At 48.3% G+C, this 144,179-nt stretch overlaps 1 protein-coding gene across 2 annotated transcripts; it reads right to left on the reverse strand.

Moving 5' to 3' along the window:
• Positions 1-1,453: 1,453 nt before the first annotated feature.
• On the reverse strand, positions 1,454-113,067 carry LOC132377659 (sodium- and chloride-dependent creatine transporter 1-like). Of its 2 annotated transcripts, XM_059943864.1 has the most exons (14): positions 112,804-113,065; positions 99,248-99,493; positions 58,767-58,898; positions 54,022-54,286; positions 49,989-50,121; positions 36,047-36,181; positions 35,648-35,751; positions 27,847-27,971; positions 23,317-23,429; positions 21,420-21,557; positions 18,765-18,867; positions 17,156-17,256; positions 3,944-4,114; positions 1,454-3,601 (listed from the first exon to the last, which is right to left on the reverse strand). In XM_059943864.1, the coding sequence occupies exons 1-14, from the start codon at positions 112,832-112,834 to the stop codon at positions 3,470-3,472; spliced, it is 1,929 nt and encodes a 642-aa protein (XP_059799847.1). In that variant the 5' UTR covers positions 112,835-113,065; the 3' UTR covers positions 1,454-3,469. The 2 variants fall into 2 exon arrangements, with proteins under 2 accessions (XP_059799847.1, XP_059799848.1); XM_059943865.1 differs by lacking the exon at positions 58,767-58,898 and having other exon boundaries at positions 112,804-113,067.
• Positions 113,068-144,179: the final 31,112 nt, after the last annotated feature.

The following is a 144,179-nucleotide window of genomic DNA, read 5'->3' on the forward strand; positions in this document are numbered from 1 at the left end:
CCCTGCTCGTTCACAGAACCCGGGGATTCTGCCCGTGGTTGGCATGATCAGAGTCCCTGCTCGTTCACAGAACCAGGGGTTGGCATGATCAGAGTCCCTGCTCGTTCACAGAACCCCGGGATTCTCCCTGTGGTTGGTGTGTCAGTTTGTAGATCCTGGAGCCAGATGCAGGGGGATGCAATGTGGACAGAGCAGAACCCGTGGACAAGTGTGGAGCCCCCAGGATGTGGGCAGTGAGGCAGCGTCCCCGCCTGGTGTCCAGTCCATGATGCCGGGGAGCGGTGCGAATCCAGGACATCGTGCGGATGAGGGTGTTTGCAGATTGCAGGAACTTTAATGAACGTGAATAAGCCATGTCAGATCACAACCTGGAGGAGAGGTTCTGAGTGTGGGGCTGGGGTCTGTTTAAATATGTTCACAGATGGGATACAGGTGTGACGGTTTCAAACTCTGTTTAACTCGCACTTGGAGCACTGCATACTGTTGGTGGTGGAGGCAAACACAATATTGAGTACGGGGATGGAATGTTATGTTGAAGTTGTGTAAGATGGTAGGGCCTGAGTTGGAGATTTTACCACCTACCTACAGTAAAGATGTAAACAAGTTGGAAAGAGTGCACAGAAATTTTGCAAAGATGTTGCTGGGTCTGGAGGATTGAAAGATTGACTTTGTTAGGATTTTTATTCCTTGGAATGTAGAAGAATGAGAGATTTGATAGAGATAGGGTTAACGTAAGCAGGCTTTTTCCACTGAGGTCGGTGGGACTACAACCAGAGATCATGGGTTAAGGGTGAAAGGTGAATAGTTTGAGGGGAAACTTCTCCACTCAGAGGGTTGTGAGAGTGTGGGATGAGCTGCCGGTACAAGTGATGATTGGGAGCTCGATTTCAAGGTTTAAAGTAAGTTTGGATAGCAGGAGCATGGGGGCTATGGTCTTTGTGCAGGTCGGTGGGAGTAGGCAGATTAAATGGTTCCGCATGGCTAGCTGAGCCAGAGGGCCAGTTTACGTGCTTCCCTATGATTCTATGATAGATGAGTTTGAGTGGCTGCTACACAGCCATTGTGTTCAGGTGTCAGTGTTACTGTTTCAGACGGGTAGCATGGTGCTTAGTGCAATCGCTTTACAGCACTAGCGACTACAGGTCCATCAATTCCCATTAGTGCCTGTAAAGAATCTGCAGGTTTTCTCCGTGATCACACGGGGCTCCAGTTTCCTCCCACATTCCAAATACCTATGGATTACTCTTACTAAGTCCAGGCGCGCTATGTTGGCAATGGAAGTGCGATGACACTAATGGGTTGTCCCAGCACATCCTTGCTGATTTGATTTGACAAATGATGTATATCACTCTGTGTTTTCATGTAAATAAAGCTATCTAATCACAAACAAGATGGGCTGAAGGGCCTGTTCCTGCACCATCCAAGTACAACGCAATGACGAAGCCAAGTCACACAACGTTCAAAATTTTATTGCATTGTGTAAGCTAGAGCGGATTTGTTTTGTTCCATTAATGACCTGCAGAAGGTGAAAATGAGAAGTGGTCCGTGCAGGAGTGAAAACCCTCCAGTTACTCCTCAGACTGAGGCTCATCTGTATCACACCCTTGATTCTCACTGGCAGAGGTACACACACCCCCGTCCAGTCACTGGCCAACCTCTCGGTCACTCCTGTCCCAAGTCTCCCTCCCTTTCTCCAGCGAAGGCCTTGTGGAACTTTGGCACATTCAGCGATATTCCAAGCATGGTGGTCCACACAGACTCACCATCAACACTGTATCAGACTGACAGAAGCTTTGATGAGAGTGAGGGACCCACAGCTGCTTTGATCAACATGAGGTGGGGGGAAGGTGACAGCCTGGCCCCAGGCTTATACTCTCACCTCTGAGCTGGAAGGTCAGGGCTCCACAAAGTCCAGGCTGACAGAATAAAGGAAAGCCCTGTCCTTTCTCATGGATGGAAAGTCCACCCCAGTTCTGTCAATACTTATTGCTCACAATAATCTGGTCAAGAAAATACTCCTGCCCTGCACTTCCCAATTCCCACACCTTCTATCCCGGTCCTCCCTCTCTAACCATCCCCATCTCACAACTTACACACTCTGTCCCATTCTCCTCTCGAACCGACCCATTCACACATTGACCACACAACCTTACCCCAATAGTCACCCTGTTTCACCCCAGCCGGGACAACCCCTTCCACACACTCTGTCCTTGTTTCCCCTCTCTAATTGCCCCCATTCACTCACTGACCACACAACCTTACCCTCACAGTCACCCCATTTTACCTCAGCATATATAACCCCCTTTCACACACTCTGTCCTTGTTCCCCCTCTCTAATTGCCCCATTCACTCACCAACCACACAACCATACCCCAACAGTCACCCTATTTCATCCCAGTGGAGACAACTCCCTTCCACACACTCTGTCCCCTTTCCCCCTCGCTAACTGCCCCTGTTCACTCATTGACCACACAACCTTACCCCAGCAGTCACCCTGTTTCACCTCAGCATATACAACCCCTTCCCCCTCCCTCACCCTGCAGCTTGTTCTGTGTCCTTGCCTGTTCTGATGACATGATGTTTTGCCTCTGTTTCTCCTCCCGCAGATGCTGCCCGCCCTGTTGAGTGTTACCTACACTTCCTGCTTTTCCCTTCGAAAGTTTGGTCATTACTGAGTTTGTGGATGCATATATTCAATAGTGACTAACTTCAGTCCCGTCCAGGGATTTGGGATGTCCTGAGCTTGATGCAAAGCCTCAAGCAGGTTGAACGTGACGTTTGCAATCTCATCCTGGCTTAGGCAGAATGGGTAAATCTGCGTTTAGGCAGGGTCAACCAACTGCCCAGGACAGAGGTGGAATTGGGGCCCACATTCAGCAACTGGCACCTGTCCCAGGCCACCAGGGCAGAGAGAAGCTAGAGACCATCTGAAACCTATTGGGAAGCTATCATATCCAGAATCATCTTGGCCACCAGCCTGATTCATCCTCAACCCCGCTGTTTTCCTGTTTTCTTGCTGCCTTGATGGAAGTGAGTAAGCCCGCCCTGAACCTATCAATCTATTCCAGCTGGAACTTGCCCCGTCTAAAAAAAAAAATTCCTCTCTAAACCTCCAGACCTGCTCTGGGCTACATCCCAATCCCTTCTCCACACCCCTCCCTCAGGAAACAGCCCTCGGTGATCAGCTGGCATCTTCCACCTGGTTAGATTGTTTTTAACAACAAGGAGGTACCAGCCTGCAGCTGCTAGACACATCCCATCATCCAGGTAGCTTCACCGATGATCCTGGGACAGGTGTGGTTCCATCGTCACTGCACGCTTTATAAGGAAAGAATGCATCCAAAGAAAATACAACCCAAACTAGGACTGAAGTTCACATTCTGTACAATACAGGAGAAGCTGGGTGTGAATGGGACAGCTGAATCAGCAAGCAGAGAGGGAAGGTGTTTGAGGCTCAGAGCTGTCCGTGTTAGATGGCTGTCTCCTTCTCTTTGAGGTCCTGGGGAACTCCCTGAGGACCCAGGAATTTGAGGGACGTCTCCATGGTCATATACTGCAGGTGGTGGGAGCCCCAGACTGGAGTGGTCAGCAGCTTCCAGCGCTGTGGACACAGGACACATGATCAGAACCTGCCCTGAGAACGGTGCAGTCAGCCCAGATCAGACAACTCCCACCCATGTCCACTCTGCACCGCCGTCTCCCCCCGTGTGCTTATCCAATTACTCCTTACACCCCCCCCCACCCCCACTGCTCCTCTCACTTCCGCCTTGCAGGAACACCCAACACTACCTGCTGATCAGATGCCTGACTAAATTGATCACCTAGATCATTTCATAACTGATTAACCCAGGGTCATTACAGATCTAACCAGTCAATCACCAACTCTCCCCACCCACAGCCTGTGGACATTCCCCCCCCACCCAGTAGACAATGTGCAACTGACCTCTCGCAAAGATCCCTTACTGCACAGAAGTTTGATCAGCACGGTGCTGGGGATACAGGCCATGGACGCCAGGGCAAGGAACCAGCCAAAGGTCTCTCCCCACCACGGGTACACGTAGCTCTTGTTGTACGTCAGCGGTTTATAGTTCACTACGTGGAACAGGAAGATTCCCTGCGGAGAAACATGGTGGGTCAGCTTGGTACTTCAACCTCAGCAGCTGAATCGTTCCTACCTGTGACTGGCCAACTGGCCAATCCCTGTCTTGCACTGCAAGATCCCACTATTCAGCAAATACAGGAAGGAAATGGAAACATGTGAATGGCATATTTACACCCACATCTAAGCCTTGATAACACCATAAGACATAGGAGCGAATCAGGCCATTCAGCCCATCGAGTCTGCTCCCCCATTCCGTCATGACTGATTTATTATTCATTCCAATCCATTCCCCTGCCTTTTCCATATATCCTTTGATGCCCTGACTAGTCAAGAATGTATCAAACTCTGCTTTAAAAATACTCTGTCACTTGGCTCCTGCAACCATCTCTGGCATTGAATTCCACATATTCACCTCCCTCTGGCTGAAGAAATTCCACCTCATCTCTGTTCTAAATGGACATCCTTCTATTCTGAGGCTGTGCCCTCTGGTCCTAGACTCACCCACTACAGGAAACTACCTCTCCACATCTGCTCTATTTAGATTTTTCAATATTCAATAGCTCTCAATGAGATTCCCCTCACCCCATTCTTCTAAACTCCAGTGAGCACAGTCCCACCCAGAGCCATCAAACGCTCTTCATATGTTAACGGAATAATTCTCGTGAACCCTAGTCAGGACAGAAAACGCTACAGAAGGTAGAGGACTCAGCCCAGCCTGTCAAGGGCAAAGGCCTCCTCACCACACAGCACATTTAGTCTTCGTAGACACTTCATTAGGAACCTTGTGTGTTTAATAGTCACTGAGCGTATGTTCATGGTCTTCTGCTGCTGCAGCCCATCCACTTCAAAGTTTAACGTGTAGTGCATTCAGAGATGCTCTTCTGCATACCAGCGTTGTAACGTCTGGTTATTTGAGTTACTGTCACCTTCCTGTCAGCTTGAAGCAGTCTGGCCATTCTCCTCTGACCTCTCTCATTAACAAGGCATTTTGCTCACAGAACTGGTGCTCACTGGACATTTTTTGTTTTTCAAACCATTGTTGGAGTCTCTGAGATAAAGCAGCCACTGAGTACACATGAAGCACTGTCAAACCTGCGCACAGCCTAGCCCCGTGACAACTTTCACCCCCACCCCCAGGTCAGCTCCCCATAGGCCCTCATTCAGCACTCCCAGATGTTCTCCCTCAGATGTGACGAGTCCCCAGCCTAACGCCTGAAGTACAGACATCAGTGGTGACAGTCAGCCTGGTGTGACGGTATTTCATCTGTCCCAGTGGGCTTCACAGACAAGGGGGACATTTCAGTGCAGTCCACGCAGTCTTTGATGGGTACCCCTGGGTCTCACTGGGAAGACACTGGCCCCAGGGTCCACTCTATCTCCACCAACCCTCTGTCCTGTACAGGAGACCCAGTCTCCACACCTGCGACCTCCCACCCAGGAGCCCACAGGATGTGCCTCCCACACCAGCACGGTGATCCTGCTCCTATCCCCCTTCTGATATCCTCAGTGTCTCCGCTTTGGATGAACCAAGTGATGAAGACTCCACCACTCCTGCTGGTCAAAGAATTCCCACCTAGGTGGAGGAATGTCTCCCCTCCTCAGTCCAGAATGGTGAGCCCAGGTTCAATACACACCCTCCCTCCAGCAAGCCCTATTAGGATTTAGAACACAGAACATACACTTTACAAGCCCCTCAGCCCATTAAGTTGCGCCAATTTTTTAGTCTTAGAGAAGTACAGTACAGAAACAGGCCCTTTGGCCCATCTAGTCCACACCAAAACTATTTAAACTGCCTTCTCCCATCGACCAGCACCAGGACTACAGCCCTCCACTCCCCTATCCATGTACCTATCCAAACTTCTCTTAAATGTTGAAATCGAGCTCGCAAGGACCACTTGTGCTGGCAGCCCATCCCACACTCTCACAGCCCTCTGAGTGGAGAAGTTTCCCCTCAAACTTTTCACCTTTCACCCTTAACCCATGACCTCTGGTTGTAGTCCCATGCAACCTCAGTGGAAAATGCTTCCTTGCATTTACTCTTTCCATACTCCTCATAATTTTGTACTCCTCTATCAAATCTCCTCACAATCTTCTTCATTTTAATGAATATAGTCCTAACCTTTCCAATCTTTCCTTATTTTTCCTCCAGACCGGCAACATCATTGTAAATTTTCTCTGTACTCTTTCAACCTTGTTCACATCTTTCCTGTAGGTAGGTGACCAAAACCACAGTTTTCAATACTCCAAATTAGGCCTCACTTCACATCTCACTTCAACATAGCATCCCACCTTCCGTTCTCATTTATGAAGGCCAATGTGCCAAAAGCTTTCTTTACAAGCCTATCTACTTTCAATTAATTATATACCTGTATTCCCTGTACCACACTCTTCAGTGCCCTACTGTTCACTGTGTAAAACCTACCCTGGTTGATCCCACTGAAGTGCAAAACATTGCACTTATTTACATTAAATTCCATCTGCCATTTCTCAGCACATTTTTCCAGCTGATGCAGATCCCCCTATTAGCCACTACAGCCTTCCTCACTGTCTACTACACCCCCAAATTTGGTGTCATCGCAAATTTGCTGATCCAGTTAACCACATTATCACCCAGATTACTGATATAGATGACAAACAACAAAGGACCCAGCACCGATCCCTGCAGCACTCCACTAGTCACAGGCCTCCAGTTAGAGAGGCAACCATCTATTACCACGCTCTGGCCTCTTCCACAAAGTCAATTATTATTAATTATTATTACAATTAACAATAATAGTAATAATAATGCCTCCCATGTGGGACCTTGTCAAACACTAACTTACTAAAGACCATGTAGACAACATCCACTGCCTTGCCTTCATCCAATTTCCTGATGAACGCAATTCATTACACAAGCCAGTGATAACTTCCCGATTCTGATTACGTCCTCAAAAGAACTCTAAGATGGTTAGTCATGACCTACCACACACAAAGCCATGCTGACTATCCTTAATTAGACCATATCTATCCGAATACCTTTATATCAGTCCATTAGAATACTCTCCAATAACTTTTCCACAACTGATGTCAGACTCACTGGCAGATAATTTCCTGGTTTCGGCTTACAGCCTTTTTTAAACAGTGGAATAACATTGGCTATTGCCCAATACTCTGGTACCCCTCCTGTAGGGATGTTTTAAATATCTCTGCTAGGGCCCTGGCAATTTCTGCACTTGCCTCCCACAGGGTCCAAGGGAGCACCTTGTCAGGCCCGGGGATTTTATCCACCTTGATTGGCCTCAGGGTAGGAAACACCTCATCCTCTAATCTGTACAGGGTCCATGAAGTTGATGCTGCTTTGCCTCACTTCTATAGACTCTCCCAAGTAAATACAGATGCAAAGATTGCATTTAAGATCTCCCCCATCTGTTTTCGCTCCACACATGGATTACTATTCTGGTCTTCCAGAGGACCAATTTTGTCCCTTTCAATCCTTTTACTCTGAACATATCTGTAGAATCCTTCACCTTGTCTGCTGGAGCAACTTCATGACTTCTTTTAGCCTTCCTGATTTCTTTCTTGTATTCCACAGGCACCTCATTTGTTCCTACCGGCCTAAGCCTGCTATGCACCTCCTTTTGTCTCTTAACCAGGGCCTCTCTATCTCTTGAAAACCAAGGTTCCCTACACTTGTTATCTTTACCTATTCTGACAGGCACATACAACCTTTGTACTCTTAACATTTTGTTTTTGAAGACTTTCCACTTTACAAGTATACCCTTGCCTGAAAACTGCTGTCCCAACCAACACTTGCCAGATCTTTTCTGATACCATCAAAATCGGCCTTTCTCCAATTTAGAATCTTGACACATGGACCAGACCTATCTTTCTGCATACTTACTTTGAAACTGATGCACGAACTTCCGTCACCTGCCCTGTCTTATTCCTTAATATCAGATCAAGTGTTACACTCTTTCTGTGGGATTTCTACATACTGATTAAGGAAACTTTCCTGAACATATCTGACAAACTCTATTCCATCTAGTACTTTTACAGTATGGGATTCCCAGTCAATATATAGAAAGTTAAAATCACCTCCTATTTCTTGCAACAGTCTGCGATCTCTCTACAAATTTGTTCCTCTAAGTCCTTAGGACTGTTAGGTGCTCTGTAATATTAATGTGGTCATAACTGTCTTATTTCTCCTTTTCACCCATAACGCATCATTAGATGAGTTTTCCAGTCTGCCTTGACTGACCACTGCTGTGACATTTTCCCTAACTAGTAACGTCACCCCTCCTCCTTTTAACAACCCCCCCCCCCCAACCCTATCTAGAACATGGAATTCCGGAATACTGAGCTGCCAGTCCTGTCTCTCCTGGCTACAGTATCATGATTCCAGGCATTGATCCATGTCCTGAGCTCATCTGTCTTTCCTACGATACTCCTTGCATTGAAATATACTCAGCTCAGGACACTAGTCGCACCATGTTCAACCTTGTGATTCCTGACTTTGTCAGAGGTCTGCCTCCACAACCTCATCACTAACTGTTCTGGCACTCTGGGTCCCATCCCCCACAACTCTAGTTAAAACCCTACCATGCATTACCTAACCAGTTCAGGGTTGCTGGCCAGAGTTCAGTTGCTCTGCCGCAATCCACAGGCGCTGGATCCGAGTTAAGTCCCCCCTCTCAAACTTCTAATGTCCAGGTTGGTCGTTTCTAACCTACTCTAAAATCATAACCCTCCCCTCCCACAGAACCCTCCATTTTTCTATCATCCAGGTGTCTATCTAAGAATTTCTTAAATGTCCCTAATTTATGTGTCCCTCACACCCCCTTGGTGTGAAAAACCTATCTCTGACATCCCCCTATCACAGGGGTAGGCAAACTATGGCCCATGGGCCAGATCCAGCCCACAAGGGTATTTTGACTGGCCCGTGAGCAAATATTGGGATACTATGCTTATCTGGCCCACGAGCAATTTTTCCTTATTCTGAGTGTTTCATGCGACCACACTGATGGACATGCATGGCATCTTGTTACACCAACTTCAGGTTCCATTTTGTTCCAAACCAAACACTGGTATATACAAAAGACGGGAAGGCAGACTATCTTATTAATATGTATTAGGTACTCTCTGTGCACGCGCAGGTTCTCAGATGGGATTGTTCAAATTTGGAAACAGAAACAACGTCACTGTGTTTTAACAAGAAATCCAAGCTAAATATCCAGATATTTACATGTGCTATGATACTTGTTGTATAACTTGTGTTTCAAAATAAAATTGAAGAAAAAAATTCCAATGGCAATGAATGCAAAACACAGGAAGGTAGACACTGAGAGCTGAAATTTCCAAGACACTTGGACACCAGATTACTTCTTTATTGAGCAAGCTGGGAAACCAGTTTGTCTGATTTGCCTAGAAAATGAGACAAAAGTCCAAGAATTGAGAAAAGAGTTTTCATCTCATTATGCTGACTTTCGCTGGCATGCAAATGAGTTCAAGCTGTTTGCTACTCCATTTGATGTAGAAGACACTGCATCAGAAATTTTTCAAATGGAATTGATCGAGATGCAGTGTGACGACATAGAACATTACAGCACAGAAACAGGCCTTTCGGTTCTTCTTGGCTGTGCTGAACCATTTTTCTGCCTCATCCCACTGACCTGCACCTGGCCCATATCCCTACATACCCCTCTCATCCATATAACTGTCCAAGTTTTTCTTAAATGTTAGAAGTGAGCCTGCATTCACCACTCCATCTGGCAGCTCATTCCACACCCCCACCACTCTCTGTGTGAAGAAGCTCCCCCTAATGTTCCCTTTAAACTTTTCCCCCCTCACCCTTAACCCATGTACTCTGTTTTTTTTCTCCCCTGGCCACAGTGGAAAAAGCCTGCTTGCATTCACTCTATCTATACCCATCATAATTTTATACACCACTATCAAGTCTCCCCTCATTCTCCTACGCTCCAGGGAATAAAGTCCTAACCTATTCAACTGTTCTCTGTAACTCAGTTTCTCAAGTCCTGGCAACATCCTTGTAAACCTTCTCTGCACTCTTTCAACCTTATTAATATCCTTCCTGTAATTTGGTGACTAAAACTGTACACAATACTCCAAATTCGGCCTCACCAATGCCTTATACAACCTCACCACAACATTCCAGCTCTTATACTTGTTATGAATGTACCACAGCTCTGAGGGGCCGAAGGGATGGGAGCAGCCCCCTCCTTCCAGAGAATTGCAAGATTGCTATTAATTCGGGTCTCGGACCCAGGAAGTGAGAGACAATGCAACGGTTTTGGCTATTGTTCTTAGAGGCACCTGTGTGACGTGCATGTCCCTCCTACATGACAGCTACCATGGATATGGACACCCTCGGGCAATGTGGGGGTGGGGATTGCATCACCCTACTTTGATGGACATCTACAACTCTGCGAGTCAAGATAAAAGGGGACTGCAGGAGACAGTACCCCAGTGATGCACCCGAAGGAGACCCTCGCTCAGTGCTCCTGTGGCTGGAAGCCACTCAACACCACGTTCGCTCCTAACTCCCTTGCCTGGGGAGCGGGTGGCTGATAATACCGAGAAGGACTTCGAACTAACAACGGGGAAACAACGCTCCCCTGATTTAACGGAGTGGCTTCATAAAGACCCGGGCAAGTTTTTTCCGTTTTTCACCGATCCCTCTAAAACACGTGAAACCCAGCCGGAGGGCAAAAGTCTGCAGACTTCTGAGTGACTTTTATATTTCCAACGGACAATATATTAACCCCTAGACAACAGTCGAGATCACTTCTTAATGATGATTATTACTTTACCCGCGCTTTAGATTGAGTATTGACGACGTGCATTATCTGAATGTTTGTATTAACCTTACTTTTGTGCCCCTTTATAAATAAAAACATTTGAAAATAGTGACATCAGACTTCAATGGACCTCTCTATCTTTGCTGGTAAGTTGTCCAGTTACGGGATACGTAACATACTCAATTCTTTGATTTATAAAGGTCAATGTACTAGAACATCTCTTTATTACCCTATCTACCTGTGACGCCACTTTTAGGGAATTATGTATCTGTCTTCCCAGATCTCTCTGTTCTACTGCACTCCTCAGTCCCCTAACATTTACCTTTTACCTTGGTTTGTCCTTCCAAAGTGCAATACCTCACACTTATCTGTATTAAACTCCATCTGCCATTTTTCCAGTTGGTCCAAATCCCTCTGCCAACTTTGAAAACCTTCCTCACTGTCCACTACACCTCCAATCTTGTTATCATCAGCAAATTTGCTGATCCAATTTACCACATTATCGTCCAGATCATTGATACAGATGACAAATTTCAATGGACCCAGCACTGATCCCTGTGACACACCACTAATCACAGGCCTCCAATCAGAGAAGCAATCCTCCACTACCACTCTCTGGCTTCTCCCATTGAGCCAATGTCTAATCCAATTTACTACCTCACCATGTATACCAAGCAAATGAATCTTCCATGCGGGACCTTGTCAAAGGCCTTACTGAAGTCCATGTAGACAACATCCACTGTCTTCCCTTCATCCACTTTCCTGGTAACCTCCTTGAAAAACTCTTAATAGATTTGTTAAACATGACCTACCACGCACAAAGCCATGTTGACTCTCCCTAATAAGTCCCTGTCTATCCAAATACTTGTAGATCCTATCTCTTAGTACTCCTTCCAATAATTTACCTATTACCAACATCAAACTTACCAGCCTATAATTTCCCGGATTACTTTTAGAGCCTTTTTTAAACAATGGAACAACATGAGCTATCCTCCAATCCAACGGCACATTGCCCATAGATACTGACATTTTAAATATATCTGCCAGGGCCCCTGCAATTTGTTGTATCTAATCTGTTGGAGTTTTTTGAGTCATGCTTGACTAATCTGTTGGAGTTTTTTGAGGGTGTAACAAGGATGTTAGACGAGGGTAAGCCAGTGGATGTTGTGTACCTAGATTTTCAGAAGGCATTCGATAAGGTGCCACATAGGAGATTGGTGAGTAAAATCAGAGCTCATGGCATTGGGGGCAGGGTTTCAACATGGATAGAAAACTGGTTGGCAGATAGAAAGCAAAGGGTAGCAGTGAATGGGTGTTTCTCGGACTGGCTGGAGGTGACTAGTGGGGTACCACAGGGCTCTGTATTGGGACCACAGCTCTTTACGATTTATGTCAATGATTTAGATGAGGGCATTGAAAACTATATCAGCAAGTTTGCTGACGATACTAAACTGGGTGGCAGTGTGACATGCGAAGAGGACGTTAGGAGAATACAGGGAGACTTGGATAGGCTGGGTGAGTGGGCAGATGTCATTCAATGTGAATAAATGTGAAGTTATCCACTTTGGAAGCAGGAACAAGAGGGCAGAGTATTGTCTGAACGGTGTAGAGTTAGGTAAGGGAGAAATGCAAAGAGACCTAGGAGTCCTAGTTCACCAGTCAATGAAGGTGAATGAGCAAGTGCAACAGGCAGTGAAGAGGACAAATGGAATGTTGGCCTTTGTTACAAGGGGAATTGAATACAAGAGCAAGGATGTCCTTTTGCATTTGTACAGGGCCCTGGTGAGACCACACCTGGAATATTGTGTACAGTTTTGGTCTCCAGGTTTAAGGAAGGACATTCTGGCAATTGAGGAAGTGCAGCGTAGATTCACTAGGTTGATTCCTGGGATGGCAGGGCTGTCTTACGCAGAGAGATTGGGCTTGTACACGCTGGAATTGAGGAGATTGAGAGGGGATCTGATTGAAACGTTTAAGATAATTAAAGGATTTGATAGGATTGAGGCAGGAAATATGTTCCAGATGTTGGGAGAGTCCAGTACCAGAGGGCATGGATTGAGAATAAGAGGTCAGTTATTTAAAAGAGAGTTGAGGAAGAGCTTCTTCTCCCAGATAGTTGTGGAGGTGTGGAATGCACTGCCTCAGAAGACGGTGGAGGCCAATTCTCTGGATGCTTTCAAGAAGGAGCTAGATAGATATCTGATGGATAGGGGAATCAAGGGATATGGGGACAAGGCAGGGACTGGGTATTGTTAGTGAATGATCAGCCATGATCTCAGAATGGCGGTGCAGACTTGAGGGGCCGAATGGTCTACTTCTGCACCTATTGTCTATTGTCTATTGTCTAATTTCAACTCTAGTCTCCTTCAAGGTCTGAGGGAATACTCTGTCAGGTCCTGGGGATTTATCTACTCTGATTTGCCTCAAGGTAGCAAACACCTCCTCCTCTTCAATCTGTATAGGTTCCATGACCTCACTACCTGTTTGCCTCATTTCCATTGACTCTGTGCCAGTTTCCTTAGTAAATACAGATGCAAAAAAAACATTTAAGATCTCCCCCATTTCTTTTGGTTCCATACATAGCTGACCACTCTGATCTTCAAAAGGACCAATTTTATCCCTTACTATCCTTTTGCTCTTAACATACCTGTAGAAGCTCTTAGGATTATCCTTCACCCTGACTGTCAAAGTAACCTCGTGTCTTCTTTTAGCCCTCCTGATTTCTCTCTTAAGTATTTTTTGCACTTTTTTTACTCCTCAAGTACCTTATATGCTCCCTGTTTCCTATACATGTCATACATCTCTCTCTCCTTCTTTATCAGAGTTCCAATATTCCATAGAGAACCAAGGTTCTCTTATTCACTTTGCCTTTAATCCTGACAGGAACATACAAACTCTGCACTCTCAAAATTTCTCCTTTGAAGGCCTCCCAGTTACCAATCACATCCTTGCCAGAGAACAACCTGTCCCAATCCACACTTTTTAGATCCTTTCTCCTTTCTTCAAATTTGGCCTTTTTCCAGTTTAGAACCTCAACCCAAGGACCAGATCTATCTTTATCCGTGATCAAGTTGAAACTAATGGTGTTTTGATCACTGGAACCAAAGTGTTCCCCTACACACACTTCCGTCACCTGTCCTAACTCATTTCCTAATATGAGATCTAATATTGTATCCTCTCGAGTCGGTACCTCTATATATTGATTTAGAAAACCTTCCTGAACACGTTTTACAAACTCTAACCTGTCTAGACCTTTAACAGTATGGGAGTCCCAATCAATACATTAAAATCAAAAATTAAAATCCCCTACCACAACTTTGTTTCCTGCAGTTGTCTGCTATCTCTCTGCAGATTTGCTCCTCCAATTCTCACCGGTCGGTAATACAACCCCATTAATGTGGTCATATCTTTCCTGTTTCCAGTTCCACCCATATGGCCTCGGTAGACAAGCCCTCTAATCTGTCCTGCCTGAGCACTGCTGTAACATTTTCCCTGACTAGCAATGCCACACCCCCACCCTTCATCCCTCTGCTTCTATCAAGTCTGAAACATCAGAACCCTGGAACATTAAGCTGCCAGTCCTGCCCCTCCTGTAGCCAAGTTTCAGTAATGACTACAATGTCATAATTCCACGTGTCAATCCACGCCCTCAGCTTGTCAGCCTTCCCCACAATACTCCTCGCATTGAAATAGACACACCTCAGAAGATTATTACCACCACACACAACCCTTCTATTTGTGACTTTGCATGAACTTTTAACATAATTTATTTTCACCCCCGCGCCACTATCTACTCTGGCACTCTGGTTCCCATCCCCCTGCAGATCTAGCTTAAACCCACACCCCAACAGCACTAGCAAACCTCCCTGCAAGGATATTGGTCCCCTTGTAGTTCAGTGTAACCTGTCTCTCTTGTACAGGTCCCACCTGCCCCAGAAGAGGTCCCAATGATCCTGAAATCTGAAACCCTGCCCCCTACACCAGTTCCTCAGCCACGTGTTCATCCTCCAGAGCATCCTATTCGTACCCTCACTGGCACGTGGCACAGGTAGCAATCCTGAGATTACCACCCTCGAGGTCCTGCTTTTTAACTTCCTACCAAGCTCTCTGTACTCACTCTTCAGGACCTCCTCACTCTTTCTTCCTACGTCATTGGTTTCAATGTGTACCCTGACATCTGGCTGATCACCCTCCCATTTCAGAATGCTGTGCACGAGATCAGAGACATCCTTGACTCTGGCACTCGGGAAACAACAAACCATCCGGGAGTCTCTGTCACGACCACAGAACCTCCTGTCTGTACCTCTAACGATCGAGTCCCCTATCAGTACCGCTCTCCTCTTCTTCCATCCTCCCTTCTGCACTGCAGAACCAGACTCAGTGCCAGAGATCCGGCTGCCGCAGCTTGTCCCAGGTAAGTCATCCCCACAAAAGTATCCAAATCAGTGTACTTGTTGTTGAGGGGAATGGTCACAGGGGAACCCTGCTCTGCCTGCCCTTTCCCCTTCTCTCCCCTGATGGTAACCCAATTACCTGTGCACTGCTCCTTTGGCGTAATTACCTTCCTGAAGCTACTGTCTATAAACTCCTCATTTTCCCAAATGATCTGAAGGTCATCCAGCTCCTGCTCCATTTCCTAATGCGGTTTGTCAGAAGCTGCAGCTGGATGCACTTCTTGTAAGAGTTGTTGTCAGGGACACCGGAGGTCTCCCTGACTCCCCACATCCTGCAAGAGGAGCATTCCAACATCCTGCCTGGCATTCTCTCTACTCTAAACAAAACAAAACTTACCAGAACCTACCCTCGCCTCTGCCTGTTCACGCCGAAGCCTGTTGAGCCAAAGCCGTCCCACTCTGCTCCCTCTCACTCCGCTGCCTGCTGGATATGGTGGTCTTATTTTTAAACCTTTGGCGCTCCACGTCACGTGCCTGCACAGTCCAGCGTCTTTTCGCTAAGCAGTGTAAAAAAAAGACTTCTCTCTGAGATTCCTTTACTCCTTCACTCTCAGTCTCTTGCTTCGATTTAAAAGACCTCTCCTTTTAAAATTCCTCTCCTTTTTAAACTTCTGGCGCTCTACGTCAGGCGCCTGCGCAATCTAGCCTCTTTTCCCCGAGTAGTGTAAAATAAAATGACTTTTCTCTGAGATTCCTTTACTCCTTCACTCTCAGCCTCTTGCTTCGATTTTGAGATACTGAGATCGAAATTTCATCCTGAAGATATGTCAGTGTTTGACTTCTATAGAAAATATATTCATCCAAGTGGGAAGTATCCTAACTTAGTGGACCATGTAAAAAAGATGGCATCATTGTTTGGCAGCACTTATCTGTGTGAGCAATTATTTTCAAAAATGAAGCACACCAGGAACATTTGAGAACAAGACTGACTGATGCCCATCTGGAAAATGTCTTGCTCTTGGCATCAACAAGTCTGACACCCAATATTGAGAAGCTTTCAAGCAACAAACAGTATCAAGGTTCACATTGATTTATCAACTGTTTGCATTAAAATTTTCTTTTCATTATACTTAATTTACCACCATTCAATGCATCATGTTCATATGTTTTATGTTTAAAGATTCTTGGTGTCCTTTTAATAGATTCAAAAGATGCCTTGACTGAAATAAATTGCAACTAAACTGACTTCTTTGATTACTAATTGGCATCCTTGGTAGAGTACAAATGATTTTCTAGCATGCGTTATTCATTAATTTGAGGCAAATTATAACTAGATATATTTAAATAGATAATTCCCATATTTCAAGTTTTTTATGGCATTTATCTGGCCCGCCGTCTGCTCATTAATACACGATCCGGCCCACAGAGGCAAAAAGGTTGCCAACCTCTGCCCCATACCTCCTCTATCACCTTCAAGTTATGCCCCTTTGTATTAGCCATTTCCAACCTCTGTCCACTCTATCTGCAACTCTTATACACCTTTATCAAGTCTCCTGTCTCCCTCCTTCACTCCAAAAGGAAAAGCCCCAGCTCGCTCAACCTATTCTCATAAGACATGCTCTCTAATGCAGGCAGCATCCTGGTAAATCTTCTCTGCACCCTTCCTAAAGCTTTCCTATAATGAGATGATGAGAACTGAACACACTGTGGTCTAAACGGGATTTTATAGTGTTATCCCTGAGCTCCTCGCAGCCTGTGGTGTGGGTAATCTTGCCCTGGTGATTCTTGGCCACCCCGATAGGCTCTCAGTGTCATGGCCTGTGTAGGGAGTAGGGATTAGGGTTAGAGTAGGGGTTGTCACTCACCACGCAGACACAGGGTGTGATGAACAGCCAGCACCACTTTATCCAGGGAAAGGGGCGGTAGCCGATCATCCGGGTGATATCACCAATGAAGCGCTCTGCACCTGAGGACCAGAGGAGGAAAAGGTCAGTGTTCACCCCGTTGCGGCACCCTCCCACCCACCCCCATGTTCCCCCTATGGCAAGGACGATTCCCAGTAAATGGATGGGCAATTGGGGTAAGGGAATGGGCTGGAAGTCAAGGCCTAGTGGTCAAAGCTCTTGAGTTTGGCTGGTCCAGAAGTCCAAAGGCCAATGACTGACAGTAAGGTAGTCTAGGCCTGGGACTGGAGTTTGGAGGTACCGAGGCAGCCTAGTCTAGTCTAGAGTTGGAGGCCTGCCTCTGTGCATGAGGTTAGTTAGTGGGTTTTCTCTGGACCTGAATAGAGTTGGCCTGATAGAAGTTTATAAAATTATGAGAGGACTAGAAAGTATAGACAGGCAGAGTATTTTGCCCAGGCTAGAAGATTAGTTAAGATGAAGGGTAATGGGGGGGGGGGGGGGTTAGTTTTAGTTTAAATAAGATTCATAGACAAATTTTTTTTTTACGTGGAGTGGTGGGTGCCTGGAACAGGATGCCATGGTAGTGGTAGAGGCATACACAACAGCAACAATTACACAGACACATCAGCAAGCACATGGACAGACAGGGAATGGGGGGGGGGGGGGGGAAATAGGGACCATGGACAGACAGGGAATGGGGGGATAGGGACCATGGACGGACAGGGAATCGGGGGATAGAGACCATGGACGGACAGGGAATGGGGGGATAGGGACCATGGACGGAAAGGGAATGGGGAGATAGGGACCATGGACGGACAGGGAATGGGGGGGGGATAGGGACCATGGACGGACAGGGAATGGTGGGGATAGGGACCATGGACGGACAGGGAATGGGGGGATAGGGACCATAGATGGACAGGAAATGGGGGATATGGACCAAGGACGGACAGGAAATGGGGGGGTATGGACCATGGATGGACAGGGAATGGGGGGGGGGATAGGGACCATGGACAGACAGGGAATGGGGGGGGTATAGGGACTATGGACAGACGGAATGGGGGGAATATGGACCATGAACAGACAGGGAATGGGGGGGGGGAAATATGGACCATGGACAGACAGGGAATGGGGAATATGGACGATGGACTGACAGGGAATTTGGAGGATATAAACTATGGACCAACAGAGTATGGGGGGTATAGAGAGACAGAGGGGCAGCACGGTGGCCGAACCATTGGCAAGACACTTTACAGTGCCAGTGATCGGGGATCAATTCCTGCCGCTGTCTGTACGTTCTTCCCGTGACGATGTGGGTTTGCTGTTTCGGGTTAGTGAGTCGTGGGCATGTTACATTGGCACCAGAATCATGATGACACTTGCGAGCTGCCCCCAGCACATCAGCGGACTGTGTTGCTCATTGATACAAATGATGCATTTCACTGTGTGTTCTGATGTTCCAATGTTCATGTGATAAATAAATGAAATCTTTATAAAAATCTTATGAGCAGGTGGATGGGCCGAGTTAGATGAACATGGAGGAGCCTGTTGGCCTGACACTAGAGGAACTCACCGTAGACCCAGGCTACAACGACACACTCCCAGAATGCCTGCCAGAGCAGCGTGATGCCACTGGCCGAGTAGTAGTCGAAGAGTTGGAAGATGTACATCCCCCCCTGTCACAGAACACAGCAACAATTACAGCACTGACCACCAGCAAACCATTCAGCCCTCCAGCTGGCATTGTCACCAGAATTATCTGCCACTCTGCTGCTCCCCGTCCACCGATGGATGTTGCTGTTCTGTGAAACCCGTGTGGGGCAGGAAAGGTGAGTGGCTACGGACTGGGATCTCGTCTCCAAGCACTGTATCTGTCCACAGCTCCTCTCAGATCCAGCTGGACTCAGTGAGGGGCTCATGGGGGCAGAGAGAGTTATAGACAGGAATTTCAGGGAGCTGGACCTGACACATGATCAGTGCAGGAGACTCCCACGGGTGATCCCCTACTAACACCTAAACATTTTGGAGAGAATAACCAGACCAGCACTGGCTTTGTTGTACAAGAGGGCAGGACAACATCTGGGCCAGTAATTGTGACAGGGGGCTCTATAGTCAGGGCATAGATGGGTTCCTGAAGCTGTGAGCAGAACTCCAAGATGGTATGTTGCCTCCCTAATGCCAGGGTCAAGAATATTTCAGGGCGGGCACAGGGCATCCTGAAGTGTGTCCAGTCATCCAGGGTTGAGTGAAGAGTGGTTGAGTTTTATTAGAAATAGGCAAGCTGGAGCGGGTCCAAGTTGCTTCTCAAGTAGGAGTTGATGTGTTTCATCACCAGCCTTTCCAAACACTTCATCACTGTAGATGTAAGCGCGACTGGATATAGTCGTTGAGGCAGGTTACCACGTCAGGCTCTGGCATAGCCTGCTTGAAGCAGGTGGGTATGTCAGACTGCCGAAGTAAGAGGATAAAGTTATTGGTGAAGACTCCAGCCAGCTGATCAGCACTGGTCTTTAGTACTCAGCCAGGTACCCAGTCTGGGACGATGCTTTCCATGAGTTTACCCTCCTGAAGGATGCCCTCACATTGAAATCACAGGATCTTCCATGTTATAAAAGGAATTGAGCTCATCTGGAAGTGAAGCCCTGTTGACACTATGTTGCTTGCTTTCATTTTGTAGGATGTGGTAGTATGCCGTCCTTCCACAGCTATTGAACATCCTTCATTGATTCAAGTTTGGTTTGGTCCTGAAGTGGCTTTCCAGAGATCATAACCTGGACCTATTGTAACTTCCTTGGTTGTCAGACCTGAATGCTTCCTTGGTTGTCAGATCTGGCCGTCAGCAGATTACAGATCTCATGGTTCATTCCGAACTTCTGGTTGGGGAAGACTCTGAGTGACTTTGTGGGGACACACTCGTCCACAACTGTTTTTAGGAAGTTGTGATAACTGTAGTGTATTCGTTCAGGTCCACAGGAGTCCTTGAACGGGGCCCAGTCCACTTACTCGAAGCAATCCTGTAGTCACTCTGCATCCCACGACCACCTCTTTGTCGTTCGAATCTTTGGTTGCTCTTAAGCCTCGTCAAGGCATGGAACAGTAGGCCTGCTTAATGGTAGTGGGAACCTCATGCTGCAGGTGACATGTTGACAATAACTGGGCACAAATTTCTTCAAACAACCCTGACTGAAGTCCCTAATAATGATTTGAAAAGCACTGGGCGAGGCAGTTCCTTGTTTGCTGACGCTGACAGTCAGTACCTCGAATGCCTGCTTAATGTCAGCCTTTGGAGAGACAAGACGATAGTGGCTGAGGAGCTGGTACACACAGGAGGGCTTCAGGTACGGGAATGATTGGGCTCCCCTCCAGGGCAGGTTGGACCTGTACAGGAAGGAAGGGATGTACCGACACTGGAGGGGCAGGGAGATTTGAAAGCTCTGTTCAGGATGGCAGGGGGTGGGTCAGTGGGGGAGCGTTGAGAAGACTACCTCACCTGGAGAACTGTGTGCAGTGCTCACTCCGACTGAGTGTGTTCCCACCCACGCCACAGCCATCTCCCCATCACACCGACCATACAAATCCCCATCTGTGAGATTACTGGCTGGACTCAAGTCCAGAGATGGAGGGAAATGCAGCCTGATAGAGCATTTCCTCATGGTTCAACTGTTTTGACACCCCATACGAACATCATCGTCCCCATCCTCATCCTCAACACTCACCCTCAATGCCACACACTCACCCAACTCACCCTCAACCCCACAAACTCACCCCAACTCCCCTATACTCACCCTCAACCCTACATTCACCCCAACTTCCCGACACACACTCACCCTCAGTCCCACAGAAACACCCACAGTCCCACGCACACTCACCCCCAGACTCTCACACCCTCTCCCTCAGCCCTTTGCACACTCTCAGCCCCACAGATACACCCTCAGTCCCTCACACTCACCCTCCGTACCCCACATTCACCCTCAGTCACTCACACACACACTCTCAGTCTCACCCTCATTCCCTCATACTTAACCTCAGCCCCACAGACACACCCTCAGTACCCTATACTCATCCTCAGCCACTCACACACACCCTCAGCCTCACAGACTCACCCTCATTCCCTCACACAACCTCAGACTCACCCTCACCCTCCTCCTCGCACTCACACCTTTGCCAAATTCACCCCATCCTCTCCGTCACATTCACCCTGAGATGAACCCCAACCCCCATGACTTACGTTTGTCACCATAGAGAGGTCGATGAGGAAACAGATGAGGCAGCAGATGGCGACCACCAGCTCCCTGCGGACGGTGCCGGCCATTGAGGCTGGGAGCAGATCCATCAGGCCGGTTATGAACCCTTCGACGCCCACAAACTACAGAGAGCACACATCTTACTGAGCAGCCATCCACCAGCTCATAGCCCAACCGGTCACACCCCCCCCCCCCCCCACAAATACTGTGTGACTCTCTCTGGCCAATAGTCTGTTAATCTCTCTGCCCAATACGCTGTGACTCTCTTTCTGTAATATGCCCCCCCCCAATACTGTGTGACTCTCTCTCCAATACTGCGACTCTCTCTGGCCAATACTCTGTGACTCTCTCTGCCCGATACTCTGTGACTCTCTCTGCCCGATACTCTGTGACTCTCTCTCAGTAATATGCCCCCCCCCCCAATACTGTGTGACTCTCTCTCCAATACTGTGACTCTCTCTGCCCGATACTCTGTGACTCTCTTTCTGTAATATGCCCCCCCAATACTGTGTGACTCTCTCTCCAATACTGCGACTCTCTCTGCCCGATACTCTGTGACTCTCTCTCAATAAAATGCACCCCCCCCAAATACTGTGTGACTCTCTCTCCAATACTGTGACTCTCTCTGGCCAATAGTCTGTTAATCTCTCTGCCCGATACTCTGTGACTCTCTCTCAGTAATATGCCCCCCCCCCCAATACTGTGTGACTCTCTCTCCAATACTGTGACTCTCTCTGCCTGATACTGTGTGACTCTCTCTCAGTAACATGCCCCCCCAAATACTTTGTGACTCTCTCTCCAATACTGTGACTCTCTCTGCCTGATACTCTGTGACTCTCTCTCAGTAACATGCCCCCCCAAATACTGTCTGACTCTCTCAGTAACTCCCCAATACTCTGTGACTCTCTCTCCCTAATACTCTGTGACTCTCTCTGCCCAATACTCTGTGACTCTCTCTCCCTAATACTCTGTGACTCTCTCTCCCCAATACTCTGTGACTCTCTCTGTCCCCAATACTCTGTGACTCTCTCCCCCTAATACTCTGTGACTCTCTCCCCCTAATACTCTGTGACTCTCTCCCCCTAATACTCTGTGACTCTCTCTCCCTAATACTCTGTGACTCTCTCTGTCCCCAATACTCTGTGACTCTCTCTGCCCAATACTCTGTGACTCTCTCTCAGCCAGCACCCCCAAACCCCTCACAGTTCACAGTAGAATCAGGGTACATCCCACAGAGTGGCATGGCCGACACCTTGAGCCCTTTTTTTTTTACAAAACTACAAAAGTTTATTTACCACACATATACACAAAAGTACACAATCAATATTTACAAGACAGTAGCTATACTCAAATTACTATATGGTTACTACCATCTATAAGACAGTCTCTGCCACGGGAAGGTGTGGCCACTGCTCACGGGAATCTCCTTGGCCATAACTGCGTGCTGAGGACAACCAGGCATGGACATATCCTCAGAAAAGGGGCCGCCCAGACCCGTGAATGGCCACCTTGGCCAGGCCCAGGACCAATCCTTCTCACACCCCTTCCAAACTGAATGCCTGTAGAGAGAGGCTCTCGGTGTGTGGGCCCTCTCCCGAGGCCGGGGTCTGACACGTGTATCAGGTGGCGGTGCATCCGGAACCCCTCCACTTCCCCGCGCTCCTCAGACCGGATTAGGAATGGGACCAGTGCCCCCAGTGGCACAGGAGCACGCTGCCCAGATGAGGCCAGACCCCAAACACTCTAACGTCCCCGGGAGAAGCAGGGTAGATGGCATGGCCGACACCTTGACCCTCCCTCAGTACCACACGGCCCGGTCGGGAGTGGGGGGAGGAAGGTGGTGGTGAACAGCTGGGAGGGGCTATGTGACCGGTGACCCACCTGACTGTCGAGTCCCAGGACCAGCAGCATGAAGAAGAAGAGGGCGGCCCAGAGAGGGGCAACTGGCATCAGAGTGACGGCCTTGGGGTAGGCGATGAAGGCCAGGCCAGGGCCTAGGGAGAGAGCTGCAGTTAGTCCTCACATCCAACCAGTACCCAGCCCTCTCCTTCAACCCTTACATGTCCCCACCCTATCTCCAATCCCAAACCATCACCCCATGATGCACCTCAGTGAGGGACGATGGGGACTCCATCCACGTTGAGCTAAATCCCTCCCACAGGAGAGTGTACTGGCATTCGTCTGTGCTCGTACCGGTGTGTCTGTGTGTGTCCGTGTGTGTGAGTCTGTGTCTGTGTGTTCATGTGTGTGTGTGTCTGTGTTTCTCTGTGTCTTTGTCACTATGTCCGTTTGTGTGTGTGCCTGTGTTTGTGTGTTTGTATGACTGTGTCCGTGTGCGCGTCTGTGTGTCTCGGTGTGATTCTGTGTGTGAGAGTGTGTGTGTGTTTGTGTGTGTGTGTGTGTGTGTGTGTGTGTGTGTGTGTGTGTGTGTGTGTGTGTGTGTGTGTGTGTGTGTGTGAGTGTGTGAGTGTGTGAGTGTGTGAGTGTGTGTGTGAGTGTGAGTGTGAGTGTGATTCTGTGTGTGTGTGTCTCGGTGTGATTCTGTGTGTGTGTGTGTGTGTGTGTGTGTGTGTGTGTGTGTGAGTGTGAGTGTGAGTGTGAGTGTGTGTGTGTGTGTGTGTGTGTGTGTGTGTGTGTGTGTGTGAGACAGAGGGTGGTTAGAGTGTGGGATGAGGTTTCAGAGGGTGGGGAGAGTGTGGGACGAGGTTTCAGAGGGTGGGGAGAGTGTAGGACGAGGTTTCAGAGGGTGGGGAGAGTGTGGGACGAGGTTTCAGAGGGTGGGGAGAGTGTAGGACGAGGTTTCAGAGGGTGGGGAGAGTGTGGGACGGGCTGTCAGAGGATGGAAAGAATGTAGGACGAGGTTTCAGAGGGTGGGGAGAGTGTAGGACGAGGTTTCAGAGGGTGGGGAGAATGTGGGACGAGGTTTCAGAGGGTGGGGAGAGTGTGGGACGAGGTGTCAGAGGATGGAAAGAATGTAGGACGAGGTTTCAGAGGGTGGGGAGAATGTGGGACGAGGTTTCAGAGGGTGGGGAGAGTGTAGGACGAGGTTTCAGAGGGTGGGGAGAGTGTGGGACGGGCTGTCAGAGGATGGAAAGAATGTAGGACGAGGTTTCAGAGGGTGGGGAGAATGTGGGACGAGGTTTCAGAGGGAGGGGAGAGTGTGGGACGGGCTGTCAGAGGGTGGGGAGAATGTGGGAAGAGGTTTCAGAGGGGGGAGAATGTGGGACGGGGTTTCAGAGGGTGGGGAGAGTGGGGGACGAGGTTTCAGAGGGTGGGGAGAATGTGGGACGAGGTCTCAGAGGGTGGGGAGAATGTGGGACGAGATTTCAGAGGGTGGGGAGAATGTGGGACGAGGTCTCAGAGGGCGGGGAGAGTGTGGGATGATGTGTCAGAGGGTGGGGAGAGTGGGGGACGAGGTTTCAGAGGGTGGGGAGAATGTGGGACGAGGTCTCAGAGGGTGGGGAGAATGTGGGACGAGATTTCAGAGGGTGGGGAGAATGTGGGACGAGGTCTCAGAGGGCGGGGAGAGTGTGGGATGATGTGTCAGAGGATTGTGACAGTGTGGGATGAGGTGCTCAATGTCTCTATCCTGTGACTTGTTTCACTCAGCATTCAATAATTTATCAAAGACAGTAAATGTTCCATTGTAACATTAACACAATACCTTCAAAGGTCAAAGCATGAAACCTGTGACCTGGCCACCTCAGCTAAGATCTCCATCGTGTCCTATGGCAGTGTCTAGGACAGTGCAGGAGTTGGGAAGTGATGTTACAGTTGTCTGAATCGCTGCAGGACCACACTTGCTGTACAGTTTTGGTCACTGTTTTAGGATTGTCAGATTTACGAGGATGATGCCAGAACCACAGGACCTGTTAGAGGGAGAGGTCAGCCAGGCTAGGTCCTTATTCCTCGGAACGTTGGAGAGCGAGGGGCAACCTTACAGACATGTTTAAAATGATAAGAGAGAGAGATATGATGGACTGTAACAGTCTTTTCCCTAGGGTAGTGAAACCAAAACTGGGGGCATAGATTTAGGATGAGAGGGGAAGTATTTAACAGGGAGCTGAATGATAACTTTTTCACACAGAGGGTGGTGAGCATGTGCAACGAGCTGCCAGAGGAAGTGGTTGAGGGAGGAACAATAGTATCATTTAAGCAACACTCGGACAGGAACATGCAGGGGTGAGGCTGGGCAGATAGCAGTGAATTTAGACTAGCCTGGGTGGGCAGCAAGGACTGGATGGGCTGAAGGGTATTTGTCTACCTTATATTTGTCTGTCTCTAACCAGCCACTCCACTCACTACAATCACACTGACTGATGTGCACTTGTCCGTACCAATCCCACTTCCCGAGTCCTCTGAGTCTCAGTGATTCAAGTGCTCATCCAGACACCTTTTAAAGTCTTTCAGAGACTCTGCCTTGACTGCTCTCTCTGGCACTGTCGTCCAGCTACTCTCCACTTCCTAGAAGACTCTGACCACCACAAGCAAGGAGGAGGAAAAATGTCCACGCCCTCACAGAGGTGAAATGGATTCCAAGCAACTCACACAAAATGCTGGTGGAACGCAGCAGGCCAGGCAGACGAAGGGTCTCGGCCTGAAACGTCAACAGTGCTTCTCCCTATAGATGCTGCCTGGCCTGCTGCGTTCCACCAGCATTTTGTGTGTGTTGTTTGAATTTCCAGCATCTGCAGATTTCCTCGTTTTTGCTGTAGGATTCCAAGTTGTTTCAGAGAACTAATGAGGTAAAAGGGAACTGTTGCCGCAACTTGGACATCTGAAATAAGCAGCAGATCCCCTACGAATTTCTCTCCCACCCTGACCCTAAAACCTTCTCGTTTTGTGGATCTGTGATTTGGGGAATTATTCTGCAATCTACCCTGTCAGAGTGGCAGAGAAGTTTTGGATGGATTTTTCTCTGACTGAAGGGTGTAAGAAATGGTACACTGCAGGAACTGGCTCTGTGACCCTTGTAAATTATAGAAATTATTAGAACATTGAGCACAGAGCAGTACAGCACAGTCTAGGCCCTTCAGCCCAGTGTTGTGCCAACCTGTTAATCTGCTCTAAGATCAACCTACACTTCCCTCCCACACAGCCCTCCAACTTTTCAGTCATCCATCTGTCTTTCTAAGTCTCTTAAATGTCTGTAATCTGTTTCCTTCTAATACCACCCCTGAAACTCACCACTCTCGGTGTAAAAAAACTACCTCTGACACACTCCACTTAAAATTATGCCCCTTTGTATTAGTCCTTCCCACCCTAGCTGTCCACTCTATCTGTATCTCTATCGAGTAATCTCTCAACATCTTTTGCTCCAAAGAGAAAAACCCTAGTTCGTTCAACTTAGCCTTATAAGACATGCTCTGTAATCCAGGCAGCATCCCACTAATTCTCCTCTATACCCTCTCTAAAGCTTCCACATCCTTCCTCAGAAGTGACCAGAACAGAACACAATATTCCAAGTGTGGTCTAACAGAGTTTTATAGAATTGCAACATTACTTACAACTCTTGAACTCAATCTGCCAACTAACGAAGACCAACACACCTTCTTAACAACCCTATCAGCTTGTGTGGCAACTTTCAGGGAGCTGTGGACATGGAGCCCAACGTCCCTCTGTTCTTCCGCACTGTTAGGAATCCTATCATTAATCCTTTGTTTTGCTTTGCATGTGACCTTCACACATGAATCACCTCACACGTTTCCCGATTGAACTCCATCTGTCACTTCTTGGCCTAGCTTTATTGATGTCCCAAATTGGATGAGAACATTGGGGTAATGAGTAGTAAATTTGCAGGTGATACAAAAATTGACCGTGTCGTTGGCACTGAAGAAGGTTGTCCAAGAATACAGTGGGACTTGGATTAGCAGAAAATTGGGCAGAATAGTGGCAGGTGAAATTTAGTCCAGATCAGTGTGAGGTCATGTACTTTGGAAAGTCATGCTCTGGTTGTGCGTACAGAGTAAATGGCAGGGACCTAGAGAGTGTTGATGGGCAAAGAGACCTTGGGGTGCAAGTTTACATCTGTCTGAAGGTAGTGTCACAGGTGGCTAGGGCAGTGAAGGTGGCATTTTGTACGTTTGTCTTCATTGGCCAAAGCATTGAGTATAAGTTGGGCTGTACAAAACAGTTATATTTAAAGTGGATGTTAAAAGGTTCTTGACTAGTCAGGGCATGTTATGGGGAGAAGGGAGGAGAATAGGGTTGAGAGGGATAATAAATCAGCCATGACTTGAGCCAAATGACCTAATTCTGCTCCAATGTTTTATGTGGACAGGTCCAGGAATAGGAAAGGTGCAGGGGATACGTGCCTGGTGCAGGCAAACAGAAGCAGCATTGGTGTGCATGGTGGTTGATGTAGATGAGCTCTGGACAATTCTACCATCCATGGGACATGCAAGCTCTCACCAGATTCTGCCACCTTTGAGATGTCCACTCCTTGTTCAGACGCCATGAAGCCCAGCACGGAGAAGACGACAAAGCCCGAGAAGAAGCTGGTGGTGCTGTTGATCAGTGCCAGGAGGTAGGCATCTCTGTGAATGAAGCATGCAGACAGGAGCACAAGTTATGGTGGGTTCCCGAAGGTCCAGCACGCCGTAGTTCTAATCAGACTCCAAACTCAGATACTTAGCCCAGCGTAGAGCAGGATCTCCTCCTCTGTATACAACCTCCTTAAACAGAACCATCCGCTCTTCCACAGTGCACCACAAGTCAAAAATCAGAAGTGAAGACATAACCGGATTACGGCTGCTGGGAGGACATTCTCCGGAGGCCGGGGAATACAGAGGCTTTAGACAGAAAGACGCTCAACAGTCAAGGACACAGGAAGGGTTGGATACACACAAGAGCAAGTTATTAGCAGACAGATCATAAGATATACTCCCAAAGAGACCTGTCAAAGGGAGATACTAACACACAGTGAAAACAGAGAAATATTGGTGCCAGTCTGCTGCAGGAACCCCAGAGGCTGACTGGTCTACAGAGAAGTGTGCAGTGTGATCCAGCACTCAGATATCACAGTCGAAGATTTCCACCGGACCTGGATGGAATACCTAAAGCTGCTGATGTGAGAACAAGACAGACATTTCCCATAAAGGCTTATACTCCATACCTGCACTAACCTATCAGCAGGCTCCCTTCAGCATGCCTGTTCACATATAACTCCTCATGGTACATATGTGAAACTCCCCACTGACGCATGTCCACTCACATGTAACTGCCCCCGGTACATATGTGAAATTACCCACTGATCACACATAACTCCCCCCAGTACATATGTGTAACTCCCTACTGGTACATATGCGTAACTCCCCCCAGTACATATGTGTAACTGCCCGCTGATCACACAGAACTACCTGCTGACACACATCCATCCCCACATATTCCCTGCTGGTTCATGCCCACGTTACACGTAACTCCCTACTACAGAAGGGTTGACTATGTGATCCCACGTTAGCACAAGAGGCTTCACTCTATTCCTGATTGCTCATAAGGCCCAGTAGAAGCAGAGGGCGAACAGAAGTCTGTTTACGTTAGAGACAAGAGTGACCCACTTTGGAGTCCCACCCTCTTTAGGAGCTGGTGGTATACAACCAGTCCAGAGCCACACACCTCAAACTATGAGTACCACTGTAATGGCAGTGTGTTCTTATTCAGACACCCCAACCGAAAGGATCATCTGTGTATAACGCAGAGCAAGGGCTGTTCTCCTCCACCTGATCCAGGGCACGTCCCAAAGTACAAGCCATGCCTGGAAGTAAATACCTGTTAGTGTTGCTGTGTCCCGATGACACAGTGTTGAAGTGGCGAAGGAGCAGGGGGAAGGGATAAGCGGAGTACAGTGTGAAGGGTAAGGGTGAAATGCAGACTGTAGCTGGGTGGGTGTGAGTGGGACGGGTGCTGGTAATTGAATGTCCTGTGCAGTACTGCTGGAGTTAGCCTTTGGTCCAGAGGCCAATTGGCTCAGGACCCCGAATGTAACTGCAAACTTTGGGACCAAGAGAGTGAGATGTGTCCAAAGTTCCCACAGAAACATCAGCCGGTGAACCCAGTCTCTGATTGGACACTTGGCCCCAGTAACTGATTGGACAGGGCCCAGTAACCAATTGGACACAATCCAGTAACCGATTGGATATAGCCCAGTAACCGATTGGACAGGGCCCAGTAACCGATGGGACAGGGCCCAGTAACCGATGGGACAGGGCCCAGTAACCGATGGGACAGGGCCCAGTAACCAATTGGACACAATCCAGTAACCGTTTAGATACAGCCCAGTAACCAATGGAACAGGGCCCAGTAACCGATTGGACAGGGCCCAATAAACGACTGGACAGGGCCCAATAACCGACTGGAGAGGACCCAGTAACCGATTGGACAGGGCCCAATAACCGACTGGACAGGGCCCAATAATCGATTGGACAGGGCCCAATAACCGATTGGACGGGGCCCAATAACCGACTGGACGGGGCCCAATAACCGACTGGACGGGGCCCAATAACCGACTGGACGGGGCCCAATAACCGACTGGACAGGGCCCAATAACCGACTGGACGGGGCCCAATAACCGACTGGACGGGGCCCAATAACCGACTGGACGGGGCCCAATAACTGATTGGACAGTTGACATGTCCTCCACAATTTCCAGCTAATTAAGCACCAGTGCTGGCTGACCAGGTGAAGGTGCCTGTCTCGGAAAGGCATCTCCATCATCATTGGGTCAAGCGCTGTGGAAAACCAGTACTGACATCAGGAACGTTTGCTTTGTCTACTCTGTCCCCGGACCCAGCCTGCAGTGCTGCCTACCTGCCAGAGCTTGGCACCAGATCTCAGCTGCCTCTCCTGCCCCAGCATGTGTGGCCATACTTACTGCCCTGCTGAAGCGGAGTGGAGTGGCCAGGGGTGTCATTCTGAGCTGCTGCAGGGGTTTGATACCTGGGACAGTTTGACCAGCATGGAGGGAAGGGGGATTTCTTTTCCTGAGGTACGTTAGTGTTACTGTAGTCACACAGTTCAGTTTCAGAGGTGGTGAAAATCCCTGACATCAAGCACAGCCAGGGGCCATTGACGAGGAGCCTCAGTGAGTCTGGACTGCTCCAGACTGGAGTTGGGACACTCCCACAGCAGTGGCAATCTCAAATACTGGCAGTGTTAGAGCCACCTCCAACACACTCCCCCCATGACATCCAGTGTCTCTGCCAGAGTGCCAGTGCTCACTGTGGGAGGTCCCAGAGGAAATGAAGCCATGTGCTGGGCCTGGGTTTGGAGAGCCCAGAGAGAACACTGTCACTCTAAGCACAGCCTTCTCGAGGTTTCCTGGTAAAGGATACCTGCGAGCAATTCTGCCTTCTGTATGTTAGGTGGAGCGGCACAGCGAGGTGTCAGAGACACGACAGAGCGCCTGAGGAATCACAGCATGTCACTTCTCAAATACTACCCGACCAGGAAGCCCACGCTGATTCAACATTTCCAAGTGGAATTGCAGAGATTCTCAGAGAAAGAGAACAGCCCTGGGCTCCGAGCTCCTTCCACGTGACAAAGCAGTGCTCTCAGGGTAACACCAGCATGTCAGCCAGCGCTCATCAGCATGACCCCTCCACCTTCAGACAGAAAATTTTGGGAAGAAACAAGCTGTTGGATCAGGATGTGAAGGAACAGGGAGGAGGGAGGTAGGAAAACCAGGGACAATGGCCATTGTCAAGGGTAGTGACAGGGAAGGAGACTGAGGGACAGAGGTGGGTCAGATGAGGAGAGTACGGGGAAGGGTTGAGTAAATGGGGTGGAGGGAAGAGGATGGGAATAGAGTGATTGGGGCAGGAAGAGAGATTGAGGAAGTGCTTGAAAAGTTGGGAGTGGATCTGGGGTTGGGAGGGGTTGAGGATGGGATGGTGTGGATTTCAGGTCTGTGAGCAGGTTTGAGTGTGGGCATGGGTGGGAGAGGTGGCCTGGGGAGTTAACCATATAACCATATAACAATCACAGCACGGAAACAGGCCATCTTGGCCCTCCTAGTCCGTGCTGAACCCTTAATCTCACCTAGTCCCACTTACCCGCACTCAGCCCATAACCCTCCACTCCTTTCCTGTCCATATACCTATCCAATTTTACCTTAAATGACACAACTGAACTGGCCTCTACTACTTCTACAGGAAGCTCATTCCACACAGCTATCACTCCTTGAGTAAAGAAATACCCCCTCGTGTTTCCCTTAAACTTCTGCCCCCTAACTCTCAAATCATGTCCTCTAGTTTGAATCTCCCCTACTCTCAATGGAAACAGCCTGTTCACGTCAACTCTATCTATCCCTCTCAAAATTTTAAATACCTCGATCAAATCCCCCCTCAACCTTCTACGCTCCAATGAATAGAGACCTAACTTGTTCAACCTTTCTCTGTAACTTAATTGCTGAAACCCAGGTAACATCCTAGTAAATCGTCTCTGCACTCTCTCTAATTTATTGATATCTTTCCTATAATTCGGTGACCAGAACTGCACACAATATTCCAAATTTGGCCTTACCAATGCCTTGTACAACTTTAGCATTACATCCCAACTTCTGTACTCAATGCTTTGATTTATAAAGGCCAGCGTTCCAAAAGCCCTCTTCACCACCCTATCTACATGAGACTCCACTTTCAGGGAACTATGCACAGTTATTCCTAGATCTCTCTGTTCCTCTGCATTCCTCAATGCCCTACCATTTACTCTGTATGTGCTATTTGGATTATTCCTGCCAAAATGTAGAACCTCACACTTCTCAGCATTAAACTCCATCTGCCAACGTTCAGCCCATTCTTCTAACCGGCATAAATCTCCCTGCAAGCTTTGAAAATCCACCTCATTATCCACAACACCTCCTACCTTAGTATCATCGGCATACTTACTAATCCAATTTACCACCCCATCATCCAGATCATTTATGTATATTACAAACAACATTGGGCCCAAAACAGATCCCTGAGGCACCCCGCTAGTCACCGGCCTCCATCCCGATAAACAATTATCCACCACTACTCTCTGGCATCTCCCATCTAGCCACTGTTGAATCCATTTTATTACTCCAGCATTAATACCTAACGACTGAACCTTCTTAACTAACCTTCCATGTGGAACTTTGTCAAAGGCTTTGCTGAAGTCCATATAGACTACATCCACTGCCTTACCCTCATCAACATTCCTCGTAACCTCTTCAAAAAATTCAATAAGGTTTGTCAAACATGACCTTCCACGCACAAATCCATGCTGGCTACTTCTAAACAGATCCCGTCTATCCAGATAATTATAAATACTATCTCTAAGAATACTTTCCATTAATTTACCCACCACTGATGTTGGTGGGGTTCTGGGAGATGGGAGAATCGGGTCAGGTGAGAGAGGTGGACAGAGGTTACAACAACCACCTGCTACACACAGTGAGACGCCATGGGCGAGTTCGGGGGATAACACCCTCAGCGGACAAAAGAGGCTGTGCTGTGCTGTGCTGTCCGGCCACTCACACTCGGGCAAAGACTATCGAAAGCTGAGCTCCGGGGCCTGTAGGGACCCTCCCGAGCAGCAAACACAAGACTGCTGCTCCTGTGGCAATGAGGCGCAGAGACAGGGGTGAGGAGAGTTGAGGAGTCAGACCTCCAGTTGGGTTCAGGAGTCAGGTCACTGGGAAAGGTCAAGGGGGACTACCCATTGGTGAGGGATGGGTCTATGACTGGGATGGCAGATGAAAACAGTTCAGCACTGGATCATGGCTGCACTGACTGTGAAGACCAGGGAATGGGGAGAGTTGATCACACATTTCCCAGCAAAGTGCAGACCCACCAGTGAAACATGGAGAGTGGGTGGGGCCACTGTGGATGAGAAATGGGGGGGAGGGGAGGGATGGTATGATGGGCAAGGGTAAGGGCCAGAGGTGGGGGTAAAGACGTGTTATGGATGAGGGGTTGTGTGATCGTGTGGTGGCTGGTATGGGCTAGGGGTGAGGATGGAGGGTAGGTGTGGGTTGAGGGTGAGGATGGAGGGTAGGTGTGGGTTGAGGGTGAGGATGGAGGGTGGGTATGGGCTAGGGGTGAGGATGGAGGGTAGGTGTGGGTTGAGGGTGAGGATGGAGGGTGGGTGTGGGTTGAGGGTGAGGATGGAGGGTAGGTGTTTGTTGGGGTGAGGATGGAGGGTGGGTGTGGGTTGAGGGCGAGGATGGAGGGTGGGTGTGGGTTGGGGGTGAGGATGGAGGGTGGGTGTGGGCTGAGGGTGAGGATGGAGGGTAGGTGTGGGTTGAGGGTGAGGATGGAGGGTGGGTGTTTGTTGGGGTGAGGATGGAGGGTGGGTGTGGGTTGGGTGATGATGGAGGGTAGCTGTGGGTTGGGTGAGGATGGAGGGTAGGTGTTTGTTGGGATGAGGATGGAGGGTAGGTGTTTGTTGGGGTGAGGATGGAGGGTGGGTGTGGGTTGGGTGAGGATGGAGGGTAGGTGTGGGTTGGGTGATGATGGAGGGTAGGTGTTTGTTGGGGTGTGGATGGAGGGTAGGTGTGGGTTGGGTGATGATGGAGGGTAGGTGTGGGTTGAGGGTAAGGATGGAGGGTAGCTGTGGGTTGGGTGAGGATGGAGGGTAGGTGTGGGTTGAGGGTGAGGATGGAGGGTGGGTGTGGGTTGAGGGTGAGGATGGAGGGTAGGTGTGGGTTGGGTGATGATGGAGGGTAGGTGTGGGTTGAGGGTGAGGATGGAGAGTGGGTGTGGGGGGGTGAGGATGGAGGGTGGGTGTGGGTTGGGGGTGAGGATGGAGGGTAGGTGTGGGTTGAGGGTGATGGAGGGTGGGTGTGGGTTGAGGGTGAGGATGGTGGGTGTGGGTTGAGGGTGAGGATGGAGGGTAGGTGTGGGTTGGGTGATGATGGAGGGTAGGTGTTTGTTGGGGTGAGGATGGTGGGTGGGTGCGGGTTGGGTGAGGATGCAGGGTTTGTGTGGGTTGGGGGTGAGGATGGAGGGTGGGTATTTGTTGGGGTGAGGATGGAGGGTGAGTGTGGGTTGGGTGAGGATGGAGGGTAGGTGTTTATTGGGGTGAGGATGGAGGGTGGGTGCGGGTTGGGTGAGGATGCAAGGTTTGTGTGGGTTGGGGGTGAGGATGGAGGGTGGGTGTGGGTTGGGTGAGGATGGAGGGTGGGTGTGGGTTGGGTGAGGATGGAGGGTGGGTGTTTGTTGGGGTGAGGTTGGAGGGTGGGTGTTTATTGGGGTGAGGATGGAGGGTGGGTGTGGGTTGGGTGAGTATGGAGGGTGGGTGTTTGTTGGGGTGAGGTTGGAGGGTGGGTGTGGGGATGGTATGTCGGGGGAAGACGTGCCCGTGTCAGTCTGTGACTAAGACAGATATTGCCTTTCACCCGTGTACCTGCTGTACCCCCACGCGGTCTGACCTCTGGAAGCGAGGGGTGGGGTTTGGCCCTTTACAAACACAGCCCCACTCTTCTCCTGTGGTGGGCACAGGTTTACCGCTGACTGAGAACCATAGGCGTATTGGAGGAGGGGTGGGAGGCAAATCCAGGCACCCTTGCTTAGAGCCATCCGTTCACCAACCCCGTTTCCAAGGGTGTGGGGTTACTCAGTAACATAACTGATGCCAGGCAGCTTAGGGGAAACCGCGTAGAGGGAGCAGGGGGCAACCCTTTCCAGTGGCAGTGCCCACTGGTGCCAGCTGTGACCATCCTGTGCCAGTGGACAGCTGTTCCAGCTGCCACACGCTGCCAGTGGCCGGCTGTTCCAGCTGTGACCACCATGTGCCAGTGGCCGGCTGTTCCAGCTGTGACCACCATGTGCCAGTGGCCGGCCATTCCAGCTGTGACCACACTGTGCCAGTGACTGGCTGATTTAGCTATAACCACACTGTGCCAGTGGTGGGCAGTTTCAGCTGTGACCACTGTGCCAGTGGCTGGCTGATCCTGCTGTGACCACACTGTGTCAGAGGTAGGCAATTCCGGCCCTTCCCTAGGTTGGAACCCAATCCCCAAGCTCAGGGGGTGGCCCAGGACAAAGGGTAGCTTGGCCAGATGTTTGCCAGGGGAGGATTAGGACAGCAGAATCCCCCCACCCTCAGGGGTCACTCTTGGGTGTCAGACTGTGACACCTGGGTATTTGTATCCCCTCCAACAAACCCTCCTCTGCCAAACGCTCGGAATGATGGCTCAGATATAAAATATAACCGACAAGAACAACGTGTCGCTCCTGCGTTGCCAGGTTACCTGTAGCAGTTGTTGTTAAAACGATTGTAGCTGCCTAGTGCTGTAAGTGCTCCTAATCCAATCGCATATGAGAAAAAGATCTGGGTTCCTGCATCAATCCAAACCTTCAAGAGAAACCAGGTAAAATAAAACATTCTATAAAGGCAGTAGCAGAATGTGCAGTGGTTGTGTGGGCAGAACCTCAGGTCCAACAACTACAACCAAAACAGAAGTTCCCCAGTGAAACGGTCGCTGCCTCAATCCCAGTGACTCCCCTGGGTCTCCGGAACTCCGCTGGGAGCAGACTGGACAACAGCTCAAAGAGACAAGCTCTTATGGGAGCTCCCCGGAATCAGTAGACGGTACAAAGGAAACGAGAGAGGGCTGGAAGGACGAGGGTTGGGGCTCTCCGCCGCTTACCTGAGCTTCGGCCAGTTTGGACCAGTCTGGTTTCAGGTAGTAAATGATGCCATCCAGAGCTCCAGGCAGGGATACCCCATGGGCGAGGAGAATCACCAGGACCAGGTAGGGAAATAGGGCGGTGAAGTAGACAACCTGGTGAGAGACAGAGGGGTCATTGAGGATGGAGTTGGTCATATTCCCATTAACCTTCAAAGATAGCTCATACACATTCCTCAGAAGGGCCTTGACCCAAAATGTCATCTGTGAGTTCCCCTCCATAGACCCACTGAGTTCCTCCAGCATACAGTAGAATTGGGACACATCAGGCACTTTGGCCCAATTAAGTGGTTTCTCTAATTAGCCATAATTGCATGGAAATAGTGAAAAAATATAAAAAAGGCAAATTACCATTTAACTGTGTGACGCATTGTGTATTTAAATACAGAACAAATTAGAACACTATTGATACTACTACAGTAAATGAAATCTGTGTATTAGTTTATAATAGTTGACAACAGAAGATTTCATCCAGTGTATCCTGCTGTGTTCTGACTGTAAATTGTCAAAATCAGGGCAGACACCTGGTTCAGAGAATGGACTGCCTTTACACAACGCCTTTGATGGCTGCATCCTCAAATCTTCGTTTTCACTGTAACATTCAAGACGATTGTCGATACCTTCAAGTTCTTCATAGTTCCTAACTTGTTGAAGTAGGGAATTTGTTTCATTTCTATTCCTAGCCATACAGTTCTGAATTATCTTAATGCTTACTTTTCATCAACTATCAGTGACAAAAAAACACTGCTTTTTGAACACAAACACAGGCAGATAACAATATTTAAAAACTGTTTGCTTTAAGTATAGTGTAATTTCTAAGCACGTGACTGAGGCTAGTTAGAAATTGTTCAGCAAGGCTCCTGTCCCAATTAAGTGGCATAGCGTCCCAAATAAACAAAGTGAATCCTGGCTATTTTCTTGATTAGATTTTGATCTTGTCAAAAGAGTTGTCCCAAATAAAAGACTGCCACAACTGATCGATGACCCAGTTAACCAGAATCCACTCTACCTAGAGGTATAGCATGGAACAGGTGCTTCCAGTCCAGAGCCCACCCATTTAACCTGACCCTAATCACAGGATAATTTACAATGGCCAATTAACCTACTAACTGGTATGCTTTTAGACTGTGGGAGGAAACCAGAGCACCCAGAGGGAACCCACGTGCACATGGGAGAATGTACAAGCTCCTTACAGACAGCCAGAAACGAGCCCACAGCTCGGACACCCTGAGCTGTAACAGTATCGTGCTACTGGGATGCTCAGTGTTTCCAGCATTGGCAGAACGGCTTGTGTTTGTACATTTCCCTGGTGGTTGTTCCCACTCATATCTGCGCCGCACCCTGGACCACCTCCCAATCTGCCCACTCTGTGCTGTGCCCGCCCCAAGGAGGTGCCATATATTGCTCATAAGAACAGAATTAGGCCATTCAGCCCATCAAGTCTGCTCTGATATTCCATGAAGGCTGATCAGCAGGTGGACAGGGCCAGGTTGAGTCTGGACAGGCGGTCAGCAGGAGATTATTCCCGTTAGTGAACCGTTCACGGATAGTTTCCCTCTACAGCCTCCTGAGGCAATCAATTCCACAGATTCAGCATCCTTCAGCCAAAGAAGACGTTTGGTGTGTTGGCCTTCATTACTCAGGAACTGAGTAATGTTACAGCTCAATAAAATTCTGTTTAAACTGCACTTGGTCCATTGTGTTCAGTCACCTCTATAGGAAGAATAAGTTAATTTAGAGAGGCTGCATTGGAAATTTACCAGGATTTTGCCTGGATTAGAGCATATTTTACAAGTATAGGTTAAGCGAGCTAGGCTTTAAGAGGTGACTTGATGGAGGTGTACAAGATAAGATGCACACATAGAGCAGACAGCCCGAAATGTTTTCCCAGGAAGGCAATGGCTAATACAAGGGGACATAATTTTAAGTTGATTGGAGGAAACTATCGAGGGAATGTCAAATATAGGATTTTTACACAGTGGGGTGAGTATGTGGAACACCTGCCAGGGGTGGTGGTAGCAGGAGATACATTAGGGACATTTAAGAGACTCTTGGATGATAGAAAAGTGGAGACTTACGTAAGAGGAAAGGGTTAGATTGATCCTGGAATAGGTTAAAAGGTTGGCACAACTTTATGGGCCCAAGGGCCTGGACTGTGCTTCATGCAATTTCAATCCTGGGACGTGTTCTCAGCCATCAAAAATGAGAATGTTCTTCCCAGCTACAGAGTCTGCATCTATCACAAAGCAAGTCCTTTCCTCAGAAGTCCCAGCTACTCTCCAGAAGTGCAGCTTCAAAGGTGGGGCTTCAGTTCTGCTGCCAAACAGTTGGATAACGCCCTTGTGAAGGCTACGCACAGTGAATCACTACTTGCAGATTACCAAAGAGAGTTGCCATCTGTGCTTAGGTGGTTCTTGGGGAGTGATTCTATTCAGAATCTGTGTCTTTGGGGGGGGGGGGGGGGTGTGTAATGTGACACACAGACTGTTTCAGGTCACGGAGCCAATTTTTCAGGGATGACACAGGAAACATTTGGCTGATACGACCTCAATTCCAACTTGACAAGACAATATATTCAGATCTTGATATGGCCAAATAGTGAAGTGATTTAATTCACAGCTACAGTCCTATGTGAGGTCGGGCTCGGAACAATCCCCCTTGTCTGTGAGATGTCAAATAACAGTAATTTCCAGAGAGTAATGTGAGACATTATATCCAACACGACTGGGGACAGGACAAAAGCCTCCCATTTGCCCTCAAACTATAGAACAGTGTGGTGTTTAAATTCTGTAGGGCATACCCTGGGGCTACTTCCCACTCAGAAACAGTACAACATGCCAGCTCCACATTCTGGGGTGGTACTGAGGGAGGGTCACACTGTGTGAGGGGTGGTATCGAGGGAGGGTCACACTGTGGGAGGGGTGGTACTGAGGGAGGGTCACACTGTGTGAGGGGTGGTACCGAGGGAGGGTCACACTGCGGGAGAGGTGGTACTGAGGGAGGGGCGGTACTGAGGGAGGGATGGTACCGAGGGAGGGTCACACTGTCGGAGGGGTGGTACTGAGAGAGGGACACACTGCGGGAGGGGTGGTGCTGAGGGAGGGTCACACTGTGGGAGGAGTGATACTGAGGGAGGGTCACACTGCGGGAGGGGTGGTGCTGAGAGAGGGTCACACTGTGGGAGGAGTGGTGCTGAGGGAGGGGTGGTACTGATGGAGGGTCACATTGTGGGAGGGGTGGTACTGAGGGAGGGGTGGTACTGATGGAGGGTCACATTGTGGGAGGGGTGGTACTGAGGGAGGGTCACACTGTGGGAGGGGTGGTACTGAGGGAGGTCACACTGAGGGAGGGGTGGTACTGAGGGAGGTCACACTGAGGGAGGGGTGGTACTGAGGGAGGGTCACACTGTGGGAGGGGTGGTGCTGAGGGAGGGTCACATTGTGGGAGGGGTGGTACTGAGGGAGAGTCACTGTGGGAGGGGTGGTACTGAGGGAGGTCACACTGAGGGAGGGGTGGTACTGAGGGAGGTCACACTGAGGGAGGGGTGGTACTGAGGGAGGGTCACACTGTGGGAGGGGTGGTGCTGAGGGAGGGTCACACTGTGGGAGGGGTGGTGCTGAGGGAGGGTCACACTGTGGGAGGGGTGGTACTGAGGGAGGTCACACTGAGGGAGGGGTGGTACTGAGGGAGGGTCACACTGTGGGAGGGGTGGTGCTGAGGGAGGGTCACATTGTGGGAGGGGTGGTACTGAGGGAGGTCACACTGTGGGAGGGGTGGTACTAGGGAGAGTCACACTGTGGGAGGGGTGGTGCTGAGGGAGGTCACACTGTGGGAGGGGTGGTACTAGGGAGAGTCACACTGTGGGAGGGGTGGTACTGAGGGAGAGTCACTGTGGGAGGGGTGGTACTGAGGGAGGGTCACACTGTGGGAGGGGTGGTGCTGAGGGAGGGTCACATTGTGGGAGGGGTGGTACTGAGGGAGGTCACACTGTGGGAGGGGTGGTACTAGGGAGAGTCACACTGTGGGAGGGGTGGTGCTGAGGGAGGTCACACTGTGGGAGGGGTGGTACTAGGGAGAGTCACACTGTGGGAGGGGTGGTACTGAGGGAGAGTCACACTGTGGGAGGGGTGGTACTGAGGGAGGTCACACTGTGGGAGGGGTGGTGCTGAGGGAGGTCACACTGTGAGAGGGGTGGTACTAGGGAGAGTCACACTGTGGGAGGGGTGGTACTGAGGGAGAGTCACACTGTGGGAGGGGTGGTACTGTGGGAGGGTCACACTGTGGGAGGGGGGGTGCTGAGGGAGGGGTGGTACTGAGGGAGGGTCACACAGTGGGAGGGGTGGTACTGTGGGAGGGTCACACTGTGGGAGGGGTGGTACTGAGGGAGGGTCACTGGGAAGGGTGGTACTGTGGGAGGGGTGGTGCTGAGGTAGGGTCACATTGTGGGAGGGGTGGTACTGAGGGAGGGTCACACTGTGGGAGGGGGGGTGCTGAGGGAGGGGTGGTACTGAGGGAGGGTCACACTGTGGGAGGGGTGGTGAGGGAGGGTCACACAGTGGGAGGGGTGGTACTGAGGGAGGGTCACACTGTGGGAGGGGTGGTGCTGAGGTAGGGTCACATTGTGGGAGGGGTGGTACTGAGGGAGGGTCACACTGTGGCAGGGGTGGTGCTGAGGTAGGGTCACACTTGGGAGGGGTGGTACCAAGGGAGGGTCACACTGTGGGAGGGGTGGTACCGAGGGAGGGTCACACAGTGGGAGGGGTGGTACCGAGGGAGGATCACACAGTGGGAGGGGTGGTACTGAGGGAGGGTCACACTGTGGGAGGGGTGGTACTGAGGGAGGGTCACACTGTGGGAGGGGTGGTGAGGGAGGGTCACACTGTGGGAGGGGTGGTACCGAGGGAGGGTCACACAGTGGGAGGGGTGGTACTGAGGGAGGGTCACACAGTGGGAGGGGTGGTACTGAGGGAGGGTCACACTGTGGGAGGGGTGGTACTGAGGGAGGGTCACACTGTGGGAGGGGTGGTGAGGGAGGGTCACACAGTGGGAGGGGTGGTACTGAGGGAGGGTCACACAGTGGGAGGGGTGGTGAGGGAGGGTCACACTGTGGGAGGGGTGGTACTGAGGGAGGGTCACACTGTGGGAGGGGTGGTGCTGAGGGAGGGTCACACTGTGGGAGGGGTGGTACTGAGGGAGGGTCACACAGTGGGAGGGGTGGTACTGAGGGAGGGTCACACTGTGGGAGGGGTGGTGAGGGAGGGTCACACTGTGGGAGGGGTGGTACTGAGGGAGGGTCACACTGTGGGAGGGGTGGTACTGAGGGAGGGTCACACTGTGGGAGGGGTGGTGAGGGAGGGTCACACTGTGGGAGGGGTGGTACTAAGGGAGGGTCACACTTGGGAGGGGTGGTACCGAGGGAGGGTCACACAGTGGGAGGGGTGGTACCGAGGGAGGATCACACAGTGGGAGGGGTGGTACTGAGGGAGGGTCACACTGTGGGAGGGGTGGTACTGAGGGAGGGTCACACTGTGGGAGGGGTGGTGAGGGAGGGTCACACTGTGGGAGGGGTGGTACCGAGGGAGGGTCACACAGTGGGAGGGGTGGTACTGAGGGAGGGTCACACAGTGGGAGGGGTGGTACTGAGGGAGGGTCACACTGTGGGAGGGGTGGTACTGAGGGAGGGTCACACTGTGGGAGGGGTGGTGAGGGAGGGTCACACAGTGGGAGGGGTGGTACTGAGGGAGGGTCACACAGTGGGAGGGGTGGTGAGGGAGGGTCACACTGTGGGAGGGGTGGTACTGAGGGAGGGTCACACTGTGGGAGGGGTGGTGCTGAGGGAGGGTCACACTGTGGGAGGGGTGGTACTGAGGGAGGGTCACACAGTGGGAGGGGTGGTACTGAGGGAGGGTCACACTGTGGGAGGGGTGGTGAGGGAGGGTCACACTGTGGGAGGGGTGGTACTGAGGGAGGGTCACACTGTGGGAGGGGTGGTACTGAGGGAGGGTCACACTGTGGGAGGGGTGGTGAGGGAGGGTCACACTGTGGGAGGGGTGGTACCGAGGGAGGGTCACACAGTGGGAGGGGTGGTACCGAGGGAGGGTCACACTGTGGGAGGGGTGGTGAGGGAGGGTCACACTGTCTATACTAGTCTTGATCGCTTACATTTGGCCCTTGTCTGACCACCCTTTCCCAGTATCTATCAAACAAATTTTAAATGAATTGTACCCAACAGTATCACTTCCTCTGGCAGCTTGTCCTGTACACCCAGCACCCCCTTTGTGAAAACTTACCCCTCAGTTCCCTGTTAAACCTTTCCTCTCTCACCTTAAACCTGTCAATCCAGTTTACCAAAGCACCTGAAATCCCATGTCCTACTATGCAGGAGCTTGTTAAAGTCTTACTGCAGTGTACATCTACCACTTTGTCACAGCACCATAAGACATAGGAGCAGAATTAGGCCATTCAGCCCATCAGGTTTTCTCTATCGTTCTATCATGGCTGATTTAGTATCCCGCTAAACCCCATTCTCCCGCCATCACCCCTTAACTTTTGACACCCTGACTAATCAAGAACCTATCAACCTCCACTTTAAATATACCCGGTGACTTGGCCTCAGCAGTCGTCTGTGGTACTGAATTCCACAGATTCACATCCCTCTGGCTAAAGAAATTCCTCCTCATCTCTATTCTAAAGTGACATCCCTCTGTTTTGAGGCTGTGTCTTAGACACTCTCACCACAGGAAACATCTAGGCTGGGACCGACGAGAGTGTACGTCAGCATATTGGTTCATGATGTTGTTGCAATCACAGAAACATGGCTGAGGCAATGGCAGAACAGCTAAATTAGATCTGTAAGACATGGTCATCCTGTACAAAAACATGCTGTCTGACCGTAAGATACAAGAGCCTTAAAGCATTGGCCTCCACAGCTCACTGTGGCAAAGAATTCCATAGATTCCCCACTCTCTGTCTAAATATATCCCTCCTCATCCCCATTCTAAAAGGATGCCTCTCTATTCTGAGGCTGTGCCCTCTGGTCCTAGACACCCCTGCCATAGGAAACATCCTCTCCACATCCACTCGATCTGTGTCCTCTGGTCCTAGACTCCCCCACTATAGGAAACATCCTCTCCACTTCCACTCTATCTGTGTCCTCTGGTCCTAGACTCCCCCACTATAGGAAACATCCTCTCCACATCCACTCGATCTGTGTCCTCTGGTCCTAGACTCCCCCACTATAGGAAACATCCTCTCCACTTCCACTCTATCTGTGTCCTCTGGTCCTAGACTCCCCCACTATAGGAAACATCCTCTCCACATCCACTCGATCTGTGTCCTCTGGTCCTAGACTCCCCCACTATAGGAAACATCCTCTCCACATCCACTCTATCTGTGTCCTCTGGTCCTAGACTACCCCACTATAGGAAACATCCTCTCCACATCCACTCTATCTGTGTCCCCTGGTCTTAGACTCCCCCACTGTAGGAAACATCCTCTCCACATCCACTCTATCTGTGCCCTCTGGTCCTAGACTCCCCCACTGTAGGAAACATCCTCTCCACATCCACTCTATCTGTGTCCTCTGGTCCTAGACTCCCCCACTGTAGGAAACATCCTCTCCACATCCACTCAATCTGTGTCCTCTGGCCCTAGACTCCCCCACTGTAGGAAACATCCTCTCCACATCCACTCTATCTGTGTCCTCTGGTCTTAGACTCCCCCACTGTTGGAAACATCCTCTCCACATCCACTCTATCAAGGGCTTTCGCCATTTGATAGCTTTCAATGAGTTCACCCCTCATTCTTCTGAACTCTAGTGAATACAGGCCCAGAGCCATCAAACGCCCTTCATATGACAAGATATTCAATCCTGGAATCATTTTCATGAACCTCCCTGTGAAGATCCCTGCTGCACCTGATGACCTTGTGATCTCCATCACAGAGGCCGACGCTAGGCTGTCTATAAAGAGAGTGGGGAAGGTCCCAATGGGGTACCTGGTAAGACTCGGAAAACGCATGCCAACCAACTAACAGGGTATTCAAGGACATTTTCAACTTCTCACTGCTACGAGTAGTAGTTCCCACTACCTCAAAAAGGCAACAATTATACCAGTGCCTCAGAAGAATAATGTGAGCTGCCTGAATGACTATCACCCAGTAGCACTCACATCGACAGTGATGAAATGCTTTGAGAAGTTGGTCATGACTAGACTGAACTTCTGCCTCAGCAAGGACCTGGACCCATTGCAATTTGCCTATCGCCACAATAGGTCAATGGCAGATGCAGTCTCAATGGCTCTCCACATGGCTTTAGACCACCTGGACAACACAAATACCTATATCTGGATGCTGCTCATCGACTACAGCTCAGCATTTAATACCATCATTCCCACAATCCTGATTGAGAAGTTGCAGAACCTGGGCCTCTGTACCTCTCTCTACCTAACAGGAAGACTGCAATCTGTGCGGATTGGTGATAACATCTCCTCCTCACTGACGATCAACACTGGCGTGCCTCAGTAGTGTGCGCTTAGCCCACTGCTCTATTCTCTATATACACATGACTATGTGGCTAGGCATAGCTCAAATACCAACTATAGATTTGCTGACTATACAACTACTGTAGGTAGAATCTCAGGTGGTGACGAGGGGGCGTACAGGAGTGAGATATGCCAACTAGTGGAATGGTGCCGCAGCAACAACCTGGCACTCAACGTTAGTAAGACGAAAGAGCTGGTTACGAATTGAGGAAGGGTAAGACAAAGAAACACATACCGATCCTTATAGAGGGATCAGAAGTGGAGAGAGTGAGCAGTTTCAAGTTCCTGGGTGTCAAGATCTCTGATGATCTAACCTGGTCCCAACATACCGATGTAGTTATAAAGAAGGCAAGACAGCGGCTATACTTCATTAGGAGTTTGAAGAGATTTGAGATATCAACAAATACATTCAAAAGCTTCTAAAGATGTAGCATGGAAAGTATTCTGATAGGCTGCATCACTGTCTGGTACAAGGGGGCTACTGCACAGGACCGAAAGAAGCTGCAGAGGGTTGTAAATCTAGTCAGCTCCATCTTGGGTACTAGCCTTCAAAGTTCCCAGGACATCTTCAAGGAGCGGTGTCTCAAAAAGGCAGTGTCCATTATTAAGGACCTCCAGCACCCAGGGCATGACCTTTTCTCACTGTTACCATCAGGTAAGAGGTACAGAAGCCCAAAGGGACACACTCAGTGATTCAGGAACAGCTTCTTCCCCTTTGCCATCTGATTCCTAAATGGACATTGAACCCTTGGACACTACCTCACTTTTTTTAATATATAGTATTTCTGTTTTTTTTGCTTGTTTTAAAAAAATCTATTCAGTATACATATACTGTAATTGATGTACACACGCTGATGATAATAAATCTGATTCTGATTTCTGATTCGAACCCTCTCCAGTTTCATAAAACCTAAGAACATAAGAATTAGGAGCAGGAGTCGGCCATCTGGCCTGTTGAGCCTGCCCCGCCATTCAATAAGGTCACGGCTGATCTGGCCATGGACTCATCTCCACCTACCTGCCTTTTTCCCATAACCCTTAATTGCCCTCCTATGCAAAAATCTATCCAGTAAATATTGTCTTAAGTATATGTACTGAGGTAGCATCCATTGTTTCATTGAGCAGAGAATTTCACGGATTCACCAGTCTCCGTGAAGAGCATTTCTTCCGCATCTCCATCCTAAATCTACTCCCTCGAATCTTGAGGCTATGTCTCCTAGTTCTAGTTTCATTTACCAGTGGGAACAACTTTCCTGCCTCTATCTTATATATCCCTTTCATAATTTTATATGTTTCTTTAAGAACTCCTCTCATCCTTCTGAATTCCAGATCTGCAAGACATGTTCACCCTGTACAAAACCTGTCTGATCATAAGATATCAGAACAGAATTAGGCATTTTAGCCCATCGAGTTTGCTCTGCCATTTCATCATGGCTGATCCAATTTTCCTCTCAGCCCGAATCTCCTGCTTTCTCCCCGCATCCCTTTATGCCCTGTCCAATCAAGAATCTATCAACTTCAGCCCATCCATGCCTTTATATTCTAGTCCTCTTGAAACGACTGCCACATTGTATTTTCCTTCCTCACCACAGACTCAACCTGCAAATTAACCTTTAGGGAATCCTGCACAAGGACTTCCAAGCCCCTTATGCTAAAGCAATCAAAGTAAATTTTGAAGACTATGTAAATTTATTATCAAAGTACATATATGTCAACACATACAACCCTGAGATTCATTTTCCTGCGGGTGTACTCAGCAAATCTATAGAATAGTAACTATAACAGGATCAATGAAAGATCAACTGGAGTGCAGAAGACAACAAACTGTGCAAATGCAAATAGAAATAGCAAAAAATAACGATAACATGAGATAAAGAGACTTTAAAGTGAGATCATTGGTTATGCAAACATATTAATGGGTGGCCAAGTGAGTGTAGTTATCCCTGTTTGTTCTAGAGCCTGATGGTTGAGGGGTAGTGACTGTTCCTGAACATGTGGTGTGAGTCCTGAGGCACTTGTACCTCAGGACTACCTGATGGCAGTAGCGAGAAAAGAGCATGGCCTGGGTGGTGAGTCTCTGATGATGGATGCTGCTTTTCTACACCACCATTTCATCTAGGTATTTGTGAGGGCTTTACCTATGAAGTACTGGGCTGAATCCACTACCTTTTGTAGGAATTTTTTATTCAAAGGCATTGGCATTGCCATACGAGGCCATAATATAGCCAATTAATACACTCTCCACTACACATCTATAGAAGTTTGCCGAAGTTTTTGATGCCATGCTGAATTTCCGCATTCCTTAGTCACTGTCACGCCTTCTTCACATTTGCATTTATGTGCTGAGTCCAGGACAGGTCCTCTGAAATAGTAACACCCAGGAATTTAAAGTTGCTAACCCTCTCCACCTCCGACCCTCCACTGAGGTCTGGCTCATGGACCTATGGTTTCCCTCTCCTGATCCTTGATCTTGCTGGCACTGAGTGAGAGGTTGTTATGACACTACAAAGCTAAATTTTCTATCTCCCTCCTGTATGTTGATTCATTATCCCCCTTTGAAGCGGCCCACAACAGTGGTGTCATCAGCAAACCTGTATATGGTATTCAAGTTGTGCTCAGCCACACAGTCATAAGTGTAAAGCAAGTGGAGCAGGGGCTAAGCACACATCCTTGTGGTGTTCCCGTGCTGATGGAGATTGTGGAGGAGATGTTGTTGCCAACCCGATCTGATTGGGGTCTACAAATGAGGAAATCCAGGATCCAGTTGCACAAGGGGGTATTGAGGCCAAAGTCTTGGAGCTTATTGATTAGTTTGAGAGAATGATGGCATTAACTAGAAACATAGAAAACCTACAGCACAATACAGGCCCTTTGGCCCACAAAGTTGTACTGAACCTGTCCCTACCTTAGAAATCACCTAGGGTTACCCATAGCCCTCTATTTTTTTAAGCGCCATGTACATATCCAAAAGTCTCTTAAAAGACCTTATCGTACCCGCCTCCACCACTGTTGCTGGCAGCCCATTTCACACACTCACCACTCACTGTGTAAATTTTTTACCCCTGACATCTCCTCTGTACCTACTCCCAAGCACCTTAAACCTGTGTCCTCTTGTGGCAACCATTTCAGCCCTGGGAAAAAGCCTCTGACTTTCCACGCGATCAATGCCTCTCATCATCTTGTACACCTCTATCAGGTCACCTCTCATCCTCCTTCGCTCCAAGGAGAAAAGGCCGAGTTCGTTCAACCTATTCTTATCATGCATGCTCCCCAATCCAGGCAACATCCTTGTAAATCTCCTCTGCACCCTTTTTATGGCTTCCACATCCTTCCTGTAGTGAGGCGACCAGAGCTAAGCACAGTACTCCAAGTGGGGTCTGATCAGGGTCCTATATAGCTGTAACATTACCTCTCAGCTCCTAAATTCAATTCCACAATTGATGAAGACCAATACATCGTACACCTTCTTAACCACAGAATCAACATGCGCAGCTGTTTTGAGGGTCCTATGGTCTCGGACCCCAAGATCCCTCTGATCCTCCACACTGCCAAGAGTCTTGCCATTAATGCTATATTCTGTCATCATATAATGATCTTTAATCGATAAAGAACATCCTGATGCTCTTTGCTGTCCAGATGTTCCAGGGTTTTGTGAAGAGCCGGTGAGATGGCATCTGCTGTCAACCTGTTGTTCCAGTAGGCAAACTGGGTCAGATCCAAGTCACCTGTCGGGCAGGAGCTGATTGTTTCATCACTGTGGAGTTAAGTGATACAGGATGATAGTCATTGAGACAGGTCACCACAATCTTCTTGGGCACCAGTAAAGTTTTTCCAAAATGCAGTCTGGGCCTGGAATGATAGGGATTCCTTATCTTGGTAAAGCAGAGTCTAGTATGTTGGGGCCTCTGGTGCTACAGATTATATGCTGGTGATAACTGGGCAGGGATTTCTTTAAACAGGTCTGGTTGAAGTCTCCGATTGTAACTTGAAATGCATTGGGACGGGTTGTTTCTCGTCTGCAAATGACATTGTGAAGTGTCACGGGCACGTGACTAGGCAGCCGCTAGTGGAATGTAAAATCTCAGAATCACAGATGAGAAATCCTGAGGAAAGTAGAATGGCCGACATTTGATCATTAGGTGTTCAAATTGGGGGAAACATGAGTTTGACAAAACTGCCAACAAGAATTGACCATAAAGTATATGGCAGCTCCCTTTGCCTTTACCGAGTCCACAGTCCAGTCCATTCAGTAAATCATAAATCCTTCTGGCTTGACTGCTGCACCTGGTGATTCCACAGATAAACAGCGAACAATTGATTCAGCAGTGTTGCAGTCAGATTCTCAGTTTTATTCTCCAGCAACTGCATGCTTGCCAACAAGGTTCTGGGTAGAGCAGGCCTCACCCTGGTTTGGATTCCCCGTCCTGCCACGGTGATAAGCCTTAAAGACACCTCACCTGACTGGTCCGCGTTCCGGTTCTTCAGTTGATAATGAGATGTAAAGATCATGAATGTGATTTAGAAGCATTGTTAGGAAATTTCCATGCTGCACATTGTAGCAAAAGTAACTTAAAAGTATAATGAAGAGGAAATCTGGAACAATTTTCTGCAGCTCACAGAAAGTCACCAAAGATCACCAGCAACATCTTAAATGTAGCTGAAGTTGGGAAAGATAAAATCTCCAACATTTTGCACCCTTCTCTGACCTAATTCCACTGGGAGCTCCGTAGTGTAACCCTGTCAAAGTGAGTACCCACTTTCTTCTTCACAAGTTCCACTCAGACATCCTCAGAGAGATGGTATTGATAGTGTCAGGCCCACTACGGAGTGCCGGTGTGGTCATCTGGAGAGGACTGAACAGGTGGGAGACACGGGAAGAGCGGGAAGAGAACAGCAGTCACACAGTCTGGTCCATACTCCTGTCCTCATATCCTCACTGCACTAATCAGAAAATGTTTAGTGGGGAATGGATCCCCCACACACACTGACCTTCACTGGGGGATGGTGATGGTCCCACACACACTCTGACCCTCACTGGGGGGGACGGTCCCACACGCACACTGACCCTCACTGGGGGGGTGGGGGCGGTCCCATGCACACTGACCCTCACTGGGGGGGATGGTCCCACATGCACACTGACCCTCACTGGGGGGGACAGTCCCACACGCACACTGACCCTCACTGGGGGGACGGTCCCACACACACTGACCCTCACTGGGGGAGGCGGTCCCACACTCACACTGACCCTCACTGGGGGGGGATGGTCCCACACACACACTGACCCTCACTGGGGGGACGGTCCCACACACACACACACACACACACACACTGACCCTCACTGTGAATTGCAGACAGGTCATTACCTTCCCCGTTGATTTGACTCCTTTCCAGATACAGAAGTAGATAATGATCCAGGTGGCAAGCACACACAGCAGCATCTGCCAGCTGATCGACCCAACCTGGTCGATTCCATCCGAGATCCTCAGAACCCTCCTCCTGCAGAGGGAACGTTGGGATAAACGCCAATCACAGAAATGTGGAGGTTGTTTAGGGAGCACTTGCACGGGGTTCTGGATAGGTTAGTCCCACTGAGACAGGGAAAGGATCAGAGAGGGCTCTTGAGAATTACAAGGATCAAACAGGGCTGTAAATTGGGAACAGTTGTACTTGGGGAAATGGACAGTGGAAATGTGGAGGTTGTTTATGGAGCACTTGCACGGGGTTCTGGATAGGTTAGTCCCACTGAGGCAGGGAAAGGATGGTGGGGTGAAGGAACCGTGGTTGACAAGAGATATGGAACATCTAGTCAAGAGGAAGAAAGACGCTTATTTAAGGTTTAGGAAACAAGGATCAGACGGGTCTCGAGTTACAAGGCAGGCAGGAAGGAGCTGAAGAATGAACTTCGGAGAGCTCAAAGGGGGCATGAGAAGACCTTGGTGAGAAGGGTTAAGGAAATCCCCAGGGCATTCATGTACAGGAAGAAAAGATTAATGACTAGTATGAGGATAGGATCAATCAGGGATAGAAGAGGAAACATGTTCCTGGAGTCGGAGGAGGTAGGGGAGATCATTAATGTATGCTTTACTTCAGTATTGACCAGTGAGAGGGATATTGACATTTGAGAGGACGGAGTACAACGGGCTGATATGCTGGAAAATGCCAATGTTCAGAAAGAGGATGTACTGGAACTTTTGAAAAGTATTAGTATAGATGTCCCCAGGGCCAGATGGGACGTACCCTGGGTTACTACGGGAAGCGAGGGGAGAGACTGCTGAGCTCCCGACAATAATCTTTCCATCCTCACCGATGACTGGAGGCTGACAAACGTTACCCCTTTGTTCAAGAAAGGGAGTAGGGATGATCCTGGGAATTATAGACCAGCGAATCTTACTTCAGTGGTGGGCAAGTTACTGGAGAGGCAGGATTCTGATCATCTGGAGAAGCATTGCCTGATTTAGGGGTACACAGCATGGCTTTGTGAGGTAGAGTGGTGGACACAGTTTATATGAATTTTAACAAAGCATTTGATATGGATCCCTGTGGAAGGTTCAATCAGAAAGTCAGGAGGCATAGGAAGCAATGTCTGATCCATCGGCTGTGTGGATACAGAATTGGTTTGCCCGCAAAAGACTCTAGATGGAACAGGGATCTGTTCTAGGACCTCTGCTTTTTGTGACTGGAATGAGGAAGTGGAGGGTGGGTTAGTAAGTTTGCAGATGACATGGATGTTATCGTAGGTTACAGTGGGACATTGACAGGATGTAGATCTGGGCCTGGAAATGGTATGTGAATCTCAGCCTGTAAAAGTGTGAAATCATTCATTCTGGAAGGTTCAACTTGAAGGAAGAATACAGGGTTAATGGCAGTGTAGAGCAACACAGGGATCTTGGGGTCCATACCTATAGATCCCTCAAAGTTGTCATGCAAGTAATACAGTGGTTAAGAAGACAAATGGTGTGTTAGTTGGAGGATTGAGCTCAAGCACTGTGAGGTAATGTTGCAGCTCTATAAAATTGGTTAGACCACACTTGAAATACTGTGTTCAGTTCTGGTTGCCTCAGTATGGAACAGATGTGGAAAGGGTGAAAAGGAGATAGACAAAGAGTCCACCGAGAGTGTGTGATGGGACGATGTGGAGGGAGATTCACTCTGTGTCTGACCCGGGAGTGTGTGATGGGATGGTGTGGAGGGAGATTCACTCTGTGTCTGACCCCGGGAGTGTGTGATGGGACGGTGTGGAAGGAGATTCACTCTGTGTCTGACCCCGGGAGTGTGTGATGGGACGGTGTGGAGGGAGATTCACTCTGTGTCTGACCCCGGGAGTGTGTGATGTGACGGTGTGGAGGGAGATTCACTCTGTGTCTGACCCCGGGAGTGTGTGATGGGACGGTGTGGAGGGAGCTTCACTCTGTGTCTGACCCCGGGAGTGTGTGATGGGACGGTGTGGAGGGAGCTTCACTCTGTGTCTGACCCCGGGAGTGTGTGATGGGACGGTGGGGAGGAAGATTCACTCTGTGTCTGACCCCGGGAGTGTGTGATGGGACGGTGTGGAGGGAGATTCACACTGTGTCTGACCCCGGGAGTGTGTGATGGGACAGTGTGGAGGGAGATTCACACTGTGTCTGCCCCGGGAGTGTGAGATGGGTCGGTGTGGAGGGAGATTCACTCTGTGTCTGACCCCGGGAGTGTGCGATGGGACGGTGTAGAGGGAGATTCTTTCTGTGTCTGACCCCGGGAGTGTGTGATGGGACGGTGTGGAGGGAGATTCACACTGTGTCTGACCCCGGGAGTGTGTGATGGGACGGTGTGGAGGGAGATTCACACTGTGTCTGACCCCGGAAGTGTGTGATGGGACGGTGTGGAGGGAGTTTCACTCTGTGTCTGACCCCGGGAGTGTGTGATGGGACGGTGTGGAGGGAGATTCACACTGTGTCTGACCCCGGGAGTGTGTGATGGGACAGTGTGGAGGGAGATTCACACTGTGTCTGCCCCGGGAGTGTGTGATGGGTCGGTGTGGAGGGAGTTTCACTCTGTGTCTGACCCCGGAAGTGTGTGATGGGTCGGTGTGGAGGGAGATTCACTCTGTGTCTGACCCCGGAAGTGTGTGATGGGACGGTGTGGAGGGAGTTTCACTCTGTGTCTGACCCCGGGAGTGTGTGATGGGACGGTGTGGAGGGAGATTCACACTGTGTCTGACCCCGGGAGTGTGTGATGGGACGGTGTGGAGGGAGATTCACTCTGTGTCTGACCCTGGGAGTGTGTGATGGGACGGTGTGGAGGGAGATTCACTCTGTGTCTGACCCCGGGAGTGTGTGATGGGACAGTGTGGAGGGAGCTTCACTCTGTGTCTGACCCCGGGAGTGTGTGATGGGACGGTGTGGGGGGAGATTCACTCTGTGTCTGACCCCGGGAGTGTGTGATGGGACAGTGTGGAGGGAGATTCACACTGTGTCTGCCCCGGGAGTGTGTGATGGGTCGGTGTGGAGGGAGATTCACTCTGTGTCTGACCCCGGGAGTGTGTGATGGGACGGTGTGGAGGGAGATTCACTCTGTGTCTGACCCCGGGAGTGTGTGATGGGACAGTGTGGAGGGAGATTCACACTGTGTCTGCCCCGGGAGTGTGTGATGGGTCGGTGTGGAGGGAGATTCACTCTGTGTCTGACCCCGGGAGTGTGTGATGGGACGGTGTGGAGGGAGTTTCACTCTGTGTCTGACTCCGGGAGTGTGTGATGGGACAGTGTGGAGGGAGATTCACTCTGTGTCTGACCCCGGGAGTGTGTGATGGGACGGTGTGGGGGGAGCCTCACTCTGTGTCTGACCCCGGGAGTGTGTGATGGGACGGTGTGGAGGGAGATTCACTCTGTGTGTATGACACTGGGAGTGTGTGATGGGACAGTGTGGAGGGAGATTCACTCTGTGTGTGACCCCGGAAGTGTGTGATGGGACGGTGTGGAGGGAGATTCACTCTGTGTCTAACCCCGGGAGTGTGTGATGGGACGGTGTGGGGGGAGCCTCACTCTGTGTCTGACCCCGGGAGTGTGTGATGGGACGGTGTGGAGGGAGATTCACTCTGTGTGTATGACACTGGGAGTGTGTGATGGGACAGTGTGGAGGGAGATTCACTCTGTGTCTGACCCTGGGAGTGTGTGATGGGACAGTGTGGAGGGAGTGTGTGATGGGACGGTGTGGAGGGAGATTCACTCTGTGTCTGACCCTGGGAGTGTGTGATGGGACGGTGTGGAGGGAGATTCACTCTGTGTCTGACCCCGGGAGTGTGTGATGGGATGGTGTGGAGGAAGCTTCACTCTGTTTCTGACCCCAGGAGTGTGTAAGGGTTGAATTTGGTGGTTGAGGAAGTCATGCTGACACCCTGTGATGGGGCAACATTGGACTTACTCCCAGAACTCGATGATGGGTGAGCGTTTGTTCGCTAGTTCCTCACAGTCGATGGTGAAGTTAGTGCCGTTGACGACAGTCCTGTTGTGGCACTGAGTGTGCTCGAAGTGCTCGGTACATTCCGGAGTGTTCCAGGTGTGGCCACAAGTGGCCCAAGGCAGGTTGTTAGTGAAGGAGTGTACGAGATAGTACAGTCCCCAGGCCAGGACCATGATGTAGTAGGTGTTACAGAAGAAGACGATCACCATGGAGGCAAAGCCCAGACCTGGAAGGGAAGACTTGAAGTTCAAGGTGCAAAACACAGTACCAGAGTCACACACAACATACTCAATTACCATAACAGAAAAACATACGGTCATGGACAAAAATATTGCCCAAATGAATTGCTGACATTCATCTTGTCTTCCCCTGAGTGCACAGCAGGGGGCAGCATCAATCTGGGTCAGATCCCCACTAAAACCACACTGGGACTCCCTTAGTACCTCTCCCTCAAACTGCAGGGCAAATGGCAATGCATAAATAACTGAGGTGAATCGGGCAGCAACAAGGCAAGATCCTTGTGAACTGGTCTTCCCTGCAGTGGCAGACGCAGTGAACTGTACATTCACCGATCGGGGTTCAAATCCACCACAGTCTTCGTTCACCAACTGAGGTTCAAATCCACCACAGTCTGTACATTCACCGATTGGGGTTCAAATCCACCACAGTCTGTACATTCACCGATTGGGGTTCAAATCCCACCACAGTCTGTACATTCACCGATTGGGGTTCAAATCCCACCACAGTCTGTACATTCACCGATTGGGGTTCAAATCCACCACAGTCTGTACATTCATCGATTGGGGTTCAAATCCACCACAGTCTGTACATTCACCAATTGGGGTTCAAATCCACCACAGTCTGGACATTCACCAATTGGGGTTCAAATCCACCACAGTCTGTACATTCACCGATTGGGGTTCAAATACACCACAGTCTACATTCACCAATTGGGGTTCAAATCCACCACAGTCTACATTCACCGATTGGGGTTCAAATCCACCACAGTCTACATTCACCGATTGGGGTTCAAATCCACCACAGTCTTCGTTCACCAACTGAGGTTCAAATCCACCACAGTCTGTACATTCACCGATTGGGGTTCAAATCCACCACAGTCTGTACATTCACCGATTGGGGTTCAAATCCCACCACAGTCTGGACATTCACCGATTGGGGTTCAAATCCCACCACAGTCTGTACATTCACCGATTGGGGTTCAAATCCACCACAGTCTGTACATTCACCGACTGAGGTTCAAATCCCACCACAGTCTGGACATTCACCGATTGGGGTTCAAATCCCACCACAGTCTGTACATTCACCGATTGGGGTTCAAATCCCACCACAGTCTGTACATTCACCGATTGGGGTTCAAATCCCACCACAGTCTGGACATTCACCGATTGGGGTTCAAATCCCACCACAGTCTGTACATTCACCGATTGGGGTTCAAATCCCACCACAGTCTGGACATTCACCGATTGGGGTTCAAATCCCCCCACAGTCTGTACATTCACCGATTGGGGTTCAAATCCCACCACAGTCTGTACATTCACCGATTGGGGTTCAAATCCACCACAGTCTGTACATTCACCGATTGGGGTTCAAATCCCACCACAGTCTGTACATTCACCGATTGGGGTTCAAATCCACCACAGTCTGGACATTCACCGATTGGGGTTCAAATCCCACCACAGTCTGTACATTCACCGATTGGGGTTCAAATCCCACCACAGTCTGTACATTCACCGATTGGGGTTCAAATCCACCACAGTCTGTACATTCACCGATTGGGGTTCAAATCCACCACAGTCTGTACATTCACCGATTGGGGTTCAAATCCCACCACAGTCTGTACATTCACCGATTGGGGTTCAAATCCCACCACAGTCTGTACATTCACCGACTGAGGTTCAAATCCCACCACAGTCTGTACATTCACCGATTGGGGTTCAAATCCACCACAGTCTGTACATTCACCGATTGGGGTTCAAATCCCACCACAGTCTGGACATTCACTGACTGAGGTTCAAATCCCACCACAGTCTGTACATTCACCGATTGGGGTTCAAATCCACCACAGTCTGTACATTCACCGATTGGGGTTCAAATCCCACCACAGTCTGTACATTCACCGATTTGGGTTCAAATCCCACCACAGTCTGTACATTCACCGATTGGGTTTCAAATCCCACCACAGTCTGTACATTCACCGATTGGGGTTCAAATCCCACCACAGTCTGTACATTCACCGATTGGGGTTCAAATCCCACCACAGTCTGTACATTCACCGATTGGGGTTCAAATCCCACCACAGTCTGTACATTCACCGATTGGGGTTCAAATCCCACCACAGTCTGTACATTCACCGATTGGGGTTCAAATCCCACCACAGTCTGTACATTCACCGATTGGGGTTCAAATCCACCACAGTCTGTACATTCACCGACTGAGGTTCAAATCCCACCACAGTCTACATTCACCGATTGGGGTTCAAATATCACCATTGTCTGCACATTCACTGACGGGTGTTCAAATCCCACCACAGTCTGTACATTCACCAATTGGGGTTCAAATATCACCCCTGACTGTAAATAGTCTGTAAAGTTCAAAGTAATATTTATTATCAGAGTCCATACATTTTACTACAGAGAACCCTAAGATTCTCTTTCTGTGGGCATACTTAGCAAATTTATAGAACAGTAACTGTAAACAGGATCTGTAAACTGTAAACAAATTGTGTAAGTACAGATATAAATAAATAGCAATATATAACAAGCATAAAATAACAATAAAGCAGAGTCCTTAAATGAGTGTAGTTATCCCCTTTTGTTCAAGACCCTGATAGTTGATGGGTGGTAACTGTTCTTGAAACTGGTGGTGCAAGTTCTAGGCTCCTGTACCTTCTACCTGATGGCAGCAGCGAGGGAAAAGCATGGCCTGGCTGGTGATATGCTTCAACACCAGCCTCTCAAATCACTTCATCACTGTGGTTTAAGTGTCTCTGGGTGATAGTCATTGAGGCAGATTACCATGGTCTTCTTGGGCACTGGTATGATTGAAACATTCACCGATTGGGGTTCAAACCCCACCACCTGCCTGTAGGCAGTTATCATGTTCTACACCTGACTGCCCGGGTTTCCTCCGGGGGCTCCGGTTTCCTTCAATGCTCCCAAGGAGTACGGGTTGGGGTTAGTAAGTCGTGGGCTTGCTACACTGGCACCAGAAACATGGCAACACTTGTGGGCTGTCCCCAGCTCATCCTCGGACAGTGTGTCATTGATACAAATAACACAATTTGCAGTGTGTTTTGATGTACACATGGCAAACTAAGCTCATCTAATCTACCACACACAAAACGCTACAGGATGTCAGCAGGCCAGGCAAATGATTAAACAGCCGATATATTTCTTCAGGACACAAGAAGGGGGAAGATGCCAGAATAAAAGAAGTGGGGGGAGGGGAAGCGCACCTTCTCGCCATCTTCTTTCCCCAGTCCCCACTTTTTAACCTGCGGTCTTCCCACCTCCTTTCCAGTCCTGAGGAAGGATCTCGACCTGACACGTTGACCGTTTATTCATTTCCACAGAAGCTGCCTGACCTGCTGAGTTCCTTCAGCATTTTGTGTCTGTTGCTCCAGATTTCCAGCACCTACAGAATCTTGTGTTTATGATTCTAATTTAACACTGCGTTTCGCAGAGGCAGACAGCTGGGGGAGCAGTGGAAGCCTCACCAGCTTGAGTTTACTGTGACCCAAGTTACAGCTACATGGTATCATAACTGTACTTCGATGAAATCAGGTTTTACTTCGACTTGGCCTGAAGCCTTAGCAGTCCATTTAATGTTGCTGACTTCTTCGTTCATTCTCATTCTGTTTGAATCAGCTCCCAGTCATCCTCTCCTGAACTGTAAGCTTCTTGCAGTGTGGCAGGTAACTTCACAACTCACTTCCTTCCACAGGAGAATTTCTCCAGTAACACATGGTCAGAGCATCTTTTTTGTCAGATTCGTGTCTTATCGGAATGTATATATTTTGCAAATCACATGTTACTTCCTGACGAGCAGCCCTCTGCCCGTTCCCCCAATGCAGAAGTGTCATTCCCGTTTGCCAGCCTGTCCATTACACCCCGAGGAATCCCTTCGCTTTCAGACCAAACGCAGCACAGTCCATAACATTACACAGAGTTATAGAGCTCTGTAGCACAAAACAGACCCTTCAGCCCATCTAGTCAGTGCTGAGCTGCTATTTTACCTAGTCCCATCGACCTGCACCAGGACCCCTCCCATCCATGTACTATCCAAACCTTTTAAATGTTAAAAATCAAACCCACATCCACAACTTCCACTGGCAGCTCATTCCATATTCTCACCACCCTCTGAGTGAAGATTCCCCTTAAACATTTCACCTCTCATCCTTAACCCATGACCGTAAGTTCTAGTCTCATCCAACCTCAGTGCAAAAAGCCCTCATAACTTTGTATATCTCTGTCCAATCTCTCCTCATTCTCCTCTGCTCCAGGGAGTAAGTCCCAACCTATTCAACCTCTCTCGTAACAGGGTTTGATCCACACTGAAACCAGAGTGTAGCACACATTCATTCCACCAGCTGACCCGGTTTACACTGAAGCTCGCCACAGTCCCCGGTGTAACGCATAGACCTCACGCTGGAGGATAACCCGTGCTTGAACCCACGTACCGCTCACCTTTGAAGAGAGGTGCAATATTCCAAGCGCCAACACCACCTTGCTTCATGAATTGTCCAAGTGCAATCTCCAAGAAGAAGACCGGAATCCCCCCCACCAGAACGATGAGCAGGTATGGGATGAGGAAAACTCCTGGAGACAGAGACACGCCATAAGTCGAGGATTAGAAGGAACAGCACAGCACAGGCCCTTCAGCCCACAAATTGTGCTGACCCTGTAACTTATTCTAAAATCAATCTAACCCTTCCCTACCACATAGCCCTCCATTTTTCCATTATCCATGTGCCCATCTAAAAGTCACCTAAATGTCTCGGTTCGTGACGGAAGCCAGCTCCCCTGCATGGTAAAGCAGCCAGCATACTCAAAAACCTGACCCACCCTGGGCACTCCCTCTTCCCTCCTGTCCCATTGGGCAGAAGGCAGAACGGCTCTTTGGATGAATCCGAGGAATTGATTGCCACTGACGGCAGTGGAGACCAAGTCATTGGGTATATTTCAAAAGGAGATTGATATGTTCTTTGGTAGGAAGGTGGGAAAATGGGGTTGAGAGGGATAACCTATCATCCATGATGGAATGGTGGAACAGACTGGATGGGCTGAATGGCCTAACTCTCCTCCTATGTCTTGTGCTACCGAAGAGCTCAGGTGTTATCAGATCTTGAAGGGAAGCTTTACACACTACAGAGCTTCCAGTACATTCTTGTGGGCTGTGCACCTGCAGGGCACAATTTCTGCAATAGTAACATGATATTCCGTAAACACGAGGAAATCTGCAGATGCTGGAAATTCAAACAACACACGTACAATGCTGGTGGAACACAGCAGGCCAGGCAGCATCTATAGGGAGAAGTGCTGTCGACATTTCGGGCCGAGACCCTTCGTCAGGACTAACTGAAAGAAAAGATAGTAAGAGATTTGAAAGTAGGAGGGGAAGGGGGAAATCTGAAATGATAGGAGAAGACAGGAGGGGGAGGGGTGAAGCTGAGAGCCGGAAAGGTGATTGGCAAAAGGGATACAGAACTGGAGAAGGGAAAGGATTATGGGATGGGAGGCCTCGGGAGAAAGAAAGGGGGGGGAGCACCAGAGGGAGATGGAGAGCAGGCAAGGAGAGACTGTGAGAGGGACAGAGAGAGAAAAAAGACAAAAAAGGGAATAAATAAATAAGGGATGGGGTAAGAAGGGGAGGAGGGGCATTAACGGAGGTTAGAGAGATCAATGTTCATGCCATCAGGTTGGAGGCTACCCAGATGGAATATAAGGTGTTGTTCCTCCAACCTGAGTGTGGCTTCATCTTGACAGTAGAGGAGGCCATTGATAGACACATCAGAATGGGACGTGGAATTAAAATGTGTGGCCACTGGGAGATCCTACTTTCTCTAGTGGATAGAGCGTAGGTGTTCAGCGAAATGGTCTCCCAGTCTGTGTCCAGTGCAGCCTTCTATACATTGGATATACTACATCCTGTGCTCCTGGTGCGGCCTTCTATGTATTGGTGAGACCCGACACAGACTGGGAGACTCTTTCTCTGAACACCTACGCTCTGTCTGCCAGAGAAAGCAGAATCTCCCAGTGGCCACACATTTTAATTCCACGTCCCATTCCCATTCTGATATGTCTATCCATGGCCTCCTCTACTGTCAAGATGAAGCCATACTCAGGTTGGAGGAACAACGCCTTATATTCCGTCTGGGTAGCCTCCTACCTGATGAACATTGATTTCTCTAACTTCCGTTAATGCCCCTCCTCCCCTTTTTACCCCATCCCTTATTTAGTTATTCCCTTTTTTGTCTTTTCTCTCTCTCTGTCCCTCTCACAGTCACTCCTTGCCTGCTCTCCATCTCCCTCCGGTGCTCCCCCCTTCCCCTTTCTTTCTCCCTAGGCCTCCCGTCCCATGATCCTTTCCCTTCTCCAGCTCTGTATCCCTTTTGCCAATCAACTTTCCAGCTCTTAGCTTCATCCCTTCCCCTCCTGTCTTCTCCTATCATTTCAGATTTCCCCCTCCCACTTTCAAATCTCTTACTATCTTTCCTTTCAGTTAATCCTGACGAAGGGTCTTGGCCTGAAACGTCAACTGTACTTCTTCCTATAGATGCTGCCTGACCTGTTGTGTTCCATGATATTCTGCACTTGGTTTCTGCTTGTAGTGTCTCAATGTATTGATGGACGGAATGATTTGTCTACGTTTCATGCAAACACTGTATCTCAGTACATATTAAACCAACATCAGCACCAAACCAGGCCCTTCAGCCCATCGAGTCTAAACATAAGAACATAAGAAATAGGAGCAGCAGTAGGCCATCCTGCCCATCGAGCTTGTCCCACCATTCAATAAGATCATGGCTGATCTGTCCGTAAACTCAGCTCCATCTACCTGCCTTTTCCCCATAACCCTTAATTCCATTACTATGTAAAAACCTATCTAACTGTTCCTCAAATATATTGAGTGAGGAAGCCTCAACTGCTTCCCTGGGGCAGCGAATTCCACAGATTCATCACTCTCTGGGGAAAAAGCTTCTCCTCAGCTCCATCCTAAATCTTCTCCCCTAAGTCTTGAGACAATGTCCCCTAGTTCTAGTCTCACCTACCAATGGAAACAACTTTCCTACTTCTGTCTTATCTATGCCTTTCAAAATTTTGTATGTTTTTTATAAGATCCCCTCTCATTCTTCTGAATTCCAGTGAGTACAGTCCCAGGCGGCTCAATCTCTCCTCATAGGTTAACCCCTTCATCCCTGGAATCAACCTGGTGAACCTCCTCTGCACTGCCTCCAAAGCCAGTATATCCTTGCTCAAGTATGGAGACCAGAACTGTACACAGTACTCCCGGTGCGGCCTCACCAGTACCTTCTATAGTTGCAGCGTGACTTCCCTGCTCTTGAATTCAATCCCTCTAGCAATAAAGGTCAGCATTCCGTTTGCCTTCTTAATAACCTGTTGTACCTGAAAGCCAACTTTTTGTTATTCAAGAACAAGCACTCCCAAGTCCCTCTGCACAACATCATGCTGCAAACTTTCACCATTTAAATAATAATCCGCTCTTCTATTATTCCTTCCAAAGTGGATGATTTACCAATGTTGTATTCCATCTGCCAGACCTTGGCCCACTCACTCAAACTATCTGTATTCCCCTGCAGACTCTCTACAATTTGCTTTCCTACTCAGTTCAGTGTCATCAGCAAATTTTGCTACGCCACACTCAGCCCCCTCTTCCTAATCATCAACATAAATGGTAAACAGCTGCAGGCCCAGCACCGACCTCTGCGACACCCCACTCACCACTGACTGCCAACTGGAGAAACACCCATTTATAACAACTCTCTGCCTTCTATTCGTTAACCAATCCACTATCCATGCCAATACACTTCCTCCGACTCCATGCATCCGTATTTTATTTATAAGTCTCTTGTGTGGCACCTTATCGAACACCTTCTGAAAATCCAAGCATCCGACATCCACCTGTACACCTCTATCCACTGCACTCATTATGTCCTCAAAGAACTCCAGTAAGTTTGTCAAACAGGACCTGCCCTTTCTGAATCCACGCTGCGTCTGTCTAATGGAACCACTCCTTTCTAAATGTTTCGCTATTTCTTCCTTAATGACAACTTCAAGCATTTTCCCGACTATGGACGTTAAGCTAACTGGCCCATATTTGCCCGACTTTTGCCTACATCCTTTTTAAAGAAGTGGTGTGACATTTGCTGTCTTCCAATCTGCTGGGACCTGCCCAGAGTCTAGAGAGTTTTGATAAATGATTACCAAAGCTTCTACTATAACCTCCGCGAATTCCTTCAGCACCCTGGGAGGCATCCCATCAGGGCCAGGGGACTCATCTACCTTCAGGCCCTCTAGTTTGCTCATCACTATCTCTTTAGTGACAGTGATTTTATCGAGGTCCTCATCACCCATTTCGTCCATAACATCCTTCTTTGGCATATTAGATGTGTGCTCCACCATGAAGACCGACACAAAATAGTCGTTCAATGCCTCAGCCATTTACTTATCACCCAATATCAATTTCCCCTTCTCGTTTTCCAAGGGACCTACATTGACTTTAGCCACCCTCTTCTGCTTTATATATTTATAAAAACTTATGCTATCTGTTTTTATATGTTGTGCTAATTTACTTTCATATTCTATCTTCCCTTTCCTTATTTCTTGTTTAGTTGTTCTCTGTTGCTTTTTAGTTTTCCCAATCCTCCAGTCTCCCACTACTCTTTGTGACTTTGTACATGAGTTTTTAATTTGATACTATCTTTTACTTCCTTAGTTATCCAAGGCTGGCTCTCCCCACACTTACTGTCCTTACTTTTGACTGGAATACACTTTTGTTGAGCACTGTGAAAGTTCTCTTTGAAAGTATTCCACTGTTTCTCAACTGTCCCACAAAATAGCCTGTGCTCCCAATCCACATTAGCCGACTCTTCCCTCATCCCGTTGTAGTCTCCCTTGTTCTAGTTTTAGATCTAACTATTTCATTATCCATCTGTATGCGAAATTCAATCATACTATGATCACTCTTTCCAAGATCCTGACTACAAGATTGTTAATGTTACCTGTCTCATTGCACAGAACTAGATCTAAGGTAGCATTTTCCCTTGTAGGTTCACTAACATGCTGCTCAAGAAAGCCATCATGGATGCGTTCTATGAAGTTCTTTTCAAGACTTCCTTGACCAACCTGATTCACCCAAGCCTCAGTTATTTCTTGGTTAATCGCCCCTCTACCACAGCAATATTTTTATTAGGTGGCCTATAGACAATACCCACCATTGATTTTTCCCTTTACTGTTCTTAATCTCTACAGATGGACTCAACATTCAGCTCTATAGATCTTATATCATCTGTTATGTCTGTACTGACCATCGACACCCCTCAGATTCCATACCTCACCCACAAACTGGGGGCAATTTACTGCAGTGTATTAACCCACTGACACCACACAGTAGCTAGCAGTTGCTGTGATACTCTATAGCACCAGTGACCTGGGTTCAATTCCCGTACGGAGTTTCTACGTTCCCCCTGTGACCGTGTGGGTTTCCTCCGGATGCTCTAGTTTCCTTACCGAGCTGTATATCTAAATATAAACATTGATGTCAGGTGGGAGGAAACTGGAACACCCTAAGGAAACCCACATAATCATGGGGAGAGAGTGCAGACGGTGCCGGAAGTTGGGAACAAACCCTTGTCTCTGGGGCTCTGAGACAGGAGCTGCACTCGGTGTGAGGGGGTGGGCATGCACGGGAGCACCACTTGTCAGGGTTTGTTCAACACTGATGCCTTGAGCAGACGACAGTCTGTGGGAACCACAACCCCTTCCTCCCTGCAGGGGCTAAGTACTTTGATTTGGGAAGAGCAGTAACCCATCAGCCCCAGCCAGGATGGCAGCTGGTCGAGTGATGCTGGGGGAGGGGGCAGAGACGGCACCAACAAAAGGCAGCTCACATTTCTGGCTAGGCGCAGTGGCCTTGCACAGCCCCCACCAGCCCTGTTGCCACAGTTATACACACCCACTCATTCATTCAGACACTGGGGGTGGGGGATGCACGTCCCCATGCTTTGGAAGAATTCATCTCGTGGGAAATGCTGTCTGCAGCCCCTCACTCATTCATATGCTAACTGCAACCCAATTAAGCCTGGCACAGAATCAGAGAAGCAGGTGCCTCTGACACTGTGTCCTGAGCATTTAGTGCCACGGAAAGGCATTGATCCAGTGCCAGGCTGGTCCCGGGAAGTGAGCAAGCTCTTCTGGGGAAAGGGAATACTTGGATATGGATCACATCCTCAAAAGTCTCAATATTCTATGGACAGAGTTTGACCCCAGAGTCCCCAACAAAGCCCCATTTGTGTCTTCTACCATGAACCCCCTCTGCCTGGGGATCATCCCATTTTGCCTTGTATTAATCCCAACGGGGGGGGGGGGGTTGGAGGGGAGGGGGAGGGAGAGAGGGTGGAGGGGAGAAGGAGGAGGGAGAAAAGGGGAAAGGGGAGGGGGAGAGGGGAAGAGGGGGAAAAGAAACAGAGTAACAGAGACAGATAAAGAGACAAAGACAGGGAGAGTGAAAGAGTGAGACAGAGAGAGAAAGAGAGAGAGACAAAGACAGGAGGAGGGGAGAGAGAGGCAGAAACAGGGAGAGATGCTTGTTCCTAGAGACAAGCAATGTCAGTGTTTTGTTGCAGAAAGTTGAGATCAGCTACAACAGTTTGTTGAGTATCCAGGCAACAACACTGAATAGCAAACATTCACACCACATTCCAGTGACATTGAAAACCTCCCCTCAAAAGGACATTGAATATTCTTGTTTATTGAGTGAATTTAAAACTAATCCCACTGCCCCACGTTCTCCAGACAGCTCCAAATTAAACTGATCCCACTACCCCATGTTTTTTACACCAGCCCACAATGTCTGTGTTCACTGCACTGACCTGCCTGAACCAAGTCCCCTCATTTCCCACCAGTTTATGTATCGGTCTGAAGGTCGCTTGAAAATTACTATTCTACCAGCACTTCAGACCCCTCCAAACCTACCCCCCACACACAGGGAACACCACCACCCACAGGTTCCCCAGTCACACACCCCCACCCACAGGATCCCCAGTCACACACCCCCCCCACAGGTTCCCCAGTCACACATCCCCACCCACAGGTTCCCCATCCAGTCACACACCCCCACCCACAGGATCCCCAGTCACACACCCCCAACCACAGGTTCCCCAGTCACACACCCCCATCCACAGGTTCCCCATCCAGTCACACACCCCCACCCACAGGATCCCCAGTCACACACCCCCCCCACACGTTCCCCAGTCACACACACCCTCCCACAGGTTCCCCAGTCACACACCCCCACCCACAGGAACCCCAGTCACATACACCCACCCACAAGTTCCCCAGTCACACACACCCACCCACAGGTTCCCCAGTCACACACCCCCACCCACAGGTTCCCCAGTCACACATCCCCAACCACAGGTTCCCCAGTCACACCCCCCCACCCACAGGAACCCCAGTCACACACCCCCACCCACAAGTTCCTCATCCAGTCACACACCCCCACCCACAGGATCCCCATCCAGTCACACACCCCCACCCACAGGTTCCCCAGTCACACATCCCCAACCACAGGTTCCCCAGTCACACCCCCCCACCCACAGGAACCCCAGTCACACACCCCCACCCACAAGTTCCTCATCCAGTCACACACCCCCACCCACAGGATCCCCATCCAGTCACACACCCCCACCCACAGGTTCCCCAGTCACACATCCCCAACCACAGGTTCCCCAGTCACACCCCCCCACCCACAGGATCCCCAGTCACACATCCCCACCCACAGGAACCCCAGTCACACACCCCCACCCACAAGTTCCTCATCCAGTCACACACCCCCACCCACAGGATCCCCAGTCACACACCCCCCCACAGGTTCCCCAGTCACACACCCCCACCCACAGGAACCCCAGTCACACACCCCCACCCACAAGTTCCTCATCCAGTCACACACCCCCACCCACAGGATCCCCATCCAGTCACACACCCCCCCCCCCACAGGTTCCCCAGTCACACATCCCCAACCACAGGTTCCCCAGTCACACACCCCCACCCACAGGATCCCCAGTCACACACCCCCACCCACAGGATCCCCATCCAGTCACACACCCCCACCCACAGGTTCCCCAGTCACACATCCCCAACCACAGGTTCCCCAGTCACACCCCCCCACCCACAGGATCCCCAGTCACACACCTCCACCCATAGGTTCCCCAGTCACACACCCCACCCACAGGATCCCCAGTCACACACCTCCACCCATAGGAACCCCAGTCACACACCCCCACCCACAAGTTCCTCATCCAGTCACACACCCCCACCCACAGGATCCCCATCCAGTCACACACCCCCCCCACAGGTTCCCCAGTCACACATCCCCAACCACAGGTTCCCCAGTCACACCCCCCCACCCACAGGAACCCCAGTCACACACCCCCACCCACAAGTTCCTCATCCAGTCACACACCCCCACCCACAGGATCCCCATCCAGTCACACACCCCCACCCACAGGTTCCCCAGTCACACATCCCCAACCACAGGTTCCCCAGTCACACCCCCCCACCCACAGGATCCCCAGTCACACACCTCCACCCATAGGTTCCCCAGTCACACACCCCCCCCACAGGATCCCCAGTCACACACCCCCACCCACAGGTTCCTCATCCAGTCACACACCCCCAACCACAGGTTCCCCAGTCACACACCCCCAACCACAGGTTCCCCAGTCACACATCCCCAACCACAGGTTCCCCAGTCACACACCCCACCCACACGTTCCCCAGTCACACATCCCCACCCACAGGTTCCCCAGTCACACATCCCCAAACACAGGTTCCCCAGTCACACACCCCACCCACACGTTCCCCAGTCACACATCCCCACCCACAGGTTCCCCAGTCACACATCCCCAACCACAGGTTCCCCAGTCACACACCCCACCCACACGTTCCCCAGTCACACACCCCACCCGCACGTTCCCCAGTCACACACCCCACCCACAGGTTCCCCAGTCACACACCCTCCCACAGGTTCCTCATCCAGTCTCACACCCCCACCCACAGGATCCCCAGTCACACACCCCCCCCACACGTTCCCCAGTCACACACCCCCACCCACAAGTTCCTCATCCAGTCACACACACCCCCAACCACAGGTTCCCCATCCAGTCACACACCCCCAACCACAGGTTCCCCAGTCACACACCCCCACCCACAGGTTCCCCATCCAGTCACACACCCCCACCCACAGGATCCCCAGTCACACACCCCCAACCACAGGTTCCCCAGTCACACACCCCCACCCACAGGTTCCCCATCCAGTCACACACCCCCACCCACAGGATCCCCAGTCACACACCCCCCCCACACGTTCCCCAGTCACACACACCCTCCCACAGGTTCCCCAGTCACACACCCCCTCCCACAGGTTCCCCAGTCACACACCCCCACCCACAGGAACCCCAGTCACATACACCCACCCACAAGTTCCCCAGTCACACACACCCACCCACAGGTTCCCCAGTCACACACCCCACCCACAGGTTCCCCAGTCACACACCCTCCCACAGGTTCCTCATCCAGTCTCACACCCCCACCCACAGGATCCCCAGTCACACACCCCCCCCACACGTTCCCCAGTCACACACCCCCACCCACAAGTTCCTCATCCAGTCACACACACCCCCAACCACAGGTTCCCCATCCAGTCACACACCCCCAACCACAGGTTCCCCAGTCACACACCCCCACCCACAGGTTCCCCATCCAGTCACACACCCCCACCCACAGGATCCCCAGTCACACACCCCCAACCACAGGTTCCCCAGTCACACACCCCCACCCACAGGTTCCCCATCCAGTCACACACCCCCACCCACAGGATCCCCAGTCACACACCCCCCCCACACGTTCCCCAGTCACACACACCCTCCCACAGGTTCCCCAGTCACACACCCCCACCCACAGGAACCCCAGTCACATACACCCACCCACAAGTTCCCCAGTCACACACACCCACCCACAGGTTCCCCAGTCACACACACCCACCCACAGGTTCCCCAGTCACACACCCCTCCCACAGGATCCCCAGTCACACACCCCCAACCACAAGTTCCCCAGTCACACACACCCACCCACAGGTTCCTCATCCAGTCACACACCCCCAACCACAGGATCCCCAGTCACACACCCCCACCCACACGTTCCCCAGTCACACACCCCCACCCACAGGATCCCCATCCAGTCACCCCCCCACCCACAGGATCCCCACCCAGTCATACACCCCACCCACAGGATCCCCAGTCACACACCCCCGCCCACAGGATCCCCATCCAGTCATACACACCCTCCCACAGGTTCCCCAGTCACACACCCCACCCACAGGATCCCCAGTCACACACCCCCACCCATAGGTTCCCCAGTCACACACCCCCACCCACAGGATCCCCAGTCACACACCCCCACCCATAGGTTCCCCAGTCACACACCCCCACCCACAGGATCCCCAGTCACACACCCCACCCACAGGATCCCCAGTCACACACCCCCACCCATAGGTTCCCCAGTCACACACCCCCACCCACAGGATCCCCAGTCACACACCCCCCCCACAGGTTCCCCAGTCACACACCCCCACCCACAGGAACCCCAGTCACACACCCCCACCCACAAGTTCCTCATCCAGTCACACACCCCCACCCACAGGATCCCCATCCAGTCACACACCCCCACCCACAGGTTCCCCAGTCACACATCCCCAACCACAGGTTCCCCAGTCACACCCCCCCACCCACAGGATCCCCAGTCACACACCTCCACCCATAGGAACCCCAGTCACACACCCCCACCCACAAGTTCCTCATCCAGTCACACACCCCCACCCACAGGATCCCCATCCAGTCACACACCCCCAACCACAGGTTCCCCAGTCACACACCCCCACCCACAGGTTCCCCATCCAGTCACACACCCCCACCCACAGGATCCCCAGTCACACACCCCCAACCACAGGTTCCCCAGTCACACACCCCCACCCACAGGTTCCCCATCCAGTCACACACCCCCACCCACAGGATCCCCAGTCACACACCCCCCCCACACGTTCCCCAGTCACACACACCCTCCCACAGGTTCCCCAGTCACACACCCCCTCCCACAGGTTCCCCAGTCATACACCCCCACCCACAGGAACCCCAGTCACATACACCCACCCACAAGTTCCCCAGTCACACACACCCACCCACAGGTTCCCCAGTCACACACACCCACCCACAGGTTCCCCAGTCACACACCCCTCCCACAGGATCCCCAGTCACACACCCCCAACCACAAGTTCCCCAGTCACACACACCCACCCACAGGTTCCTCATCCAGTCACACACCCCCAACCACAGGATCCCCAGTCACACACCCCCACCCACACGTTCCCCAGTCACACACCCCCACCCACAGGATCCCCATCCAGTCACCCCCCCACCCACAGGATCCCCACCCAGTCATACACCCCACCCACAGGATCCCCAGTCACACACCCCCGCCCACAGGATCCCCATCCAGTCATACACACCCTCCCACAGGTTCCCCAGTCACACACCCCACCCACAGGATCCCCAGTCACACACCCCCACCCATAGGTTCCCCAGTCACACACCCCCACCCACAGGATCCCCAGTCACACACCCCCACCCATAGGTTCCCCAGTCACACACCCCCACCCACAGGATCCCCAGTCACACACCCCACCCACAGGATCCCCAGTCACACACCCCCACCCATAGGTTCCCCAGTCACACACCCCCACCCACAGGATCCCCAGTCACACACCCCCACCCATAGGTTCCCCAGTCACACACCCCCACCCACAGGATCCCCAGTCACACACCCCCACCCACAGGTACCTCATCCAGTCACACACACCCTCCCACAGGTTCCCCTCACAGTCACACACCCCCACCCACAGGATCCCCAGTCACACACACCCTCCCACAGGTTCCCCATCCAGTCACACACCCCCGCCCACAGGTTCCCCAGTCACACACACCCTCCCACAGGTTCCCCATCCAGTCACACATCCCCACCCAGTCACCCCCCCCACCCACAGGATCCCCAGTCATACACCCCCACCCAGTCACCCCCCCACCCACAGGATCCCCACCCAGTCACACACCCCCACCCACAGGATCCCCAGTCACACACCCCCATCCACAGGTTCCTCATCCAGTCACACACACCCTCCCACAGGTGCCCCTCAGTCACACACCCCCACCCACAGGATCCCCACACACCCCCACCCACAGGATCCCCACACACCCCCACCCACAGGATCCCCACCCAGTCACACACCACCCTGACTGGGAGATCCATCTCCATTCCATCAGTGGCTCTAAACCCTGGCACTGTGTCCCTACCAGCACCAGCACCATCCTTCACTAAAAGGACTGCAGCAATTCCAGAAGGCAGTTTAAAGGCAGTTTACCTTCTCCCCCCCACCCCCCCACTCCCCATTCTCCAGGCCCGGGGCTGGGGCGGTGGGGTGTCAGCAATGGGTGATAAATGCCAGCCCTGACAGTCAAGTCCAAGCTCTGAACACAAATATTTTAAAAAATTTATTAAGCAAGGAAGATGAGAGAGGTGTACAAGGGTTAGGTGGAGTGAACAGGCAAGGTGAAAATGGCTAATCCTAGAGGGCATAACTTTCCTAGGGGGTATAATTTTCCTAGGGGGTGATTGTTGGAAGGTATGGGGGGCTGTCAGCATGGTATGGTAATGTAGCAATTAGCATTATGCTATTACAGAACCAGCAATCCCTGAACGGGGTTCAATTCCCATCACTGCCTGTAGGAGTTTGTACATTCTCCCCATGATAGCATGGGATTCCTCCGGGTGCTCCGGTTTCCTCCCACAGTCCAAAGACGTACAGGTTAGAGTTGTCAGTTATGGCAAAGTACGTAGGTGCTGGAAGCACGGTGATTCTTGCGGGCTGCCTCCATCACACCCTCAGACCGTGTCAGTCGTTGACATCAAAGACACATTTCACCAGATGATTCAATGTACATAGGAGAAATAAATCTTTAACCTTCACCCAGAGGGTGGTGGGTGTGTGGAATGCCCTGTCAAGGGTGGTGGTAGAAGCAGGTACATTAGGAATATGTAAGAGATTCTTAGATAGGAAAATAGAGGGCTATGTGGAAGGGAAGGGTTAAATTGATCTTTGACATACAACAATCTAAACATCACAGTCACCAAAATGTTAGGGTTTTAATTGCCTAATATTTGAGTGGACACTTGAGGGGTCAAGCTCCCACTACCTATTAAATGCTCCCAATGCCATGCATCTCAAACAGCCTCTGACGACCAAATCCAGCTCCTGGCCTTGACATGTGGCTTAGCTACTGAGCTGGTAGAACAGTTTCTAATGACAGGTGAAAGGACAAAGTCACCATAAAACCCGTCACTTTGAGCAGATGGAGCTCATAATCTGTGGTTGGCAGCTCAGAAGGAAAACTGATCTCAAAATGCAGCTGCCTTGTGGCTATACCCTCTCATGGGGAGGGCTTTGGGAATATTGGAGCTGGAGTTCCTCAGGCAGTCCAACATTTGAGTTGACTGGTAACTATCGTGACGTCACTGATGCCAAACTGCATCTGTCTCTGCCGTTCCTTTGGAGTTATCAACTAGAGGGGGACCTTGGTGCATGGGAACAGCTTTCTCTCCATAACGTACCACCCAGGCTTGCGCATCACGTAGACCGCTACGATGCAACAACCATGGTCGATCAGGGCCAAAGAAGCCTCAATATTTGAGTTCTTTTCAATTTGCATCAAATCCTCTCCTGTCATTTGATTTTTTAATTTGGTAAAGCTACAAATAATCTTCTCAGAGGATTTACCAGCTGTTATAGTTGCTCAGAACCTCTGACAGCAGCCTGATCCAGGTTGTGAGGATAAAACAGGGAATTCAGAGCAGGTTATAGTGGTGATCAGGCCCCTAATCCCAGGAGATCTCTCATCAATCACTCTTCCAAATCCACAGCAAATTAACAGTACTGAGAACAGACAGAGGAAAAAGTTACCCCAGTGAGCGGGGCTGGCAGAGTCCGAATTAAGGGCAGGGACTCACCCCAGGAGATGGGGAAACATGCCCAGTGCTGAAGGCAGGAAGAGAGAGCGAAAGAGAATGAGGGGTAGATGCAGAAAGAGAGAGACAGAGGCAGAGTGAGTGAGACAGAGAGACACAGACAGAGAACCATAAGAAGGGGAAAAATGAAATGAAGGCAAACTAGCCAATAATAAAAAACAGGATACTAAATGTTTTTTTTTAGCTATATAAAGAGTAAGAGGGAGGTGGAGAGTTGATATTGGACCACTGGAAAATTATGCTGGTGAGGTAGCAATGGGGGAACAAAGAGATGGCAGATGAACTTGCATCAGTTGTCACCGTGGAAGACTAGCTGTATGCCAGAGGTCCGTGAGTGTCAGGGAGCAGGAGTGAATGCCATTGGTATTACAAAGCAAAAAGTGCCAGGCAAACTGAAAGGTCTTAAGGTGGATAAGTCACCTGGACCAGATGGACGACATCCCAGAGTCCTGAGAGAGGTTGCTGAAGAGATAACAGATGCATTGGTCATGATCTTTCAAGATTCACTTGATTCTGGCATGGTCCCGGAGAACTGGAAGATTGCAAATATCATTCCACTCTTTAAGGAGAGAGGAAGGCAAAAGAAACTATAGGCCAGTTAGTCTAACCTCATAAGTTGGGAAAGGGTTCGAGTCTTTTTAAGGATGAAGTTTCGAGGTACTTGGGAGATTAATGATAAAATAAGTCAAAGTCAGCATGGTTTCTGTAAAGGGAAATCTTTCTTGACAAATCTGTTAAGAGTTCTTTAAGGAGGTAACAATCAGGGTGGACAAGTGAGAGGTAGTGGATGTCATTTATTTCGATTTTCAAAAGGCGCCACACATGAGGCTGCTTAACAAGATAAAATCCTATGGCATTACAGGAAAGATACTGGCATGGATAGCAGAATGGCTGATGGGCAGGAGGCAGCGAGTGGGAATAAAGAGGACCTTTTCTGGTTGGCTGTCAGTGACTAGTGGTGTTCCTCGGGGGTCAGTATTGGGACTGCTACTTTTCACGTTGTTTGTCAATGATTTAGATAATGGAATTGATGGCTTTGTGGCAAAGTCTGCAGATGACACTAAGATAGTTGGAGGGATAGGAAATGCTGAGGAAGCAATGTGATTGCAGCAGGACTTAGACAAATAAAGAAGAATGGGCATAAAAGTGGCAGATGGAATACCGTGTTGGGAAATGTATGACAATGCATTTTGGTAAAAGGAACAACAGAATCAGAATCAGGTTTATTATCACCAGAATGGGACGTGAAATTTGTTAACTTAGCGGCAGTTCAACGCAATACATAATATAGCAGAAAGAAAAAAATAATAAATAAGTAAATCAATTACGTATATTGAATAGATTTAAAAAATATACAAAGACAGAAATACTGTATATTAAAAAAAAGTGAGGTAGTGTCCAAAGATTAAATGTCCATTTAAGAATCAGATGGCAGAGGGGAAGAAGCTGTTCCTGAATCACTGAGTGTGTCCCTTTGGGCTTCTGTACCTCCTACCTGATGGTAACAGTGAGAAAAGGGCATGCCCTGGGTGCTGGAGGTCCTTAATAATGAAAGCTGCCTCTCTGAGACACCACTCCAAGAAGATGTCCTGGGAACCTTGAAGGCTAGTACCCAAAATGGAGATGACTAGATTTGCAACCTTCTGCAGCTTCTTTTGGTCCTGTGCAGTAGCCCCACCATACCAGACAGTGATGCAGCCTGTCAGAATGCTCTCCACAGTACAACCATAGAAGTTATTGAGCGTATCTCTTGACATGCCAAATCTTTCCAAACTCCCAATAAAGTATAGCTGCTGTCCTGCCTTCTTTAGTGCAGACTATTATCTAAATGGGGAGAAGGTTCAAACATCAGAGGTGCAGAGAGACTTAGGAGTTCTTGTCCAAGACTCCCAGAAGGTTAATTTACAGGTTGAGTCTGTGGTAAAGAAGGCAAAAGCGATGTTGGTATTTATTCCAAGGGGAACAGAATATAAAGGCAAGGAGATAATGCTGAGCCTTTATAAGGCACTAGTCAGGCCACACTTGAAGTATTGTCAACAGTTTTGATCCCTATATCTCAGAAAAGATGTGTTGTCATTGTAGAGAGTCCAGAGGAGGCTCATGAGGATGATTCTGGGAATGAAGGGGTTAACATATGAGGAACGTTTGGCAGCTCTGGGCCTGTACTCATTGAAATTTAGAAGAATGCAGGGGGGGATCTCATTGAAACCTACAGAATGTTGAAAGGACTAGATAGGATGCATGCGGAGGGGATGTTTCCTATGGCGGAGATGTTCAAGATTTGAGGGCACAGCCTCAAAATTGAGGTGCAACCTTTTAGAATAGAGGTCAGGAGGAATTTTTTTAGCCAGAGAGTAGTGAATCTGTGGAAAGCTCTGCCACAGGCTGTGGTCTGTGCATATATTTGAGGTGGAAGTTGATCACTTCCTGATCGGTCAGGACATCAAGGACATAGCAAGAATGCAGGTGTATGGGGTTGGGTGGGATAAGGAAAAGACATGATAGAATGGTGGAGCAAACTGGATGGGCTGAATGGCCTAATTCTGCTTCTATGTCTTATGGAGAGACGGAGGGGGAGGAGGAGAGAGAGAGAGAGAGAGAGATACAGGATGGGAAGGTAAAAGGAGAGAAAGGGAGAAGGAGGGAATAGGAGAAAGCGAGATGATGATGTAGAGATAGTGTGAGCCAGAGGAGGTCAGATATAATTAGTGAAGCAGTACCCCAAATTTATTGGCCCTCACCAGCAGTGTTGAAGAACGGGGGCAATGCCTGTGGCGAAGGTGCCCTATTGTGCTGCCAGGTCGATTGATGAACAGAGAGTCTGTGAGTGTCCAAACAGAGGGCAGGAGTCTAACGTCCCTGTCTGTGCCACGATTACACTTCCATTGTTCCTTTACAAAACCCTGCAGCCTCTGAGCAGCAGTGGGCGTTTCCACTGCACAGGCCCACGGTGGGGGGTGGGGGTGTGGGCCGGGGGCCGGACCCAGAGGTCATTGTGGGTGTCAGCTGACCCTCACCTCCCACAGGCTCGAAGCCACAGCGAGTTCAGGCAGGGGACAAGTCAGGATTTCTGCTCACGTCTCACTGCAGTGATCTGCTGCAGTGCTCCAGCCTGTTGGCATTGCTGCCGCTCTCTGCATGTGTGATTGTGTAAGAGCCGACGCAGGAGTGATGCGTAAATGCACGAGTGTGTGTGAGAGAGAGTCTGTGGGGATTGAAAGGTGTGGAGGCACAAGGTGCGTGCACATTACAGTCACCCTCCCTCTGGTCATCGTGACTCCCACAGCTGAGGACCAGGTGGGGGGCACACTGTGGCTGCTAGCAGTGAATGGCCAACCCCACATTTTCCTCTTCAAATCTCTCCTCCCCAAACTCCATCACCCTTCCTGATGCTCCTCAGCACTCCCCACCTCCTCCTCAACCTGCCCTGTGAGATATACGGCGGAGAATCTTCTTCATGCTTGACTGCCAGCAAATTCTCCTTCCTCCTGTGTCTGGGACACGAGGACGAATCGGTCGTGATCTCAGTCAGCGGGCTGACAACAGGCCCGTGCTCAGGCAGGTTGGTGTTGAGAAATGCCACGTGCTTATGTTGATGGTTCACTCAGTCTTTCTTGGAGCAGCACTGAACCTCGTTTCCAACCACCGTCCCACACTGCTGGGTCCAACTGCTTAACATGCATCACCTCCTCTCCCAGACAAAACTCCGAAACACAGAACACATCCAATAGAATGCAGTGGAGCTTGACAGACCAACCACACCATCATCAAGAGCAGAGAAAATGAACCAACTAACAGGGTGGAGTCCCAGAACAACCATTCCCCACCTTCAGCGAGGCTCTGAGGGGTGGAGACCAAGCTGAATCCCCCCCCCACCCCATGTTCACTCAGAATATTCACCTCCTCTCCCTCCTGAGATCCCATCGTCTCCAGATGATCTAATTGCCCATATGATATCAAGGGTCAGCTGAGGGCACTGGATCTACAACGGTCCTGGACTGGATATCATCGCAGCTAAAGTACATGAAATATAATCAGATGTTCCTCTGGACCAGTGCAGATACATCACCGGCATCTACCTGACAGAGTCCAAGTGGAGAGACTGGAGACTGGTCCTCTGGACCAAGTAGTTCCAGAGTTTCCATAATTAACAGGAGGTTTGTTTCTGGGATCTGGGGAACGTTGACAAGCCCAGCATTTATCCTATTCCTCTAAGCCTGTCAGAAGGTGGGGGTGAGTGGGGAGGGGTTGAGGGCTTAGATTAGGCAGTGTGCACCAGTAGTGGAAAAAGGGTGGGAGAGCATGCTGTGTCAGAGGCAGACAGAGGGATGGAGCAAGAGAGGGTTTCCAGACCTCTGTGGTGAATCACTTAAACAAGGACGAGCAGGAGACTGGGAGAGGGGGGGTTCAGAGTTACCGGGTGGGGGAGCCACTGTCCGCGATGGGAAAGCAAGCTGGAGTGGGATTGCTGTGTGGTGCCTGGACTGTGGACAGGGGTCATACCACCAGCTGTTGGGGATTCCCTCTCCACCAACCCCAGTGACACTGCCCCACTCTCTCTCTGACACATTCTGCTTGAGGTGCCACAGTTGTGTAGCAGTTAGTGTGACTCTATTAGGTAGCATCGGAGTTCAGAGTTCAGTCAAAGCATCCTCTGTAAGAAGTTTGTATGTGCTCCCACTGTCCAAAGGTGTACCAGTACAGTGCCTATAAAAAGTATTTACCCCCCCCCCCCCCCCCACCAAGGAAGTTTTCATGTTTTACTGCTTTATAACGTTGAATCACAGTAGATTTAACTTGGCTTTTTTGACACTGATCGACAAAAAAAAAGCTTCTTTTCTGTCAAAGTGAAAACAGATCTCTACAAAGTGATCTAAATTAATTACAAAAATAAAACACAAAATAATTGCACAAATATTCACCCCCTTCAAGTCAGTATTTAGTAGATGCACATTTGGAGGCAAATACAGCCTTGATTCTGTGTGGATAGGTCTCTACCAGCTTTGCACATTTGGACACTACAATTTCCCCCCCCCCATTCTTCTTTACAAAACTTCTCAAGCTCTGTCAGATTGCAAGGGGATTGTGAGTGAACAGCCCTTTTCAAGTCCAGCCACAAATTCTCCATTGGATTGAGGTCTGCTCTCTGACTTGGCCTCTCCAGGACATTAACTTTGTTGTTTTTAAGCCATTCCTGTGTAGCTTTGGCTTTATGCTTGGGGTCATTGTCTTGTTGGAAAACAATTCTTCTCCTGAGTTACAATTCTCTTTCAGACTGCATCAGGTTTTCCTCCAGGATTTCCCTGTATTTTGCTGCATTCATTTTACTCTCTACCTTCACAAGCCTTCCAGGGCCTGCTGCAGTGAAGCATCCCCACATCATGATGTAGCCACCACTGTGCTTCACGGTAGGGATGGTGTGATTTTGATGATGTGCAGTTTTTGGTTTATGCTAAACATAGCATTTATTCTGATGGACAACATTTTGGTTTCAGCAGACCATAGAACCTTCTTCCAGCTGACTTCAAAGCCTCCCAATATATCTTCCAGCAAGCTCTAGCTGGATTTTATGGGAGTTTTCTTCCCCAACAGTAGCTTCCTCTTTGCCACTCTCCCATAAAGCTGTGACTGGTGAAGCACCCAAGCAACAGTTGTTGTATGTGCAGTCTCTCTCATCTCAGCCACTGAAGCTTGTAACTCCTCCAGAGTTGTCACGGGTATCTTGGTGGCCTCCCTCACTGGTCCCCTTCTTGCACAGTCACTCAGTGTTTGAGGACGGCCTGCTCTAGGCAAATTTACAGCTGTGCCCAATGGAGACCAACATGTTCAAGGGCAGGTTTGTTAGAGCTGTTGGGGACGGTTCGAACTAATTTAGCAGGGGGCTGGGAACTGGCATGGAGGGACTCAGGATAGGATGGATGGTAAAAAAAAACAAAGATAGCATGCAGTTAGACTGTCAGGAAGGGCAGGCAGATGATAGGACAGAATCAGCAAATACAGTACTCAAAGTGTTATATCTCAATGCACAGAGTATAAAATATAAGATGGATGATCTGTAATAGTGCAACAAGATTATCAGGTATGATGTGGCCATCACTGAATCAGGATGGTTGTAGTTGGGAGCTGAATGTCCAAGGTTACACATTGTATCGGAGGGATAGGAAGGTAGGCAGAGGGCATGGCCTGGCTCTGTTGGTAGAGAATGGCATCAAATCAGTAGAAAGATATGGCACAGGATCGGAAGATGTTGAATCTTTTGTGGGTTGAGTTAAGAAACTGCAAAGGTAAAAGGACCCTGATAGCAGTTATATACAGGCCTCCCAACAGTAGCTGGGATGTGGACCACAGATTACAATGGGGGAAAACAGAGGTGTGTTAGAAGGGCAATGTTATGATAGTCATGGGAAATTTTAACATGTAGGTCGATTGGGCAAATCAGATTGGAAATGGTTCTCAAGAGTGAGTTTGTTGAATGCTTATGCAATGCCATTTTAGAGCAGTTTGTTGTGGAGTCTACTGAGGGATCAGCTTTACTGGATTGGGTGCTATGTAATAAACTGGAGGTGATTAGGGGGCTTAACGTAAAACAACCCCTAGGAGGCAGTGAACACAATATGATTGAGTTCAACTTGAAATTTGATAGGGAGAAAGTAAAGCCTGACCTAGCAGTATTTCAGTGGAGTAAAGAGAATTACAGTGGTCTGAGAGAGGAGTTGGCCAAAGTAAATTGGAAGGAGATGCTGGCAGGGATGTCAGCAGAGCAGCAGTGGTGTGCAGTTCTGGGAGAAAATGAGGAAGTTGCAGGTAGATGTATTCTAAAAACAAAGTACTCATGGCAAAATAGTACAACCTTGGCTGACACAGGGAAGTCAAAGCTAATGTAAAAGCAAATGAAAGGGAATACAACAAAGCAAAAATTAGTGAGAAGATCAAGGATTGGGAAGCTTTTAAAAACTAAATGAATCATTAGGAGGGAAAGGATGAAATACGAAGCAAGTTAACAAACAATATCAAAGAAGATAGTAAAAGCTTTTTCCAAGTATGTAAAAAAAGATGAGTAGATATAGGACCACTAGAAAATGAGGCCAGAGAGATAATAATGGGGGACAAGGACATGGCAGATGAACTAAATGAGTATTTTACATCAGTCTTCACTGTGGAAACACTAGCAGTGTGCCAAGTGTTGAAGGGTGTGAGGGAAGAGAAGTGAGTGCAGTTATTACAAGGGAGAAGGTGCTCAAAAAGCTGAACGACCCAAGGGTACATAAGTTCCCTGGAGCAGGTGAACTGCAACCTAGGGTTCTGAAAGAGGTAGTGTAGAGATTGTGGAGACATTAGTAACGATCTTTTGAAAATCACTGGTGCCAGAGGACTGGAAAATCGCAAATGTCACTCCACACTTTAAGAAAGTACTGCAAGGCTCGGTGCTGGGACCGCAGCTGTTTACAATATACATTAATGATTTAGATGAAGGGATTAAAAGTAACATTAGCAAATTTGCAGATGACACAAAGCTGGGTGGCAGTGTGAAATATGAGGAGGATGTTAGGAGAATACAGGGTGACTTGGACAGGTTGGGTGAGTGGGCAGACACAGTTTAATGTGGACAAATGTGAGGTTATTCACTTTGGTGTCAAGAACAGGAAGGCAGATTACTATCTGAACGGTGTCAAGTTAGGAAAAGGGGAAGTACAACGAGATCTAGGTGTCCTTGTTCATCAGTCACTGAAAGTAAGCATGCAGGTACAGCAGGCAGTGAAGAAAGCTAATGGCATGTTGGGCTTCATAACAAGGGGAGTTGAGTATAGGAGCAAAGAGGTCCTTCTGCAGTTGTACAGGGCTCTGGTGAGACCACACCTGGAGTATTGTGTGCAGTTTTGGTCTTCAAATTTGAGGAAGGAATTCTTGCTATTAAGGGAGTGCAGCGTAGGTTCACGAGGTTAATTTCCGGGATGGCGGGACTATCATATGTTGAAGATTGGAGCGACTGGGCTTGTATACACTGGAATTTAGAAGGATGAGAGGGGATTTAATTGAAACATACAAAATTATTAAGGGATTGGACACGCTAAAGGCAGGAAACATGTTCCCGATGTTGGGGGAGTCCAGAACCAGAAACTGCAGTTTAAGAATAAGGGGTAGGCCATTTAGAACAGAGTTCAGGAAAAACTTTCACCCAGAGAGCGGTGGATCTGTGGAATGCTCTGCCTCAGAAAGCAGTGGAGGCCAATTCTCTGGATGCTTTCAAGAAAGAGTTAGATAGAACTCTTAAAGATAGCAGAGTCCAGGGACATGGGGAGAAGGCAGGAACGGGGTTGTGGATGATCAGCCATGATCACATTGTCTATTGAAAGGAGAAAGGCAGCAGAAAGGAAAATATAAACAAGTCAGCCTGACCTCAGTGGTTGGGAAGGTGTTGAAGTCGATTGTTAAGGCTGAGGTTATGTACTACTCAGTGACACAGGACAGAACAGGTCAAGGTCAGCATGACTTGTACACGGAAAAATCTTACCTGGTGAACCTGTTGGCATTCTTTGAGGAAGTTACACGTAGGATAGATAAAGGGGATGTTGGATGTTTGGACTTTCAGAAGGCTTTTAACAAGGTGTCACACATGATGCTGATTGGCAGGAGGCAGCGAGTGGGAATAAAAGGATTCTTTTCTGGTGTTCCACAGATGTAGGTGTTGGGACTGCTTCTTTTTATGCTGTATATCAATGATTTAGGTGACGGAATAAATAGCTTTGTTACCAAGTTCGAAAGGCACAAAATTGGTCTTCTGGAAGATTAGAGGAGGGGCAGGTAGTGTTAAGGAAACAGGTAGGCTACAAAAAGACTTAAACAGATTTGGAGAATGGGCAAGTAAGTGCCAAATGAAATAGAATGTTGGAAAATGCATGGTCATGCAATTTGGCAGTAGAATTAAATGTGCGGGCTATTTTCTAAACGGAGAAAATCCAAAAATCTGAGATTCAAAGGGACTTGGGTATCCCTGTGCAGAACACCCTAAAGGTTAACTTGCAGGTAGAGTCGATGGTGAGGAAGGCAAATGCAATGTTGGCATTTATTTCAATAGGTCTAGCATACAGAGCAGGAATGCGATGCTGAGGCTTTATAAGACGCTGGTGGGGCCTCACCGCGAGTATTGTGAACAGTTTTGGGTTCCTCATCTAAGAAAAGATGTGCTGGCATTGGAGAGGGTTCAGAGGAGGTTCACAAGGATGATTCCAGGAATGAAAGGTTTATCATAGAATATGATTGCTCTGGGTCTGTACTTGCTGGAATTTAGAAGGAAGTGGGGGGGGGGGTGGAGAGAATCTAATTGAAACCTTTCAAATGTTGAAAGCCTGAATCAGAATATACAGTACGCTTCCCATGGTGGGGGAGTCTAGGACAAGAGGTCACAGCCTCAGGATAGAGAGGTGTTCCCTTAAAACAGATGGAGAAATTCCTTTAGCCAGAGGGTGGTGAATTTGTGGAATTTATTACCACAGGCAGCTGTTGAGGCCAGGTTGTTGGGTGTATTCAAGGCAGAGATTAACAGGATATGACATTAAAGGTTACAGGGAGAATACAGGGGAGAGGGGCTATGGAGGGAAAATAAAAGTATCAGCCATGATTGAATGGTCCAATTCTGCTCTCATGCCTTATAGAAACTCCTTGACTGCACACGGGGATCGTCATTTAACTAATTATGACATCTAAAACCAGTTGGCTGCACCAGTGATTTGGTGTCACATTAAAGGGGTAGTGAATACTTATGCAATCAATTATCTTGTGTTTTATATTTGTAATTAATTTAGATCACTTTGTAGAGATCTGTTTTCACTTTGACACAAGAGTATTTTTCTATTGATCAGTGTCAAAGAAAGCCAAATTAAATCCACTGTGATTCAATGTTGTAAAACAATAAAACATCAAAACTTGTAAGTGGGGTGAATACATTTAATAGGCACAGTAGGTTAATTGGTCTTTGTATATTGTTCTTCGGTTAGGTTAAGGTTAAACTGGAGTTCTTGGGGCGGGGGGGTTGCTAGGGTGGTACTGCTTGAAGGTGCAAGGGGCCTACTCTGCACTTCATCTCTAAATACAAAAATAAACAGTAAGCACCATACAGGCCCTTCAGCCCACAAGGTTGTGTAGCCATTTTAACCCACTGTCATCAATTTAACCCTTCCCTCCCACACAGCCCTCCATTTTTATATCTGGCATGTTACAGCCGCTGCTTGCCCTGAGGAAGGGCTCAGCTTGAAGCATCGACTGTTTATTGCACTTGCAGCATTTTGTGTGCACTGCTCAGATTTCCAACATCCGGAGAAATTCCTGTGTCTACAATGGATACTGTGATCCTCATCGCAGCCCCCTCCCCCTTTGTGTGGGCAAGACTCCAAGCAATGAGGACAAGCTGAAGCAGTGCCCAGGGAAAAATGAACCCAGAGAGACCAGGACTGTGGCCGAGGATGTGCTGGACATTGGAAGCACAACAATCAGTCTGAAGTGACCACTGACCCCAGCCCAAACCTGCAACACTCCCTACTGCAAAAAAACACACCTATCCCGACTAAACTCCCTACACACCAGGATAATTTCACAATAACAAAAAAAATACACCAGCCAAATGTCTCCTCCTCTATAACCAGAAATTCCTGGCAATCCCAAGAGACCCCATTTCAGGAGAAGCATCACTCTGATCCTGCACCCTGGGAGAATGAAGAACACAGGCAACATTTTAGAAATAGTTTCTTCCCCTCCACCACCAGATTTCTGAACACCTCACTATTTTCCTTTCGTCTTGCAATATTTATTTTTAAAATTTGTTATTGTAATTTATAGCTTTTTAATGTTTTGCATTGCATTGCTGCCACAAAACCACAAATTTCATGACATATGCCAGTGCTAATAAATCTGATTCAGAGAGTGTGTGGGGTGGGGGGAGGCAAGCTTGATGTTTAATGTAGGACCACCTGTGTGAATATTAGCAATTCAGGATCCACACCCGTACCGTAGTCACAAATCAGTGCAGGAGGAACCTTCTACACAGACTCATTGAGACAGGCTGGGAAGATTAGATTCCCCGGAGATTTATCGAGGTCAGTGCGTCACAACTGTCACGAGGGCTTCACTTGATGGGGATTACACTGACGCAGGCTGCCGTGAGTGGAATAAATAAAGAATTGCATACTGCCTGTTCCCTGCACCTCACCCAAACCCAATCTTCCCACCAGAACCACAGACTTCCCTCTCCACCACACTCCGACAGGACCTCACCACCACACTCCGACAGGACCTCACCGTCTCCCTCTCCACCACACTCCGACAGGACCTCACCGTCTCCCTCTCCACCACACTCCGACAGGACCTCACCGTCTCCCTCTCCACCACACTCCGACAGGACCTCACCGTCTCCCTCTCCACCACACTCCGACAGGACCTCACCGTCTCCCTCTCCACCACACTCCGACAGGACCTCACCGTCTCCCTCTCCACCACACTCCGACAGGACCTCACCGTCTCCCTCTCCACCACACTCCGACAGGACCTCACCGTCTCCCTCTCCACCACACTCCGACAGGACCTCACCGTCTCCCTCTCCACCACACTCCGACAGGACCTCACCGTCTCCCTCTCCACCACACTCCGAAAGGACCTCACCGTCTCCCTCTCCACCACACTCCGACAGGACCTCACCGTCTCCCTCTCCACCACACTCCGACAGGACCTCACCGTCTCCCTCTCCACCACACTCCGACAGGACCTCACCGTCTCCCTCTCCACCACACTCCGACAGGACCTCACCACCACACTCCGACAGGACCTCACCGTCTCCCTCTCCACCACACTCCGACAGGACCTCACCGTCTCCCTCTCCACCACACTCCGACAGGACCTCACCGTCTCCCTCTCCACCACACTCCGACAGGACCTCACCGTCTCCCTCTCCACCACACTCCGACAGGACCTCACCGTCTCCCTCTCCACCACACTCCGACAGGACCTCACCGTCTCCCTCTCCACCACACTCCGACAGGACCTCACCACCACACTCCGACAGGACCTCACCGTCTCCCTCTCCACTGCACCCATCCTCAGCAAATGGTTAACTAGGGACAGAGTGTCCCCTTCAGGACTGATGTGATAGCTTACACGTGGAGCCACAGGACTTAGATGAGGTCTCAAATGAAGTACAAGGACAAAAGGAAGGGAAACTGAATGTCAGTGATGGGGAAGTTGCTGGAGGGGATTCTGAGGGACAACATCCATCTGCATTTGGAAAGGAACAGACTGATCAGGGAGAGGCAGCAAGGCTTTGTGTGGGATCTTGAATCTGACTAAGTTTTGTGAAGAGATGACCTAGAAGGTTGAAAAGGGCAAATCAACATGTTACAACATTGAAGATCACCCCCAAGCCTTCTTTACTCCTTGGAAAACAGAACTACCCTGTCCAGCCTCTCTGTACAACTCAACCCTCCAAGCCTCATCGTAAGCTGTTCCTGCAGCCTTTCTGGCAGTTTAAAAAAAAACATCCACTGGATGAGGGCTTTATAGGCTAAGCCAGCATTGAATTACACATCCCTCATTCTCTACAGAAGGTCATACAGTCAGAAGGACAGAACAGAAGCAGGTCTTTTAATCCATGCCAAAACCATTTAAACTTCCTACTCCCATCGACCTGCACCGGGACCAAAGGCCTCCACAGCCCTACCATCCACGTACCAATCCAGACTTCCCAAATGTTGACATCAAGGTCGCATGCACCATTTGTACTGGCAACTCATTTCACTCTCTCAACTCTGAATGATAGGTTTCCCATTCCCTTAAACTTCTCACCTTTTCACCCTTAAGCCATGACCTCTGGCTGTAGTCCCACCCAACCTTGCTATGAAAACCCTTTGTTTATTTACCTTATCTTTACCCCTCATAATTTGTATACCTGTCAAATTTCCCCTCAGTCTTCTACGTTCTAAAGAGTACAGTCCTAACCTATTCAATCTTTCCTAATAAGTCAGGTCATTCAGACCCAGCAACATCTTGGTAAATTTTTTCTGTACTTTTTCAACCTTATTTACACCTTTCCTGTAGGTAGGCAACGAAAACTACACACATTACTCCAAATTAGGCCCCACTAAAATCTTATACAACATCCCATCTCCATACTCAATACTTAGATTTATGAAGGTCAATGTACCAAATAATTTATGACCCTATCAACCTGTGCTGCCATTTTCAATGAATTATGAACCTATATTCTCAGATCCCTTTGTTCTACCATACTCCTCAGTGCCCTACCGTTCACTGGTAGGACCAACCAGGGTAGGTCATACACAAAGTACAATACCTCACTTTTCTGCATTATATTCCATCTGCCATTTTTCAGCCCACACTGATGCAAATTCCTCTGCAAGCCACGATAGCCTTCCTCACTGTCCACGTCACCCCAAATCTTGATGTCGCCCACAAATTTGCTGATCTAGTTAACCATGTTATCATGCAGATCATTGATATAGATGACAAACAACAGACCCTGCACTGATCCCCATGGCACTCCACTAATCACAGGCCTCCAGAGGGGCAACCCCCTCCTACCACTATGGCCTCTCCTGCAAAGATGATGTCTAATCCCCTTCCTACCTCAACCTGAATGCTGAGCAATTAACCCTTCTTGACCAGCCTTCCAATGTGGACCTCATCAAATTCCTTAAAGTCACATAGACTACATCCACTGCCTTATTTTCATCCACTTTCCACAAGACACACGAGTAGAATTAGGTCATTCTCATCCTTCTAAATTCCAGCGAGTACAAACCCAAAGCCATCAAATGTTCCTTGTATGATAACACTTTCATTATCATCATCCTTGTGAACTTCCTCCGAACTCTCTCCAATGTCAGCACATCTTTTTCTTAAAGGAGGGGCCCAGAACTGTTCGCAATACTCAAGGTGGAGCCTCACCAGTGCCTCATAAAGCCTCAGCATCATATCCGTGCTCTTGTATTCTAGACCTCTTGAAATGAATGCTAACATGGCATTTGCCTTCCTCACCACCGACTCTAACTGCAAGTTAACATTTAGGGGACTCTGCACAAGGACCATGCATTTTCCAACATTGTATGTCATTTGCCACTTTCTTGCCCATTCTCCTAATCTGTAAGCCCTTCTGCATCCTACCTGCCCCTTCAACAATGCCTGCCCCTCCACCAATCTGCATCATCTGCAAACTTGGAAGTTTCCTGGCAACTTCCTTGAAAAACTTCCAAGACTGGCTAGACATGACCTACCATGCACAAAGCCACGTTGACCACCCTTAATTATCCAAATACTTGTATACCCAACCCCTTAGAGTACATTCCAATAAGCTTCTCACAACAAATGTCAGACTCATTGGCCTATAATTCCCTGGTTTCTGCTTAGTGCTTTCCTCAACAGTGGAACAACTTGCCTATCCTCCAGAGATTTAAATATCTCTGCTAGGGCCCCAGCAATTCCTGTACTTCTGTAGGGTCAAAGGGAACACTTTGTCAGTCCCTGGAGTTTTATCCACCCCGATTTGCTTCAGGTTAGCAAATATCTTCTCCTCTAATCTGTAGGTCCCATGAAGCTGATACTGCTTTGCCTCACTTCTATAAACTATTTACTCAGGAGATGGACACAGATGCAAAGAATGCATTTAAGATCTCCCCTTTTTTTTTTGGCTCCACACATGGATGGTCATCCAGAGGACCAATTTTGTACTTTGCTATCTTTTGCTATTTACACATCTGTAGAATCCCTTGGGATTCTCCTTCACCTTGTCTGTTAGAGCAACTTCATGCCTTCTTTTAGCCAAGTGTTCTTGCATTTCTTGTATGCCACAAGCACCCCATTTGTTCCTATCTGTCTATACCTGCAATGCACCTCCTTTTCTCTCTTTACTAGGGCCTTTATCTCTTTGCTACACCCGTTATCTTTAACTTCTATTCTGACAGGTACATGCAAACTTTGTACCCAATTTTGTTTTTGAAGGCCTTGTGGTGACCCAGTTTCTGCGCAGGCTCACAAATAGCCAGCGTGTGAGGAGAGACTTTGGTAATGCACCTCTGATGTCATTTCCGCCTGGAGAGGGCGGGCGCTAGGGATTAAATGCCAGCGCTGCGAAGTTTGAATAAACTAGTCTCGAAATGACTTACTGACTGCGTGTCGTTATCTCTAGCTCTGTATGTAGTACATCGCTACATTGGTGACCCCAACGGTCCAAACGGGATTTGGAGCAAAGATGACCGACTCTTCATCAGTTTCGCTAAAACTGCCGACTTTCTGGACGCTGCGACCACGCGTGTGGTTTAGCCAAGCAGAAGCCCAGTTCCAGATTCGGCAGATATCTTCTGATTCCACGCATTACTATCACGTGGTGAGCGCCCTTGACCAGGAGACAGCCGCCCAGGTTGCGGATTTCATACAGTCACCCCCGGAAGAAGGCAAATATGAAGCATTCAAGGCGCTGCTCATTTGGACCTTTGGCCTCTCACGGCTTGAGCGGGGTGCCTGCCTGCTTCACCTGGATGGTTTGGGAGACAGACTGCCGTCAGCATTGATGAACAAGATGCTGGCCCTGGCTGACGGACACAAGCCCTGCCTCATGTTTGAGCAAGTGTTCCTAGAGCAACTGCCCGAGGACATACATCTGCTGCTGGCCGACACAGATTTCAGCGACCCCCGGAAGGTGGCGGCCTGGGCAGACGTGCTGTGGAAAGCCAAGAGGGAGAGCGTGGCATCCGTCGGTCAGATTACCAGGCCACACGCCCAACAGCAGACCAGACCAGGTCTGGCAGGGGGACACACAGAACAGAGGCAGGAGTGAGGAGGACAGTGAATAGTGGTGTTTCTACCACCAGCGGTGGGGCACAGCAGCCAGCCATTGTCGCCCGCCCTGCAAGGGCCAGGGCCAGCTGCCGCTAATGACAATGGCGGCTGGCCACCAGGACAGCCTCTTGTACATCTGGGACAAACAGTCGGGATGCTGCTTCTTGGTCAACACCGGAGCGGAAATAAGCGTCTTGCCCCCGACGGGGTACGACACCTGCAACAGGAAGCCAGGACCCACCCTGAGGGCCGCAAACGGCAGCACGATACAGACCTATGGCACCTGCACAGTGCGGCTGCAGTTCGGCGCCAGCCGGTTCACGTGGGACTTCCCACTGGCCACGGTGGCCCAACCACTCCTGGGGGCGGACTTCTTGCGAGCTCACAGCTTACCGGTCGACTTGCAAGGGAAAAGACTGGTACATGTCGAGACTTTCCAGATGTTCTCCCATCTATCAGGACAACCGTCTGGCTGGTCTCCAGCAAGTTCACGTGGCACGGACTTTGCAAGCAGGTCAGTGAATGGGCCAGAACGTGCGCGTAGTGCCAAACAGCCAAGGTGCAGCGGCACACTAAAGCCCCACCGCAGCAGTTCGAACCCACCCACTGGAGGTTCGACAACGTTCATGTGGATATCATGGGCCCCCTACCAGTGTCCTGAGGAGTGCAGTACCTCCTAACTATGCTAGATTGGTTCACGAGGTGGCCAGAGGTGGTCCCACTCACTGACACATCTGCCGATTCCTGCGCCCAAGCACTGATTGCAACCTGGGTAGCACGTTTCGGGGTACCGGCCTACATTACCTCCAACAGAGGTCCTGTGGTCGGCTGTGGCCAGTCTGTTGGGGACGCAGCTACACCACACTACTGCCTACCACCCACAGTCGAACGGACTAGTGGAACGCTTCCACCGTCACTTGAAGTCAATAGGCAGTAGGTACAGGAGTAGGCCATTCAGCCCTTCTAGCCAGCACCGCCATTCACTGTGATCATGGCTGATCATACACAATCAGTACCCCATTTCTGCCCTCTCCCCATATCCCTTGACCCCGCTGTCTAACTCTCTCTTGAATGTATCCAGAGACTTGGCCTCCACAACCTTCTGGGGCAGAGCATTCTACATATCCACCACTCTCTGGGTGAAAAAGTTTTTCCACATCTGTTCTAAATGGCCTACCCCTTATTCTTAAACTGTGGCCTCTAGTTCTGGACTCACCCATCAGCGGGAACATGCTTCCTGCCTCCAGTGTGTCCAATCCCTTAATAATCTTATGTTTCAATCAGATCCCCCCTCATCCTTCTAAATTCCAGTGTATACAAGCCCAGTCGCTCCAATCTTTCAACATATGACAGTCCCGCCATTCCGGGAATTAACCTTGTGAACCTACGCTACACTCCCTCAATAGCAAGAATGTCCTTCCTCAAATTTGAAGACCAAAACTGCACACAATACTCCAGGTGGGGTCTCACCAGGGCCCTGTACAGCTGCATAAGGACCTATACTCAATTCCTCTTGTTATAAAAGCCAGCAGGCCATTAGCTTTCTTCACTGCCTGCTGTACCTGCATGCTTGCTTTCATTGACTGATGTACAAGAACACCTAGATCTCGTTGTACTTCCCCTTTTCCTAACTTGATTCCAGTTAGATAGTAATCTGCCTTCCTGTTCTTGCCACCAAAGTGGATAACCTCACATTTATCCACATTAAACTGCATCTGCCATACATTTGCCCACTCACCCAACCTGTCCAAGTCACCCTGCATTCTCATAACATCCTCCTGACATTTCACACTGCCACCCAGCTTTGTGTCATCAGCAAATTTGCTAATGTTACTTTTAATCCCTTCATCTAAATCATTAATGTATATTGTAAACAGCTGCAGTCCCAGCACCGCACCTTGTGGTACCCCACTGGTCACAGCCTGCCATTCTGAAAGGGACCCGTTAATCACTACTCTTTGTTTCCTGTCAGCCAGCCAATTTAAATTTCCTTCAGTTCATCCTTTACCCTAGTTCCTTTGGCCACTATTACATCTGGGAGATTGTTTGTGTCTTCCCTAGTGAAGACAGATCCAAAGTACCTGTTCAACTCATCTACCATTTCCTTGTTCCCCATAATAAATTCACCCGTTTCTGTCTTCAATGGCCCAATTTTGGTCTTAACTATTTTTTTTGCTATGCCCTTTACTTCCCTCGTCAGCCACGGCCACCCCTTACTCCTCTTAGGAATCTTTCTTCCTCTTTGGAATGAACTGATCCTGCACCTTCTGCATTATTCCCAGAAATACCTGCCATTTTTGTTCCACTGTCTTCCCTGCTAGGGTATTGTTCCATTGAACTTTGGCCAGCTCCTCCCTCATAGCTCCATAGTTGCCTTTGTTCAACTGTAATACTGTCGGCTCTCATTGCCCACCTGAGAGGACCTAACTGGGTGGACGAGCTTTCCTGGGTCCTGCTTGGAATTCGCACAGCGCCCAAACAGGATCTGCATGTCCCGTTGGCCAAGTTGGTGTATGGCGCACCCCTGGCCGTCCCAGGAGAGTTCATACCAGCCCCAAGGGGGCAAGAGGAAGAACTCGCAGCAGTCCTGGACAGACTACGCGAAAGGCTTGGCAACCTAGCCCCCGTGCCGACTTCATAGCACGGACGGACCCCGACCCATGTACCCAAAGACCTGCAGAACTGTAAGTTTGTGTTTGTACAAAGGGGTGGACACCGGGCACCGCTACAGTGGACGTTCAAGGTGATCAACAACAGTTTTGGACACTGGGGGGAAAGAGGAGGTTTTCACGGTGGACCGACTCAAACCAGCCCATGTGGACTTGGCGCAGCTGGTCGAGGTTCAGGCACCGTGGCGCAGAGGCAGACCTCCCAAACAGAGGCTGATCCAGACTGTGGACACTGGGGGGGATGTATCGCCGGTTCTGGGGGGGGGGGGGGGGGTTATGTGGCGACCCACTTTCTGCGCAGGCGAACCGGCTCACAAATAGCCAGCGCGCGGGGGGGAGACTTTGGTAATGCACCTCTGACGTCATTTCCGTCTGGAGAGGGCGGGCGCTAGGGATTTAAATGCCAGCGCCACAAAGTTTGAATAAACTAGTCTTGAAACGACTTACCGACTGTGTCGTCTCTAGCTCTGTATGTAGTACATTGCTACAGCCTCCCACTTACACCTTTGCCTGAAAATAGCCTGTCCCAATTGACAATTGCCAGATCTTTCTGATACCATCAAAATAGGCCTTTCTCCAACTGACAACATCAGCCTGTGGACTAGATCTACCCTTTTGTATACTTACTTTGAAACTAATGGCATTGTGGTCACTGGATGCAAAGTGCTCCCCTTGCACTAACTTCTGTCACCTGCCCTGCCTGATAGGGGATCTAGTATTGTACACTCCCATATTGGGACTCCTACGTACTGATGGAGACTTTCCTGACCACATTTGACAACCTGTATCCCATCTAATCTTTTTACAGAATGGGAGTCTCAGTCAATATGTGGAAAGTTAAAATCACCGACTCTAACAACCTTACAATCTCTCCACAAATTTGTTCTTCTAAATTCCACGGATTGTCAGATGACCTTTTTTACACAATGGCATGCAACAGTTTGGGCACCCCTGGTCAAAACTTCTGTTACTGTGAATAGCTAAGAGTAAAAGATAACCTGATTTCCAAAAGGCATAAAATTAAAGTTGACACTTTTTTTATATATATATATTCATAGTTGGGAGGTGAGTTACTCACTGCAGGAGCCTAGGTCTCTGCTTTACTCTTGTGGCTAGTCTAATTCAGTCACATCCTTCCTGTCTTTGTTTAATGCATTGTTTAATCATTCTCAGTCTAGGCTGGGAGAAGTTTGTGAACCTTTGTATTTAATAACTGGTGGAATCTTTTCTAGCAGCAATAATCTGCACCAAATGCTTCCTGTAGCTGCTGATCAGACTTGCACAATTGCGAGGAGGAATTTTTGGATTGTTCCTCCATACAAAAATGTTTCAGTTCATCAATATTTCTAGGATACCATGCATGAACAGCATCTCAATTGGGTTGAGGTCTGGACCTTGACTTGGCTGTTCCAAAACACAGATTTTCTTCTCTTTAAACCATTCTGTTGATTTTCTCTTGTGTTTTGGATCATTATCTTACTGCATCATCCAACTTCTGTTAAACTTCAGATGATGAACTGATAACCTGGCATTCTCCTGTTTAAAAAGTCTTCATACAATTTTGAATTCATCGTTCCCTTAACAATTGCAAGCTGTCTAGCACCTGAGGTAGCAAAGCAGCCTCAAACTATGATGTCCTTTGCACCATGCTTCACTGTTGGGATGAGGTTTTGGTGTTGGTGTGCAACACCTTTTTCCTCCAAACATAGCATTATGCATCTCTGCCAAAAAGTTCAGCTTTTGTCCCATCTGTCCACAGAACATTGTCCCAAAAGCAGTGTGGAACATCCAGGTGGTCTTTTGCAAACTCGAGATGTGCAGCAATGTCTTCTTTTTTTAAAAAAGAGCAGCGGTTTCCTCCATGGTACCCTTCCATTCTTAAGTGTTTTTCTTATAGTGACACATGAGCAGTGATTTTAGCAAGTTCTAGAGATTTCTGCAGGTCTCTCGCTGTTACCCTTGGGTTCATTCTCACCTCCTTCAGCATTGCAAGTTGTGCTCTTGCTCTGATTGTTGCACGAAACCCATTCCTATGGAAAGCAGCAACAGTACCGAGTTTCCTCCATTTTGTAGACAATTTGTCTTACTGTGGACTGATGAACACCTGGGTCAGTAGAAAAGTTTTTGTTCCCTTTTTCGGTTTCATGCATCTCTACAATTCTTTTCAGGTCCTCTAAATGTTGTTCTGATTGAGGCATGGTGCACATAAACAGATCTTTCTTGAAGAGCAGGCTGTCAGTAACCTGACTGTGTGCCTTTTTAAATATAGGGCAGGGCATCTCTATAATCCATGCCTGCAATCTCATCTCATTGATTGTATCATCTGATGCCAAATAGCTTTTGTAAAGTACAACTGTTTGTGTGATATTAGTTTAGGCACATTATGTTTGTCTATTATTGGGATTTAGATGAAGATCAGACCACATTTTATGAGGAATTAGTGTAGAAAACCAAGTAATTGCAAGCTATGCTAACTTTTTCTTGCAACTGTACATACAGACAGTGAGCAGGTAAACACAGGAAGTTTACCCTCTTCCCCTCTCAGCTGGACTCAGGATCCCCACAGGACCTGTTGGAACTCAGTCGCTGGGAGGACCGGGGGGGGGAAGGAATCGTTCACGGATTGATTCTTGACCAGCTGTGAGGTTCATTGCAGTCACCAAGATTACTGAGAATCTTTGTCAGTATTTGCCTGAGCCCCACAATCACCAGTGACTCAGACATTGAGACAAGCAACCATTATGAAAACTGCTCTATCAGCCAAACTCCCACACCTCAGGACGTGTTGAAATGCAAATTATTCGGCAGATATGCCAGCACACTGTGTCTGGCTCCTGGAATCAGCTGCTACCATGTGGGCAGAGGCCGAGTTGTCAACTTGGGGTGCCAGAGCCATGTGCCCAGCAGACGAGTACAGCAACTCCTGATGCTTCACTGCCTACCTACAAGGCCATGAAATAGAGTCTTGCCTCACTGCCTCTTCACAATCACCCAGCCCTCTGCTTTGACCTACACCCACCTCTTTGGCACTAATGCAACTTCAACCTTTCATTCCCAAATAAAACATTGTAGAAGGCAGATAAAATAAAAATAAAATATTGAAACTACTCAGCAGATCAGTCAGCACTCGGAGAGCAACAGTTTCACAGTGCAAACCCACTCCGATTCATACACCATGGAAACAGACCCTGAGGTCCAAATGGTCTATGCCAATTAAGTTGCCTAACTAAGCTGGTCCTATTTGCCCATTTGGCCCAGATCCCTCCCGATCTTTGTACTTGTCCCATGGACCTTTTCAATATTAATGTAGTCAGAATCAGGTTTGTTATCAATGACACATGCCATGTAAGTTGTTCCTCTGCGGCAACGGTACATAAAATATGCAAGTTACAACAAGGAATATTAAAAAAGTTGAAAAAAATGTACCTGCCTCAACCATTTCTAGGTGAAAATCTTGCCTGTCAGGTTCTTATTAAATCTTCTCTCTCAACTAAAACCTCTGCCCTCTGGTTCTTGTTTCCCAGCTCTGGGGAACAGACCGTGTGCAATCACCTTGTAGTTTTACACACCTGTACAAGGTCACTCCCGAGTCTCCTACGCTCCCAAGTCTGTCTAACCTTTCTATAACCTGGTTGCCTAAGACCTGGCAACATCCTTGTCAATCTCCTCTGCACTCTTTCCAGTTTCACGGTACCTTTTTCCCCTTCCCCATTGAAGACTGAACACAATTCTCCAAATGTCCTGCACAACTGCAACACAACGTGCCAACTCCTGGACCGTGTCCTGACTGATAAAGGCCAGTGTACCTGTCATTAGTGTACGGGAGTCAGTGATGATTATGAGAAGGGGCTGTTTCTTTGCCTCTATGACACAGTAGAGAGGAGAGATCTCCCCGCCACATTACAACACAGTATCACCAGGCAGCAGATGTGGAGCAGGTCACTCGCTCGGGGAGGGTCTGAGATCAGCTGAAGGACAAAGCAAGTCAGGTTTCCGCACAGTGTGTTTAACATTTCATTCACTATCTCTTCTCAGCAAGAACCAGCTCACTGTCCTCTCAGCATTTAATTATTCATTCACATCGGCAGGACAGCATGGTGTTCAAATGTACGTGACACAGCTGATTCTGTCGGAGGGAACAGGCACTGCAGCCCACAATATCAGTGCTGACCATGATGCTCATCTAAACAGCCCACCTACAATCATGACCCACGCCCAGAACGTGGCCCGCAGCCAAGCACCCCCTCCCTGGCACATGACCCATGCCCACATCCCCTCCCCCAGCTACTTGCATCCAACTGCTGACACATCTGCTTCTAGCACCACCCCTGTAACTCACTAATCTATAAAAATACAATGTCCCCTGAAATCTCTTAAGCTCTTCTCACCTTAAAGCCAGTCTTTCCTTCCCATAACCTCACCTCTACACCCCCCCCCCCCCACCACCGGCAGCTGTGATGGCCAAGTCTGGGTACATTTAAGTCAGAGGTTGATCAATTCTTGATTAGTCAAGAAATGAATGGTTATGGGGAGAAGACAGGAAATTGGGTCTGAGGGGGAAAATTGATCGCCATGATGAAATGGTGGAGCAGACATGGGCCAAATGGCCTAATTCTGTTCCTACATCAGCATTATGATGAAATCCCTGTTTGCCCCCCCCCCACACCAATCATCCTCCACCTTTTCCTCTCCCCATTCTCCTGACTTCACCCTGCAACCTCTGACACCCTGACTTCAAGAACTTGTCAAACCACCACTTTAAATATACCAAACGACTTGACCTTCACAGGTAATGATTTCCACAGATTCACCACCTTCTGTCTAAATAAATTCCTCCTCAGGGTTCCAATTATCTCCGTCACCATAGAACCATCAGACAGATCCAATCCTTTTCTGGATGTCCCATGACATCCAACATCTCCGTCTTAATACCACCTGCTCCACTTGACCTCCATCCCCTCGCCTGAACCCCAACCTCCCCACCCTTCCATGACAAACGCAGACAAAATGTTTGAGGACTCGAGAGATTCTATGGATGCTGGAAATCCAGAGCAGCACACAAAATGCTGGAGGCACTCAGGTCAGGCAGCATCTACAGACAGATATAAATAGTCGATGCTTCAGGCCAAGACCCTTCATCGGGACCAGAAAGGAAGGGGAAGCCAAAATTAGAGGTGATGGCAGGTGATAGGTGAGACCAAGTGAGGGGAAAGGTGGGATGAAGCAAGAAGCAGGGAGGTGATAGATGGAAGAAGTAAAGGGCTGAAGGAGGAATCTGGTAGGAGAGCAGATCATGGAAGAAAGGGGAGGAGAACTAGATGGAAGCAATGAAGGGGTAGGAGGGGAGCCAGAATAGAGGGGAATTAAAAAAGGGAGAGGGGAGTGAAATGACTGGAAGCTTGAGAACTCAACATTGATGCCATCAGGCTGGAGGCTACCCATATGCAAAATGAGATGTTGCTCCTCTATGACAGCGGTTTCTTCATGACAGTAGGGGAGGCCATGGACTGACATGTCAGAATGGGAACGGGAAGTCAAAATGGGTGGCTACTGGGAAATCCTGCCCGTTGTGGGTGCTCGATGAATTAGCCCCCCAACCTACGTTAGTCAGAAGAGATGCACCATTGAGACACTCATGGAGGACCTGATTCATAGCCCTGGCTTCACACATTAATTATCCTTCAGAATCTCAAGGTGACCAGCTCTCCCCTTGCAGCTGATAAAGGAAGACTTGGGATTCTCTCAGATCTAATGTGCCAAGGACTTCTCACACCAACTACATTCCTCTACAACATTATCCTCCTCCATCCTCTGCTTAGTCTTTCCCCTCAAATCAAATCTACAAAAGTTTCTGTTGGCCAAGGTTCCCGATACAGACAGACACACAACATCCAGCTCCTGCCAGGTGGGGACATCTCTACGTAATGCCATTGATATTAGCCAACAACATCAAGTGTACACAACGAACTGAGGAAGAGACTGTTACGAATGTGCCACAACTCTGAGGGGCTGAAGCGTACAAAGTCACCCCCTCCTTTTTGAGAATCGCAAGATCACTATTAATTCGGGTCTGGGACCCAGGAAATGAGAGAGAATCCACAAGGTTTGGAATGTGTCCTGGCCTCAGCGAAAACAAAACCCCTGATAACGGCTATTGTCTCTTGGAGACGGAGTTGTGTATTGAGTACTGTACTATTCACTGAAGCCCCTCAGGGGATGACCAGAGTGGGCTGGTTGAGGGATTGCATCATCCCAACCTGATTGACATCTGAGACCCCGTGGGTAAGGATAAAAGAGGGTCTGGGGAACAACCTTTTTAGACGCACCAGGAGAAATGCTGGAAAGCCAGTGACAGCGTTTTATAGCGAACGCCGGTGAGGGCCCGTGTGCGTCCTCCCTTGCCAGGGTAGTGGGCTCATCACAGAAGAACGGCTTAGCTAAAGGAGAGGCCACAAGTGACCGGCCACACCAACGGGACTCCCGAAGGATCGAAATCATAAAAAGGAAAGCCGGCAAGTTTCTAAAAATCTCTCTCTCTCTCCACCAAAGACTGCAGCCTGAATGAACTGAGTGACTTTTATATTTCCATCGGACAATACATTATCCCCTAGACAACGATAGAGCTAATTTCTTATTGATTATTATTATACCTGCACTTTTAGATTTAGTATTGACGACGTATATTATCTGTATGGTTGCATTGATATTATTTTTGTGTATTTTTACCAATACTGTTAAAAATAGTATCATCAGACTTCAACGGACCTCTCTATCTTTGCTGGTAAGTGACCCAGTTACGGGGTTCGTAACAAGACTGAGTGGACAGCCAGGGTGGAAATGGATAATACACGTATAGTTCCAAGGCAAACAGAGTAAAGCACAGTTGGGATATCAGATCTAGTTTTCCCTTTCCTACCCACACCATAGTGGTTGGTGGAACACCCTGCTACAGCCAGACACACAAGGGGTATACAGAGACTCAGACACATGAACGATAGAAAAAAGGAGCCCCATGTGTGAGAAAAGGGCTACAGTGATGTTAGAGTAAATTGGCACCTCTATTGCTTTGTAATATGTTCTACGCCCCTTCAGCTGGTCCAGGCTAAGCCAGTCCAATCTGCCCGTGTTCATCCCATATCCCTTCAAACCTTTGTGCGAGGGGAGGGTTAGCTTGATGTTGGAGCAGGTCAAGAGATCATGGAGACACAGCCATTCAGTTCTTGGAATTATCAATTCCATTATATGTGGGCATCCTGAAATCCCTGGAGAATGTGCTTCCTCAAATCATAGCAGTCAGAGTCACAATACTACAGCACAGAAACAGAGCCTTCGGCCCATCTAGCCAGTGCCAAACCATTATTCTGCCTAGCCCTGTCAATAGCACTGGAAACACAGACCCTCCATCCATGTACTTAACCAGACTTCTGAAATGTCTCAATTGAACCCACATCCACCACTTTTGCTGGCAGCTCACTCCACTCTAAGTGAAGAAGTTCCTGCTCAACTTTCTCTGAACATTTCTCATTCATCCTTCACCCACGACCTCAGTTTGAGTCTCACCCAGCTCAGGATAAAGCCTCCATGTACTAACCCCAACTACAGTATACCCCTCAAATTTGTATACTCAAATCCCCCCCCTCATTCTCCTACACTCCAGGGAATGAAGTGCTAACCTATTCAGCCTTTCCCAATAACTCAGGTCCTTAAGTCCTGGCAACGTCCTTGTGAATTTTTGCTGAACTCTTTCAATCTTATTGATACCTTTCCTGTAGGTGGTGACCAGAACTGCACACAGTAAGTTATTTGGAGTAAGCAACTTCACATAACATCCCAAGTCCTTTACTCAGTTGTTGGAATTACGAAGGCCAATGTGCCAAAAGCTTTCTTTATGACCCTGTCTACATGTCTTCAGGGAATTACGGACCGGTATTCCTAGACCCTTTGTTCTACCACACTCCTGCTCTACTGGTCAGCATGCAAGGCCCACCCTGATTTTCCTTCCGAAGTGCAACACTTCACCCTTGTCTGCAATAAATTCCACCTGCCATTTCCGAGGGGAAGTGGGGGAGCTGCTGGGTTTCGACCCAGTGACGGTGAGGAGACCTGGAGGGATCTGTGGATGGTGGTGCCCTAATGCCCACTGCACTGACTCCTGAGGCAAAGTGGACCAGCAAAGAGATCAGAGGCACAACAGAGCCTGGCACCACCTGATGGGACAATGAGCCACTGAGAGATCACACTGAAGCACGGAGGCCTGGAAATACAGCCCTCGTCCCAGGACACACTCACCACCTCCATTCTTGTAGCAGAGGTAGGGAAACCTCCAGATGTTGCCCAGTCCCACAGCAAAGCCTACACAGGACATGATGAAGTCCATCTGACGAGTCCAAGTCTCCCTCTCGACTGCTCCATCTTTCACACAACCATTGTTGATGACGAGAGGGGTCAGCACAGATTTGTCCTCATGCCCAGACTCAGGGTCAGCAACCAGCTCTGCAGTCTCAGCTTCAGGTACACCAGTACAACCGTACCCATCTGTAAAACACAGCCAACACACTCAGATACACTGGGACAGATGTACCCACCTGTAAAAACACACCCAATGTCCTGTATCTTATTCCCAGCACTTGGCCCGGGGGTCCCTGTATCTGGAAACGGGGTGCTGAAGTGTCCTCGTCGCTCATCCTCAGCCCTCGGCCCATGGCCCCATTTCTGGAAATGGTGTGAAGTGTCGTTGTAGCTCATCCCTGGCATCTTGCCCGTGCTCTCCAGTACCTGGATGATTCAGCTGCTCGTGCAGCCACTTACCTGCTTTTGCTTTCATCACTCTCTGGCAGAAGAAATTTTAGCTGCATCACATGTATGTTGAAATAGTGAAGTGTCACGTGCATTAACAACTAACAGGCCGAGGGTATGCTGAGGGCAGCCTTAAAGTGCTGCCAGACAGAGCAGAAATTGAACCCAGGCTTATTTATTAATGGAGATACAGCACAGAACAGACCCTTCGAACCACACCGCAGAGCAAGGCCCAATTTAATCCCAGCCTAATCATAAGTAGTTTACAGAACCAGTTAACCAGTACGTCTTCGGACCATGGGAGGAAACCCGCACTGTCATAGGGACAACATACAAACTCCTTACAGTCTATGGTGGTAGCTGTGATAGTGTTACACTACTGTGCCAACAAAATCCAAAACCTACAGAGGGACCCGGGGGAGGATCTCTTTCACCTAGAGTGGTGAGACCTGGAATACACTGACAGTGGTGGGAACAGGGACATTGATTGTGCAAGCAGTGTCCGAACACTTGGACCTTCTAGACAGAGGGACATTACCACCATCAGGGAGTAGATACAGAAGCTGAAGGACACTCAGTGTTTGAGTTCAGAGTTGTGGTGTAATGTTGCAGCTCTACAGGCTAGACCACACTTGGAATATTGTATTCAGATTTGGTTACCTCATTATAGGAAGGATGATGTGGTAGTTTTAGAGGGGGCAGAAATTTACCAGGATGCTGACTGGATTCAAGAGCATGTCTTTCAAGGATAGGTTGAGCGAGTAGCGCTTTTCTCTTTGGAGAAACTTTAAGAATCTCTCAGAGAGGCACATAGATGATAGAAAAAATGGAGGGTTCTGGAGGAAGGAAGAGTTGGATTGACCAAGAGTAGGTTAAAAGATCACCACAACATTGTGAGCTGTAATGTTTGAGGTTCTTATCCAAGAACAGCTTCATCAACCCCCCCCCCCCCACCAGATTTATTCAAGATTGTTTAACGTCTTTCCTGTACACAAGTGTAAAAGGGAACAAAATAATTGTTACCCCAGATCCGATGCGGACCAAAAAAACCCCACAAGGAACAATAATAAAGAACATAATAAATACAAATATGTAACAGGCGTAGATTGATTGTACATTCATAAAGTGAAGCTAGGCACAGCAATGTCTGTACACAAGGTGACTGACAGGAAATGACAAGTTTCAAGGTGGTAGGTTAATGGCTGGAGATGTTATATCAGCCTTACTGCTTAGGGAAAGTCAATGAGTCTATTCTTCTTGTACACAATGTTTTTATCTTGTAATCTACAGTACTGCAGCCACAAACAGACTTCACATCATTCTAGACAGTGATAATAACCCATTTCTGAAGAGCAGCTGAGTCACCAGATACAGAGGGCCATGAGGAAAGCGCCCTGTCTCTGTGCTTTGATTTGATGATCATGACCACCAGTGCCTGACCCACCACTGCCCCTACCACAGATGTTGGAGCAGCAGCAACCTGAAGCAGAGATGTTTGTCATTCACAACCCAAGCTGTCCTGTGCCTCCTCACAATTGCAGCCAAACTTCACCTCCCCAGTCACTGACCTTTCCAACCATGAAGTATGCATCCTTCGCAAGCATTGATGAAAAGTGTTCCTAACCTACAACTGGTGCTCCACACAGATCCCTCCCATTGTCTCTAGTCAGACTGACTCCTTGTGTGCATTTGCACTTATAAAACAAGCTCCAATCCTACAGGTGCCATTGCAGAGTGTTGCATCGGCCACTACGCTGCTGGACTGTGCCGACCCTACGTTTGGTTCTACTTCAAGAGGGCCAATCCGCTGTGCTGGCTAACGCCTCATTCTCTCCAGCCCACTTATCACTGGCACTAGCTTGGCTTAAGAGGTTAGCTACATCATGGGCACTAGCCTTCTCAGCGTGGAGGGTGCTCCAAAAGGCTAAGACTCAAAAAGGCAGCGCCTGCCAAGACCTTTCATCAGGATTGAAAAGGAAGGGGGAGGAAGGTGGTGGTGGGGAGAGAGGAAGAAAAACAAGTTCAATGGTGAGAGGTAAAGCCAGGTGAGGGAGAAGGTGAGGTGAAGTGAGAAGCCGGGAAGTGATAAAGAGTGATGGAATCTGACAGGAGGGGAGAGTGGACCATTGGGGGGGGGGGGGGGCGGGGAGAGAAAAAAGGGAAGGGGAAGAAAAAAAAATTACTGGAAGTTGGAGAAATCAGATGTGAAGTTAACCTCTCCTTACAGCACACACCCTGTAATCCAGACAGCATGCTGCTGAACTCCTTCCGCACCCTTTGCAACAGGGGATTATAAAAATACAAGCACTGTGAGAATGGGCATTTACTCTGCCCAGTCAGCTGCCCCAAGGCCATGGCAAAGTGTACACTGGAGTTTCACAACGCACAGAGCAGGATGGTGAACCTGCCCATCCTTCCCTTCCATTCTCTGAATTAACTGGATTTACCAGTTACATAACTCAGAAACATTTTCACAGAGGAGATAAGATCAGTAAAAACTTCTAAAACAGTTTAACTGTTCATGGTGAGGATTGCACCTCACTCATCCTGGGTAGCTCTGCACAACATTGTGGGCTGCAGGGTCTGTTCCCCAACAACATGACAGGCAACACATCCAGAGGAATATCCTGCCTCTCCACACTGACTCACCTTACCCATGACACTTTCCACCCCAAGCTGGGCCCTGTCTCTGGGAGGAATGTGGCTGAGATTGAGAAAGCAGTCACAGTCACGCACCTGGCAGCCAATCAGAAACTACCTCTGTCTGGCCACAATGAGGGAACTGGGGTACAGAGGAGCTGGGGTCATGGCCCTCTGTATCTATAAATGGGGTCCAAGAGTGATACACATACAAGTTGGTCCACCCCAAAATGAAGGAACTGTATCTATGCTCAGATCTGAGCAGAGAGACTGCGGTGGCTCAGGAGACACCAACTGTGGAACAGGAAGTTCAGAAATCACCCTGTTCCATAGAGAAATTCACCAAACCTCTTACTCTGAATTGCTCACATTAAGTAGGAAGGTGCATTGGAATTATAGGCACGTCATGCTTTCAAATAACAATCAGTAAATACCTCAAGCCCTAACAACTGAGGGCAAAATTGTTAGGGGTCCCAGAAGCATCAAATCCTTTGCTGGTTCAACATTAACAGCAAGTGCTCCTAGCTGAAGCAAGAGTCATTAAGATTAACAATGAAACTGGTTTAACACAATGCACAGAAGTGTGTGGGCTCTGCTCACAAGATGGAGTTGGCTTTTCCAGATCTGTGTTACCATGGCAGCCATTTTGCAATCCAGCCCCAGAAAGGCAGGAATATCAGAAGTCCAGAGGGAGCACATGATGGATGGTGAAACATTTGAGATGCATTTTGAGAAGTCAGATAAGGAACCAGCATATTCATAAAGTAATACAGTACAGGAACAGGCCCTTCAGTTCAACTGGTTCTTGCTGATCAAAGGGCATCTGCAGGAAATGGCAGGGCACCAAGCAATGTGGTAAACAGACAGAAGTTCAATGGCTGCAGGCAGTACACAGATAGTAGCTTGCCCTCACAGCAGAGAGCAGAGCCACAACGTGATGGAGGCAGATACTTTAGACTTGTTGGACAGGTACTTGGGTAGGAAAGGTGTGCAGGCTACAGGACTAATGGAGGTAAACAGAATCAGCAAAGACAGGCAGAACAGACGAGGTGAGACAATATACGTCTGCTGAAGACTTCTATTGGGACATTTTGTTACAACTTTACAAAAACCTGGTTGGTCCCTCTCATGAAATGTGTAGTTCTGGTCACTGCATTTACACGAAGGATGTTGTTTATTTCATGTGAGGGCCTTGCACTGGAAGGTGCACAGAGGAGGTTCACCAGGAGTTTGCCTGGATTGGAGGACTTAACTGGAGACATTGGACAGATCAAGGAGGAAGGAAGCATTTAGACTAATAGGCAAGGGTTGGAAGCACATAGTCCTAACATGGGCAAATGTTAGCATTCATTTTGAGAGGACGAGAATACAAAAGCAAGAATGTAATGCTGAGGCTTTTAAGGCATTAGTCACACTGCACTTGGAGCACTGTGAGCAGTTTTGGGTCCCTCATCTATAGAAAAAAGTGCTGGCTCAAATTACAAAAACACCCTTCACCATCACTTTGCCTCTAATTACAAACCAATTATGGGTTACACTGCCAACTTTCCCTGGATCCCAAGGGCTCTGACCTTTTGGACCTGTCCCCCATGTGGGACCTTGTCAGAGCCCTGAAGTCAGTTTAGACCACATCGCTGCCCTACCTTTGTCAATACACCTTATTAACTTTTCATTAAATTGGTCAGGCACATTTGCTGTGATTTTATATTAACTTAATCACCAAGATTTTGATATAATCTTTAACAAGCTTTGAATGTTGGTAATCACATATATTAAAGCTACTTGAGTTTTGACAGTTCTTTTACCCGAGGGCCTTGTTAGTAATAAAGCATCTCAGTGGGATTTCCTCGGAAGCACTGTGCTGGTTACATACCCTCCTCTCCAAAAGTCTCCTGTATATTAACAATTGATCAACTGAGATACAAACAGCTAACCTGGCAGAGAGAAACACCAAATTTCCAGCTCATTAAAGTGTTTCAGAATTTACTCCCTTGGTGTGGTGTCCAATCCCACACTCCCCAACCAGAAGTTCCTCTGTTGTTGCTCCTCTGTGCCTGGTGGTGCATTGAGCTGCAAACTTGCCATTTCTTTTGCATCTTTGTTTTGTTTGAAAATGAGGCCGAGTTGCTAGCTCAAAACACAACCTAGCAGGTGTACAAGGAGCCGGATGGAATCAAACCAGGGACCACTCGCCTCAAATTCCGGTGTGGATGCCACAACACCACGGGCTGGCTTAACCTTTTAACCTACTCCAAGTTTAAATCTAACCCTTTCCTCCCACAGTCCTCCAGTTTTCTATCAATGGATTCACGGACCCAATCTCAAAAGCAAGGATTTGTCTTCATGCTTTGACTTTTCTTACTGCAACATTGCAGCAAGATTCCCTTGGAAATGGATCCCATCCCCAGGGCAAAAGGGCAAGTGTACAACTGACAACTCAGAACCAGCAGATGGAGCTTGCTCACTCTTGGGGGCTGAGCGTCAGGCCATTGGCTGAAGATTACATGAGAATGGGTCCTATATAATTCAACATTCCCCCAATACACCACTTTCTTCTCTGACAAAGATCCACAGGACACTGGAAGGCATCGAACACTGGGATCTCTGGTTAAAGACACAGATGCTGAAAGTCACTGCCAAGGCACTAACACTGCCTTTGATCAGCTGTGGAAGGGAGTAACTGGTACAGAGCCCATGGTCTACCTGTCCTTCTGTACTTTAGAGACTAAGAGTCCCTACAGCAGGCAAGACAAATCACTGGAAAACTATCAGCAACACCAACTCCCCCACAGGGATATAACATGCAAAGGTGGTGGACTTGGTCAGGCAACAGAAGGTGATGGTAACTGGTTGTTCTTTGTTTGGATGGAGAGTGTCCTGGGATCCTGCAGGTATTGGTATTAGGGGCACTGAAATTTTGGGGAACGTTATTGACATAGACTTGGGGGAGGGCGCAAGGAACAATTAATAAGTTTGCAGATGACGCAAAACTCAGTAACGCACACAAAATTCTGGAGGAACCAGCAGATCAGGCAGTATCTATAGTGGGGAATGAACAGTCTATATATCTAGCCCTTCATGACAACACATGTCATGTGCTATGCAGCACACAATGCTGTGCCAACTCTTTAACCAAACCCAAATTGAATCCAAGTACTTCCTCCCACATAACCCTCCATCTATAAATTTGCTGATGTTACAACTATTGCTGGTAAAATCTCAGATGGTGATGAGAGGGCATACAGGAACGAGATATGCCAACAAGTGGAGTGGTGTCGCAGCAACAGCCTTACATTCAATGTAAGAGGAAAGAGCTGATTGTAGACTTCAGGAAGGATAAGACGAGGAAGCACGAACCAATCCTCAGATCAGGAAAGGAGAGAGTGAGCAGTTTCAAGACCCTGGGTATCAAGATCTCCAAGAATTTAACCTGGTCCTAACACATCGATGTGGCTATAAAGACGGCAAGACAGAGCTATATTTCATTGGGAGATTGAGAAGATTTGTCACCTAAAACACAAGACTTCTATAGTTGTACCATGGCGAGCATTCCAACAGGCTGCATCACAGTATACACAGGACCGAAAGTTGTAGAATTAGTCAGTTCCATCTTGGGTATCGCTCCACAGTACCCAAGTTACCTTCAAGGGGCAGTGCTTCAGAAAGGTGGCGTCCGTTATCAAGGAACCCCACCACCCAGGACCTGCCCCTTTCTCATTGTTACCTTCAGGGAGGAGGTACAAAAGCCTGAAGGCACACACACAGTGATTCAACAACAGCTTCTTCCCCTCTGCCATCTGATTCCTAACTGGACATTGGACCCATGAACCCTACTTTTTATATATGCATTGAACTGCTGCTGCCAAGTTAACAAATCTCACAACAAATGCTGGAGATAAACCTGATGCTGATTATTCATTCATCTCCACCTATATTTTCTTCCAAAGCCTTAAAATTATGCTGCCTTCACTAGCTATGCCACCCTCTGTCCACTCTAACTGTATCGCTTATACACCTCTATCAAGTCTCCTGTCTTCCTCCTTCGCTCCAAAGGGAAAAGCCCTAGGTCACGCAACCTAGCCCAATTAGACATGCTCTCTATTCCTCTGCACCCTCTAAAGATTCCATATCTTTCTTATAATGAGGTAATCAGAACTGAACACTATACTCCAAAGTGTGGTCTAACCAGAGCTTCATAGAGCTGCAGCATTACCTCGTGGCTCCTGAACTCAGTCCCGACTAATGAAGCTTTACACAGCAGACTCATCCAGAGTACGGAGTTCAGTTCAGAGAGATACATTACAAGATCCCACATCACTTGTTTTTATACTGCCTGCATTGATGAATCCCCGAGCTGTGTATACCTATTAACTCCTGTGTCAGTACACTCTCCTATTTTCAGTGACTTGTGTTCATAAGATTCAGCATCCCTTTCAGAACAAAATCCTTTATTCTGTGTTGCCTCCCCTCACACTTCCTACCAAACTGCATCAGCTTGTGTTTCTTCACAAGTGAAGGTCAAATGCTTAGGGAGAGCACACACAAATGTGGTGGGACTCTCAGGAGCACTGCTGTACAGAGAGATCTCGAGCTGCAAGTCCATCGTGCCCTGAAAGTGGCTGCATCTGGATGCAAGGTGTTCACAGTGAAGGTGACATGCTGGCCTTCACAGGCAAGTACAAAAGTCAGCATGTTTTTTAGATCTATAAAACTTTGGTTCGGCCACACGCAGTTCTGGTTGCCCCAATACAGAAAGTGGGTTGAAGTTTTGAAGAGGTTGCTGAAAGGCTCACCAGGATCACGGGACATGAGCTACAAAGGTCCACACTGCATATGAAAGGCTGTGAATAGAACTGGAGTTACACGGGCAATGAGCTAGCACACAGATGGATGGAATGGGTCGCATCGGTGCTGCGCCCAATGAATCTACCACACGAAGGGGCAAGTGAACTGAACCATCCTGGTACAGCTGCTCCAGTTACATGTAGCAGTCCATGCAGTGAAGCACGTTGTTAACAGAAAAACCAGCCTACCAAAAGGAACCTGCTCATGGCAGGCACAGAGCCAGGTGGTTGACAGGAAGGACTGAAGGAAGAAATGAAGCATCATCCCTTAAAGGAACTCCACGTGGAGAGAAGTGTTCAGGATGTATCGAGGGCTCAATCCAGTTACCAGCAAAACAGGGAAAGCTCCCTCAGTGTCACAGCCTCCCAGCCAGCTCCCCTTACCCCACCTGCAGACATCTACAGGCCCCACTTTGGCTTCAGCAGTCACCTCAGAACGGCAGAGAAGGCAAGTGATCCTCGATACTGAGGGCCTGCTGGAGGAGGAGCATTGTGAAAGGTCTCAGAGAAACAGAAAGATATAGTCAGATGGGATTGGCAGACAGAGGTTCATGGAGATGAATGAAAGTACTGTTGGTGAGAAGAACAAGAGGCAGCTTGGAGGGTGAAGAACAGATCTAGGGGACAGGCATCTTCTTTACCACAGCCAGCGGAATCAAAAACCCCACCCGCCACAGACATTCTCACCCATCATTGGGAGGGAAACAGACAGACAAGCCCCCTCTTTTGACCTAAAAATACAACTGGTAAATTGCTTCACTATTCAAAGTAAATTTATTATCAAAACAAATGTTTCCATATTCTCCTTCTTGCAGGCATTCACAGTAGTTACAAGAATCAAGGAAAACCATAGAAGACAAACAACCAATGTTGCAAAACCCGTTCCCCTCCAACACCCTCCTCACTCCGGCAGATCTTGTCCTCGCCCTCAACAATTTCTCCTTGGGCTCCTCCAACTTTCTTCATCAGGTTTATTGACGAAGGGTAGGTGTTGGCATCTGCATGGGCCCCAGTTATGCCTACATAGAACAGTCCATGTTTTCTGGGCTACATTGAATGCATTGGTGCTGTTTCATGCACCCATACTAAGCTCGTCAATTTCATCAACTTTGCCTCCGATTTCCACCCTGCTCTTAAATTCACTTGGGCCATTTTTGACACCTCTCTCCCCTTTCTCGAATCTGTCTCCATTTTGAAGACAAGATATCTACCGATTCCCATGGTGATCTTGACTATACCCCTTTCTGCCCTGTCTCCTGTAAAAAAAAATTACTCCCTTTTCTCAGTTCCATCATTTCTGCCACATCTATTCTCAGGATGCATTTTCCCTTTCCAGGTCATCAGAGATGTTCTCTCTTTTCCAAGAAAGGGGTTTCCTTTCCTCCACCATCGATGCTGCCCTCACCCACATCTCCTCCATTTCCCAAGCATCTGCACTCACTCCAACTTCCCAATGCCTGAATAGAGGTCCTTGTCTTTACTCATCACTCCATGAGCCTCAGCATTCAACACATTATCCGCAACTTCCTCTACCTTCAATGGGATCCTATCACGAAATACATCTTCAACCCCCCCCCCCCCCCCACCACTCTTGGTTGAGATCACTCCCTCTATGATTCCCTTGTCCATTTGTCCCTCCCTCCTGGTACTTATCCCTGCAAGAACAAATATTACACCTGCCCATTCACCTCCATTCAGGACCCCAGCAGTTCTTCCAGGTAAGGCAATATTTCCCCTGCAAATTTGTCGGCATTATCTATCGACTCCAAAGGCATTGTCTACATTGGTAAAACCCAATGCAAATTGTGGGACCACCTACTCAAGTACCTCCACTTCATCCACTAAAAGTGGAATTTTCCATTGACCAACCATTTAATTCCTCCTCCCATTCCATCATGATGGCTCACAGCCTCCTCTGCCACGATGAGGCCTCTTTCAAGGTGGAGGTAGCCTCCAAACTGATGGCATGAACTTCCAGTAATTTTGTCATTCCCCCTCCTTCAATTCCCCACTCTGCACACCCCTCTTGCCTCTTCTCACCTCCTCCTGGTGCTCCACCTTCTTCCCTTTCTCCCATGGTCCACTCTGCTCTCCTACCAGCTTCCTTCTTCCCAAGTCCTTTACCATTCCCACCAACCACCTTCGAGCTTGTCCTGCTTACCCCATTCACCTTTTTGTTCTGGCATCTTCCCCCTATCTAGTTTTGACAAAGGTTCTTGGCCAGAAACATCAATGATCTACTCCTCTCCATGCTACCTGACCTGTTGAGTTCCTCCACCATTTTGTGTTACTCTAGACAGCCTCCTGGTGAACTCTCACCAAAGCATCCACATCCTTCCTATAATGGGGTGGAAGGAACTGCACACAATACTCCAAGTGTAGACTAACCAGCATTTTATACAGCTGCCACACGACATCCGCACCTCGACTGATGAAGGCAAGTACGCCATCTACCTTCATCGCCATCCCATCTACTTGAATTGCCACTTCCAGGGAACTGTGGACCTACACGCAAGATCCCTCTGTACATCAGTGCTCCCTTTTCCCTTACTCCACCTCCTGAGGTGCCACACCTTGGGGCAGCACGTCTCACATCACAGCTCAGTGTCGAAATATTACTTAAAAGCAAAGTAATAGGATTTGGCCACCTGGCCAGTCGAGCCTACTATACCATTCAATAAGAACACGAGGACTAGGAGCAGGAGTAGCCACTGGGCCTGCCGATTTGTCCACAGACTCAGCTCTACCTACCAGTCTCTTCCCCAGAACCCTCCATCCAAAAATCTACTGAACTGTCCTAAATACATTTACTGAGGCAGCCTCTACTGGTTCCCCAGGCAGAGAATTCCAGTTTCACTATTCCTTGGGAAAGGTAGTGTCTCCTCATCTCCATCCTAAATTTATTCCCATGAATCCTGAGGCTGTGTTTCTTCATTCCAGTCTCATTTACCAGTGGAAACAACATCCCTGGCATATATATATGTTCCTATAAAATTTCCTCCTTCCAAATTCCAGATAGTACAGTCCCAGGCAACTCAATCTCACATCTCCAGAAACAACCTGATGAACCTCCAAAGCCAGTATCTCTCCCCGCAAGGTGGAAAACCATAGCTGCACACAGTACCCCAGGAGCCACACTAGAACCCTGTGTAGTTGCAATTCAACAAGGAACAACACTTGTGCAATGGGCAACATTCCTTTTGCCTTCCTGATAACTTGCACCCCAACCTTTAGCGCTTATGCACAAGCTCACCCAAGTCTAGTTGAACAGCATGTTGCAAACTTTCCCCATTAAAATAATCTCACCTTTTTTCCCTTCCAAACTGTCCTCATGTCCTCAAAGCACCTACCTGCCAGCTCCGAATCTCCTCTTGACTAGACCAATGTTGCGAACAACTGCAGTCTCTATTCTTCACACACTGCCACACTCCCACTCCATCTGCTTACTACCAAATGAGACTCAATCACTCATTCCACAATTCAGGTGATCAAACAGCTCTGGCTCTTATGAACAATCAGGGCATACAATGGACAGAGAAGCTGCCCCTAACACACACTCACACTCTATGTGTTGCATGTTATTTTAATGTTCCTTCATCTTTGGTTTTCTTCATTGCTAAAGAGTGACCAAAGGCAAATTCGAAGAATAACGCATCATATTTCTAAATGGGAAGTTTTATGAATGTAGTGAATTTCCAATTTCAGGTAATAAATAACCCAGGTGCTTCCCCTCACCTCCAACACACACACACACACCAAAGTTCCCTCCATCATCACATCCCCAGGATGCAACAACAAGGTCATTAAGACAGTAATTCTCTCCCTACACCCACTCTACGATGTGCTGCTGATTTCCTGCAGGATGTCCAATTACTTCCCGTACACTGCCCTCATTCACTATTCTACAGTGATATATTCCCCAGACAGATCCACAATGATTCATTCTGAGCTGTGCCACCAGGACTACCTCACTGTCAGGATTTCCCTTTGAAATCCTTCCCCATTCTGGAAACACAATCACACTCTATTTAAAGCTTCTAAATGACCCACAACATTAACTGTCATTCTCACCACAAATGTTGCCTCCCCTCACCATGCTCTCCATTGCAGCCCACACCTCTGACAGTAACCCCCTAGTACTTACATTCATTCACCAACCGTGACTCAGTGGGCACGGCAACTCCATGAGCAAGGTATCACACATGTGTCAGCTGTGACACAGTGGGTACAAAGATCCAACATGCATGCATTGGCTGTAACTCAGTGGGGTCAACAAACAAAGACCCTGACTCACTGGGTCCAAGGATTTCACACCCATGCCAGCCCTGACTCACTGGGTCCAAGGATTTCACACACCCATGTCAGCCCTGCCTCACTGGGTCCAAGGATTTTACACACTCATGTCAGCCCTGACTCACTGGGTCCAAGGATTTCACACCCATGTCAGCCCTGCCTCACTGGGTCCAAGGATTTCACACACCCATGTCAGCCCTGACTCACTGGGTCCAAGGATTTCACACCCATGTCAGCCCCGACTCACTGGGTCCAAGGATTTCACACACCAATGTCAGCCCTGCCTCACTGGGTCCAAGGATTTCACACCCATGTCAGCCCTGACTCACTGGGTCCAAGGATTTCACACACCAATGTCAGCCCTGCCTCACTGGGTCCAAGGATTTTACACACCCATGTCAGCCCTGCCTCACTGGGTCCAAGGATTTTACACACCCATGTCAGCCCTGCCTCACTGGGTCCAAGGATTCTGGAGGTGAATGACTCCAGCAGTAAATTGCAGGATGGAGCCTCTGGGAGACCCTGCAGGAACTGACTGCGACACAAATGCTAAGTGAACCAAGCACCACTGAGTGGAGTCAACACAGTGAAGACTCAGAGCTACTCTCTCCACAATCCCAAAATACCCACTGAGTGGGCAAGGGCATTTCATTGGGGATCTCAACTGGGGTCAGAAGGGGAAATCACCTGCAGGATCAAAGAGAAAGGCGAATGATGAGATTGCAGCACTAGTGTCCGGTGCACCCTCGACGAGCTGAGTGGCCTCAAATTGAACCGCTCACCCCCCACTGACAGACTCAAACCCTTACTATAACGTACAGGAACCGGCAGCACCTCGAAATGCTACTCTACAGACTCCCGTCCGTCCTTGGGAAGGGAGCAGAGCAAAGGGTGAGAGGTGGCGACAAGAGGTTATCCAGTGGGGGAAGAAAGAAGAGGCGGGAGATGGGGGCGTGGGTGTAGGGAGTGAAGGTAAAGATGGGAGAGTGGAAAGCGGGAGAAAAGCAGACATGAGGGAGAGTGAGAGTGGTGGAAGGACGCGGAACCCCGTGTACTCGCTCCCTCCCCGCCGCTCCTTGTCACCGAGCAGAGCGGCCTCGGCCCGCTGGAAGGTCGGGCTCCCCACAACGATCAGCCCAGCCACATTGACTCTCTAGTCCCTCCCTTCTCCTGCTGTCCCGGAAACTCAGACACCGCCGTGGCGGAGGGAGGGAGGGAGCGGCGAGAGGAGGAAGGAAGGGGAGAAGGGGAGGTAGCAGGGGTATCGCGTACCTGAAGGACGCGGCGGTGAGTCTGAGTGCATTGTGCTGGGATGAGGAGACGGTGAGACGGTGAGGCAGCGAAGCCGCGCTCGGCCGCTTCAAAAACAATCCACGAAGCACTTGAAGGTGAGTCTGAAGAATCTCATGGACGCAGCTGCCGGGTCTGGTGCCGGGCTGCCGGAACGAGCAGTGCCGAGCGGTGATGCTGCTTCCACGGCCGACTCCCCATCAGACTCCCCGCACCGGCGCCGGCACTCGGCTTTTGATGGGCCGGAGCCGCCCACTCGCCGCTGATTGGTGCCGCTTTCTGCCCCGGGGCGGGGTTGAGGGGCAGCTATTCCTGGTCGGAGCGGCACTCTGAGCTGCCGGGTTGACAGGCATCACACGACCCAGGGCCTCGGGGAGAGAACCGTGCCCACAGGCTGGGTCTCTCTGATAGGCGGCCAAGCGGTAGGAATGACCCTCTGGACTTGCCCGGCGTCACATCTTCTCTGTGAGAGAGGCCGAAAGTCTGGACCCCAGGAGTCGATGACCATCTTCATCGTTTCCCCCCGGTTGCTGGTCGTATTGTTGCGGGGTCCCAGGTCAAATGTCTGTTTCATGCCCTGATATCAACAGTTTTCTGAAAGTGGCCACACGGGTTTATAGGGTGGTTAAGAAGGCATATGGTTGTCGAGGTATTGTCTACGAGTTGGAAAGTTACGTTGCAGCTTTATAAAACTCTGGTTATGCTACATCTGGAGTATTGCGTACATTTGTGGGCGCCCCACTATACAAAGGATGTTGAGATTTTGGAGAGAGTACAGCAGAGGTTTGCCAGGATGCTGTTTGGTTTCGAGTGCATGTGCTATCATGAGAGGCTGGATAAATTTGGGCAACACACACATACTCATACGCGTGTGTTGCTTGAATTTCCAGCATCTGCAGATTTCCTCCTGTTTAGATAAATTTGGGTTTTTTTTCTGAAGCAGGGGAGGCTGAGGGATGATCTGATATCTTACAGTTGGTTAAAATGCTCTTGTTCAGTGTCCACTCAGCTGGTCAGACCTGAGCCCTGCCAGTCCCATTTGTCCATATCTGTCCAAACCTTTCTTTTCCATGAACTTGTCCAATGTCTTTTAAACATCATAATTATACCCTCTGTGCAAGTCCCCTTGGCAACTCATTCCATATACCCACCACCCTGTGTGAAAGTGTGTCCCTCAGGTCCCTTTCACCTTAAGTCTGTGCACTCTGTTTTTAAACTCTCCTACCCTGAAGAAAAACTATGAACATTCACCTAATCCATGGTCCTCATGACCTTACAAACTTCTATAAAATCAACCCTAACGCCTTTTATCCACTGAGGAAAAAAATCCCAGCCTATCCAGTCTCCGCCCATAACAAAACTCCACTTTAATGACAATGGTGACCATCACTGTGTGCAGTACACCGGGTGGCCTTATCAGAACCTGGTATATCTGTAACATAATGCCCCAACTTCTGGTCTGTGTGCCCTACACCTGCCTTTTCACTTTCACTATGTACCTGTAGTCCTTGGAGTACAAGGACTCTCTGTTCTATAACACTCCCCAACACTAATATTTACTGTCTGTCCTTCTCTAATTTAACGTACTATAGCCACCCAGACAAAATCTGATTCCTTGACAGATCCAACAAGTTATAATGTACCAGTCTCCAGAAGAAAGGGGGAGAAACATACCCAGCATCATCGTGGACCCAATGGTCACCTCTAAGTGTCAGCATAAAGTTGTGTAGAGACTCACAACACGCAGACGCCAAGTTTTCAAGTTCAAGTTTATTATAATTGTACATATTTATACAGCTAAATGAAACAAAGTCCCTCAGAGACGATGGTGCAACATACAGTACATATAGGAGTATCACATACAGAACATACATAACATTAACACAATAATATTAACAGATTAAAAATAAAGTATTCTGTAGATGTACAAGCTAACATTAAGTGCATGTACGTTTGTTTGTTCTATGCCCTGTCATATGGCATGTGCAATCATGGTCTTTACATCACCATGATTGTTCTTGGCAAATTTTTCTGCAGAAGTAGTTTGCCACTGCCTTCTTCTGGGCAGTGTCTTAACAAGGTGGGTGACCCCAGCCATTGTCAATATTCTTCTGCCTGGCAAGAGTGGGCACATAACCAGGACCTGTGATATGCTCCTGCTGCTCAAACGGCCATCCACCACCTGCTCCCAAGGCTTCACATGACCCTGGAAGGGGGTGGTGGGGGGGAAGCAGGTGCTACACCTTGCCTAAGGGTGACCTGCAGGCTAGCAGCAGGAAACAGTGCCATATACCTCCTTGGTAGAGATATATCTCCACCCTGCCACCCTAGTTGCACGTAGAACATATAATTAAATATACAACACTAGTACTGCTGTGATTCATGTCTATGTGTGATAATAAAGTATTCAGAAATCTCACAGTTTGAGGGGAGAAGGTGTGTGAGATCCTACAGTACTGTGCAAGTATTAGGCACATGTAAAAAGAAACAAATTTCTATATATCAGAAAATTTACTATAAAGAGGACTAAAAGTAAAAAACTAAATTGAATCAATATTTGGTGTGACCACTCTTTGCCTTTAAAACTGCATCAATTCACTTAGGGACACTGTGGCTCTCCACATCCTCTGTACAATTTGCTGTTCCACTCAGTTTAGTGTCATTAGCAAATTTTGCTATGCTACGCTCAGTCCCCATCAATGTAAATGGTAAACAGCTGCAGGCCCAGCACTGACCCCTGTAGCACCCCACTCACCACAGACTGCCAACTGGAGAAACACCCATTTAGAACAACTCTCTGCTTTCTATTGGTTAACCAATCCACTATCCATGCCAATACACTTCCTCTGACTCCATGCATCCGTATCTTATTTATAAGTCTCTTGTGTGGCACTTTATCGAACGCCTTCTGGAAATCCAAGTATACTACTTCCACCTGTTCCCCTCTATCCACTGCACTCGTTATGTCCTCAAAGAACTCCAGTAATTTTGTCAAACAGGACCTGCCCTTTCTGAATCCATGCTGCATCTGTCTAATGGAACACCTCCTTTCTAAATGTTTCGCGATTTCTTCCTTAATGACAGCTTCAATGTCCATTTAGAAATCGGATGGCAGAGGGGAAGATGGTCTGCAATTTCCGAGAGGGTTTTGGGTGAACCTCATAGCGGGCAGGCTGTAGGATAGGGTGCAAGCTGCTGTTCGGCTCCATTTCACCGATTAAAGCTCCCAAAGTGTTGAAGCGAGTGCCTCTACCTGTCCTCTGATCAGTTGCTCTGTGCCGGAGAGGGGGGAGCCTGCTGCTGTGGCTGGGCCCGGAGAGTATTATCCAGGTTTTCTCTGCATTTTAGATGTGAACTTTGAACTATAGACTGTCTTTTTCAGACTTATAGTTTTTATTTTCTGTGTTTTTTTGCCCAATCTTCTTGTTTTTTTTTGTGTAGGGGGATTTGGGGGTCGACGTGCCTGATATGTTTTGTTCATTTTGATGTCCAATCTGAATGGGGATGTGAAGCAGAGTTGAAGTGGGTGGCAACAGGGAGAAGGCCTCAAAGTTCACCATGGATGTCCAATCCTTATACACTTCAGTTCCCCATCAAGAAGGCCTCAAAGCCCTCCGCTTCATTTTCACCATGGATGTCCAATCCTTATACACTTCAGTTCCCCATCAAGAAGGCCTCAAAGCCCTCCGCTTCATTTTCACCATGGATGTCCAATCCTTATGCACTTCAGTTCCCCATCAAGAAGGCCTCAAAGCCCTCCGCTTCATTTTCACCATGGATGTCCAATCCTTATACACTTCAGTTCCCCATCAAGAAGGCCTCAAAGCCCTCTGCTTCATTTTCACCATGGATGTCCAATCCTTATGCACTTCAGTTCCCCATCAAGAAGGCCTCAAAGCCCTCCGCTTCATTTTCACCATGGATGTCCAATCCTTATGCACTTCAGTTCCCCATCAAGAAGGCCTCAAAGCCCTCCGCTTCATTTTCACCATGGATGTCCAATCCTTATACACTTCAGTTCCCCATCAAGAAGGCCTCAAAGCCCTCTGCTTCATTTTCACCATGGATGTCCAATCCTTATACACTTCAGTTCCCCATCAAGAAGGCCTCAAAGCCCTCCGCTTCATTTTCACCATGGATGTCCAATCCTTATACACTTCAGTTCCCCATCAAGAAGGCCTCAAAGCCCTCCGCTTCATTTTCACCATGGATGTCCAATCCTTATGCACTTCAGTTCCCCATCAAGAAGGCCTCAAAGCCCTCCGCTACTTTCTTGACAATAGACCTCACCAGTTCCCCAACACCACCACACTCTCAAGTTGGCGGAACTGGTACTCACACTTAATAACTTCTCCTCTGGCTCTTCCCACTTTCAGACCAAGGGTGTAGCTATGGACACTCACATGGGCCCCAGCTATGCCTGCCTCTTCGTGGGTTATGTGGAACAGTCTATGCTCCAAATCTATACTGGTACTGCTCCCCAACTTTTCCTTCGATACATTGACGACTACATTGGTGCTGCTTCCTGCACCCATGCTGAGCTCGTTAATTTCATCGACTTTGCCTCTAACTTTCACCCAGCCCTCAAATTCCCTTGGTCCATCTCAGACACCTCTCCCCTTTCTCGATCTCTCAGTCTCCATTTCTGGAGACAGACTGTCCACTACCACCTTCTATAAACCCACTGACTCTCATAACTACCTCGACTATACCTCTTCCCACCCTTCCAAATGTAAAAATGCTATTCCCTATTTCCAGTTCCTCTCTCTCCGCCGCATCTGCTCCCAGGATGAAGCTTTCCTTTCCAGGACATCTCAAATATCCTCTTTCTTTAAGGATCGTGGTTTCCCTTCTGCCGTCATCAACGATGCCCTCACCTGCATCTCCTCCATTTCCCGCACTTCGGCTCTCACTCCATCCTCCCGTCACCACAACAGGGACAGAGTTCCCCTTGTCCTCACCTACCACCCCACCAGCCTCCGGATCCAGCATATTATCCTCCGCAACTTCTGCCACCTTCAACAGAACCCCACCACTAAGCACATCTTACCCTCTCTACCCCCTCTACTTTTCGCAGGGATCATTCCCTCCGCGACTGCCTGGTCCACACGTCCCTCCCCACAGATCTCCCACCTGGTACTTATCCCTGCAAGCGTAAGTGCTACACCTGTCCCTACACCTCCTCTCTTACCACCATTCAGGGCCCCAAACAGTCCTTCCAGGTGAGGCAACTCTTCACTTGTGAGTCTGTTGGGGTAATCTATTGCATCCGGTGATCCCGGTGCAGCCTCCTCTACATTGGCGAGACCCGACGCAGATTGGGGGACCGCTTCGTCAAGCACCTACGCTCCATCCGCAACAACAGACAGGATCTCCCGGTTGCCACCCACTTCAACTCTGCTTCACATTCCCATTCAGATATGTCCATACATGGCCTCCTCTACTGCCATGATGAGGCCAAACTCAGGTTGGAGGAGCAACGCCTCATATATTGTCTGAGTAGTTCTCCAGCCCCTTGGTATGAACATCGAATTCTTCAACTTCCGGTAATTCCCTCCCTCTCCCTTCCCTCATCCCACTTTCACTCTGCCTCCTCTTCCAGCTGCCCATCACCTCTCATATGATTCTGCCTTCTTCTACTACCCGTAGTGCTTTCCCCTTACATTCCTTCTTCACCTTTCCTGCCTATCCCCTCCCCCACCCCTTGATCTTTCCTCTGATTGGTTTTTCACCTGGCACTTTCCCACCCTCCCCCCACCTTCTTTATAGGGCCCCTGCCCCTTCTCTGTCTCTGCCTGAAACGTTGACTGCTCGTTTCCACGGATGCTGCCTGACCTACTGAGTTCCTCCAGCTTGTTGTACATGTTGAGCAATTTCAAGTCCCTGGGTGTCAATATCTGTGAGGTTCTAACCTGGACCCAACATATTGATGCAGCTACAAAGAAGGCACGACAGTAGTTATATTTCATTAGGAGTTTGAGGAGATTTGGTATGTCATCAAAGTCACTGACAAATCTCTACAGATGTACTGTAGAGAGCATTTTAACTGGCTGCATCACCATCCTGTATGGGGAGGAAGGGGCTACTGCATAGGGTCAAAACAAGTTGCAGAGAGTTGTAAAGTTAGTCATCTCCATTGTAGGCATTAGCCTCCGTAGCATCAAAAGCATCTTCAAGGATCGATACCTCCAAAAGGCAGTATCCATCATTAAGGATCCATATCACCCAGGTCATGCCCTCTTCTCATTGCTACCATTAGGGAGGAAGAACAGGAGCCTGAAGGCACACACTCAGCGATTCCGGAACAGCTTCTTCGCCTCTGCCATCCAATTTCTGAATGGGCATTCAACCCACAAACACTATCTCACTACTTCTGTATCTCTATTTTTGCAGTGCTTATTTAATTGTACATGGATGGGAGGGGTGAGGAGGGCTATGGTCCAGGTGCAGATCGATGAGAGTAGGCAGTTTAATGGTTCAACATTGCGTAGATGGGCCAGAGGGCCTGTTTCTGTGCTGTTGTGTTTTATGACTCTATGACTATGACACTTGCAGCATCTCCCAGCACATCCTTGGGTCTGTTGGCTGTTAATGCAAACATTTCAAACATTTACGAGAGAAATTGATAAATAAATGACTCCAAATTTCTGAATCTGAATCTGTAGTTTTAACATTCAGCAGATCTGTGTGTGTGTGTGTCCGGGACATGCTCTCTCTTCTCATTAGTCCCGTTCAAGAGGAGGTACCAAAATCTGAAAACCCACACTGCACTTTTTAGGAATGGCCTCTTCCTGAAGAGCAATCAGATCTCTGTACAGTCCATAAACCCATGATCACCACCTCACTCATTTGCTCTTTTTGAACTAATTTATTTTTGGGTCTCTTAACTTTTTAATGCATTTCAATGTACTGCTGATGCAAAAGGACAAATTTCACAATGTCTGTCAGTAATTCTGATTTGGAACGAGACGGAGGTAATGTTTCAGCTCCTGTACTCTTTACCAGAATGATCAGGTTCTTACAAAGGCTCTATGACCTGCAACAGACAGTAAACTGTTTCAGATGCAGCCTGATTCATTCAGTGTTTAACCATTTTCTGTTTTATTCCAGATTTCCAACATTTGATTTTCTGATTCCCTGATGCCTCTCTCTGCTGCTTTGTCCCCTCTTTAGTAAATCAACAACTCTATATATACCTGTTTGTTAGTCAGCAACCTCTTCCTCCCTCAGGTACCTCGTCCAACTGAGTAACAGAATAAGGAAGAACAACAGATTCTTCTGTGAGGTGACAGCAAACCGGTGTGACTGAGGGAAAAAACGGCATACAGAATTCAAACAAGAACCGATAAAATAATGAATTAGTGTGAAAATGTTGCTTAGACCATGACTGCTAGCTCATTAAGTTGTAAAAGATGCAGCTAAAATATTGGCTAGACCTTCCACCAGGGAAAGCAACTAATGAAACAAGGCATAGACGTGTTTGTGTGGAAGAGGTTGGAAGTGGAGAAGCTGGATGGGAAAGAGAAGAAACTGAGCAGAGAATCAGAACAGGCTTTAGACCCATCGTTCCAATGACGGGGAGGTGATACGGAATTGCTGGACTATCTGCTGTCTCCGTGGACTAAACAGCTGGAGCAGAAAAGAGCGAGCAGACAGCAGAAAGAGGGAGAGTGAGAGCGCTGGATTTCTTCTGCAAGGTAGCGTTCTGAAAAAATAAACCTAGCCCACACAACATAGAAATCAGCCGACAAATAACTAAACTGTAACAACAATACAAAGGTGAATGAATTGGGCTCGAAGTGGAAGATGTTGCAACCTGATTCTTGAATCCAGACAAAGCAATTTTCAGTTAAGTTACTTATATTGTTACCTGTGGGTGTGGTAGTCACAGAGTCATAGTCAGCTGAGAACCTGGCCCTTCAGCTCATTTAGTCTGTGTCGATTTGTTTTTCTGCCTCGTCCCTTCAACCCACACCTGGAACATATACCTCCATACCCCTCCCATCCATGTACTTATCCAAAATGTTTCTTAAATGTTGAAATCAAGCCCACATCCACCACTTGTACTGTCAGCTCGTTCCACACTTGCACCACCCTGCGAGGGAAGAAGTTCCCCCTCAGATTTTGCTCTTAAACAGTTCAGTTTTCACGCTTAACCTATGACTTCTCAGTCTAGTATAACCCAACTTCAGTGGATAAAGCCTATCTGTACCCTTTACACCCCTCTATGCTCCAGAGAATGAATTCCTAACCTATTCAACTGATCCATATCAGTCAGACCCTCAAGTCCAGCTAACGTAAATTTTCAAAACCATTGTTAGATGTCCCTGTGTAGTGAGGTGGTGTGTCCCTGCACTGGGACTGAGTAATGATTGAGAGGCCTGAGGGCAGATGGTGCATTCCAGACTCACTCACGTATCCTCAGCATTGACCGGCTGATGGGCTGTACGTTCATGTCCTCACGTTGTCCAACAGGCAGAGTAATCTTCTGCTGATTCAAAGCGAAACAGAGTGATGGAGAAAGAGTGTGACAGGAAACAATGAGTCAAAATGCAGTAAGACAAGTCTAACGGTGACTCACTGGAGCACTTAGAGTATTTAGAAATAGGAAAAAGCCTGACATGATCAGAGAGAACAGGATTCTGAGAATTTCATAGTTGCTCTAAGGATCTTCACTGAAAAGGAAAGGAAAAGGGAAGTCAGATACTAGAGTATGCCGTTGACGATAAGGGTTTCTATATACAAAGTGTAATATTAACATAAATTGATGTGGATTGCTTGCAGCCTAAAACCAGGAGAAAATACAGCAGAATGAGGAAAATAAGCAGATACTTGGTTGTTTTTCAAGCTGCAGAGAACCTCTAGGGGGTAGAGGAGGACTGGTCTCCAGTAAGTGAGGAACATTGGTGAAATACTCATTGGTAGATTACAGAAGTTCAAATGTTTAAAAGTATATTTATTATCAAAGTACGTATGTCACCATATAGTACCTTGAGATTCATTTCCTTGCAGGCATTTGCAGGAAAATAAAGAAACCCAATAGAATTTTTGAAGACCTATGAATAACTGACAAACAAACAACGTGCAAAAGAAGACAAATAGAGCAAATTTTGAAAAAGTACTGAAAACATGAGTTATAGGGCCCTTGAAATGGAATCAGTTCATTGTTGAGGTGTGCGACATTATCCACAATGGTTCAGGAGCTTATGAGTAATACTGTTTCTGAACCTGATGGGGCGGGACCTAAGGTTTCTGTACCTCTTGCCCAATGGTAACAGGCAGAAAAGATTATGACTCAGATGGGAATTGTCTTTGATGACGGAAGCTGCTTTCTTGTGAAAGTGCTCCTTGTAGGTGTGCTCAGTAGTGGAATGGCTTTATCAGTGACCACCATTTTCGATAGACTTTCCCACTCCAGGGATCTGTGTTTCCATATGAGACTATGATGTAACCTGTCAGGATCTGTAGAGGTTTGTCAAAGTTTTAGATGACATACTGAATCTACAGAAATTCTAACAAACTAGAGGTGGTGGTGTGCCTACTTTTAATGACACTTATGTGCTAGTATCAGGACAGATCCTCTGATATGATTATGCCAAGGAATTTAAAGCTACTGACACTCTCCCCCTCCAATCTCCTAATGAGGACTGGCTCATGGACCTCCAGTTTCCACCTCCTGAAGTCATTAATCAGCTCTTTGGTTTTGCTAACACTGAGTGAGAAGTTGTTGTGGCACCATTCCACCTGATTTTCAGTCTCCCTCCTGTCAGCCAATTTGTCACCACCTTTGATTCAGTCAGTGGCAGTGGTGTCATCATGAAACAGAAGGAGTGACTGGGATGGAAGGTGCTCTAGTGATCTGTGTTCCTGCAGGTACAAGGAGATAGCTGTGTAGACATGGATTTTCTGAATATCACCCTCCGTACGTCCATGGTTCTTAAAGAGATTTCCACACAAATGAGGGGAGCCCACTGTTTAACAGTGAGAGAGAAAGCAGGGAATTGCAAGGTAAGCGTTAAACCATATGAGAAACTATAGGAATATTGATAAAAAATTCTTGGAATATTGTGGATGTGGAAACTTTAGAGAGGGTGCAGAGGAGATTCACCAGGATGCTGTCCTGATTAGAGAGGGTACGGAGCAGATTCACCAGGAAGCTGCCTGGATTAGAGAGGGTGCTGAGGAGATTCACCAGGATGCTGTCTGGATTAGAGAGGGTACGGAGCAGATTCACCAGGATGCTGCCTGGATTAGAGAGGGTGCTGAGGAGATTCACCAGGATGCTGTCTGGATTAGAGAGGGTACAGTGGAGATTTACCAGGATGCTGCCTGGATTAGAGAGGGTGCAGTGGAGATTTACCAGGATGCTCTGGATTAGAGAGGGTGCAGTGGAGATTTACCAGGATGCTGTCTGGATTAGAGAGGGTGCAGAGGAGATTCACCAGGATGCTGTCTGGATTAGAGAGGGTGCAGAGGAGATTGACCAGGATGCAGCCTGGATTAGAGAGGGTGCAGAGGAGATTGACCAGGATGCTGTCTGGATTACAGAATATGTCTTATGAGGAAAGTTTGAGTGAGCTGGAGCTTTTCTCTTTGGAGTGACAGAGGATGAGAGGTGACTTGATAGAGGTGTACAAGATGATAAGAGCAATACATTAAGTGGACAACCAGAGACTTTTACCCAGGATAGAAATGGAGAATATGGATGGGCATAGTTTTAAAGTGATTGGAGGAATGTATAAGGTGTGATGTCATAAGGAGTTTTTTTTTAGTACAGAGAGTGGTGGATGTGTGGATCGTGCAGCCATAGGTGGTGCTAGAGGCAGATACATTAAGAAAATTTAGGAAACTCTTAGACAGGCAGGTGGATGATAGAAAAATGGAGGACTATGTGGGATGGAAGGGTTAGATTTATCCTAGAGTACGTTAAGAGATTGGCACAACATTATGAGTCAAAGGTCCTGCACTGTGCTGTTTTCTTCTTCGTGCTATACACTAGAATTGTCCTGCCAGATAACCACTTTGGTCTAATCAGGGAGGTGGGTCTCATCAAAGCCAGCACAAGCTATAATGGGCTGAATGACCACGTGGAGCGAGCTTTCTGAGTCAGATATTACACTGATACACTGTGATGGACTGACCGTTAAAGAATTTATTGCCAGGTACACTGGGAAAGCACTAGATCCTTTTTCATTCATTCTTATCTTGCTGGTCTAACAGTATGTCAACATTTGTTCTGGATGATCACGGGAAAGGTGAGAATGTAATTCAGCCCCTGTCCATCGCCCTGGAAAAGATGGACCATTAGCCATCATCATCACCATCAGGTACCATGCCCAGTTTGAGCTTTGACTGTCATGGCCCACACACTCCTGTGTCAGGTCAAGTGGATCAATTCATTGGTATTCATTTCCAGTTCTCTGGCTGCTGTCTCCATCATTTGTCTTTGCCTTCCTCTTGCTTTCTTCCCTTCACTCTTTCCCATAATTACCGTGCATTCTACCTCCTTTTTCCTAATCACATGTCCAATGAAGTTCCATTAGCCATGGGAGCAGAATTAGACCATTCAGTCCATTGAGTCGGGTCCATCATGGCTGATTTATTATCCCTCTCAACCCCATTCTCCCTTTTCCCTCAAACCTTTGATACCCTAACTTAACAAGAACCTATCAACATCTGCTTGAAATATACCCAATGATTTGGCCTCTACAGCTATCTGTGGCAATTAATTCCACAAATACACCACCCTCTGGCTAAATAAATTCCTCCTCATCTCTGTTCTAATGGACATCCCTCAGTTCTGAGGCTGTGCGCTCGGGCCCTAGGTGCCCCGCTATAGGAAACATTCTTCCTGCATTCAATCTATCCAGGCCATTCAATATTCGGTAAATCCCAGCTTGCATTTGGAAACTCGAGTTCATATTGAAGAAGCCATCCTGGTCTGTCTCAACAGATCCAGGAGTTGTCACAGCCTATCCCGTGACAACACCACACCCCATGGCATGGAACAGTAGCTGCATTGTGAAGTTACTGGAGGAGAGGTGGTCACATCAATCCAGCCTCACAGACTGGGCCGTGACGCTTACTTCATAGCAGAGGTTAATAATGCAGCTGGGGCCTGTGTACATTTATACTTTAATACCCACGGGGATAGTTGTTCTGCTGGGACAGCTGAAGAGGTTGCCATGGTGACAGGGCAGGGAGTACACAGGACCGATGGGAATTAATCTCTCAGTTTCGGGGAAGATTTCAGTTAAGAAGGCATCCGGGAGGGACACAGAGCTGTGATGTTATTTATCACTGGCATTCAAATGATACAAAACAAATAGATCTTGTGCTCTGATGTTGAAGGAGCATACAGTTGGCGGACTCATGGCACAGACTGGGAGGACTGCAGGCTTACTGAACACTGAATTCTGGGCCCAGCATCTGACGAATCACACCACCTGCACCCGCACCTAACCTACAACAGTAGCTGTTCCTTAACAACCACAAAATATTTTATTGCGCACACTAGGGGAGAGGCTGCAGATGTCAGGACTGTCCTTTCAGTAGTAGAGAAGCTATGAAGCAAGTCAGGTTTATTATCACAGACATGTTGTGAAATTTGTTGATTTTTGCAGGAGTACAGTGCAATACATAACAGGTACTACAAGTTACAATAAGAAATATCAGGATCGACCACGTGTGTGTTGTGTCTACAAGCTGGGCAACAGCCTCCCCCTCGCCATGTAGCTGATGAATCCAAAAGGAACAATGGAGACTGGTGTAGTGCTGCAAGGGTTTCCGCTCAGCGTTGAACTCAACGATAGACTGCTTTAATGATTCCAGCTCCAGATTTTTCCTCGTGTTTACTCCTGAAACCTTCCCCATGAGCACAAGGCGACAAAGGTTTGAGATCAGAGCTTTCTTTGTAGATGAGCTAACAACCACGGTTGGCGAGCCCCGTCTGTCCGAAGCGACGTGTTTTAAGGGGGCAGTTTATCCGCTTTCATGCCTTCTGTCAGTGGAAACGGTTCTGCTGGGTTTGGTTGCTAAACCACACGTGAAGATCAGGATACACAAAATGCTGGAGGAACTCAGAAGACTAGACAGCATCTATGGAACACGGTATCATTGGCGTTTCGGGCCGAGACTCTTCATCAAGATGCGGGTCCTGGGTGATGCCGCCTGGTCTGCTGAGTTCCTCCAGTATTTTGTGTGTGTTGCTTGGATTTCCAGTGTCTGCAGCTGTTCTCTGGTTAGTGAAGGTCAGGAGATGAACATGGGTGTCATAGGCTATTTGAGACGGATGCCATTGGGAGCCTTTAATAGGTAGTGGGAGCTTATCCTCATTACAATCCCCAGCAATAACAACCTTAAGGAACCAATAAGAAATACTTATTTGCCCTCAGCACTATTTTGTTTTGTAAGTCAGAGTGTAAGAATTCGAGGACCGTTCATAAATTTGATAGTGGAGGTGAAAAGGTTGTCCCTAAATTGTTGACTGTGGGTCTTCAAGCTCCCTGATGGTTGCAATGAGAATATGGCATACCCTGATGGTTGCAATGAGAGGAGGGCAGGTCCTGAGTCTTGGTACCAATGAGAAGGGGGCATATCCCTGCTGATTACGATGAGAAGCGGGTAGGTCCTGAGTTTTAGTATGAATGTGAAGAGGGCATGCCCTTGATGGTACCACTAAGAAGAGAGCATATCCTTGATGGAAGCAATGAGAAGAAAGCATGCCCCAATGGTTACAATGAGAGGAAGGCATGTCCTGGGTAATGGTACCAATAAGAAGAGGGCATGTTCCTAATGGTAGTAATGAGAAGAGGGCACGTCTTTGATGGTAACAATGAGCAGAGGGTATGTGCCAGATGGTTGCAATGAGAAGTGAGCATGCCGTGGGTGATGGTACTAATGTGATGAGGGCATGTCCTGGGTGATAGCAGCATTGAGAAGAGGGCATGTCCCTGAAGGTTGCATTGAGAAGATGGTATCCCATGAGTGATGGTATTAATGAGAAGAGAGCATGCACCTGATGGTACCAATGAGAAAAGTGATTGCCCCTGAAGGTTGCATTGAGAAGATGGTATGACATGAATTATGGTGTTAATGAAAAGAGAGCATGTTCCATGTAATGGTAACAATGAGAAGAGGCCACGCCACAGGTGATGGTAGCAATGAGAAGAGGGCATATCCCTGATGGTAGCAATGAGAAAAGGGCATGTCCTAGGACTTATATCTCTGGGAAAAGGAGGGTGAGAGCTAGGGAACACAGAGTGAGGTGTTATTGATGAAAGGTCCAAAAGGAAGGGAGATGTTTCCCTACAGTGAGTGGCTGTGACCTGGGATACAACCACCTGAAGAATTGGGCATGGACTAAATTGGAACTTTCACTGGGGAACAGAACTGAGCTAGGACCTGGGAATTTTGGCAATACCAAGGGCTTTGTGTATGCAGTGCTCCTGATAAACATCTCTGATGGGTGGAGGAGAGAACTTGACAAGAGTGGAGAAGCAACACACACAAAATGCTGGTGGAACACAGCAGGCCAGGCAGCATCTATAGGATGAAGTACATTCGACATTTCGGGCTGAGACCCTTCATCAGGACTAACTGAAAGAAGAGATAGTGAGAGATTTCAAAGTGGGAGGGGCAGGGGGTAACCTAAAATGATAGGAGAAGACAGGAGGGGGAGGGATGACACTAGGAGCTGGAAAGCTGATTGGCAAAAGGGATATGGAGCTGGAGAAGGGGGAGGATCATGGGAGGGAGGCCTAGGGAAAGAAAGGAGGAGGAGAGCACCAGAGGAAGATGGAGAGCAGGCAAGGAGTGATTGTGAGAGGGACAGAGAGAAAAATAAATAAACAAACAAGGGATGGGGTAAGAAGGGGAGGAGGGGTATTAACAGAAGTTAGAGACATCAATGTTCATGTCATCAGGTTGGAGGCTACCCAAGAATGGAGAAGATTAAATGGCCCTGTCAGACAACCAGCATACTTCACTGGGATGAATACTTGGATCCAGCACTGCAGGATTCCATTATGATTAATTCATGGTTTTATCTTAACCTTCCATCTTCTTGGTTTGTATGGCTCTATACCACTCACACTGAGCTGAATGTACTTTAAACCTCTGGCGACTCAGCGAATGCATGTAACACACGTTGTGATGAGGAGCTCAGGGACACCCCAGGACTACAGGATAGGAGGAGCCCGATCAGGAGGGTGCTGGAGCAGCCAGGTCTAAAGTCAGAAAGGCCCAGAGAAAGAGCAGCATCTGTCAGGAAACAGGCTAGACTAGGTGGGTGATGTGATGGAGGTGGAATTGGAAGCTCAATGAGGACATGAGACACAAACATCATCTCAAAGTGAAATATGACATGAGTTATTTTTCTCCTCTAGGGGAAGAGGAAGGGATAAATTTTGGGCAGGAAAGCACTGTTTGTGAAGCAGCCTTGAAGCAATGGTTATCCAGCATTTAATAAGAGATAGCATGTACTTCAATTTAAGGCAAGGTCCCATGGGTGTGAAAAGTTAGATCCCATGGGATCCAGGGAAAGCTGGCAAAATGAATTGGTAGCAACTCACTTAAAATGCAATTGGAACTCAGCAGGTCAGACAGCATCTATGGGAAAGAGTACAGTTGAAGTTACGGGCCAGAGGGAGGTGATGGGCAGGTAAAGAGAAAAGGTGAGAGAAAACCGGAATGGGGGATAAGACTATAAAACCATGAGACATAGGAGCAGAATTAGGCCATTTGGCCCATCGAGTCTTCCCCACCATTCACTCATGGCCCTCCTCAGCCCCACTCCCCGGCCTTCTTCCCATAACCTTTGATGCCATGTCCAATCAAGAACCTAGCAATCTCCGACTTAAATACACCCAATGGCCTGCACAGCTGCGTGTGGTAACAAATTCCACAAATTATCCACCCTCTGGCAAAAGAAATTTCTCCACATCATTGTTTTAAATAGTTGTCTCTCTATCCTGAGGTTGTGCCCTCCTGTCATTCTCCCCCACCACAGGAAACATCCTCTTTGCTGTCTAGGCCTTTCAACACGAAAGGTTTCAATGAGAGCCTCCCCCCCCCCCCCCACCCACTCACCATCCTTTTAAATTCCAATGAGTGCAGGCCCAGATGCTAACCCTGCCATTCCTGGAATCATCCTTGTGAACCTCCTCTGAACCTTCTCCAATGCCAACACTTTCTTTCTTACAGAGGCTAAAACTGGTCACAAAACTCATGGTGAGACCTCACCTCACCAGTGCCTTATAAAACCTCAGCATCACATCCCTGATCGTATATTCCAGTCCTCTTGAAATAAATGCCAACATTGCATTTGCCTTCCTACAAGTTAACCTTTAGGGTGTCTGCACAAGAACTCCCAAGTTCCTTTGCACCTCAGATTTTTGGATTTTCTCCCTTTTTAGAAAATAGTCTGCACATTTATTTGTTCTATCAAAGTGAATGACAATGTATTTTCCAACATTATATTTCATTTACCACTTTCTTGCCATTTCTCTTAATCTAAGTCCTTCTACAGCCTTCCTGTTTCCTCAGCACTACTTCACCAATCTTCATATCATCTGTAAACTTGGCAACAAAACCATCTATTCTATCAAACACAAAATCTGCAGATGGTGGAAATTCAAACAACAACACACACAAAATGCTGGTGGAACACAGCAGGCCAGGCATCTATAGGGAGAAGCACTGTCGACGTTTCGGGCCGAGACCCTTCGTCAGTCCTGCCTGGCCTGCTGTGTTCCACCAGCATTTTGTGTGTGTCATCTATTCTATCAACTAAATCATTGATATACAGCATAAAAAGAAGCGGTCCCAACACCAACCCCTGTGGAACAACACTGGCAGCAAACCAGAAAAGGGTCCTTTTCTTCGCGTGCTCTGCCTCCTACCAATCAACCAATGCTCTAACCGTGTCAGTAACTTTCCTGTAATACCATGGGCTCTTAACTTGGTAAACAGCCTCATGAGGCACCTTGTCAAAGGCCTTCTGAAAGCCCAAATATACAACATCCACTGCATCCCCTTTATCTATCCTACGTGTATTCTCAAGTCAAGTCAAGTCACTTTTATTGTCATTTTGACCATAACTGCTGGTACAGTACTGTTACGTACCCCGTAACTGGGTCACTTACCAGCAAAGATAGAGAGGTCCGTTGAAGTCTGACGGTACTATTTTTAACAGTATTTATTGATAAAAATACACAAAAATAATATCAGTGCAAACATACAGATAATATACGTCGTCAATACTAAATCTAAAAGCGCGGGTTTAATAATACTCAATAAGAAATAGCTTTATCGTTGTCTAGGGGATAATGTATTGTCTGATGGAAATATAAAAGTCATTTTAGTTCATTCAAGCTGTAGGCTGCAGTCTTCTTTGGTTGGAGAGAAAGATGGAGGTTTAACTTGCCCATTCCTTTTATGATGTCAATCCTTCGAGAGTCGTTGGGGACTGGTTTCCCCTTTGTGGTTAGCTAAAGCCGTGCTTCCATGGCAAGACCCACCAATTCCGAGGCAAATGGAAAGGGACACATGTGGGCTGTTTCCACCGGCTTTCACTATTACACTGTTACAGGAGTTCTAGCAGTTATTCTGGTGCGTCTGAGGGGCTGTTCCCACAGACCCTCTTTTATCCTGACTCACAGGGTCTCAGATGTCAATCAGGTTGGGATGATGCAATCCCTCCACCAACCCCCCCCCCCCCCTCCCCGGTTCATTGCTTGGGGGCTTCGATGTATCGTACAGGATTCAATACACAATTCCGTCTCCAAGAGACAATAGCCATTATCAATGGTTCCGCCTTTCGGAGGCCAGGACACATTCCAAACTCTTTGTGGATTCTGCATGTCTTTCTCTCATTTCCTGAGTCTCCTGAACTGACTTAATAGTGATCTTGCAATTCTCAAAAAGGAGGGGGCTACGTTGTACCCTTCGGCCCCTCAGAGTTGTGGCACATTCGTAACACCCCCTTTCTTCAAAGCGTTTTCACCAGCGGTGAAAACGAAGTAATACAGAGTCTTACAGGATTTTAGAATCTAACACAATACAAAAGTTTTTTTTTCTACAGAGTAATACAGTTATACATTCAATTCAGCATCTAAACAGTTAACGATTACAGTGTCACTTCCTTTAATATCTTAACATCTTGTACCTTACTAAAGTCTTGTAGCATCAGACTTCAATTTAATAACCTCCTATTTTTATTTCTTTCCTTCAGCAAACAAAAACTAAAGAGTTGTGATCTTAGCTTACGTGTATACTACAAAAGTTCATGCAAATACTAATCTTTATGTTGCTTTCAAACTTAACAGGCAGGTTTCCATGGGGTTGTCTTTATTATTCACATGCTTTGTCAAAATCCCGTAAAACCGGCTTTTGCTATTTAAAAATGTCGTCCCCATTAACCCTCACTTCTTTTCCGGTTAATTCCCACGTGGGGAGCTTGGGCACCCTGACGAAATAGGTTTTCGTCCACTCCTTCCATAGGAGTTATTTTATCAACAATGTGTCCCAAACTTAGACCATCTTCTGAATTTCCACCCAATTCTTTAATTTTACACAAGTTGCTAGTTTTCTCTTCAGGACCCTTCAGGCTATTAGTTTTCAGTTCAAACTCTTTGTTCAAGCAGCATTTCAAATTCTGCCTTTTCACACCACACTCTGGAATAACAATAGCGTGTGGGGCCCCGTCACCCTCCACCTCAATCTGTAAGTGATCCGCAGGCTTTGTGGTATCACGCCATTGTCTCTGTAGCCTGGTGGCTGCCTTTGATATCAATCCAGCCTTTAAATTGTCTTCATTCAATTTGGGAACTACATATTTCCCGTTTCCTTCAATAATAATATTCATCTCCCCACTTTTGATCTCCGCATTAACTTTTAACATACCTTCGAGCACAAACACCTGGGAATTCTCATCTCCCACTATTACTAAGGTTAACCCTTTCTTCCCTGAACCAAGTCCATCTGACCCACAAGGACTGCATTCCTTTTCAACTGAATCAAATACCTCAGACTTTTTCTGAGCTCCATTACTAGGTTCAGTACCACGTGTATCCACATCTTGGATACACTCAAACGGGACATTTGCCTCTTCCAGGCTTTCAATACCCGTACCCAGTCCAAATTCTAAATTCCCCTGATTCTCCCAGCTACTCTCTGGGCAACTCCCTTCCGGAGTAAACTCAACTCCGCGGGCTGAAACAACCTCATCTGCCAACCCAGCAGACTTCTTCAAGGTAAGGGCACCCTTTTCAGCTAGGGCTGCCCTCATTATCGGGAACACCTCTAGCATTTTCAACTTCTTCAAACAGTTCTGCCAACCCAGACAAATCATCCAGGTCCAATCCTGGACCTTTTAACCGCTCTATCAGTTCCTCATCTTTATTTTCTGCCTCTAGAACTTTTCTCCTCGCTAAGGGTAGGTCTACCTCCTCTCCCTTACTCTCTTTCACTTTACTACTCTTCGTTTTATCGCCCTTTAAACCCTCGTGATACAGGGTCGGTAAAAACGTCTCGGCCAAATCGAAACTGGCCGGATTTAAACTGCTCCCTTTCTCAGCTGCCTTTCTCGACATGCTGCGAGTGATCGCGCATGTGGGATAGATCTTGGAATCTAGGGGCGGGCCGCAACACTCACCGGCCGGCGGGTCGGTAGCATTGCTGACCAAACCTTACCACCGGCTAAATCGTTACCAAGAAGGACGTCCGCATCAGTTCTCGGGAATTCTGATCGCACCCCTATTTCAACTGGTCCAGACACCAGCTCACAATCCATAATGACCCTATGCCAGGGCACCATTTCTGTCCCTTTTCCTATTCCTTTCACAGCTACCATTCCCGTCTTGCGACCAAAATCTACTACCTTACTGCTGTTCAGCCCCCGTGTCTCTCCAGATTTGTACTGGAACTGCTGTGTCTCCCTCCCTCACAGACATGGTTCCGTTTGACATACAAGTCTCAGACCCTTCTCGTTCTCTGTCTACTCGGGGATCTCTTGTTGATTTACTGATTACCACGGCACATCCGATAGGGACCACTGCTTTCCCTTTTCCCGTCTCTTTCCTTGGAGCAAAGCACCTAGATGCAATATGTCCCCCCTTTCCACAATTAAAACAGGTCAAGCCCGGAAATCTCTGGCCGTCTGGCCTTTCCCCCTCAATCTTACCACTAGCTCCCGGCGGGACCTCTGCCTCAGCCTGCGGGCTTTCTCAATCGTTCCCACGGTCTCGCTGGGAAATTTATTCCAGGAAAATTTTGTCTTGTGGGTTATGGCATATTCATCTGCGAACCTAGCAAATTCTGAGATGGACTTATTCGGCTTCTCATTCAAATACATCCGGATCTCCTCCGAAACACAACCTTGAAATTCCTCAATCAGAATTAACTCCCTGAGACGCCAAAAATCCTTGTCCACTATTTCCGCTGTACACCGACAGTCCAAGAGCACACCCTTCTCAAAGGCGAACTCAGTATACGTCTGATTCCACCCTTTCTTTAAATTTCTGAACTTTTGTCTATACGCTTCAGGTACTAACTCATAACTCCGGAGAATGGCCACCTTTACTTTGTCATAACTCTCCTCCTCTTCCTCCTCCATGGACAACGCCGTATATGCCCGTTGTGTCTTCCCTTTTAACACACTTTGTAGCAACGCCACCCACTGCTCTTTGGGCCACTTCTGATTCACTGCCACCTTTTCAAAAAGCAAGAAATAACTATCAACATCCGTCTCCTCGAACAGAGGTACTAACCTCAACTCCCGACTAACATTAAACCACTCTTCTCGGTCTGATCCTTGATCTCTTCGCCCTTGCCTTAACTTCTCCATCTCCAAGTCATGTTTTCTTTGTTTCTCTGCCTCCCCATACTCTCTCTCCTTCTCGGCTCTCTCCTTCTCTTTCTCAGCTGCTTCCAGCTGTTTTAACTGAATTTCATGCTCTCTTTGTTTCTCAGCTCTTTCATTCTCCCATTTTACCTCTAACTCCTTTAGCTGGAGCACATGCTCCCTGTCTCTCGGCCCTTTCTTCCTCCTTCTCAGCTGCTTCCAGCTGCTTTAACTTAATTGCATGTTCCAACCTTAATTTCTCCAACTCTAACTGAGCCGTCCCACTAGCTGGTACCTTTTCAGGGATATTTTCCAATACCTCAGCTGCAAACACATTCTTCAAACATTAATACTGGGTTATTGCCCTTCGCACCTCCCGCTTTTTCATGGACAACCTCACCTCTGCGAGGTTTAGCCCTTTTGTCAGATTTATCAAGTCCGATTTGGTGGCCGCCCCTGGAGTCGGGTTTTCTATAAATTCATCCACGTCCATCTTTGCTGGTTTCCCGTCTGGCTACCTGCGTAACCAGATCCAAGTTTGGACTTACAAGCCCGATTCACTGGCCTCCCAATTTGGTATCAAATCCCGGATGAGCCCCCAACTGTTACGTACACCGTAACTGGGTCACTTACCAGCAAAGATAGAGAGGTCCGTTGAAGTCTGATGGTACTATTTTTAACAGTATTTATTGGTAAAAATACACAAAAATAATATCAATGCAAACATACAGATAATATACGTCGTCAATACTAAATCTAAAAGCGCGGGTATAATAATACTCAATAAGAAATAGCTCTATCGTTGTCTAGGGGATAATGTACTGTCCGATGGAATTATAAAAGTCACTTTAGTTCATTCAAGCTGTAGGCTGCAGCCTTCTTTGGTTGGAGAGAAAGACGGAGGTTTAACTTGCTCATTCCTTTTATGATGTCAATCCTTTGAGAGTCGTTGGGGACTGGTTTCCCCTTTGTGGTTAGCTAAAGCCGTGCTTCCATGGTAAAGGCCCACCGATTCCGAGGCAAATGGAAAGGGACACACTTGGGCTGTTTCCACTGGCTTTCGCTATTACGCTGTTACAGGAGTTCTAGCGTTTCTTCTGGTGAGTCTGAGGGGCTGTTCCCCAGACCCTCTTTTATCCTGACTCACAGGGTCTCAGATGTCAATCAGGTTGGGATGATGCAATCCCTCCACCAACCCCCCCTCCCCCCCCGGTTCATTGCCTGGGGGCTTCGATGCATCGTACAGTATCCAATACACAATTCCGTCTCCAAGAGACAATAGCCCATATCAATGGTTCCACCTTTTGGAGGCCAGGACACATTCCAAACTGTTTGTGGATTCTGCATGTCTTTCTCTCATTTCCTGGGTCTCCTGAACTGACTTAATAGTGATCTTGGGATTCTCAAAAAGGAGGGGGCTACGTTGTACCCTTCGGCCCCTCAGAGTTGTGGGACATTCGTAACAGTACATAGTAAAAATGAGACAATGTTTTTCAGGACCATGGTGTTACATGACACAGTACAAAAAACTAGACTGAACTAGTAAAAAACAACACAGAGAAAACGACACTAGACTACAGACCTACCCAGGACTGCATAAAGTGCACAAAGCAGTGCAGACATTACAATAAATAATAAACAGGACAATAGGGCAAGGTGTCAGTCCAGGCTCTGGGTATTGAGGAGTCTGATGGCTTGGGGGAAGAAACTGTTACATAGTCTGGTCGTGAGAGCCTGAATGCTTCAGAGCCTTTTCCCAGACAGCAGGAGGGAGAAGAGATTGTATGAGGGGTGCATGGGGTCCTTCATAATGCTGTTTGCTTTGCGGATGCAGCGTGTAGTGTGAATGTCCGTGATGGCGGGAAGAGAGATCCCGATGATCTTCTCAGCTGACCTCACTATCGGCTGCAGGGTCTTGCAATTCGAGACGGTGCAATTTCCGAACCAGGCAGTGATGCAGTTGCTCAGGATGCTCTCAATACAACCCCTGTAGAATGTGATGAGGATGGGGGGTGGGAGATGGACTTTCCTCAGCCTTTGCAAAAAGTAGAGACACTTTCTTTGCTATGGAGCTGGTGTTGAGGGACCAGGTGAGATTCTCTGCCAGCTGAACACCAAGAAATTTGGTGTTGTTTACGATCTCTACCGAGGAGTCGTCGATGTTCAGCGGGGAGTGGTCACTCTGTGCCCTCCTGAAGTCAACAACCATCTCTTTTGTTCACATTCAGAGACAGGTTGTTGGCTCTGCACCAGTCCGTTAGCCGCTGCGTCTCCTCTCTGTAAGCTGACTTGTCGTTCTTGCTGATGAGACCCACCACGGTGGTGTCATTGGCGAACTTGATGATATGGTTCAAGCTGTGTGTTGCAGCACAGTCGTGGGTCAGCAGAGTGAACAGCAGTGGACTGAGCACACAACCCTGGGGAGCCCCCGTGCTCAGTGTGATGGTGTTGGTGATGCTGTCTCCCAGTCAGGAAATCTAAAATCCAGTTGCAGAGGGAGGTGTTCGGGCCCAGTAGGCTCAGCTTTCCAATCAGTTTCTGAGGGATGATTGTGTTGAATGCTGAACTGAAGTCTATGAACAGCATTCGAACGTATGTGTCTTTTTTTTTGTCCAGGTGGGTTAGGGCCAGGTGGAGGGTGGTGGCAATGGTGTCATCTGTTGAGCGGTTGGGACGGTACGCAAACTGCAGGGGGTCCAGTGAGGGGGCAGCAGGGTCTTGATATGCCTCATGACGAGCCTCTTGAAACACTTCATGATGATGGATGTAAGTGCAACGGGACTGTAGACATTTTGGCAGGACACTGAAGACTTCTTCGGCACGGGGATGATGGTGGCAGCCTTGAAGCACGTTGGAATGGTGGCGCTGCTCAGGGAGATGTTGAAGATGTCAGTGAGAACATCTGCTAGCTGGTCTGCACATCCTCCGAGCACTCTACCAGGGATGTTGTCTGGTCCAGCAGCCTTCCGTGGGTTGACCCTGCTCAGGGTTCTTCTCACGTCGGCCACGGAGAGACACAGCACCTGGTCATTTGTAGGAGGGGTGGACTTCCTCGCCGCCATGTCATTTTCCACCTCAAACCGGGCGTAGAAGTTACTCAGCGCATCTGGGAGGGAGGCATCACCTGCACAGTCAGGTGATGTTGTCCTGTAATTGGTGATGTCCTGGATGCCCTTCCACATGCGCCGCGTGTCACCGCTGTCCTGGAAGTGGCTGTGGATTCACTGGGCATGTGCACGCTTTGCCCCTCTGATGGCTCGGGACAGTTTGGCCCTTGCTGTTGTTAAAGCTGCCTTGTCGCCTGCTCTGAAGGCAGAGTTGCGGGTCCTCAGCAACGCACGCATCTCCGCGGTCATCCATGGTTTCTGGTTGGCACGTATAGTGATGGTCTTGGACAGAGTAACATCATCAATGTACTTGCTGATGTAGATGGTCACTGATGCTGTGTACTGCTCTAAGTTGGTAGAGTCGCCATCGGTTGCAGCCTCCCTGAACATGTGCCAGTCAGTGTTCTCAAAGCAGTCTTGAAGAGCAGAGATGGCTCCTGCTGGCCAGGTTTTCACCTGCTTCTGAACTGGTCTGGAGTGCCTGACGAGCGGTCTGTATGCTGGGATTAGCATAACAGAGATGTGGTCTGAGTATCCGAGGTGGGGGCGGGGCTCTGCCCGGTACGCGTCTGGGATGTTTGTGTAAACCAGGTCCAACACGTTCTCCCCCCTCTTTGCAAGATCCACATACTGATGGAATTTGGGGAGCACTGACTTAAGGTTCGCGTGGTTAAAATCACCGGTGACAATAAACAGTCCATCAGTATGTGTGTTCTGCAGTTCGCTAATAGCCCCGTACGGTTCACAGAGCGCCTCCTTAGCATTAGCACTGGAGGGGAAATTCTCCTCAAAGAATTCCAACAGGTTCGTCAGGCAGGATTTTCCCTGAAGGAAACCATGCTGACTTTGGTCCATTTTGTCCTGTGTCACCAAGTACTACATCACCTCATCCTTAACAATTGACTCCAATGTCTTCCCAACCACTGTGGTCAGGCTAACTGGTCTATAATGTCCTCTATGCTGCCTCCCTCCTTTCTGAACGCGTGAAGTGATATTTACAATTTTCCAGTCCTCTGGCACTATGCCAGAGTCCAATGATTTTTGAAGAATCATTACTACCGCCTCCACAATGCCTACCACTCCCTCTTTCAGAACACTAGGGTGCAGGTCACCTCGCCCGAGTGATTTATGTACCTGTATGTTATTTCAGCACCTTCTCCCTTGCGCTCACTCCTCTTCCCTCGCACCCTTCAACACCTGGCACGCTGCTAGTGTTTCCACAGTGACGACATGTAAAATACTCATTCAGTTCATCTGCCATTCCCTTGTCTCCCGTCACTATTTCTCTGGTCTCATTTTCTAGCAGTCCTATATCCACTCTCATCTCTCTTTTATTTTTATGTACTTAAAAAAGCTTTTTCTACCCACCTTGATATTGTTTGCTAGCTTGCTTTCTTATTTCATATTGAGATCACTGGCTCTTAAGGGTTTCTTTACCTTGAGCTCCCTAATCGCCTCCGGTTCATTACATAACGCCCAATCCAGAATAGCTGACCCCCCGTAGGCTCAGTGACAAGCTGCTCTAATTGCCATCTCATAGGCCTTCAACAAATTCACTCTCTTGAGCTCCAATCTGATTTTTGCAATCTACCCAAATGTTAAAATCTCCCACGACTATCATAACATTGCCTTTTTCTATTTCCCGTTGTTGTCTGTAGTCTACACCCCAGCTATTGTTTGGAGGCCTGTATCCAGTTGTCATCAAGCTCTTCTTATCCTTGCTGTCTCTTAACTCAACCCACAAGGTTTCAACGTCTTCAGATTCTGTCACATCTTTCTAATGATTTGATGCTATTCTTTTCCAGCAGAGCCATGCAGCCTCTTTTGCCTACCTTCCAGTACAATACGTAACCTTGGACATTCAGCTCCCAACTACAGCCGTGATTCAGTGATGGCCACAACATCATACCTGACTATCTGTAATAGTACAACAAGATCATCCACCTGATTTTTTTGTACTCCACGTATTGTACTCCACTCCACTGTGAGTGCTATATTTGTTTTAACTTTTGATTCTGCATTCCTGATGCACTGGTGCACACCATGCTGGCTGCAGTTTTGTCCTAAAACCTGCCTAAACTTCCTGACAGTCTGACTGCAGCTCTCTTTGCTTTTTCACCATCCGTCCTAACCTGAGTCTCTTCACTGCAGTTCCCACCCCCTTGCCAAATGAGTTTAAGCCCTCCCCAACAGCACTAACAAACCTGCCCACAAGAATATAGGTCCCCCTCAGGTTCAGGTGCAACCCATCCCTTCTGTACGGATCATAACTCCCCAGAAGAGATCCCAGTGATCCAAGAACCTGAAGCCCTGCCCTCTGCCCCAGCTCCTTGGCTACACATTTATCTGCCAAATCATCCTGTGATGAATGGTGAAGGAGAGAAAGGGGGCAACTACCTTGTACCCCCATCGATAGGTTTGAGAAATCGATGTTCATGCCATCAGGTTGGAGGCTACCCAGTTGGAATATAAGGTGTTGTTCCTCCAACCTGAGTGTGACCTCATCATGGCAGTGGAGGAGGCCATGTAGGAATGGGAATGGGAAGTAGAATTGAAATTGGTGTCTACCGGCAGATCCTGCTTTTTCTGGCAGATGAAGCATTCTCCCAATCTACATCAGATCACATCGATATCCAGGAGGCTGCACCAGATACAGTAGATGACCCCAACAGACTCAAGGGTAATTTAAGATTGTTTTGTGATAGGAAGTCTTTGACCTGTGGTGTACCCCAGGTATCTGTGCTGGGACCCTCAATATGTGCTATATATATTAATGGCAAGGATAGGAATGGAGGCGGTATGGCTAATCAGTCTGGTAGTGGAAGCTGGCAGTGATATGGCTAATAGAATGCAGAACATCCCTTCAACTGTATTTAACCCTTCCCTCCTACGTAGCCCTCCTATAATCGTCCTATAATCCTGGGTCTTACTTCAGTAGTTGGCAAATTATTGGAGAAGATTTTTAGAGATAGGATTTATGAGCATTTGGGGAGCATAGTGATGCACCATCAATAACTCACACTGAGACGTAAGATCACCTTTATACAGGGGCCTGTGGGAGGAGCCACAGGAGCAGTCAGCAGGGGGCGTGTCCAGACAGGCACATAGTTCACCACACATAGACTGATTAGGGATAATCGGCATGGCTTTTTGAGGGGCAGGTCATGCCTCATGAGCCTGGTTGAATTCTTTAAGGATATGACAAAGCACATTGATGAAGGTGGAGCAGTGGATTTTATGGTGTATGTGGTGTATATGGATTTTAGTAAGATGTTTGATAAGGTTCTCCATGATAGGCTCATTCTGAAAGTTGGGAGGGATGGGATCCAGGGAAACTTGGCTGAGTGGATACGGAATTAATTTGCCCATAGAAGGCAGAAGATGGTTGTCAATCTCTTAAAAATCATTTATGTATCTGCCTCTATCACCACCCCTGCGAATGTGTTCCACACACCCACTAATCTCTGTGTAAACAACTTACTTCTGACATCCGCCCCCTACACTTTCCTCTAATCAACTTAAAATTATGCCCCCTGGTACTATAATACATCTTCATTGACTACAGTTCAGGATTCAGTATGATCTTCCCCTCACAACTAATCAATAAACTTCATTACCTTGGCCTCATTGCTTCCTTGTGCAATTGGATCCTGGGTTTCCTCACTTGCAGACCCCAGTCAGTCTGGATTGGCAACAACATCTCCTCCACAATCTCCATCAGCACAGGTGCACCACAAGGCTGTGTGCTTGGCCCCTGCTCTACTCACTTTATGACTGTGTGGCTAAGCAGCTCCATTGCCTTATTTGTTTGGCGTTAGACAATAGACATTAGGTGCAGAAGTAGACCATTCGGCCCTTCGAGTCTGCACTGCCATTCTGAGACCATGGCTGATCATTCACTATCAATACCCTGTTCCTGCCTTGTCCCCATATCCCTTGATTCCCCTATCCATAAGATGCCTATCTAGCTCCTTCTTGAAAACATCCAGAGAATTGGCCTCCACTACCTTCTGAGGCAGTGCATTCCAGACCCCCACAACTCTCTGGGAGAAGAAGTTTCTCCTTAACTCTGTCCTAAATGACCCACCCCTTACTCTCAAACCATGCCCTCTGGTACTGGACTCTCCCAGCATCCGGAATATACTTCCTGCCTCTATCTTGTCCAATCCCTTAATAATCTTATATGTTTCAATCAGATCCCCTCTCGATCTCCTTAATTCCAGCGTGTACAAGTCCAGTCTCTCTAACCTCTCTGTGTAAGACAGTCCAGACATCCCAGGAATTAACCTCGTGAATCTACGCTGCACTTCCTCTACAGCCAGGATGTCCTTCCTTAACCCTGGAGACCAAATCTGTACACAATACTCCAGGTGTGGTCTCACCAGGGCCCTGTACAAATGCAAGAGGATTTCCTTGCTCTTGTACTCAATTCCCTTTGTAATAAAGGCCAACGTTCCATTAGCCTTCTTCACTGCCTGCTGCACTTGCTCATTCAGCTTCAGTGACTGATGAACAAGTACTCCTAGATCTCTTTGTATTTCTCCCTTGCCTAACTCTACACCGTTCAGATAATAATCTGCCTTCCTGTTCTTACTCCCAAAGTGGATAACCTCACACTTATTCACATTAAACGTCATCTGCCAAGTATCTGCCCACTCACTCAGCCTATCCAAATCACCCTGAATTCTCCTAACATCCTCATCACATGTCACACTGCCACCCAGCTTAGTATCATCAGCAAACTTGCTGATGTTATTCTCAATGCCTTCATCTAAATCGTTGATGTGAATCGTAAACAGCTGTGGTCCCAATACCGAGCCCTGTGGCACCCCACTAGTCACCACCTGCCATTCCGAGAAACACCCATTCACTGCTACCCTTTGCTTTCTATCTGCCAACCAGTTTTCTATCCATGTCAATGTCTTCCCCCCGATGCCCTGAGCTTTGATTTTACCCACTAATCTTCTATGTGGGACCTTATCAAATGCCTTCTGAAAATCGAGGTACACTACATCCACTGGATCTCCCCTGTCTAACTTCCTGGTTACATCCTCGAAAAACTCCAACAGATTAGTCAAGCATGATTTACCCTTGGTAAATCCATGCTGGCTCGGCCCAATCCTATCTCTGCTATCTAGATATGCCACTATTTCATCTTTAATAATGGACTCTAGCATCTTCCCCACTACTGATGTTAGGCTGACAGGTCGATAGTTCTCTGTTTTCTCCCTCCCTCCTTTTTTAAAAAGTTGGAGTAAGGGAATGTAGGGGTATGGACCATGTGTAAGCAGAGTTGATTATTAATGTTGGCAAAGGCATTGCGGATCGATGGGCCTGCTCCTCAGCTGTACTGTCCGTTGTTCATTGTTATCCCAGCCTCCAGTCCTGGTGACCTGAAGCCAGTGTAAGCATGTAGGGGCTAGTATGGAAGGGAGGGGAGGAGTGGAGCAACACCCATGTGGATGAAGTAGGTCCTCAGCCTTCCATCTCCTCCCCCACCCTACCAGCCCTCTCCTCACACCTCCCCTACCCTCTAACTGCCCCCTCCTAAATCCTCCTTCTCCTCCTTCCACCCTTCCATCGCTCATCCATCCCTCCCTCTCTCCTCACGAGAGTTAATTGATGAAAGGGTTGACATTGATATGGTGGGCAAAGTGGCCTGTTTCTGTGCTCTAAGACTATCCCATTAGGGGTGGTGATGGTGGATGTAGGGATGATATTTCTTCCAGGAATTAAAAAGGCAGCAGTGTTGGACAGACCGCAGTCCATCACAGGTAAAGCCCCCCCTATCACTCAGCACATCTCCAAGGGGCACTGTGACAAGAAAGCAGTATTCTTCATCAAGAACCCCACCATCCTGCCCTGCTCTCTTCCTGCTGCTGCCACGGGGAAGAGCAGGATGCCTGCCTCCAGCTTCAGGAACAGTTATTACCCTACAACCATCAGGCTCCTGAACCCTTGTGGATAACTTCACTCACCTCAACTCCACAACTTGCAGACTCACTTTCAAGGACTCTACAGCTCATGTTATCAATATTAGTTTTTATTATTATTTTACAATTTGTCCTCTTTTGCATATTGGTTGTTTATCAGTATTTGTTTATGTATAGTTTTCATAAATTATTTCTTTATTTTCCTGTGAATGCCTGCAAGAAAATGAAGGGTGTATATGGTGACGTATATGTACTTTGAACTTTGAGTTTTGTGGGAGTACTTTGATCAAGGGGTCCCTGTGTAACAATAAAAAGGTACCTAGTTCAGAAAGATGTAGATTTATCCCCGAGGGGTGTGAGTTTCCCAGCGGACAGTGGAAACCAAGCCTATGAACGCTTTGGAGCAGAGGTGGGCAGACTGTTGGTTAGCAGAAGGGTGAGCGATTATACATAAATGAAGGGTTGATGTGGTCAGATAAGGTATGATGTGGCTGTGCAGGCACGATGGGCCAAATGATCTGTCTCTCTCTGCTGCTATGTCTGTGTAAAGTACATCCTTAGAAAGCAAGTGCAATCACAAATGCTGGAATCTGTAGCAAAAACCTTAACGTGTCGAGCAGCATCTGTGGAGGCAGAGGGACCTGAAGCAGGGCCTTGACCCAGAATGTCAGCATCCTCTCTTTCGCTCTCTGCCTCCAGAGATGCTGCTTGGCCCACTGAGTATAAAACAGTGCAGCCTGCATACATGGTGTCTGACTGCTGAAATATATTAAACCCATCTGCCTGCCCATGGTCTATGTTCCTTTATTCCTACCTGTTCATAACAGCTTCTTAGATGTTGCTGTTGTATCTGCCTGTACCATTACCCCTGGCTACACATTCCAGAACCCACCACTCAGTGTAAAAAACCTGCTCTGCACATCTCCTTTGAACTTACCCCTCCCACCTTAAGGGCATGCCCTCTGGTATTAGATATTTTGATCTTGAAAGAAAGTTGCTAGCTGTCTAAGAGATTCTCTTTATATTTTAGTAATATTTGAGTAACATTCTGAATATATTGTTTGATTAAGTGTTGTTTGTCATTTACATAATTACGGGTTTTGTGTAAAAGTACGTGCATTGCATACGTCATCACACTACCATGTGATACGAGCACACCTCACTTAAGGTAAACATGAAGTTAGCCTCACATTTCAGATGCCATGCTTTCCTTTGAATTAGTTTAATGTTTTGAAGTTACAAAAGATAACATTGGCGATGAGGATGAGGAGGTGTAGCCTTGAGATTTACAGTGTAAAAACTAACAATAGACATGTAATAGTTTAAAATATATAAATATTTTAATATGAAGTTAAAATATAATTGGTCATTTGTTTAGCTGTTTCAGTCATTCTACAAAATGAGTTTGAACAGCATTTCAAAGATATTAAACTGAAGCCTGCAGGATACTGAAGAAAAGATAACTCCCGGGGGAAT

Source organism: Hypanus sabinus, chromosome 19, assembly GCF_030144855.1.
Source record: "Hypanus sabinus isolate sHypSab1 chromosome 19, sHypSab1.hap1, whole genome shotgun sequence".
Taxonomy (NCBI): domain Eukaryota; kingdom Metazoa; phylum Chordata; class Chondrichthyes; order Myliobatiformes; family Dasyatidae; genus Hypanus; species Hypanus sabinus.

Coding starts and splice junctions, on each gene's coding strand:
- LOC132377659 (XM_059943864.1), bottom strand. CDS start 112,834: ATGCACTCAGACTCACCGCCGCGTCCTTCAG. Junction 58,899..99,247: donor CTGCTACAAGAATGGAGGTG/GTGAGTGTGTCC, acceptor CTCTGTCTCCAG/GAGTTTTCCTCATCCCATAC. Junction 27,972..35,647: donor TTTAACAACAACTGCTACAG/GTAACCTGGCAA, acceptor CTTCATTCACAG/AGATGCCTACCTCCTGGCAC.